We start from the raw sequence: 144,179 nt of genomic DNA on the forward strand, positions 1-144,179 counted from the left end.
TCAGTAACGCAAACAGTCTGCTGTTCCCCATTAGAATCTGAATGAACAAAATGAAGTAGAAAGGTCTATGGTGGTGGGGTAGGTGGGATGGAGCCAGGCTTCCCATTTTTGGGGATTGGAAAAGCCTCTCTTTCTTCAGAAAGCCCCTTTACAAGTTTCTTATAAAACTGCTGTGCAGATTGAGGGTCGGGGCTGTGGGGGGTTGAAAACACTCACATTCTGACCTGTGTCAGGGTTAATGCACATCCTGATATACTGTAGATGGCACTCTGAAATGAGTCTGGCAAGGTTGACGCTGGTGCCTGAGAGGCCTTGTGTGGTGGACTTTCTGTGCTCACGGTTGAAGTGCTTTTCAGTGACTGACAATAGGTGATATGTTTGTAATGGGATTAGGTTTCCCTGGGGCTATTCGAGATTTTTCATCTCTGGACTGATCAGGAGATAAAGAAATTGAAGTTAGGTCCTCACAGGCTACTGCTATACTGGAAGATCCTCCCAGATATTCATCACAGTTTAAGTCCTTGACATCCTCAACCCCTGCCATGGAATATGATTAGGTAGAGCAGCAAAACAGTCAAGAGTGTGACTAGTTCTAGTAGAGAGCAGATAATGCACATTCACTGCGCTCACCTAGCCTCCAGCTCATTCCCAAGCAGGCAGTCACTTCCCTTCCACAACAATTATTCATGTGATGTACTACTCATGCCTGAGATGGCCAGACTGCCGCAAGCGATAGCCAACACAAGCATCCAGTTTCTGCTCTGCCCTGTTGCAAAAGTCTAAGGTGTGAGGGAGCCTGCCTTGCATAATGATTCTAGCCTGGTTGTACATGCCCAGAGCACAAACTGAACCTCACCTCTGCACTATCTCCGCAGCAAGCACCTGCAAATTTCTGACAGGTCAGCACACATGTTTTTGCTGACAGGAGAAGGCAACTTTGAAAGAATGATGGCACGCTATCCAGCAGTGAAGTTTGAACTGAAGGATCCAGCAGGGATGGTTTATATCTCTACTGGGCACCAGGAGATTTGGCAGACATCACCAGGATACCCTGGTCTGTGGATGCACTCTTTTCACCAGCTGCACCACAGACCCTTACTCAAAGTCAGGTATGCTCCCCATGTCCTAAAGACACTATGTTACGATTAAGGTATTGTCACAAATATTGCTACAGTTCATTCAAGAGTTTATCTTGAAAGGTACAGTAATACCATGTCTTAGAGTGACCTAGTGAATTACAAAAGAACTTCTTCAACACCTTCTCACTTGGTTCACGATTACTTACAATACATTTTTCTCCTTCTGCTGGCTGTTTCTGACCCCGACTCCAAAGCTCACACTCTTTCTGTGCTCTTTCAGAATTACCTGGTTTAACAAAGGAGTCTGTAATTTGAAAACATTTTCAACAAGCATTTGAAATGTTAAAGGTCTCGCATTTCTGAGAATTTGAAACTGTCTTTTACCCATGTGTTTTTGTTTGGAGTGGAGTGGATGTATGTGGTGTTGAGTGGAATCATGTAAGTTGGATTGGAATTGTTAGCTGTGGAATTGTGTGTGGTGGTATCGTGGTGATATCTTGTGGTGACATGATGTTTCATGGGGCGCAGTGGAAATATGTGGATAGTAATTATGTGATATTGAGTGTATTGGAGGTATATGTAGAGGGATTGTGTGTGATAGAGTGTAATTATGTGGAATGGTATTTTGTGTTGTGGCATGGTATTTAGCGGCATTTAATTATGTGGTGTTTAATTTTGTGTCATTTGTTGTGTCCCACTGGATTTCAAACATGCCGCTTAGACAATCTGGACAAATGGTACCACAATTGCAATAATCCACTATGCCACTATACCATGATGCTTGCAGTGTTGGGCTGATCGGATCATTGAACAAAATAAGATGGGGCCAGAAATAGTGGAGCTAAAGTGCATAATTTCACCTATTTTAATGAGCTTGTATGTGAGAGGACGTGACCATTGAGAGAGAGAGAAAAAGAGAGGGAGAGAGAGAGAGAGAGAGAGAGAGATTCTGCCCACTTCAGTAAACAAACGCCAAGAAGCTGCGTGCCACCTGCTAAATATGTAATACCCATGACTGAAAAAAAAAACATATACTCCTAATTTACAGCAGCTAAATAAAAGTGCAGCAGGGAGAAAGAAGAGACAATTCAATCTTGTAATAAATAGTACGGTGCTTGTTGTGGCAGCACGTCTGGAAACTACATGGATGGAGGAGGATTATGTTGTTTTTACCGTGTAGGAATGCAAGGTGGACATGTTTTGGTTAAATATTTGCACACGCACCTTAACCTTGCTAAGGTATGTTGGGCCACGTGACGTAGTGGCTGGGGGCAAGCGCACACTTTTTCAGTGAGTGACTGCAAGAAGAGAGCAAGTGCATTACAAAAATGTATCCCTGGAAGGTAATGGGTGCACTGGAATGTACGCAAACTTGAATGCCATGTCTGCGATAACTAGAGTGCTGACCAGCAACGAGCAGTGTGAAGCACGGCGCATGACGTAAAGTGATCACACAACAGTGTACATTCTACCAGCATCAGAAAAAAAAGAGTCCCCCAAAGAACAGATAAAAAACCAGAGTGTAATGAGACAGTTCTTAGTCCCTGCTGCGTGGGAGAAATAGAAGAAAAAAATAGGGACAAAGCTGCAGAACTGACCACTATTAAACACAGATTTTTAACCCTTTTACCGCAGCGGAAATTCCAACGCCGTGCAGCACCTTTGATCAGTGGGCAGGGTCGCGTCGGCCAACGGACGCGCACAGCACTACGGAGGTAGTGCGCGCAACGGCCGTTGGCCGACAGAAGCACGTAACGTGTTAAAGGACACTGACATAGCCAAATAAAAAGCAAAGGCAAGTAATGGGGGTGTTAGGTTTGAAAATCCCATCCCTGCAACTCACTCATTTCATGCTATATTAGATTAGCAGTGTGTGGCTAAATGTACCCTATTTGTATTCACGTCGTGTAACCCACTGAGTTATCCCTGTGAAGTGCAAAGCTTCAGTTAGCGAGTGTGACTCCATTTTATATTTCGTAATCCCTATTAGACTGGTTAGGCCATGCCCAAACTAGGCCTGATTATTCAGTATTGTTTGCCTCAGCAGAGCACTGTACTTCGTTATTAATTTCTCTTCTGCTTCTTGACTCACTAATAAATAGGCCATTCTGCCCTCGCAGATGCTGAGACCCTGCACTGGAGCCTTGAATCGTAGCTAACATGTACCCATCTGGCAGGTGGCATGTTCAGCCCAGGCCGGCACTTTTCCATTGTGGCTGTGGTTGAAGGCTTGTCGGGAGGAATGATTACTCACTGTAGACTGTTGCGGGGTCAGTCCCTCGGCAGACATTTTAGGGTGGTCAGATTGGACTCCTCTGTAGAGTATTGCTAATAATAAATGTATGTTTGTATTCTCTGCTGTCTGGCCAACTCTTCATTCTTGGGAAGGCATAGCAGGTGGTTGTAAGTAACCCGGGTGGCCCTTTAGGGCCCCTTCCTTCAGTTGGCGTCCAAACAGGGACCCAGCAAGGTGATCCAACTCACCCGTAATTGGGTTGTAGGGTCGGGGGGTGCATTTGGTCGGTCGGGTGGATCGGGGTACCCCACATGATCGAGCTTGGTTCTCGCAGCTGCCCCGCCCGGTTGATTGGGCATCTCCTCATCCTTGGAGTTGACCGTTTGGTCCGAAGAGTCAGCAGTGGAGAATAACCTGACTCGACCAGTGTGCAACAGGTGAGTGATTTGATTCTTGGAAAATTTGCGCCATTCTTGAACGGCACAAGCCTACGGGCTGGTTCTTGGTATGGTCTTTGGGCTGTCTTTGTTTGAACTTGGTGGATCTGTTGGTTCAGTTTTTGACTGCTACTCCCCCTTTCACCCCTACAACCCTGTCTCCCTGCATGATGGTACCTGTCTCTGCATCTGGTCTTTCCCCTGTGAGTGTGATACCCCAAACACTGTCGAATGTCAAAAGCCTGCGCGTGGGATACATGAAGAGAATTGGGCAGCAGCGTGAGATCGCATGGAGAAAGTGTTAGTGCCTTCTGCTGTGGGTGATGAGGAAAAGCAAATGGTGGGGAATCAAGCAGCTCAGTGGGCTCCAAACCCGATCTATAGTGTGGAGGATGTGTGGAGTGTGATGAAAGACGATGAGCCATTCATACAGCAGCAAGCTCTTAAGCATATGTCAGCCACGCTAATAGGACTGTGGGAACAGTGCTTTCAGGGTGTTGTGCCGCAAATCATCTATGACATACGGGATAGGGTATATGCTACAAGTATGGCCCCCAATGAGGTTTTTAGTAATGTAACGATGTTAGTGGGTTACCGAGGCAGATTGCTCCAGAATGTTCAGACGATAGGGACACAGCATCCCATGAGGGAGGTTAATCCCATTTAGCACCCTGAAATACCAGAACTGCCGACTCCACAGACACTGTGATTAGACCACGAGTCGACGCTCGGTTTCAGGAACAGTGGATCTATACTCCTTTACGGTCGATTCACCATTTTTACTAACGTCAAATTGTGGGGAGAATTTGTTGGGGTTGGATTTATTAAAAAGATTGCAAGCAACAATTTTTTGTTCTCCAGATGGTGTATACATGTCTATTGGACTGCAAGTGGCCTGCGCCAAGCAATGCCTTGCAAAGGATGCCCCCCCTCCCCACCGAGTTTAAGGATGTGCCACATACTCTGTGGGCTACAGGAGACACAGATGTGGGCTTACTCCAGATCCCACCAGTCTCTATATAGATGAAGGACAATGCTGTGTTGCTACAAATTCCCCAGTACAAGATATCCCAGGCAGGAGAAAAGGCCCTATTACAAATAATACAGGATTTGATTAAGTCTGGTGTGGTTGAGGAGACAGTGGTGAATGTGTCTAACAGCCCTATCCTTCCTATTCATAAAAAGGCACCCTTGGATTCTTCTGATGCCCACCCTGATGTTTACCACTTTGCTATTGACCTTAGAGCGGTGAACAAAATAGTGGTTCCCCAATACCCTGTGGTTCCAGATATTACCACAATTTTGACAATGATTCCCTCGTCAGCAACATTCTTTTCCGAGATCAATTTAAAGAATGCTTTCTTCAGCATCCTGATCCATACAGATAGAAGACATCTGTTTGGATTCTCAATACCCGACAGAAGCTTTAGATTCTGCTGTGCTCCACAAGGCTATGCAGAAATTCCTAGTATCTATAGTCAAACTTTTAAAGCTCAATTGGACTCTCTGACACTTACCCCTAGTAATGTGCTGTTGCAGTACATTGACAACCTCCTTGTGGCTTCGGACACTGAAGATGGTTGTAATGAGGCCACAGTTAAATTATTGTTAAATTTGGCACACCATGGACACAAGGTATCACTTTACAAATGTCAATATTGTCGACAGGAGGTCACCCACTTAGGTCACCTACTGTTGAAGGAGGGTCGCAGACTAACAGCTGAAAGCATAGCTGCTATTACTAATATGCCTGTTCCTAAAACCTAACTACTCCTTGCTAACAAAACCTCTTCTTCACCTGACCATCAAGGATGTGCATGAACCCTTGCCTTGGACACCTGCATGCCAGCAAGCTTTTGAGCAATTAAAGGTTGCGCTTTGCTCCGCTCCTGTGCTTGGTAATCCTGATTACCAGAAGCCTGTTGTGCTCTATGTACAAGAGGCAGATGCTTGCGCGCTTTCTGTCCTAACACAGGGTTTTGGTGGTAAGCAGAGACCCTTCGTTTATTTCTCTGCTATGCTTGATAACGTCGCCAGAGCTCTCCCAAGCTGCCTCAGAGCTGCCGCCGCCACGGCAGTTTCTATCAGACAATCGGCAGGGCTCGTCCTTGATACTGATCTCACAGTAATGGTACCCCATGCTGGGACATGCTTTTGAACAAGACAAAGACGCAGCACCTTACCAGTGCGCGTCTCACTGCATATGAGCTAACATTGTTTGCCCTGCACATTACCATCAAACGATGTGCCACTCTGAACCCAGCCATGTTAATACCCCTCCCTTCGGAAGAAAAGGACAATGATGTCCATGATTGATTATTTCGGACTGAGGAAGAACAAAAGGATGGGTAGACCTGTCTGATGTTCCCTTATCTGATGCCCAAGGGGAACTATATGTCGATGGCACTTGTTTCAAGTTACCAGATGGCACCATCACTTCAGCTTATTCAAGAACCACGTTACACACTGTAGTTGAGACATCCTGTATCCCATACCAATTGGCCTAAGCTGCAGAGCTGGTTGCCCTCCATAGGGCTTGTGAGTTGAGTGAGGGACTGACTGTCAATGTCTACACCGACAGCCAAGTACGCCTTTGGGGTGGCCCATAACTTTGGGCGCCTCGGGCGGAGGTAGGGTTTTTGGCCTCACATGGGCTGAGAATACAGCATGACCCATTGATACTTAGACTGCTATCTGCATTGACACTTCCTGATAAGTTGGCGATAATAAAATGCAGCGCTCACAAAGCCATCACTGACCATGCTGGGAGGGGAAATGTGTTTTCAGGCCAAACAGCTAAGGAAAGAGATTCGATCAAAGATGAAAAAGATGTTTGTGGCAGGTCCCTCTAAATGGGTTCCACACAATGGGATGTTTGAGGACACATTGGAGAATGTCAGATAAATACAGAGGGAGGCGACTGTAGATAAACTGGCAATATGGGAAGAGAGGACAGGGTGTCTGGACGAGGATGGGTGTTGGACTGACTTGTCAGGGAAACAGAGATGGTTGCTCCCAAATGCATATGTGCTCCCTGTTGTGACTATGTCCCATGGTCCCACACATATTAGTACCAAAGGAATCTGTAAGTTGTTGGACCCTGTATGGCAGAACGATAATATCTCTAAGGTAGCCACACACCTAGTGAAACACTGCATTGTTTGTGTTTGAAGCATAATCCTGGAAAGGCAATCCTACACCTGCAGGTAATTTTGCACCACCTACCTTTCCTTTCGAGGTTCTCCAGATTGATTTAATCGAAACGGAACGGGTGAACAACTAGAAGTATATACTGGTAGTGATTTGTGCATTCAGTAAATGGATTGAGGCTTACCCCACTAGGAGAATACGGCCATGGCGATGGTGAAGGCACTCTTAAAAGAGTCCTTCCCGCGCTTCAGGTTGCAATGTGTGATTTGGAGTGACAATGGAAGTCACTTCAATTCAAAGGTCATTGAATTGATTTACAAGGGCTTGCATGTTAAGCAGAAGTTTCATGCAGCGAACCACCCCCTGTCAGCAGGTCTGGTTGAGAAGTACAATGGTACTCTCAAACTGAAACTAGCAAAGATCCAAGAAAGCACAGGATTGCGATGGCCAGATGCGTTACCTTTGGCTTTATAATATACCAGGGCAACAGCGCATTCTAGAACAGGGTTGTCCTCGTACGAAGTGGTCTTTGGACGCCCCGCTAATGTCTGGGGCGTTCCAACACCCATGCACTTTTCTGAGATAGAGTACCCCTTGCTTGTATATTATCTGTATGAATTGTCTAAAGATCTTCATTCTCTTCACCAACAGATTCATGCCACGCTGCAACCAGTACTAGAGGGGCCCGGGCATCAGACACAGCCTGGAGACATTGTGCTTGTCAAGAACTTTCAGCGGAAAAACTGCTTGGAGCCGAGGTGGAAAGGGCCCCTCGTCCTTCTCGCCACCCGCACAGCCGTGAAGCTTGAAGGCAGAAAGTCCCTGGTTCATGATCTCATGTCAAACGGATACCTCTACCGCTTCGGTATGACCGTTAGGTCCTCGAAGGCATCGCTGACCAGGAAGGGGAGAGAGTGCCCCGCTTCGTTCCTTTCTCTGACGCCCGATTGAGGTGGGCGCAGACAGTCGAGGAATGCAACGCGGCCCTCCTTGAGGCGGTCCCCCCAGAGATAAGGGCCACCCTGGATGCTCCCACTTCTGGTGCACAGGCACCTGAGTCTCAATGCCCTGCTGGGCCTGAATTTCTTCCCCTTTTTGTTGATGAAGACGTGCCTGGGGTCGTCAGGTACAACTTGCGGGGGCCACTTCCTTCAGGGGAGAATTAGAACTCCACGAAGCATCTAGAACAGGTCGCTAAGTAAAAGCGCAAGCACTGTCTAGGCTCAACCTAAAAATGAGTTTTGGGTGTGCTGTCGCATAGGGGGCACAGGGATATTTGAGATGTCATCAGTGATATCATCAATGATGTAATTTAGGATATCATGAGTGATGTAATATGAGTAGTCATAAGCATTCTGTGGCAAGGGCATAACTTGTAGTTAGCTCAGTAAATTATAACTAGTGATTTTTTTTTGTTGTTGTTTTTTTAACAAGAACTTTTTTTGACAATATTCTGGCCAGTGATGTTTTTTCAATAATATTGTTTTAGTCTTCATACTAAATATATAAACTCAATATTTTTGTACAATATTACAGTACATATGTCTCCAATATTATGTCACATTATGCCCAAAGATATCTTTTCTTTGTCTCATGATATTTTTGAGTTGACAGTATTTTGACAAAATATTTCTGTGTCACACTATTATTTCTGTGCTGTTTTAGCCGAATACAATCCTGGGATCTCAAATGGGTTTCTATTTAGGCAATGTGTGTAATTTCCTTCACAGAGGTGTTGAGCATCTCCTGAAGTCAATCTCTTTGTTAAGTCCAGGATAGGTGGTGGTTTACAAACCTGTAACATCTGCAACAGCACACAACGACCTGCCCTACCTTCCCTTAACATCACCTTGTACATGTTTTCAAAAACCTAATGTCAGCTGGATTTTTGGTGTGATAGGTTTATTTATTGAGCACAGTTTACCTATTTAGCTCCACAAAAAGTAACCAAAAAGTAACCAAAAAGCACTCTGCGTTGGTGTTAAAGGGGAGGGAAGGAGGAGAGTTCCATGCAATAGATACATTTCACATTGTGAAATCGAGAAACCAGAGTTCAATCCCAGCTTCTTTACTTGACCACATTGTGTGATCCTAGTCATTTACTGTACTTCCTGTGTTGTGTACTCGTTTATGAACTAATTTTAGTATGTTGGCAAATACTTCTGTATATGCTTAATCCATCTTTATGAAAGAACAGTTCTCCAGTCCCCACAGAGTAGCTGATGCTGCTACAGATTATTAGAGCGTTTGTGTTGATTAAGAGAGTAGAGTTTTTGATACTTTCCATTTGAGGTTTTCCCCTTGCAAAGCCTGCTAGTCTACACAGCACAGGCTTTGCAAATAAAACAATTCGTTGCTACGAAGGCTCCGCGTTGGTTATAAATTAAATGATGGATTAAAGTATGTATGAAAAATAATATTTTACAAGGTATTTAATGTGAATCAAATTGTGCAGGTGTAAATGGTGTAAAGTGCAATGGTTTTTTATGAACACAAGACAATAAAATCGTATATTTTAATTATTTTATTTCGTATACATGACTTTATTCATCCTCTCTTTTACGGGGTGAAAACCTTCAAAAGGCATAGCTTCTACATTGAATAATACAGTCATAGGAAAAGGAGACAATGTACCAGATCAAGGACTTCCTAAAACAAATCACCAATTCTTGATGGTAAAGAACAACAGTTTGGAATAACAATTGTACAGCTTTTGATAACATTTCAACACAAATTAATGTTTGCAAAAAATAAAGCAAATATCCTTGAGGTTTTATCATATATATTTTATACCGTGCGCCAATTGATAATATCTGATACTAAATGAAGCATTATCCGTTCAAGCTATGAAGCAGAGCAAACCATGAGTGAGGCACTTTCAGCTATAATACCCCAAGAAGACATTGTTATAAACTAAGAATGTTAACTCTCTGGTTGCGGTGGTGAAGACATAGGATGCAAGGAACCACAATCCTTTGGTACCAGGAACAGAGGATGGGCTTCATTTAAGACTGGATTCACTATTTTGTGGGGGGATCTGGAAATAAACAAGAACACAGTGAGTGAGGCACAAACCATTATGTGTGCACTTACAACACATACTGAGAATGCCAATGTAAAACTCAGAAGCTTTATATAGGTTAGTATCTACAGAATAATTTTGGCAGGCTTCTTGAAAAGAGGGCACAATTATTATATAATGAGATACTTTTGGAAATAGCATTCCATCATTGGGTATTTGTGTAGCTTTACTTAGTTTATCATAAACCATTAAAAATGTTAGCATAAGAAAAATAAAATAACAATATATATTAAGGCCCTGTTTTAGAGATTGGTGGACAGGTACGCCACCATAAACGTTAAGAATATCCCATCCGCCTCATTACAACTGCCATTAAGGCTTCCAATTTTTATTGTTTTTTAATTTAATGCAGACAGACGCGTGTGTTTTCTATCTCTATTTCCTTTAAAGTAGAAAAATACAGAAAATTAGAATTCTCTTGAGTGACCCTCCATGCTGTCATTCATGAACTTCAGACCAATAGCTATACAGATTCACATAATTTTCTAAAATCATTGGCTAGCTCTACTTAGGGTTTGTGGTATTATGATCATACTTTCATGTATGCATTTTGTTTAATTATATTAGGCAGTATAATGTGCAAAAACCTGGCAGGCATCAAAGTGTGAGTGCACATTTAATTAATAGATGTTGTAATATATGATTTATGACTTCATTTGTTCACAAAACACAAAATAAATATGGATAAAGGGCAATAAGATGGCTAAAAAACAAATGGATAAATACATATGGAAAGGCCTAACAAATAAACACCATATAAGGTGTAATCTTAGATATGAAACACTGGTACTAAGGAGGACAGGATATTTGTCACGTTCGTGCCGTAGTGACATATGCGCCAACCTCTAAATCAGGCAATATGCATTTTCCTAAATATTTTGGAGGAGGTAAGAGGAAACCTTGTCAGCAAAGCCAGCACTCGTACTGATCAGGTTCCAACAAACAAAAGAAGGTTTGTCGGTTCTGATGTGAACTACCACTCCAAAGGATGATGAGAAAAACCTTTTAGTTTCCTTAGATAACCCTCCCCCACCAGGGTTGCCCCTTGGTGGCATGCTTCATCATCGGGTTCTTCCTGTTCCGCTGTGGAACGGGGCATGCTGCGACTAATGAGGTGCTCAGGAGCACTGAATAGTACATGATGATGATAGAAGTAAATAGCAGTGGAAGGGGTCTTGTTTAGAAATTTAAAAATACTAGCCTAGTGGGTTGGTGAATCCTTTATTATACCTATATGGTATGATAAAACAAGCATTGACATAGCCAATAGGTCTCGCTTTTGGGACCTTACAAGTATTTAGTTATGCAGCACAATATCCTTGGTGCAATAACATCAACTGTTTCATGGCTAAAAACGTATAAGGTCCCAAAGGCGAGACCTATTGGCTATGCCAATGCTTGTTTCCTTTAGGGCAGGCAAAAGGAACCAGAGCAGAAATAGGTAGCCCTGACATAACCAACAGTAGCGTTTATACCTCAGATGATTTCATCACAAGTTTATAGGTAAATAAAAAACAGGAAGGCACGGTCCGGGTATTACACAATACAGGCGGCGGGAGGTGAGGCAGCAAACGACGCTGGACGTTTGAGGGGAGCAGTGAAGGATGCGGAAGGGGGGCTAGCAACAAGTCAGGATCCTGGGACCCGGAAAGAGGCAGCAAGAACACTGAACAATAGACTCACTGCCTGGGTGAAACGTACTCCTACTAATTCCCCCAGAAATACAAAAAGTGATACAGAGAACTGTGGGTGAGGCACACAAAGGTAAATAACGCAGTAGAATTTATAAATGAAAGGGCCAAATGACATTTGAAAATCAAAGGGGCTACCAATACACAAATGGCATTGCCTCCCATTGCCTTGAACAGAGCTCTGGGTTCACTGCAAGCTCAAATAGTTAATACAGGGGGTTCTGATGGACCAGGAAGCTCCTCTCCCTACATAATGTGCCGCTAAGTTCCACCGAAATTCTGCTTCGTAAGTCAAGGTGATATTTAAAAGTAGAGGTTAGTAACTGGGGAAGGGGCAGAGAATAGAAATTCCCCAGGCATCACCCAAGAATGCAACTCGTAAATTCCCCGCTCTAAATGTGTATCCTCATTCTTAAGTCTCTCTCTCTGCCCAAGGAACAGGTTCAGGGCCGGCTTTAGGGCAGAGCGGTTGGTGCGGCCGCACTAGGCGCTGACCTGTGAAGGGGGCACCGACCTCAGGGGGATGCTGTGTTTAACAATAGCTTATGATTGGAGAGATGAGGGGGACTTATGCCTCGTGGTATTGAAATAAACAGAGGAGGCGGTCATGAGATGCGGGGAGCGCCAAAAATGATTGTCGCACTGGGCGCTACCAGCGCTAAAGCCGGCCCTGAACAGGTTGAAACTAAAGTAAAAAGCAGACGAAATAACACAGCTTTTTGATTACATATACTTTATGCCGTATTTCAACGTACATGTTCACAATCCCCATAATTATACGTCAATGAAAGCTTATGTTTGCATTACTGAGTAACATCACAATTTGGACTAAAACTCAAATTAAAAGTGATATATAGTGACAAGTGCGCAGTACATACAGGGCAGTTGTAATTACTTAAATAGTCACAATTATATGCCCTATTGAGCACCTTTTAGTATCCACTGAAAAGGTTTATAAAAAAAGTTTGAAAAACTTCATTATAGAAACAAGGTCATATTCCATCTTATGTGTACAGATAAACACCATCATCCAATTAAAAGATAACTGCACAATGATTAAGCAACCATGGGATATGTTAACTGCTGCGCGTTTTCAGTTCTAATATGATAATGCACTACGAGCAGGGCAACAAGTAAAACAAATATTTTAGCGGGGCAGTAGCACAAACATATGTATGTACACACGTGCCTATAACTTTAGCCATATGGAAATGAAGCATAGCAACCCGTATACAGAGACATGGGGAGAGGATGTGGTCCGTCGGCTAGACTGCCGACTTTGGTGCTGGAAACCAGGGTTCGAGCCTCAGGGTCCTGTCCACATCCTGTGATTCTGGGCAAATCACTTAGGGGCATATTTACAAGGAGGCGATAATAAATTATCGCAGTTTTCGGCCGAAAAGCGGCGATAATTTTATCGCCTAATTAGCAAGGTCACGCTAATGCGTGAAACCTTGCTTTAGCGTGGGGATTCCTAACGCCCAGCTTTGCATCCCTAATAAATGAATAATGAAGCATAGTGGCAGGAAAAGTAGCGATAACCCCTGTTATCGCTACTTTCCTTTACGCCTGCTTCGGACTGACTTAGCCATGATATCCTATGGAAGGTGGATATCATGGCTAAGTTTGTGAGTACCTATCAACAAGCTAACGTGAGATTATCGCTCGGTTTCCAGCGATAAACTCACGTTTGCCAGTTAGCGTTAGGATTTTTATCGCTTTTGAGATAAGTGTTGCTAATAGCACGCTATCTCAGCGATAAAAATCCACGCTAGCCGGCGATAATTATCCTAGCGCTAAGTGCGCGGTTGATGTTGATATGCCCCTTAATCTCCCCGTGCCTGAATATGTAATGTAAATACGGTGCTCATGTACAGCGCTCCAATACCTTCGGGTCGAGTTCGCACTATATAAAAGATGCAAAAAAAACAAAAACACATTGAAGGACTGCAATATGGTGCTACCAAGTAAGAAGAATGAGTGCTTCTGGTGTATAGCGTTAATCTTGTGTACTACAGGTGGAGCGAAATTATTTACGAACGTTTTACACCTACATCTTACCTCTTATCTGGTGGAGGTTCTTAAAATTCCAGTTGCTTGTCTGCCTTGTTTTCTACTCGTTTACTACTACAACAAGCATTGGCCGTGTGGCAGTAAAAGTAACACCGCGCGGCCGTGAAAGCGAAAGTGATCGCGATCGTGATCACTGTGAAAGCGAAAGTGATCGTGATGACGCGCTAAAGCACCTGAGGGATGTGCGCGCAGCAGCGCACGTGCTGGTGGTGCTTGTGCGCGTGACAGCAAGCTGGTGGCCGCTTTGGTAGCACTCCGAAAAGCCGCTGCACTTGGTCTAAATGTTTAGAGCCAATTCCCATGGCTTTTTATCAGGATCAAGGAATTAGCTCCCTGATTGCACCTGTTAGTTAGTGCCCATATATAATTCCAGCACACACACTGCATGATAAATAGTAAATATGGATTGATCACATCTGTTTTTGTTGCTTAATACCTACTTGGTATTACTGCTTAATGCACATAAGTGGCTAAAGGTTTGCCTCATGGCTCCTCTGGTGGTAAGGTACGCTTGTAGCCACACTAACACCAAAGCAGCACCTTGAGATATGACCTAGGCAAACCCCCCTCGGCCCTGGAGGTGCTGAGGGAGATAATTCCTTGGTCTCACTTGTTTGCCATTTTCCTTGAATCCTTTTAGGAGCTGGCTTCTTCGTGTAATTCTTCTCTGATAAATATGAGACTAAACTCTGAGAAATCTGAAGTTCCACTCTTAAATACATTTTGTTGTAAACACATATTGAACAACTCAGGATTTTCTTGGAGTCCTACTAAAATAACATATTTAGGGTTGTGGTTTATGCATTTGTATTAAAGATATGATTACAATCAATTCCCTGCATCATTTAACGAATTAAGATAATTTAGGCCTTCATCTAGAACACCTTTTGAGAAATCGCAAACAGCCATTTGTGACCACAAAAAAGCAGTTTGAAATGTACGAGAGCTACATTCCGATTTAGAAACTTGTTACCGAATCGCAATCTTGGTTTGAGATTAGGCATTTAATAGGGACGTGTTTAGGACATCCCTTCCAAATACCAAATCACAGTGTTATGTATGAATGTTTTAGTGACTGAATTACTGTCGCAAAACATACATTTTCTACCCACTACTGAAAGGTAGTGGTAACCATTTGCGAAGGAGAAGGGTGCCCACGGAACCCCATCCCCTTTGAGAATGATAAACAAAATATTTTTTTAGGAAGAGACAGTGGGCCCACACACCACTTCTTACTCTTGAAGAAATGAAACATAAGTGTTTTGTTTTTTTGTTTTTCAAACACATTCAGTTTTTTTTTTTTTGAGTAATGCGGGATGCATTGAAGAAAATATTACCTTACTCAAAAGCAGTCACAGACATGGGGGCCTGCCGATGGTTATTGATTCCTAATGGGTAACCAACTACAACCTACCTTATTAACATTCATGAGGTAGGTTGATTTGCGACCCACTAGGGATCGCTAATTTGGTAAGAATCACAATTTTGAAATAGCAATTCCTCATTTTTTTACATCTGGCCCTTAATTTCTAGTTGGAACCCTCTTTTGGTGGGGTTGTCTGAATTCAATAAAAATTATGTTGGTTTAATTATCCTATACATTTTTGCCATGATACCCCTAAACTTTCCAGCTTCTTTCATTAAGAAATATAAGTCTCTGCTTGTACATTCCTCATAGAATAATAAACAAAATCACTGTTTCAGTTTCCAGAGCAGCAATGTCTAAATGCGATGGAGGGGTTAATTTTCCTGACTTTAAATTACAACATCAAGCTTTTATTTACAAGAAAATCATCTTCTTGTCACCTAGAATCTGTCAACTTTCTTCTCCTATTATAGATGGACTTGGGAAAAGCCTTCCTGTCTCTATTCTCTTTTAATTAGTTTTACAATTTACAAGAAACCATCTATTTTTTCATTACCTATATTTACCTTTATTCCTAGTTAGCATGGACCCCCCATGCTTTTAGCCACAAAAAATAGTCAACCTGCTTTTCTTAACTCACCTATATGGTATAAAAAGCTCATTAAAATCAAGCAAACATCTATATACTGGCCTACTTGTAGACTCAAAGGTCAGACTACTGAAATAAAACTGAGAGATACCATACCCTAGCCACCATCAAACATCTTAAACTTATTTAAGGTACTTCCAAAAAACCATATACTCTAAACTTATTTCAAGCTAAATTCCAGTTTAAAAAATACTCTTCTGAAAATGCCTCTTCATTTTTTCTTAAAACCAGGGTAGACATTGTTAGAAATGGGAGTCTCTAGTTGGCCATGGCTGGCGCCAATGTCCAAATAGGGACCCTTCTTCCTAAGTCACGGGAAAGTTGGCTACCCCATTAGATAACCCCTGCTCAACCCTGTGGTAACGTAGCACGAGCAGGTAGGCCTATCTCAGAGACTGTGTGTGAAGCGTTTATGGCCACGTACAATAAGGCAGTAATGACACCACAAAAGGACACAACTCAGGTAGAAATAGAAAAATAATATCTTTATCCAACAGTTTAACTCAAAGACTCTCAAAGCGTTTCAACAACTACAATTCACATCAACTCGTAGGGACTAAAAGAGACAACAACGTATTCACCCAAAGCGATAAACGGACTGAGTTCAGGGCCGGGGCCTACGTGACCCGTTGTGCACCAGGTACTTGTCGTTGGAAGGGACTACAGCCCGCAGCTTCTGGAAGAAGCGGAGACAGTGACAAGCAGACTCCCAGCGACCACAGGTCTTGGAGGCTGAGGTCTGCAGCGTGCACTCACAGTGGTCCAGGCACTCAGGGGCAGGCGGGTGCTCAGTGGCAGCAGCGCGCGGCTGTGGTGGCCCAGGCTGGTGGTGGCGATGATGTCGTGCAGCTCCGTGGTGGGCTCACAGCGGCAGCAGCTCTCTCTTAGCTGCGGCGGCCCACAGAAAAAATCCCAAGGATGCAAAGTCGTCAATGGTGCAGGCGCTCAGCAGCCACAGATCTCTTTTAGCTGCGGCGGCCCACAGAACAAATCCCAAGGATGCAAAGTTGTCAATGGGGCAGGCGCTCAGCGGCCACAGCTCTCTCTTAGCTGTGGCGGCCCGCGGGGCAAATTACAAGGATGAAAAGTAGCACAAGGGGTGGGCACTCAGCAGCTACAGCTCCCTCCTGGCTGCAGTGGCCCATGGCCAAATCACGATGGTGCACAGTAGCAAAGGGTGCGGGCACTCAGCGGCAGCAGCTCTCGCTTGGCTGCGGCCGCCCGCGGGACAAATCACGATGGTACACAGCAGCAAAGGTGCGGGCACTCAGCGGCAGCAGCTCTCTCTTGGCTGCGGCGGCCCATGGGACAATTTAGGGTCTCGACCAGGCGGGCACCACGGTGGACACTCGACGGCCACAGAGCTCTCTTGACTGCAGCGGTCCACGCTGATTCAGCGGAAGGTCCGAAGGTGCTGAGTCCGGCAGGCTCTCAGCTGCGGCGGCTCTCTCTTAGCTGCAGCGGCCCACACAGGTTTAGCAAGAAGGTTCAAAGGCTCAGAGACAGGCAGGCACTCAGAAGCAGCAGCTCTCCATTAGCTGCAGCGGCCCGCAGAGGTTCAGTGAAAGTTTAGAAAGTCTCAATTCCGATTCAGGCAGACTCTCAGCGGTGGCAGCTCTCTCTTAGCTGTAGCGGCCCGCACAGGTTTAGCAAAAGTTCAGAAGCGCCCAGTCCGTGGTCCTCACAGTAGAACTAGAGGCTCCGGATTATTCGACGGAGGCCTCACCTGCAAGCAGAACTCCTCGCACAGGAATTCCGACGGTGGACAGGGTGAAGTCTAATGTTCCTGAGACTTCTGCAGGAGGCGCTCTTGATTTAGGCCCTCGGGTAGTTTCTTCGGCAAGTTTGATGAAAGTTGCAAAGTCCTTTCCTCTGTTTACTCGGACAGAGTTTCATCTTGACATCCAGAAAGAACACACCTGGCTAAAGTTCCAGCGCAGCATTTTATACCTAAAAAAAGTCTTTGTTCTCTAAGGTCACTGACTCCGGTCAGAACCAGTTTGGTGGGGTCAGAGAGCACTTGGTTTACGAGGCGACATCCTGCCCTTTCAGAATGAGGGAGTCTGCTATCAGACACCCATTGGGAGGTGGAGCCATCATTCACCTTGCCAGGCACGGCCCTGCTCGGATCAAAGAGTCACCCCTCCCCATGCTCTAAATACCGATCTCTCTCTCCAGCCAGGTCTGACCCAGCTGGCCCTGCTGCTCCAAAACCAGACAGCCAATACACATACACGCAACAGCCTACAGTAAAGCTTAGACAAGAAACTACCACGTTTTCAGGAAAGATATTTCAACACATGCAATATATAAACGGTCCTTACTAAAAGGTGCCCCTCAATGTCCTGAGTATATACATATCAAACTTGGGGGTCCTGTCAGGTTCCTAGGGCCTGATAGGATGATAGAAAGCAATCTTTAACCAGTCCTTCCTGGCCTATGAGAATGGATCGTTTCGCAGTAGCGACAGTGAAATAGAAGGTAACTCACTATTGAAACAGGCTACACCGATCTAGGTATTGTAGTTATCCTTATTCATACAGTCATTTGTATACAGGGAGTATTTGCGCTGTGGCACTGAGTAGCAGTGGCACAGCGCCCAGAACATTTAAATCCAGCCAATATAAAAGATAGCGAGAATAGAGAGGAAGGGAGACCCACGCCAATGATGCCAGGTCTAACAGAAATTATAGGGGATAAAACAAGACATGAAAACTACTAGCTTATTATATAAAAATTAAGAAAGATTGTACAGAAAATAAAAGCATCCATACCGGCAATGATAACTTCATTGTAATGATATAGAAATATCCCAACCATTTGGAAATTATTATAAACTCTTTACACTTCAGAAAATCTCCTCTCCTGCAGATCAATGAAATTTCGAATAATTTCAATTCCCTCAATAACAAATTTAACACTGATTTTCATTTCAATCCATGGAAAAAAATATTTTCTTAGATGAGATTGCCAGAACCATTTGTTTAATTTAAAAGTGTAAAGCTCCTGGACCAAATGGTTTTAGAAATGAATTTTGTACATTTTTTCAACTTTTATTAGCTAACCCTTTTTTTTATCTCTGTTCTTATTTCTCAAACTATAACATGTCCCGAGGTACTTTTGAAAATTCCCTCATTTATTTACTCTCTAAAGATGATTGTGATCCCAATTCTTCAAACATTATCGACCCATATCCATAGTTACCACAGATTATAGAATATTTGCCAAAATTATTGCCCTCCATCTGGAATTTCTTTTAGCAAAACAAATTATTCATGAACAGACTATACAAAGAATTCCTTTGAAGTGCATCATCTCATTTGGTCTGTTAAGCTGTCATGTTTCCACTTGACGCCATATTCTGTATGGAGCAATGGGTCAGCCTACTTCAAGGTATGCTTCTGGAGGTTTGCATAAAGAGTGCTGAGATATTTCTATATGGCAAAGCATTAGAGGTAGGTTGCTTTTGGCTGAGGCTTGTTGTATGAGGAGAGACTCTTTGTTGCTGCCCAAAACAATGTAGTCACTTCTTCCAGAGGAAGGGTGTTTGGGACTAGTTCAGGGATGGCGCTTCTGCACAGGTTATTATGTCTCTGTCTAATGGTGAATCCCCCATTTATCCTTAGAATAGAAGGCTGTTACTTGACCCGTGCTTTTAGTTACGATTACATACCTGGTCCTAAGAAGACATTCATCTCTTCTGACTGAGTTTTATGGCTTTGTGCTAGCCTGGATTGGGGCTGTCACTTTTCTGCTGGGCAGTGTGTCTATGATTGGTGTGTCCTGTGAACAGCTGTATATTTTAGAGACAGGATCATTTTTGCAGCAGAGTGGAAGGGTGCCACATGACTTATGTGAAGACGTGTATAGGAAATTACACTCTTTAAAAAACTGGATTGTTGTGTACGATGTGAGTCCAAATAGTAAGTCCACAAGTTTCGTTTTACTGAGAACCAAGTACTGAATCCATTGTAGGGCTTGATTCTCTCCAAGTTATAAAGAAGAGAAATCCAAGGCATACTCAGAGAAGTGGTGTGGTCGGGTAACCCTGATAAATCATTGTCCGGTTAGAGTATTTTTTAAATTTAGAAAATCAAGAAGCACTGTTAATACACACACTGTTAAGGACTACTCATTAAATTACAAAGAAGTGCAATTGAATAGATTGAAATACCTTTAATGACACTCTCATGATACATTACAACCCTAGCAAGCACTAAACTCTATAATCACAATCCCCCTACCTATATTTGACACAATATCATAATATAAGTGGGTCAGTATCAATAAAGCAGGCCCATTGGCACTGCCATGGGTTCAGTATCATCAGGACAGGCTTATTAGTTTTGACACAGTGTCACCACACTAGTAAAAGCGAAAAACATTTTATGACTGCTATCATAAGGGACAGTACCAACATTCAGTACTTTCCATGGTAAACATAAAACTTTGCATATCAATCATCAATATTGTCAACACAGCATCATGCAAAAAATGTGTAATTGGGTCTTTCATTTTTTTAATTGCAGCTGCAGTTTCAGGGCAACACAATAGAGTTCTCCACACCCCAGAGCCCAAAAGCAATAGCCCAAATTACAGGAGAGCTTTCAATAGCATCTACGCCTCTGAGAGGGGTGTGTATATATATGATTCTGTAGAAGAGTTATGTTGACCTTTGTAATGGCCACTTCTGGGAGGCTATTGCACTCTATGCAGCCCCTACAACACATTTCCAAAAGATTGGTGGAGCACCACAAGGAAACAAGATTTTCATGCAAAGTGTCCTCGCCAAGACTTATATGGCACTGCTGGCCCTGTGTGTGGGGGGAGGTGCTTAGTGAGCTGCTTCCACGCCACTTGTCTTTTAAGTTTGTGGCACCAGCACTTTACTTTTCAGGGGTTTTGTTTTGAGTGACTCAGTACAGTCTGCAAAAGAGGCCTCGCTGATTGTCTCAAATGCATTTTACTCCTTGATGCCAGCACATCACTGATCTCATTTTAGCATTTTAAGAGTAACCCTCTCTGGAAGTATTTGGCAAGTATTCCAGGAAGTAATTGGCCAATTGCATGTTTCTCAGTGGTATCAATGTCACCACTGGTGCTGACACAGAGGAAACTGAAATAGTGCTACAGACAATTCTAGCACCTCAGACCTTGTTTTTTAAACAGCCACACAAATGCCGAGGCACAAAAAGAAGTCCAAAATAGTGCAACTGGCTTTAGCCACTCAAGTATCAAACAAGAAGTCCATACAACGGTCTTGAATTTCTTTGTATATCCTTTATTCCATATCAAGCACGATTTCTATATAATCCGAAACAGGCAGCCAACACGTGTTTTGTCCGAAAGGACTTTCTCAAGGCTAAACTAAATAGTAGATCATTATGTACTTTAGAGTTCTTAGTTGCACGTAGTCCCGATGTTATCATCGGGACCACGCGCAATGATTAATATCCGGACCACACACAACAAGACTGTTAACTGCTGCAGGTTTATCAAGACCTTTGATTGTGTACGGAAGTGTAGTGAGAGAGGATACTTTGGTGGTACACGTTTTAACATGGACTAAGAACTCTAAAGTACATAATGATCATCAGTGCCCCCTAAGTCTGGCTGCCGGCAGCTCTCGGCTGTCCTGGTGGGCTTCTAAAGGTTAGTCCAGCCTGTTCCTCTTACTAGGCAAAACTAAAAGAAGGCCAATAGAATAGGAATTGGAATAGCATCCATCACAAGAAAGGTGCAGGAGAGTGCATTTGTGGGCACACCTACAGGTCAGCGCTGGTGTGGACTGCTGCACCACCCCTGGCCCATAGCAAACTACGGTAGTCCTAACTCCAGATCTTGACAGCAGTATTTTCTGCACCAGCTCTAGACTGATGCCATTTACAGCATTCCCATCCCTTCACTGCCACTAGCGTCTCACCTTCTGACTCCATATTTCAATTTTCTCTGCATTAGTGTCTGTTAGAAATGGGGGTCTCTAGTTGGCAAGGGCTTGCACCTTTGTCCAAATAGGGACCCTTCTTCTTAGTCAGGATAAGGAAGTTACACTCCTAAAATAACCCCTGCTCACCCCCTTGGTAGCTTGGCACGAGCAATCAGGCTTATCTTAGAAGCAGCGTGTAAAGCATTTGCACATAACTAACAGTAATACAGTGTCAGCACTACAAAAGGATACCACACCAGTTTAGTAAAATATCCAATGTTTTTATATACTTAAGACAAGAACAAAATGATAAAAATCCACAATACTGTACTTAAATATCTTCAGTTATCAAAGTATCCTTGAAAAACGGTTTCTTGATGTCGATAGTTCTGTCCCGGGCTTTCACAGCATTGTGAACAAACAAATCCAAACAGTTCTGGCTGACCGCGGCATCACAGGTCAGCTACGGTGTTGGGAAGACCCGCAAACAGTACCTTTCAGAAATGCAGGTTGTCAATGACCTCTCGTTGTCACACGCGTTGCAGGTCGATCTCCTCTCTGATGGAGTCAGGAGCGCTGGCGTCGGCAGGCATCGGGTGCTGCGGTGCAAAGTGAAGCGGTGCAGCATGCAGTGCCTTCAGGTCGTGGTGCGAGCAGCGGCTCAGTGGCGCGTCAGATGGCATCGTCGGTGAGATCAGGGTCGCAGTGTGAGATGAAGGTGGTGCTGGCAGGTCATGGTGCAGCAGTGGTGTCGTCGTTGCTGAAGCGCTGTCGTCGGCTGACAAACTGGAGTCGATGGCACCGGCGTCAATAGGCCAAGGCTGCGGTGCAGGATGAAGGCGGTGCATCGTGTAACTTTATGAACGGTGCCCTTGAACCACGGTGCAAGCAGTGGCGTCGAGTCCGGTGTGGAGTGATGTCGTCGGGGATACCAAGGCTTCATCGTGAAGCGAGGCAGTGCGGAGTGCGGTGCCCACAGGTCGCGGTGCAAGTGGCGGCTCGGTGGCGGCATTAGCAGGTGTTGTTAGTGAGACCAGGGTCGCGTTGCGGCGGTGCCCTCTGCGGTGCCTTCAGGACACGGAGTCGGTAGCGATGTCGTAGATGGCGTTGGGCTTGAAGTCTTTGCTGTTCCTGTTGAAGCCCTTGGAGAAACTCACAAAAGTAGATTGCAGAAAGTTCAGTCCTTACACTGCCCAAGACAGAAGCAGCTACTGCAGGCCAACACAGCAAAGCATACAGCAAAGTTGTAGTTCCTCCTCACAGCTTCTCCAGCTCTTCTTCTTGGCAGTCTTCTTGATCCCAAAAGAGTTCTAAAGTCTTGAGGTCTGAGCCCCAATATTTATACCAGCAAATCCTTTGTCCTCTAAAGACAGAGGGGCCTGTGCCTAGTTAAAACCAGTTTTGGGTGCAATCTGACAGTGTGCACCTTCTTCCTTTGTCAGTGTGGGCCAGGGTCCTCAGAAGCACCACAGGCGGTGGAGCCAGCATTGTGGAAGGCAGGCACAGCCCTATTCAGACCCAGGTGCTACTCCTCCCACCCATCTATGTGCAGAAAGGTCTATTCAGCCCTGTGCTGACTCACCCTATCGCCTGGATTCTCCCTTAACCCCTGTCTCTCACAAACCAGACAGACAATACTCAAGCTCGCAGAGGCAGGCTGGATGGTTAGGTCAGAAAATACCTACTTTCTAAAAGTCGTATTTTCAAACACAGAATGTTAAAACCAACTTCACTAAAAGGTGTATTTTATCATTGTGAGGTCAGGCATACTAAACTCAAATTTCTACCGTGTTCCCATGGTCAGTTAGGATTACAGGATGTAATAATCAAACTGACCACTCTGGCCTATGGGGAACAGGTAGCTTTGCAATAGTGAAAAATTAAGTAGGCTGTAATTCACTATCACGACATGCCACACACACACCAGGGCATGTCCTAACTTTCACATACAATGCACCCTGCCCATGGGGGTACCCTGGGCCTACCTTAGGGGAGACACATGTAGAAAAGGGAAAGTTTAGGGACTTAGCAAGTATGAACATTTGCCAAGTCGACATTGCAGCCCCAGGCTGCGTACAGTCTCTGCAATGGCACGCCAGAGTTACACTTTACGGGCTGCTTGCATGGGTGGCTCAATCCAGTGCTGCAGCCCACCAACAGCATTTGATTTTTTGGCCCTGCAACTCGCAGTGCACTTTACTAGGGACTGACACATAAATCAAAAAGGCCAATCATGGAAACACCAATCCATAACACATTTTATAACAGGAGCACTTGCACTTTACCACTGCACAGCAGTGAGGAAAGGGCGCAGAATCATTACACCAGCAAAAACAGAGTCAAAACAGGGAGGTCAGAAAGCAAAAACTCAGTGGAAACATGCCAAAAGATGCCAAGTCTAACAGTGTCCCACCTGATGACACTGTACTGCAGCATTTCTTGCACTGGCACTAGTACTTGCTGATGCCATATTGCAGCTTTTTCCTGCACTAATTTCTCACCTTCTGAAGCCACACTGCAGCATTCCCTGTCTACCATTGCACCTGCTGACATCATACTGCAGCATTCTTGCACAAGTATCCCACCTGCTGATGCCGTACGGCAACATTCCTTGCACTAGCATTGCACCTGCTGACACCATTCTGCAGCATCCCCTCACCAGTGTTGCGCATGCTGACAGCATTCTGCAGCATCCCCTCACCAGTGTTGGCATGCTGACAGCATACTGCAGCATCCCCTAACCAGTGTTGCGCATGCTGACAGCATACTGCAGCATCCCCTCATCAGTGTTGCGCATGCTGACAACATACTGCAGCTTTCCCTGCACCTGATGATACCATATTACAGCGTTTCCTGCAGTAGACTCGCACCTGCTGTCACCATACTGCAGGATTCGCTGCACTATTGTCTGTGACCAACAGCCCAGAGTCCATCGCATCCAGATTTAATAATTGAATGCTCCGAATCATTGTTTAAAGCTGAACTGAGGTTCTCTTATTTGACAGTAAAACACTTCATTCTGGTCTCCAAGCTGCTGGCCCAGGGCCTGGGTACTCTCCCTTGTCTGGTTAAGAAAGTGAAGACCCTAGGAGTACAGCTTGACAGCAAGCTGCCGTTCAAACTAAGGTCACATCAATGTTATCACCTCCTCCTCTGTACTCCTGCTGAAATCAGAGGAAAGTCCTTCCCTTTATTCCTTAAGAGCTACAAAAAAGTGGTCTTAATGTCCAATACCTTGAAAATTAGATTATTGGAATGCTCTCTTCACAAACAGACAAAAAAACGTTCTTAGTAAACTCCAAACTGTACATACAGCCCCGAATATAAATCTGTCTCTCGGGCTCTAATTTGCCACCACAAGATCCCCATGAAAACAACGTATACATTTTAAGGTTCTGTGCATTATTTCTAAAGCATTACACAATACAGGACCAGAAGTTCTCCAATCGGTCGCAGATTTCATTTGAATTTTTCCCAAATTAAAAAACGCCCAGCTGGGGTGTCGGGAGGTTTGTGACCTTTACCTTCATGCTGTGGAACTCCCTGCCTCTTGAAAGTAAAAAGAAATCCAATCTTTTGGCCTTCAGAAAAGCCTTAGAAAAGTGGATTTTTAACAGTAGCTACCGTATCAGGCACTCACCGAATGGGCTGATTCTTCCTTTCCTGAGAGTAGTGCCTAGACACCTTTGGGTAATAGAGCACTTTATACATTTTCATTTCCCAAGTTTCTCACCTACTGATGTCATACCACAGCATTCCTTGCACTAGCACACCTCCTGCTGACACCATATTTCAGGATTCCCTGTACTAATTTCTAATTTGCTCATGCAATACAGCAGTATTCCCTGACAAGCGTTGCACCTACTGACACCACACTGCAGCACTTCCTGCACTTGCGGTGAACCTGCTGACACCATAATGCAGTATTCCCTGTGCTAGAATCTCACCTGCTAATGCCATACTGCAGTATTTCCTGCATTAGTGTTGCACCTGCTATCATACTACAGCATTCCTTACACTAGTGTCTTACCTGATGATGCCACACTGTAGCATTCCCTACACTAGCATGGTACCTGCTGACTCCATACTGCAGCATTCCCTGCACCAGCGTTTCACCTGCTGACATCATACTGCAGCATTCTGTTCAATAGCATTGCTGACATCATATAGCATCATTTCCTGCACCAGAACCTCACCTGATGATGCATACTGCCTCATTCCCTGCACCAGCAACACACCTGCTGACATCATACTGCAGCATTCCTTGCTCTAGGGTCTCACCTGCTGACTTCAAACTTCAGCAGTTCCTGCACTCGCTTCACTCCTGCTTACATCATACTACAGTAGTCCCAGCACTAGTGCCTCACCGGCTGACATCATACTACAGTAGTCCCTGCACTAGCATTGCAGCTGCTGACATGATACTACTGCAAAAACAACAGTTGATGGACAGAATGCAGAACAATGTCATACATTCACCCCAGTACAGAGTTCTGGGCCTAAATCCATCGTTTTTTTGCTCACCATGCCGTTCCAGTTTGAACCCAGCCATATGCAAATCAGTCTTGACCCTGTGCCTCATGGGAACAGTCCAGCCCGAACTGCCAAGCCAGGTCCTCCCTGGACTGGAAACAAGCATCCTAGGACCGGTTTTGGGGTTTCACCCCTCTTCAGCCAGGATAGCTTGATTCCAGTGGCATGGAGAGCACGGTACCCACGTCTGGGCATACCCTTCCCACTCGGGGTGACGAATGCAAAAACAACAGTTGATGGACAGGATGCAGAAACAATGTCATACATTAACCCCAGTACAGAGATCTGGGCCTAAATCCATTGTTTTTTTGCTCACCATGCCGTTCCAGTTTGAACCCAGCCATATGCAAATCAGTCTTGACCCTGTGCCTCATGGGAACAGTCCAGCCCGAACTGCCAAGCCAGGTCCTCCCTGGACTGGAAACAAGCATCCTAGGATCGGTTTCGGGGTTTCACCCCTCTTCAGCCAGGATAGCTTGATTCCAGTGACATGTAGAGCACGGGGCCCACGTCTGGGCATACCCTTCTCACTCGGAGAGACAAATGCAAAAACAACAGTTGATGGACAGAATGCAGAACAATGTCATACATTCACCGCAGTACAGAGTTCTGGGCCTAAATCCATCTTTTTTTTACTCACCATACAGTACAAGTTTGAACCCAGCCATATGCAAATCAGTCTTGACCCTGTGCCTCATGGGAACAGTCCAGCCCGAACTGCCAAGCCAGGTCCTCCCTGGACTGGAAACAAGCATCCTAGGACCGGTTTCGGGGTTTCACCCCTCTTCAGCCAAGACAGCTTGATTCCAGTGGCGTGGAGAGCACGGTACCCACGTCTGGGCATACCCTTCCCACTCGGGGTGACAAATGCAAAAACAACAGTTGATGGACAGGATGCAGAACAATGTCATACATTAACCCCAGTACAGAGATCTGGGCCTAAATACATCGTTTTTTTGCTCACCATGCCGTTTCAGTTTGAACCCAGCCATATGCAAATCAGTCTTGACCCTGTGCCTCATGGGAACAGTCCAGCCCGAACTGCCAAGCCAGGTCCTCCCTGGACTGGAAACAAGCATCCTAGGACCGGTTTCAGGGTTTCACCCCTCTTCAGCCAAGATAGCTTGATTCCAGTGGCGTGGAGAGCACGGTACCCACATCTGGGCATACCCTTCCCACTCGGGGTGACGAATGCAAAAACAACAGTTGATGGATAGGATGCAGAACAATGTCATACATTAACCCCAGTACAGAGATCTGGGCCTAAATCCATAGTTTTTTTGCTCACCATGCCGTTCCAGTTTGAACCCAGCCATATGCAAATCAGTCTTGACCCTGTGCCTCATGGGAACAGTCCAGCCCGAACTGCCAAGCCAGGTCCTCCCTGGACTGGAAACAAGCATCCTAGGATCGGTTTCGGGGTTTCACCCCTCTTCAGCCAGGATAGCTTGATTCCAGTGACATGTAGAGCACGGGGCCCACGTCTGGGCATACCCTTCTCACTCGGAGTGACAAATGCAAAAACAACAGTTGATGGACAGAATGCAGAACAATGTCATACATTCACCCCAGTACAGAGATCTGGCCATGTCTGAACTGGGGTGGCGTGGTGAGCAAAGTAACGATGGATTAAACCCAGATCTGTGACTGGGGGTGAATGTTTTGCCAGTGTGCAACATTCAGTCCATCATCTTGTGTGTTTTGAGCTTCACCCTATGTGGGAAGGGTATGCCCAGACGTGGGTCCCGTGCTCACTACGCCACTGGAGTCAAGCTATCCTGGCTGAAGAGGGGTGAAACCCCGAAACCGGTCCTAGGATGCTTAACCCCTTCGCTGCGAGACCTTTTCCCCCTCCTGTGTCACGCCCTTTTTTGGCTATTTGGGGTAGTGCGCGCTGAGGCCCCTGTAACTTTTTGACCACATAAGGTATCCACGCCAAATTTCCGTCCTTTTCTTCCAACATCATGGGGATTCTGACGGTACTCAGGGTTTGTGGATTCCCCTGGAGGGGTCACAGATATGAGCCAAAATACAGCAAAATTTAGTTTTTTGGGGGGAAAATGGGAAAAACGGCCTGCAAATGAAAGTATCTGGGTTTTTCCCTGCAAATGTTATCAAAAAAGGGTTTGTGGGGCTGAAATCACCATTTTCCCAGATTTTAGGGGATACCAGACTTTTGTCAGAAACCCAACATTTTTTACACAGTTTTGGCATTTTTCTGGGACATAGTCTATTTTTGCTATTTTTTGTGCTTTCAACCTCCTTCCAGTTAATGGTAGAAATGGGTACAAAAGCAATAATGGATCCTGGAAAGCTATACATTTTAGAGAAGTAGATAAAATTCCGAATTCAGCAAGGGGTCATTTGTGTAGTTCCATCAAGGCTTCTTTATAGAAACTAACAGTTAAATATAGGATAAATTGAAAATTTGTTGAAAAAAGTGAGTTTTGTGTCAACGTTTTCACCTGTAACTTCTTCTAATTTGGACAGCTCTTTGAAAGCAATATACCGTTACATTCGCTGGACATTACTGGTTGTGGGGATATATAGGACTTGTAGGTTCACCAAGAACCCAACGAACCCAGAGCCAAAAACTGACCAGCAACTTGCAATGGTTTTTTATTATGTACCGGGTATATAGTAATTATTCTGTAAAAATGTGTACATGGAAAAATCGGTATGAAAGACACCTATGTATTTCTGAAATGGGAACAAAATATAGAGTTTAGAAACAGTAGATATTTGCACATTTCCGAAATTGGGATACTCATACTAGCATGAGAATTATCAGTCATTTTTTAGAATGACTTCTTTTTTACACAATGTCTTTCATTTGGAAGGCAGAAATGCATCGAAAGTCAATAGGTAATAACAGTTCCGTTACAAATCTGAATTACCCTAAGTCTCCCGATAAAAATGGTACCTCACTTGTAGGGGTAGGCATAGTGCCCACGACAGGAAATGGCTCAAACCCAACGTGAACACACCACATTTTCACAATGCAAAATTACCCTTTTTAAGCAAAGGGCCTAGCTGTAGTTTTTTAACCCTAGCTCTGCCGGCACCTAGGGAAACCTAGCAAACCTATACATTTTTGAAAACTAGACACCCAGGGGAATCCAGGATGGGGTGTCTTGACTGCCTCCCACCAGGTTCTGTTACCCAGAATCCCTTGCAAACCTAAAAAATTTCCAAAAAAAAACACCTTTTCCCCACATTTCTCTGGTGGAAAGTTCTGGAATCTGCGTGGATCCACAAATTTCCACCCAACCCGCGTTCCCAAAAGTCTTCCAAGAAAAATGGTACCTCACTTGTGTGGGTCAGCCTAGTGCCCGCAACAGGAAACGGCACAAAACGTAACGTGGACACACCTCAATTTCACAGCGAAAAATGACCCTTTTTTGGCAAAGTGCCTAGCTGTAGTTTTTGAACCATAGCTCTGCCGTCACCTAGGGAAACCTAGCAAACCTATACATTTTTGAAAACTAGACACCCAGGGGAATCCAGGATGGGGTGTCTTGACTGCCTCCCACCAGGTTCTGTTACCCAGAATCCCTTGTAAACCTAAAAAATTGCCAAAAAAAACACATTTTCTCCACATTTCTCTGGTGGAAAGTTCTGGAATCTGCGTGGATCCACAAATTTCCACCCACCCCACGTTCCCCAAAGTCTTCCGAGAAAAATGGTACCTCACTTGTGTGGGTCGGCCTAGTGCCCTCGACAGGAAACGGCGCAAAACGCAACGTGGACACACCTCAATTTCGCTGTGAAAAATGACCCTTTTTTGGCAAGAGCCTAGCTGTAGTTTTTGAACCATAGCTCTTCCGGCACCTAGGGAAACCTAGCAAACCTATACATTTTTGAAAACTAGACACCCTGGGGAATCCAGGATGGGGTGACTTGACTGCCTCCCACCAGGTTCTGTTACCCAGAATCCCTTGTAAACCTAAATAATTGCCAAAAAAAACAAATTTTCTCCACATTTCTCTGGTGGAAAGTTCTGGAATCTGCGTGGATCCACAAATTTCCACTCACCCCGCGTTCCCCAAAGTCTTCCGAGAAAAATGGTACCTCACTTGTGTGGGTCGGCCTAGTGCCAGCGACAGGAAACGGCACAAAACGCAACATGGACACACCTCAATTTTGCTGTCAAAAATGACCCTTTTTTGGCAAAGTGCCTAGCTGTAGTTTTTGAACCATAGCTCTGCCGGCATCTAGGGAAACCTAGCAAACCTATACATTTTTGAAAACTAGACACCCAGGGGAATCCAGGATGGGGTGACTTGACTGCCTCCCACCAGGTTCTGCTACACAGAATCCCTTGCAAACCTAAAGATTTCCAAAAAAAACACATTTTCCCCACATTTCTGTGGTGGAAAGTTCTGGAATCTGCGTGGATCCACAAATTTCCACCCACCCCGTGTTCCCCAAAGTCTTACGATAAAAATGGTACCTCACTTGTGTGGGTCGGCCTAGTGCCCGCGACAGGAAACGGCACAAAACGCATCGTGGACACACCTCAATTTCGCAGTGAATAATGAACCTTTTTTGGCAAAGTGCCTAGCTGTAGTTTTTGAACCCTAGCTCTGCCGGCACCTAGGGAAACCTACCAAACCCACACATTTCTGAAAACTAGACACCCGGGGGATTCCAGGGAGGTATGGCTTGCGTGGATCCCCCAACGTTTCCTTACCCAGAATGCCCTGCAAACCTCAAATTTAGCTGAAAAAATCACATTTTTCACACATTTTTATGTGGGAAAGTTGTGGCATCACCGGGCTTGCAAACCTCAAATTTAGCTGAAAAAATCACATTTTTCACACATTTTTGTGTGGGAAAGTTGTGGCATCACCGGGCTGACACAAATTTCCTAGCACCCAGCGTTCCCCCAGGTCTCCCGATAAACACGGTGCCTCAGTCGTGTGGGAGGCCCAAGTACCCGCGACAGGCAAGGGTCCAAAACGTAGTGCGCCTCAACAGGCAAGAGTCCTAAACGTAGTGCGCCTCACTACGTTTTGGGCCCTTGCCCGTGGCGGGTCCTTAGGCCTCCCACACGAGTGAGGCACCGTTTTTATCAGGAGACCCGGGGGAACGCTGGGTGGTAGGAAATTTGTGTCAGCACTGTGATGCCACAACTTTCCCACACAAAAATGTGTGAAAAAGGTGAATTTTTCAGCTAAATTTGAGGTTTGCAGGGCATTCTGGGTAAGGAAACGTTGGGGGATCCACGCAAGCCATACCTCCTTGGAATCCCCCGGGTGTCTAGTTTTCAGAAATGTGTGGGTTTGGTAGGTTCCCCTAGGTGGCCGCCGAGCACCGGGCCAAAAACCCAGGTGAGCAACATAAAGATGGATTAAACCCAGATCTGTGACTGGGGGTGAATGTTTTGCCAATGTACAACATTCTGTCCATCATCTTGTGTGTTTTGACATGATACTACAGCATTCACTGCACAAGCATCACACCTGCTGACATCATACTACAAAAAGAAGAATTGATGGACAGAATGCAGAACAATGTCATACATTCACCCCAGTACAGAGATCTGGGCCTAAATCCATCACTTTTTTTGCTCACCATGCCATTTCAGTTTGGACCTAGCCATATGCAAATCAGTCTTCAACATGTGCCCAATGGGAACAGTCCAGCCTGAACTGCCAGGCCAGGGCCACCCTGGACTGGAAACAAGCATCCTAGGAACGGTTTCGGGACCTCATCAGCCAGGATAGCTTGACTCCAGTGGCATGGAGAGCACAGGACCCGCATCTGGGCATACCTGTCCCACTCGGGGTGACAAATGCAAAAAGAACAATTGATGGAGAGAATGCAGAACAATCTCAGTCAAGCAAGCAGACTCCATCGCTCTATCCTCCTGTGAATATCTCTGTATCAATATCTCTGATGATAAGCGCCTCTCCAGCAAGCTTCACTTCTTCTACCACCCGAGGGATAATCTGACTTTCATCGACGAGTTAATGGAAGTCATTTCATCCATCGTCAACTCACAAGTACCACACATTTTCCTGGGTGACTTTAATCTCCACTGGAACAATGCAAATGATCATGGTGTAAGATTTCTTAAAGCGTTTCTGGCAGACCAGGAGTTATCCCAATTCTGTTACATTCCAACTCACAACCAGGGAGAAACACTGGACCTCATCATAGCAAATACAAGCATCATCTCATTAGAATCCATCACTCCTTGCTACTGGACGGACCATCACAGCATCTTCTTCTCCATCAATATCGAGGTAATTCCAAAAAGGAGTCAACCATCAAAAACAAAACAATGGAAAAGAAACTTACAGAATATCAACCCCATCACCCTGGTAAACCGATGCAACTCCGCCTTGACCCCCACAACTGACATGGAGGATGTCCATGATCTCATAGCCTTTTACAATTCCACGATGTTTGAAATCTTGGACTCTATAGCACCCCTCCAAGAAAAAAATGTTTCCTCCAAAATTTCCAAACCTTTGTTCAATGACTCCCTGAACTCAGAGCTACGCAAACTAAGAGGTGCTGAACAATTATGGAAATTAGCACCAACCAACGCTCATGTACATCACCTTAGAACGTTAATGAACTCACACAACAGGAAGATTCTAAAGGCCAAGGCAGACTTTTTCAGAGCCCAGCTGAACCAAGCAATCAACTGTCCCCAAAAACTTTTTGAAATCGTCAAGCAACAAGCTTGCAACACGCTAACTCAACAGATCTAAACGACCTGGCTACACCTTCCTGCGATGAGCTTGCCAACTTTTTCTGTGAAAAGACAAAGGCCATCGAGCTCAAAATCCAATCTAAGAAGGCCCTCCCACAACCTGTGGCCCAGGATGCTAACGGTTACTCACAACTCAAGGTCCTTTTCAGTTCTCCTAGAGAAGTCACAAAAAACAATGCATTCTGGAACATCTTCGCGCCAAACTCTGAACAAAAAATCTCTATCATCCTTCTAGCAATCAATCCCTTCAATCACTTCTCTGACCCCCTTCTTCCTGCCCTATTCAAAATGATAAAAACATCCATCCTTCCATTATGGGCAAAAATTGTAAACCCCTCCCTGAGACAAGGCTCTATACCAGACTGTCTTAAAATAGGGCAGGTTACACCTATACTAAAGAAATCCGACACCATCCCATCAGATCTCAACAATTACCGCCCCATATCCAACATCCCCACTTTGGAGAAACTGCTGGAGAAATGTGTACAAATACAATTATGCAATTATATTGAGAATTACAACCTCCTAGACAATCCCCAATCTGGTTTCCGTCAAGGTCACAGGACAGAATCTAGACTCACACACATGTTGGATGACATACTAAAAATGCTTGACCGCAACAAATCATGCCTAATGATACTTCTTGTTCTATCCTCCACCTTCGACACTGTTAAACATGACAACCTACTGTCCCTATTAGAAGGAAGGATGGGCCTCTTGGGTACAGTGTTACAATAGTTCTCCTCCTTCCTTAATAACAGAACACAAAGAATCAAGATGAAGAATTCACTCTCTCAGCCCTCCATGGTCAACATAGGCATTCCCCAGGGCTCAGCCCTATCACCTATTCTTTTCAACCCACTAATGGAACCCCTGGTGAATGCATTGAAATCAGGGAATATCCTATATCACTTGTATGCGGACAACACCCAACTGTATTTGAAAATCTCCACTCCAGAAGACTTCATTTTCCTCAACGCTATTCTACAGAACACGCAAAGTTGGCTCACTAACAACCACTTCATGCTTAATACAAAAAAACTGAATTAATTCTCATTTCCCCACCCAATCACACACCAAAGATAGAGCAATGGTTGAAACACCTAACCTCCATTCACTGTGTTCCCGACATCATTGACTCTGCAAAATCCCTGGGAGTCACCATAAACAAACACCTGAATATGCAGTTGCACATCACTAATGTCACCAAGGGAACCAATCACCCGATGAGTGTACTAAAGAAACCTAAACCCTTCCTCCCTCAGACCAACCTAAAAATGGCAGTGCAAGCCTTAGTGCTACCAAGATTAGACTATGGAAGCACCACTCTTTGCGGTCTCCCCAAATACAAGTTGGTTCCGCTGAGAGCTTCACATAATGCTGCGGCAAGATTGGTATCAGGATCTAAATGATATAGCCACATTTCTCCGACCTTGAAAGCGCTGAACTGGCTGCCCTATGAGGCAAGAATACAACTAAAGGTTGCCTGCCCGACCCATAAAGCACTACATGACAACACTCCCAGTTACCTAGCTCTAAAGCTAGAAAGATCTGGAGGATGCAGACAACTACGAAGCGCGCGTTCATTACTTCTGAAACCATAATCCTTTCATAAAAAGAGAACTGGTTGCAGAGCTTTTTCAGGGATCGCTTCAAAGATTTGGAACTCCTTATCTCCAGTGGTACGAGGAATCTCTTCCTTTGCCGTCTTCAAAAAAGAGGTAAAAATACTAATAATGAACAAATTCACGTCCTAAGACTTGGTTCTATGCTGACATCGAGTCACCGATACGATCCTCATATCACTGGCTACCTCTTGTGGATGGAAAGAGAACGTTATATGTTTGTTTATTTCCACAATACCGACCTAAGGCTCAATAACTGTGTATAATGTAATGTTCTGTTTCCCTCTGGGGTCATCATGTGATGTCCACTGATCACCTATGTTATCTTATACTATTTACCTGTTTTATAAGTAATGACGAATATCAAATGCGTGTATACTACCTCATTTCTTATGTCTTTATAACTATATACTGTTAAGTGCTCTGATACCCTCGTGGGTCACATTCGCGCTATATAAAACCTTATAAATAAATGTCATACATTCACCCCAGAACAGAGATCTGGGCCTAAATCCATCATTGTCCTGGGCTCACTGTGCCACTAGAATCCGAAACCAGTCCTAGGATGCTTGTTTCCGGTCCAGGGATGACCTGGCTTGGCAGTTCGGGCACGACTGTTCCCATGAGGCACAGGGTGAAGACTGATTTACATATGGCCAGGTCTAAACTGGGGTGGCATGGTGACCAAAGAATAATGGATTTAACCCAGATCTCTTGACTGGGGGTGAATGTTTTGATTTGTTCTGCAATCTGTCCATCAATTGTGTGTCATTTTCTTTTCTTGCCCTAAGTGTGCCAGGTATGCCCAGACTTGGGTCCTGGGCTCACTGTGCCACTGGAATCAAGCTATCCTGGCTGATGAGGGGTCAAGACTGATTTGCATATGGCCAGGTCTAAACTGGGATGGCATGGTGAGCAAAAGAATAATGTATTTAAACCAGATCTCTTGACTGGGGTGAATGTTTTGATTTGTTCTACATTCCGTCTATCAATTGTGTGTCTTTTGACATCATACTACAGCAGTCCCTGCACTAGCATTGCAGCTGCTGACATGATACTACAGCATTCTCTGCACAAGCGGCAAATCTGCTTACGTCATACTACAGCAGTCCCTGCACTTGCTTCACACCTGCTTACATCATTCTACAGCAGTCCCTGCACAAATGTCTCACCTGCCACCAAACACACGCTGCCACTGGATCTGGTTACACCAGATTTCTGTTTTCTCTGCCCAAAATGGCACCAAACATGGCATTTGGAGATGCACATTACAATAAACAGGAAGACTATTGGTGAGAGGATTAGTGCGCAACACGTGATCCATACACCTTTTGCATTATACGCAATGTGCTGCTGCCACATACCAGTCCTGGAGAGATTATAGCATACACCATAGACTCGCTAGTGAACTGACACTCCAGCAGCATCCATTTTGCAACTGTGTATGAAATGTCTTGTGGTGAGGATAGATTCAATAGCCCTTTGCAACCTCTGTAAGCACATGCTCCTCTTATCCATTCCACCTCCATAGTGCTCTAACTCATTCTTACCGCTTCCCTGGACAGGAGGTAGCAGGAGGCCTCAGGGATGGACTGCAGCAGTAGAGTTGGGCACCAAGGAGGACAGTGTGTGACCTATGCTGAGAGGATCATCATGATGGAGGAGATATGTGGCTGAATGTAATGTGCTACCCTCCAGGGATATCAAGAGTCCTTGCCGAAGAGCAGACATTGCAGCCGGGTGAGAGCCAGAGATGACCTGTGAGGGGGAGACTGTGCTAGGCCACTGAGCTCCTACCTTTTCCTATCGTGGGGCAGTCCAATGCCCTTCTTCAGCAGGGTTGAGCATCTGTTCCTCCAGGTGGCACTGGCTGCAGTGGGTGATTGTGCAGAATATGGACTGAAGCGGACGCTTTACTTCCCTTTCCAGAAACCAGAGATGGTGTGGTGGGTGTCAAAGGTGAGGAAGCAGTAGGTCCCTGGCATTCAGGACTGTAATGCAAGTTGTACCCTCTGGAGCAAGCATCATTGTCCCATGCTGTGAGAATGGTTAAAGAGCAGGGAATGGCCTGGACACAGCTCTGATGTGTCAGGTCCATTTTGCTGCATAAATCCACCAGGTGCTACATTTCCTCAGTTTACAATCAGTGAGCACATAGATCAGCAAAATGGCTGTGAGTGTTAGGCCACCATATCTTGGGGGCACTCGGGATGGGCTTCCTGGAAGCACACCCTCCTTCTCTTGTGCGGCAGTCACAGGTGGGTCTTCAGGTCCTCATAACCACTGTGTGAAGCGTCAAGAACAAGGACTCTGCGTAGTTGGGGGAATTGAACTGAAGACAGGTGCATCCAACTCCCTTTTATTAGCAGGGTCAGCTGACTGATAGACTTTACAGCCCTTATGATTTCTAGGGACCAGTGTCAGTCATCTCGTTAGAGGCCATCTTGAGGTACATGTCTCATCTGGTGATAAGTGCTCTTCCCACCTCTGAGGTCCCCGGCATCTCAGGGCCATTGCGGAAGCACAATTCTGTCCCAAATGATTTCCTCCTTTCAAGCAAGGTACGGTCTGATGCGTACCCTGGAGCAGAATAAGCGGATGAGTGCTTGGCCACCAGGGGCTCGGCTCAGGCAAATCTCCATTGGACACCATGAATTGAATCGATGATGACCTATCATCTTACTCACAAGTCTGAGTCAGTCCAAAGGGAGGTCAAAGATTTCACTTGTCATGGGAAGTGAGCCCCACTCAGGTTTGTTTAAGGCACATTTCTATAAAGAGGAAGAACAATACATAGTTAATGCCCTTCTAAAATCCACAGAGTGTACTTCTTCAAGGAAACAAGACAATGAAGAATGCATCCCTCAATGATGGAGACAACAAAGGACCAAAGATACTCCTCTGTGGTGTTTCTGCCTGCTGAATTCGCAGGTGCCCGCTGTCTGCTTGGAGCAGAATGTTTGTCTGAAATTCTTTCCGGGTGCCACTGGCTTGATGCCTGGTTGATGTGCAGAGCAAAAGTCATATTAAATGGATGTTTACTTTCCTGAATTTTTGTTCAGCTTTCGAGCTTGGATACAGCAGAGAGTGTGGCTAACATCATTCCCTTTATTTAGCTAAGGGGTGGGTCATCTGATAATTGACTTGGAAGAAATATACTTTGGGAGGAGAGCTTAGTGTTAGGCAGGGTCTCACTACTGCCTTAAATAAGGAATAGGATGAGTAATGGGGATGAGGGGGTAATGTGCTAAAATGTCCATACAAGTGTATGTTGTTTTTGTATGCTAGCATATTAAAATCTGACTGTTATATCTTGCCTTTGTACTAATGTTACTCCTGTGTAACCTAGCACCTAGCTGCGTGGAATGCTGGTGTGATGGAGATGCATGGAATGCCTGCGTGCCTGTTTGGAAGTGTGGTGACAGTTGAAGACGGGCTGAGCACTCATGGTGCGGCTGCTGTACAAGGATACCAACTTGCTTTACATGAATACCAAACTGTAACCTTATACCTAATAAATAAACTACAAATATACTCCTCGGCTACATCTGGTACATCACAACACAGACCTATTGGTTTTCATAATGCTTCATGTTAACATTATTGACCTAATGGAATGTGCTATATGGCCACCCCACAAGAGGGCGAAATGAACCAGAATCCTTCCCAGGGCATTGCACAACTTTCCTTGTTGAGACATGATGGACATCAGTTGGCATGGAGGTGAATGAGGAGGATCAGAGGTTGTGCCCCATGGAAAGCCAGTGGATGGTGGGGATTATGGCCAAGTTTTACTCTCTACCTCACTCACCCCATTCTCTTGCTTCTGGAGTCACCAGCTCAGACAGTTAAGGCTTTAACTGACACGCTTTATCAACAGCTCTGTATAGGAATCTGAAAATGACCTAGGCACCTCCAAAAGTACAACATCCTACTAGGTCCTGCCCTGACTTTGTCTAGCTGAAGCCCCTTCCATATTCCTTCCCTGACTCCAAACACTCTCCCAACCTCATATCACTAACCCCCTTATCCACACCCACTAATAGCCATACCATTCCACCTGAAGCACTTGACAGCAAATGTAAAATGAGGAAAGTGTCAAAAAGCTGGAGAAGGGACAGCTAAGAGCTCACCAAGTAACAGAAGCATAAAAAGACAGCTTTGAACAAAAGCAGACCGGCACATGAGGCTAGAGTCACTCCTCTCCATTTCTTCTACTCACTCTACGTCTAACTCTGATATCACCCAAGGCCCACCCTGATGCACCATATTCTGATCCCACCCAGGAGTCACCATAACCTATCACACTCAGGTCTCACTCTGATGCCTCCAAAGGCTCACCAATGTTTTACTCTGATTCCACCCAAGGCCCACCATCATCACACTCTGATTCCACCCCAGGATCACCATCGTCTCACTCCAATTCCATGCAAGACCCACCATCATCACACTCTGTTTCCACCCAAAGCTCACCATTGTCTGACTTTGATTCCACCTATGTCTCTTCCATTCTACTCCAATCCCATTTTAGCCTCCCCCTGACTGATACCACTCCATCCTCACCTCATCCTACTGCAGAAGCCAAGTCAGCTGCCTATTCCACGGGTCTGGCTCCCCACCCCAGCTGCCTGTTTACACTACTCTTATAAAGCTATTTCTACACAAGTAAATGCACTAATGGATAAATGGTTGAATGTTGGAGACACACCTGTCAAGGCCTTCACACATTCTTTTTTACAGATTTTTGTCGGGCAGCACTTCTCATCTTTAGCACATATGGAGTCGCCTTCGCAGTTGCCCTTTTTCATACTTGGGATACACACAATATGACCAGAAAAAAAAATTTTGGGAGGACAGGAACCAGCATGATCTGAAAGAAAAGAAAAGAGGCAAAGACTAAAATCTAGATTTTTACAAACTTGGTATTCATCATAACAAAGCATTGCTCCCCTAAACAGCACACAAAGCACAGAAGCTTCTTTCTCTTGCTTCTTGTAGGTTGTTTTCTCTCTGTCTCTCTTCCCTCTACTCCTGCCTCATTATTGTTTGTCTCTACTCCATTTACCTATTGCCTCTTTGCCTCATTTCCTTCTGTATCTTCGGCTAGTGAACATCTTCTCTTTGCACGTCTTTTTCTGTCTGTCTTCCCACTGCGGCTCTTCTCGTTACTCTCTCTCCCTCTGACTTTTTTCTGATTGCCTCTTCCCCCACTCTTATATGCTTCTCCCCTATTTCTGTTTCCTACCTGCTTCTTTCCGGTTTCTCATGTGTTCACTGGAATGTATGACGTTACAATGCATACATTTACAACGCATGCCACTACAACAATTTTTTTTTAAAACTATATTTACAACGCATTCCATTACATTGCATTATACCTTTACAACGCACACCATTACAACGCATGCCATTACATTGCATTTAAGGTAAGTGTTGGATAGTGTAGGGATAAAAATTACTATTCTAACTCGAGGGGGTGCAACAGTAGGGTAAGTGTTGGATAGAGGAGGGGTACAATGCGTTGTAATGGTATGTATTGTAATGACATGCGATGTAATGCCTGCGCTGTAGTGACATGCGTTGTAGTGTCATGCGTTGTAGTGACATGCAATGTAATGACTGCGTTGTAGTGACATGCGTTGTAAAGGATGTTGCGATGTAATGACTGCGTTGTAAATGTAGTGAGATGTAATGACTGCGTTGTAAAGGGTTTTTTTTCCCGTTCACTGGCTTTCCTCTTTTCTTCTCATTGCTACTCTCTGATTTCCTTCTTCCTGCTTCCCTCTACTTCTCTTCCTTCAACCTCTCTCTTCTCTGTGGATCTTTCTGGTTTGTTTCCTTGGTCTCCTCTTCTCACTGCCAGTCTTCTTCTAATCATCATGCTTTTTGTTTTCTTCTCTTGCCTCCAATTCCTGTTATTGTTATCGCTTGCCCCTTCTTCTCCTTGACGTTTCTCTCGCTCCTTCTTTTCCAGCTTCCTTCTCCAGTCTTCATGTCTTTCTGCCCCTTCCCTACTCTGTCCTTGCCACACTGTAATTCCGGTCTCTCCTCTTTCATTGCATTGTGAGTCCATTTTAAGGGTGCATTATTAGCAAACCAAAATTATGAATATTTCTTATTGGGCCAAATAAATGGCAGAGAGAAGAATGTATAGACAACTTCTACACCTTGCTCAATCAACCAGCCCATACCTGCACGCTGTATGATGAGACCAAAGAAATACGAGAACAACAGATACCTGGTGCCTTCTGACCCCCACACCAGAGGACATCTACAGCAGCCAAGGCAATACAGGTAATACAAGCATTGCTGTCAGTGCCTGGACTGGATGGAATCAATAGAAGTGGCACAGTCAGTGCCTGTACTGGATGACCTCAATAGAAGTGGCGCTGTCAGTGCCTGGACTGCATGGCATCAATAGAAGTGGCACCGTCAGTGCCTGTACTGGATGGCCTCAATAGAAGTGGCGCTGTCAGTGCCTGGACTGCATGGCATCAATAGAAGTGGCACTGTCAGTGCCTGGACTTGATGGCATTGATAGAAGTGTCGCTGTCAGTGACTGGACTAGATGGCATTGATAGAAGTGTCGCTGTCAGTGCCTGGACTGGATGGCATGTAATAGAAGTGGCACTGTCAGTGCCTGGACTGGATGGTATGTAATAGAAGTGGCGCTGTCAGTGCCTGGACTGTATGGCATTAATAGTAGTGGTGCTCTGTCAGTGTCTGTACTGGATAGCATGTAATAGAAGTGCCTCTGTCAGTGCCTAGACTGGATGGAATTAATAGTAGTGGTGCTCTGTCCGTGCCTGTACTGGATGGCATGTAATAGAAGTGGTGCTGTCAGTGCCTGGACTGGATGGCCTCAATAGTCGTGGCGCTGTCAGTGCCTGGACTGGATGGCATGTAATAGAAGTGACGCTGTCAGTGCCTGGACTGGATGGCATGTAATAGAAGTGACGCTGTCAGTGCCTGGACTGGATGGTATATAATAGAAGTGACGCTGTCAGTGCCTGGACTGGATGGTATATAATAGAAGTGGTGTTGTCGGTGCCTGGACTGGATGGCATGTAATAAAAGTGGCGCTGTCAGTGCCTGGACTGGATGGCATGTAATAGAGGTAATGCTGTCAGTGCCTGGACTGGATGGCATAGACGGTGGCAAAAAGGCCACCATGCATGTATTCTATGGCGTAGAACTCTGCAGAACACAGCGTGGCACAGAACCCAAATGCGCCATCATTATTGGTGGATTGCCAACAGTGCCACTAATAGCCACTCGTGCATCCCCAAGGAGCAGGTTTCCTTTCGCCTTTTGCCAATTGTAAAAAGGCACAACCTCTGTATATTTGTCTATGACATGGGCACTCGTAAATAGTTTCACAGAGGTCACAAAGTATGATCTGTAGTGTTCCCGAGGACCGCAATGATGCCAGCGGTGGGAGAGTAGTGTCTTGCTGGGCTGTGGTGGTGGTGGTAAGGTGGGCCTTGGGAAAGCGAAGCAAGTACATGGTGTGGTCAGTCAGTCACGGTGTTATTTTGAAGGTTTCATTCCATATTACATTTTTAAGGTACCCCCGGTCTCTTGAAAAGCAATTGATTTGTAGTACTGTTGTTTAGTATCTGAATTGCTATCCCTTTACCACACATTGGGGTAAGCTTTCTCTACTTGCTATTACAATCTTGAGGGAGTAAGAAGTAAAAAAAAAGAAGTAATTTCATTACTGAATTGGAATGGCATAGAATTACACAATGTAAAACCAGATAACCTTTGATCAGTCCCAGCTTCCCACTTGACCAAAGTGTATGATCCTAGGCAATTGTTTTAGTTAACCCCTTCCATGCTTATGACGGAATGGTTCCGTAATGAGCACAAGTGCAAGTGTGCTCATTACGGAACTATTCGGTCATGAGCACACTTACAAAAAATTCCTGGGGTTTTTTTGCCTTAGGAGGTGCGGAAGACCTTCCCCAACCTCCCAAAGCATGGCTTTGGTTTTCCCTGTAATGAAGATTACGCGCAAGGCACGCTGTCATCATTACAACAAAAATGAAACTGAAACTTAGTTTTGGTTTCACAGTTTTGGTGCTTGTGGGGCTATCTCAGCCCCCGAGCACTGAAACACATGGGAGAGGCATTGTTAGAAAGGGTAGAATCTACCCCTTCCAATGGTACCCTTCCCTAGTAGATCCCTTCTTGGGGATCGCCCCAGGAGGACGAAGCCCTAGCAGGGATCCACCCACTTGCACCAGAGAGGGGGGAGCAGCCTCTTGGGCAAGGGCCTTTGCTCCCACCATAACTTTTTGCCACAGTCTTTCTGCGCTCCAGGGGGGAAGATGGGGGCATTAGCCCCCAATCTGCCCCCTTGGGGGACAGAAAGCACCCTAGACGCCAGGGATTCTTTTTTTCAATAGGCCAGGAGTGGGGGTTGCCCATAATGGGCATCCCAATGCCCCACCATACCCCCCAAAGAAGGCAAAATACTTTCTGCCCCCCAGGAGGCAGATAGGGGCTTTAAGCTCACTATGCACCAGGGATTTGTTTTCATTCGAAGAAGGGGTCGGGGCTGGCCAGAATGGGCATGCCAATGCCCCCATCCAAATTTAGCTGACCAAAATGACATTTTCCTCACTTTTTTGTGTGAGAAAGTTGTGGGATCACCGGGCAGACACAAATTTCCTACCACACAGCATTTCCCCAGGTCTCCTGATAAAAATGGGACCTCAGTTGTGTGGGTGGGCCAAGTGCCTGCGACTGGAAAAGGCCAAAATCAGAAGGATTGAAGGTATAGCACCGCAAACTCAAAGCACAATATATTTTCTTTTAAAATATGTTTTCCATGCTATTCTACATTGGACACCCTCACAAGTGAGGTATCATTTTTATCGCGGGTAATGCTGGGTGGTAGGACATTTTACCCAGCGCAGTGACCAGACAATAATGTAAGGAAAATGTGATTTTTGTTGTGCTATATTTGAGGTTTGCAGGGGATTGTAGGTAGGAAAACATTTGGGGATCCATGCAAGCCATACCTCCCTGAACTCCCCTGGGTGTCTAGTTTTCAGAAATGTCTGGGTTTAGGAGGTTTCCCATGATGGCCGCCGAGCGCGGGACCAAAATCGCACATGCCCCCTAGCAAAACCAGGAAGTTTTCGGATAGAAAGCTGGCATCTGCGTTTTTGGTCCCGGGGTCAGCAGCCATCTAGGGAAACCTACCAAACCCCCACATATTTCTGAAAGCTAAACACCCGGGGAGTCCAGCGTGGTATGGCTTGCTTGGATCCCTCAATGTTTTCCTACCCAGAATCCCCTGTAAATCTAAAATTTAGCTGGAAAAAAAAGCATTTTCCACATAATTTTGTGTGGGATCACCATGCTGGCACAAATGTCCTACCACACAGCATTCCCCTCAGTCTCCAGAGTAAAATGATACCTCACTTGTGTGGGTGGGATAAGGGTCTGTGACTGGGAAGAGCCAACAACATAGGGATTAAGGGTATAGTACAGCGAATTCTAGGTGCTATTTTAAAATAAATATATGTTTTTAGCCAATTCTGCATAGGACACCCACACAAGTGAGGTATCACATATTCCAGAACTTTCCATCACAGAAATGTGAGTAAAATGTTTGTTTGGCAAAGTTTGATGTTTGCAAGGGATTCTGGGGAACAGAACCTGGTGAGAGCTGGACAAGTCACCCCATCCTGGATTTCCTAGGGGTGTCTAGTTTAAATCTTTTTATAGGTTTGCTAGTTCTTCCTAGGTGCTGGCAGAGTTAGGGTTCAAAATCTACAGCTAGGCACTTTGCAGAATAAGGGTCAGTTTTCACTGTAAAAATGTGATATGTCCATGTTGTGTTTTGGGCTGTTTCCTGTCGCGGACACTAGGCCTACCACACACAAGTGAGGTACCATTTGTATCGGAAGACTTTGGGGAACACGGGGAGGGTGGAATATTGTGCATCCATGTAGATACCAGAACTTTCCATCACAGAAATGTGAGGAAAATGTTTTTTTTACAAAGTGCGGTTTGCAAGGGATTCTGGGTAACAGAATCTGGTGAGAGCCAGACAAGTCACCCATTACTGAATTCCCCTGGGTGTCTAGTTTTAAAAAATGTATAAGTTTGCTAGGTTTCCCTAGGTGCCGGGACAGTTATGGTTCAAAGTTTACAACTAGGCACTTTGTAAAAAAAGGGTCAGTTTTCACAGAAGGGTCCAGCGGATGTAACGGTATATTGTTTTAAAAAATCTTTCATACCTAGAAGAAGTTACAGGTGAAAATATTGGCACAAATGGCTGTTTTGTTTAACTCATTTAAAAATTAAAAAAAAATCTATTTTCAACTGTTAGTTTCTATAAGAAAACTTTGAAGGATCTACACAAATGACCCCTTGCTGAATCCAGAATTGTGTCTGCTTTCTAGAAATGTATAGCTTCCCAAGATACATTATTGCTTTCACTCCCATTTTTACCATTAACTGGAAGAAGGTTGAAAGCACAAAAAATAGCAAAAAAGGCTATGTCCCATTAAAATGCCAAAACTGTGTAAAATCAATTGGTTTTCTGACAAGTGTCTGTCAGTCCATGAAAGCTGGAAAGATGGTGATTTCAGCACCACAAACCATTTGTTGATACCATTTGCTTGGAAAAGAACACTCTTTCATCTGCAGCACTTTTTCCCCATTCTCCCCCCCAAAAAATGTAGCTGATTTTGGCTCATTTATGGGTCTCCTCCAGGGGAATCAACAAACCTTGGGTACCTTTAAAATTACCATGATGTTGCAAGAAAAGGATGCAAATTTAGTGTGGATACCATATGTGGTCAAAAGGTTACAGGGGCCTAAGCGTGAACTACCCCTAATAGCCAATAAAAGACTTAGCACAGGGGGAAAAGGCCTAGCAGTGATGGGGTTAACTTTGCCTCCCTTTTCTTCATTATCACATGTAAGAGCAACTTGAAATATATGTGTTTAGTATATGCACTGTACAAAAGGTTCTCTTGGGTTTGTTTCAATAAACTATAATTTTTTCTCATGAATAATAACAACCCAGGCAACTCAGAGGGGACCACCTGACATCTGATGTGCCTCTTAGCTTACGATTGGCATTGATGTCAAGGTGGAAGGAGGCATGAATTTTTCTACATTAATTTTTTGAAAACTTTCACTTTACTTCTCTTAGCACTAATATAATTTGATGTACTAAAGTGAAAGGCTTGTGCATGTCAAAGGAACACAAAATTGCGAGGTTTGAAGAGACGTATGAGACCATTTTGCATTCGCAAATGATGCGAATCACAAAATGCAAAATGGCCTTTCCATATGTATGAAAGGCTTTTGGATTCACAGGTAATCATAATGTTTTTGCGATTTCCTAAATTGAGAATGCAAATAGGCAGGGCTGCCACGTCTAATGAAGCTAGTCTACAGAATCCACCAGTCCTTCAAAAACTGATGAAAGAGTCTGACCCCATGTTCTTGGCTCTGAATGCCTGAAAGACAGATTTATTCTCCTTCACATCATCAGGACTATCCACCATATGGCGCTGCGTCACTGGCAAGCAACAGTTCACTTCACCCTAAAGTCGAAGGGGAACTTAGGGGAATTTTAACAGGAGGTTTGCATCATGTTTGCACCACGCAACATGGTACGTGTATGATGCAAAAATAAGTAAGATGTATGAAGCCACGCAAAGCCACTTTGTGTGACCCTGAATAGCTTCATAAATCTGGAGTAGAACAATTTATTGCAAATCTCTGCCCTTGGAAGGCATTCCATGGGCATTGCGTCGGTGTTTCCATGCACCTCCCATGGTTTTTGACACAGTTCCACATTTACCAGAACTGAATGTTCTGCAGCACACATAGAAAGAGGAATGTAACTACTGTTTTTGTACAGAAAGGTGCTCATTCCTGCACAAAAGCATCCTGCATACATCCACCATTGTGCAAGCGTGTCTGTGTTGGCACTAGGCTGCCAAATGGGCACAAGTGCATGGGAAAGGAGAGGAATGCACAGTTTACATCAAATATGGGACATTTCTGCCCTTTCCCTGTCACGTACTGCAGTGCAGCAAGGTGACTTGCTGCGCTGCACTGCATTACTTTCTCATAATTGAGTCTCTAAATTCTAGAAGATTCCAACATCATCACAAAAGTCAGGGGTTCCACTTCCTAAGTGTTTACCCATTCTGGTGCCCTATAAAACAAAAGAACCAAAGTTTACATATGCGCCAACTGTGACTATTCCAAGGGAGCGAAGGTTGATGACCTGTTAGTAGGGATGAACGGTGTAAGTTGATGATGCATGGTCAACCTGAAATCTGTATAGCATCAGCTTTTTCTTCTTCACAAGTCTTGTTTCATTGCAACCTTTTCTGCCCACGTCAGGCTGCAGCGCTAGAAGAGGCTGAACTATGGAATTTCTAGAGCTGCCGAAGTGTTTCAGTATTAGTTATGAGGTGCCCGTTTAGGTATACAGGACATGATCAATGTTGTAATGATGTCCTTGTACGTGTCAAAACGATTGCTGAACACAACAGTAGACTTACGCCTTTTTTTACAGGGATTTACTGGGCAATACAGAAAGTCTTTTGGTTATTCTTCACTACGCCAAAGTAAAAGGGCAGGAATGCACCATATTTATGCACTACAGTGCATTCCTGTCCTTTAGGCCTGGGCTATCTCAGGTTCAGCTGCCTAGAGCCAACGCAGGCACCATTGCTCTAGGGTGTAAGGGTGCCTGTGTTGTCGACAGGATCCCCTACCTGCAAAGAAACACCCCTAAGAAGTTTTTACCTCTTTCTTTGTGTGCTGTAGAATGCAGCACACATTACAAGAGGAAGTAACGAGAGAAAATAAATACATTTCTCCTTGTTAACCTCACCTCTGGAGGAGTAAGGATTGGCACTCCCCCTGGTTTACATGACCTTGTAAATCTGGGGCAGCATCACAATCCATGGGTTTTGAGTGAAAAAATCCACTGCAACACCCATAGAACACCTCCCAACGCAGAGTAAGGCAAAGCAGCGAATTGAACTGCCTTGCCTTGCTCCATACCTTTGAGGCTATTCTAATATTCTCATAGGCATGATTTTGTAATCTGCACTGCCGGAGCGTCACAAAAAGTGACGGTCCAGCAGTGCAGGGGGCTCGAAATTAAGCCCCTGACTGCCAATCTACAATGGATGAAAGATTTTAGGCTGCCACAGAACAGAAACAAAATGTGAATTCCTGAATAATAGCATCCATTTCGTTCTGGTAGCACTTCTTCTTGGATGGTGTAGCCCCAGACCCTGGCACACTGGCTGACATGAAGTGTGCCTCCCTCACCAACAAAAGTGCCAGATGTCCGAAGCTCCCTGGGTTATGTAGATTTGTCGATCCATCAAGAACCTCATTGACATCTGATAACATCCATTGCTGCTTGGGAGGTGACTGAGGAACATCAGCAAGGCGTCTAACCCTGTAGACTACCTATAGTCTACAGGAAAAGACCCAATCAGCGAGGAGATGGAAGAGTACATCGCAAACCTCAAACCAATGGAGGAGATGTGGAGCCAAGGATGCGGATAAGTGACGAGCCCTGGCAAAACTTACAACAAACTATTGTGTTTCCTCCCTGTGCCAGCTTTAAAGACGTAAAAGGTCTCCTAGCAGAAGGATCCCACCCAGAATGTTGAGAAACCAGAACAAGTATTGGCAAAGCCAAAAGGTTTTGCCTGTGTGGAATCTATTGTCTTTGTCAATGTGTTTTGTGCATGTTAGAGATGACTATAGTATCACTCCACAGTCTACTGCTCCTCTCTCTAATACTAATCACTCTACTACAAATCTCTCCAGTCTACTACTCTTCTCTCTACTACCCCTCACTCTACCAGGCATCAGTCTATCACTCCACAGTCTACTACTCCTCTCTCTAATACAAATCACTCTACGAGTCATCAATCCATAGTCTACTGCTCCTCTCTCTACCACACCTCATTCTACCAGTCATGACTCTACAATTCCACAGTCTACTGCTCCTCTCTCTAATACAAATCACTCTTCCAGTCATCACTCTATCACTCCACAGTCTACTGCTTCTCCTTCTACTACCCCTCATTCTACCAGTCATCACTCTATCACTCCAAAATCTACTGTTCTTCTGTCTACTACTACTCACTCTACCAGTCATCACTCCACAGTCTACTGCTCCTCTCTCTAATACAAATCACTCTACCAGTAATCAATCCATAGTCTACTGCTCCTCTCTCTACCACGCCTCATTCTACCAGTCATTACTCTACAATTCCACAGTCTACTGCTCCTCTCTCTAATACAAATCACTCTTCCAGTCATCACTCTATCACTACATAGTCTACTGCTTCTCCCTCTACTACCCCTCATTCTACCAGTCATCACTCTATCACTCCAAAGTCTACTGTTCTTCTGTCTACTACTACTCACTCTACCAGTCATCACTCTATCATTGCACAGTTGACTGCTCCTCTCTCTACTGCTCCTCACTCTACAGTCATCACTTTATCACTCCACAGTCTACTGCTCCTCTTTCCCTTACCCCTCACTCTACCAGTCATTGTTCTATCACTTCACAGTCTACTGCTACTCTCTCTACTACTCCTCGCTCTACCAGTCATCACTTCACAGTCTACTGCTACTCTCTCTACTACTACTCGCTCTACCAGTCATCACTCCACAGTCTACTGCTCCTCTCTCTGCTACTGCTCACTCAACCAGTCGTCACTCTATGACTCCACAGTCTACTTCTCCTCTCTAAACTACGCCTCACTCTACAAGTCGTCACTCTATAACTCCACAGTGTACTTCACCTCTCTCTAGTACTACTCTCTCTACCAGTCATCACTCTATCACTCCACAGTCTTCGGCTCCTCTCTCTACTATCTCTCGTTCTAGCAGTCATTACGCTATTATTGCACAGTTGACTCTAGTACTCCTCACTCTACAGTCATCATTCCTCTTTCTACCAGTCATCACTCTATCACTCCACAGTCTACTGCTCCTCAGTGTACTACCACTCATTCTACCATTGATCACTCTATTACTCCACAGTCTACTGCTCCCCTTGATATTACTCCTCACTCTACCAGTCATCACTCCACAGTCTACTGCTCCTCTCTCTACTACTGCTCACTCTGCCAGTCATCTGTCTATGACGCCACATGCTACTGCTCCCCTAAATACTACTCATCAGTCTACCAGTCATCACTCTATCACTCCAAAGTCTACTGTTCTTCTCTGTACTACTCCTCCCTCTACCAGTTGTCACTCTATCAATGCACAGTCTACTTCTCCTCTCTCCATTACCCCTCACTCTACCAGTCATTGTTCTATCACTCCACAGTCTACTGGTCCTCTCTCTACTGCTCCTCACTCTATCAGTCATCACTCCACAGTCTACTGCTCCTCTCTCTACTTCCCCTCACTCTACCAGTCATCACTCTATCACTCCACAGGCTACTGCTCTTCTCTCTACTCCTCCTCACTCTACCAGTCATCACTCCACAGTCTACTGCTCCTCTCTCTACTTACCCTCACTCTACCAGTCATCACTCTATCACTCCACAGGCTACTGTTCCTCTCTCTACTCCTCCTCACTCTACCAGTCATCACTCCACAGTCTACTGCTCCTCTCTCTACTAAAGCTCACTCTACCAGTCATCTGTCTATCACTCCACATGCTACTGCTCATCTCTCTACTACCGCTCACTCTACCAGTTATCACTCTATTGCTCCACAGTCTACTGCTCCCCTCCATACTACTTCTCACTTTACCAGTCGTCATTTTATGACTCCACAGTTTACTTCACCACTCTCTACTACTCCTCTCTCTACCAATCATCACTCTATCACTCCACAGTCTACGGCTCCTCTCTCTACTACCCCTCATTCTACCAGTCATTACTATATCATTGCACAGTTGACGGCTCCTCTCTCTACTGCTCCTCACTCTAAAGTCATTATTCCTCACTCTACCAGTCATCCCTATATCACTCCACAGTCTACTGCTCCTCTTTCCACTACTGCTCACTCTACCAGTCATCTGTCTATCACTCCACATGCTACTGCTCCATTCTCTACTACCCCTCACTCTACCATTCATCACTCTATTACTCCACAGTCTACTGCTCCCCCTCTACTACTCCTCTCTCTACCAGCCATCACTGTCAAGTACCTCAAGCTGAACTTCGGTTTCCACAGGAGCAGATGCTGGTTCTCCACTCCCCTACTCCGCTGCCGCGAACTCAAGGCTCACGAACAGCGAGGAGGGGGAAAGGGGAATTGGACAGACAAGAGAGACTGCACTGTGTCTTCTTTCTTGACTGGACACGAACCTCCGTCTTCTAGATTCCTGTAACGAGAGTTAATAAACAACAGCTCCTCAAACTCTCCCCCTAAGAATTCCAAATGTAATTATTCCACACAATACCTGTCCTGACACAGTGGGTAGCTACTCTCTATACTCATTCGGCTGGGTATCTCGTTGGGAATGAGGGGGCTGTACTGATGACATGCAGCGAACCCTGTAAAGAAAACTCACATGTAAAACCCTATATCTTCCTAAGCCCCCTGCTCCCTGACTCTCTCCCACTAACTTTACCTGTCTCCCAACCAGTGGTATTCTATATGGTAAAGATGAGCTGGAATTTGAGGTTGAGTAAGGTTAGCTCATCTTCTTGTTGAACTCTGCACAATGAAGAGATGCTAGTAGGTGAATGCTCTAAATTAAATATATATATATATATATTCACTATTGCTTTGTTAAGTTCAAGCTGCGGAAGTTTTTCTTGGTCTCACAACTACTCATCCTTCTGTCTCTTAATACAGTCTCTTTTCTTTTCTTTACTGTCCACTGGAACTCAAAATTGATTCTGACTGGCGAATCTTTTCTGAAGAATTACTGTTGCTGAAAATACGTGAATCATAAGCGGACACTTAATTGCTTACTGACCCACTGAGTCTCTAGTCTCTGAAATGAAGCTCACTGGAAGGTTGACGCTCCAAGAATGTGAGAGAAAAAAGGCGCACTTACTTCTCGAAATGCCCTGCTCTCGCGCCTAGCCTCTCACCCTCCTTACTCATGAAGAACTTGTCCTCCGTCGTGAACGAGATGACCTCTTCTCTGCAGATTCTCCTCACAAACTCCTTCGAAGATACTGCGGAATTTTCTCGAAATAGTGTCCCACTGAGGGACTGAGTGAAAGTTCTCTAAATTGGCAACTAATGAATATTAGAAGGTCTAAACTCTGACTGGAATTAACTGAGAGAGGACGGAGCTCGAGAGAACTCCGCCACTCCACAAATTTTGACAGTTGAAGTGCGCCGCGTATTGGAAGCGCGCGCACAACTTCAAAATTGAAACACTGCACTGCAGCGGAGAAACAGTGGGAGGGAAGAATCGGACCGACCAGCGGCCATCTTGGAAGGAAGGGGTAGAAATGTGACTACACTACAAATGACCGTAGGAAGGCGGAGAGCGATCTCACAGAAACGCATCTACGCCTTCCTCGGACCAGCCTAGTCTGACCATGAGATTGTTGCCTCAACTGGGGAAAACTTGACCTTTCAGCTCCAATCCTGACAGTACCTCCCACCAAAACCCCTCTCCTCTCCTCCTTGGGTTTAGTGGGATGGGTGCGATGAAACTCCCTGAGCAAACGTGGAGCATGGATGTTGGAAGATGGCTCCCAGGATCTCTCTTCAGGACCATAACCCTTCCAATCGACTAAGTAGAAAATCTTCCCTCTTTGTAGCCTAGAATCTAGAATTCTCTTCACCTCAAATTCTTCACTTCCCTGCACCAAAACTGAAGAAGGGGACCTCTTGACTCTAAAACCCTCAGGACACCGCTGGAGCAAGGAAACATGGAAAACTGGATGAATCTTTAACCTTGGGGGAAGATGAACCTTAACACTGACAGGATTCACCATCCGGTCTACTCGAAAAGGACCCACAAATCTAGGCTGAAACTTCCGGTTCCCCTTCAGACGTAAGTTTCGGGTGGAAACCCAGACCAGATCTCCCTTCTCATAGACTGGATTTGGGCGCCTCTTCTTGTCTGCCTGCTTCTTATAGGAAATCTTAGCCTTAGACAAATTTCTGGAAGCTAACTGGTAAGCCAAATGTAATTCCTGCACTACTGTCTCCACTGCTGGAACATTGCTGATTTCTTTATCTACCAGTGTGTTAGGATGCCTTCCTGAATTCAAATAAAATGGGGAGTAACCAGTAGATGCATGAACGGCATTATTGTAAGCAAACTCGGCTGTCCATATTAGGTCAGGCCACTCTCCTTCCTGATCCAACAAGTACATGCGCAAGTATTGCTCCAATTCTTGATTTACTCTTTCCGTCTGTCCATCCGTCTCTGGATGGAAACTGGTGGATAGACGAGAGTCAACACCCAACCTCCTTAAAAAAGATCTCCAAAAACGAGAGACAAACTGAGGACCCCTATCGGAAATGACTATCTTTGGAATCCCATGTGCCCTTACTATGTGTTGTGTGAACAGTTTGGACAACTGAGTTGCGTTGGGAAGAGCCTTCAAAGGGACAAAATGACTCATTTTAGAAAAATGGTCCACCACCACCCAAATGACTGAGAGGCCTCCACTAGACGGAAGATCCACAATGAAATCCATGGAAATGGTATGCCAAGGATATGGGGCGGGAGGCAATGGCTGTAAAAAACCTTGGGGAGCCCTTCTGGGAGTCTTTCCCTTGATACACAACTCACAAGTGGCTACATACTGCCGCACCTGAGCTTCCATTGCCGGCCACCAAAACTCTCTTCGGATCAACTCCAATGTTTTCTTCACCCCTTTATGTCCAGCTAGAGGCTCATCATGGAAGTGTTCGATGATCTGCCTTCGCAATTCCACTCTTGATACAAACAACTTGTCTTGAAAATAGGGCCTTCCTTCTTTCACTTGGAATTCTTTTCCCCTGGCTGTCCAAATCCTCACTTCTTCTGGAGACTGTGTGTCTTGTAGTTTCTTTTCTATGTCTGTGTAAGTGAGAGTTCCGATTATTCGATCTACAGGAATTATAACTCCCTCTTCTCCAGTCTTCCCCTCTTCGTTCACATTCAGACGAGATAAGGCGTCCGCCTTTCCATTAGCTGATCCAGGCTTATAAGTGAGAACAAAATCATAATCGGCAAAAAATAGTGACCATCTCAATTGACGGGGGGTGAGGGTGCGGGCTGATTTTAAAAACTGAAGATTTCGATGGTCCGTGAAGACGGTCACCACGTGCCGGGCACCCAATAAATAATGACGCCACTCCAAGAATGCATCCTTGACTGCCAACAGTTCTTTATCCGCGATGGGATAATTTATCTCTGCCGCTGTTAACTTCCTGGAACGAAAGGCTACAGGATGTAATTGGCCTGTCTGCTTATGGCGCTGCGACAAAATTCCTCCAATGGCCAAATTGGAGGCATCTGCTTCCACAAAGAACGGTTCTTCAGGATCTGGATGAAGCAACACCGGAGATGATACAAAAATGCTCTTGAGTTCATTAAAGGCTGCTTCTGTTTCCGCATTCCACTCGAACTTCGCCTTTTTCTTGAGCAACTTCGTGAGGGGACAAACTCTCTCCGAAAAGTTAATTATAAAACGCCTGTAAAAATTGGCGAAGCCGAGGAAACTCTGTACCTCCTTCACTGTACTCGGGGAGGGCCACTCCTTGATGGCCCTAACCTTTGATTCATCCATGGAAACACCATTGGGTGACAGGACAAATCCCAAAAATTCCACTTGTATGGAGTGAAACACACACTTCTCCAGTTTGACAAAAAGTTGGTTCTCAAGCAGCTTCTTCAGAATGGACCTGACATGCTGAATATGTTCTTCTAAACTGGCAGAAAAAATGAGGATGTCGTCAATGTAAACCACTGCACATCGATCCAAAAATTCTCGCAACACATCATTTACGAAGTGCTGAAAAGCGGCTGGAGCGTTGCATAAGCCAAAGGGCATAACTTGGTATTCGAACAAACCAAAACGAGTGCGAAAGGCCGTCTTCCACTCCTCTCCTTCAGCCATGCGGACCAGATGATAGGCGCCTCTCAGATCCAATTTAGTATACACCTTCGCTCCCTTTACCTGATCTAAGAGCTCAGAAATCAAGGGTAATGGATAACGATTTTTCTTGGTCACCAAATTGAGGGCGCGATAGTCGATGCAAGTTCTCAGCTGGCCATCCTTCTTCGGAATGAAGAAAAGTGGAGACGAAACTGGAGACTGTGAGGGGCGAATGAAGCCATTAGCCAGATAATTATTCAAATATTCTTTTAAATGGACATTTTCCGCTTCGGTTAATGCGTAAATTCGGCTACAGGGCAGAGAGGCTCCCGGCTCCAACTCAATGCGACAGTCGTATTCACGATGGGGAGGCAAACGATCCGCTTCTCTTTCATCAAAAACTGGAGCAAGATCTTCATATTCTTGTGGAATTTCTTGAGTATCTAAAGCACAAATGGTCTTCGGAATGCTAGCTAAGATTTGGGACTGTGAAGCTTGTGAAGCTATAGATGGTTCTGGATGGGATTGGAAACAATGTTGCAAGCAAAAATGTGAATTCATGCGAATGGATCGCTGAGCCCAGTCAATTTGAGGGTTATGCTCAGTAAGCCAGGGCAGGCCCAAAATAAATTGAAACTGCGGAGCATCGATTAAGTTGAATTGTAAAGAGCTCACGTGTTGGCCGGGTCCATACAACAAAATCTCCTCAGAATCGTAGACTATAGGCCCGGAGGACAAACTTGTTCCATCTACAGCACGTACAGGCTCCGGCCGTTCCTTCCTCAAGAAGGCGATTCCAAGAGCTCTCGCAAATCCAATGTCACAAAAATTTCCGGTGGCCCCTGAATCGATCATGACCGACATTCCTTCCTTGATCTGTCCTCCAAACTTAATCCGAACTGACAAAATTAAATGTGGGGCCGAAGATTGCAAAGTATTGGCCGCTAATTTCGCCTCTGGAGTTGACTGTTCTTTAGCTTCCACCAGGGCAACCCCTTCTACTGGTGGAGCCGATCTTTTACCCAAGAATTGTTCTTTGGCCTCTTTGGACATTCCTTCACAAAATGGCCAGAGTTCCCACAATACATACACAGCTTTCCCAAACGTCTCTTCTCTCTTTCTTCTTTAGACAATGGACCTCGAACGGAACCAATCTGCATTGGTTCCTCTTCTGACGACGATTCTTTCTGCTTAGATCCTTCTGTTTTCATTCTGTCAAAACGAGGAGGGATATACCTGGTTTCTTTCCGCCTCTCATTCCTCCTTTCATTTTGACGCTGATCAATCTGAAGAACTAAGTCAATTAATTCTGAAACCTCCGTGGGACGTTTTGGAATCTGCGATAGACCATCTTTAATCTCATCCTTGAGACCACGATAAAAAATTGCTGCACGTTTCGCCTCAGGCCAGTTGGTTTCTACAATTAATTTATTAAATTGCGCCAAATAAGCAACTAATTCTCGATTTCCTTGCTTCAGATCTAACAACTCATTATCAGTGGATTGCGAGATGGACCGTCTGTCAAAAATTCGTAGAAATTCTTTCTTGAAGCCTTCAAATTCATATAAAATGGGATCGTTGTTGTTCACCAACGGCATAGACCAGGCGGCGGCATCTCCACTCAGGTACGACAGCATGAACGCCACCTTAGACTGATCTTCTTTGAAAATAATAGGCCGACAGAGATAGTGTAGGGAACATTGAGTAAGAAAAATTTGGGCCTTGTTCGGATCCCCACTATATCTTTCAGGAGCAGCCAATGGAATAGTTGGCGAGATAGCGTGGATCACCTGAGTAGTGAGTTCGGCAGCAGAAGGGGCTGGGGCAAAAGAGGGAGGCTTATCTTCTTGGACGGCTGGACGGGTTCCCCCAGAAAACTCTCCAAACCTTTGGCGCAAATAACTTGCATCTAAAACTGACTTTCTAACCTCTTCTTTCAAGGACTTGTTCTCTTCCATAGTATCACTTAACTGCTTCTGGATACTATCTAATACTGTAGCTAGAGCCTTAACATCAATCCCCTCAGCCATCGTGCTCGGGTGGAATTCAGTTTTTTGGCACTTCAATCTGTCAAGTACCTCAAGCTGAACTTCGGTTTCCACAGGAGCAGATGCTGGTTCTCCACTCCCCTACTCCGCTGCCGCGAACTCAAGGCTCACGAACAGCGAGGAGGGGGAAAGGGGAATTGGACAGACAAGAGAGACTGCACTGTGTCTTCTTTCTTGACTGGACACGAACCTCCGTCTTCTAGATTCCTGTAACGAGAGTTAATAAACAACAGCTCCTCAAACTCTCCCCCTAAGAATTCCAAATGTAATTATTCCACACAATACCTGTCCTGACACAGTGGGTAGCTACTCTCTATACTCATTCGGCTGGGTATCTCGTTGGGAATGAGGGGGCTGTACTGATGACATGCAGCGAACCCTGTAAAGAAAACTCACATGTAAAACCCTATATCTTCCTAAGCCCCCTGCTCCCTGACTCTCTCCCACCAACTTTACCTGTCTCCCAACCAGTGGTATTCTATATGGTAAAGATGAGCTCGAATTTGAGGTTGAGTAAGGTTAGCTCATCTTCTTGTTGAACTCTGCACAATGAAGAGATGCTAGTAGGTGAATGCTCTAAATTAAATATATATATATATATATTCACTATTGCTTTGTTAAGTTCAAGCTGCGGAAGTTTTTCTTGGTCTCACAACTACTCATCCTTCTGTCTCTTAATACAGTCTCTTTTCTTTTCTTTACTGTCCACTGGAACTCAAAATTGATTCTGACTGGCGAATCTTTTCTGAAGAATTACTGTTGCTGAAAATACGTGAATCATAAGCGGACACTTAATTGCTTACTGACCCACTGAGTCTCTAGTCTCTGAAATGAAGCTCACTGGAAGGTTGACGCTCCAAGAATGTGAGAGAAAAAAGGCGCACTTACTTCTCGAAATGCCCTGCTCTCGCGCCTAGCCTCTCACCCTCCTTACTCATGAAGAACTTGTCCTCCGTCGTGAACGAGATGACCTCTTCTCTGCAGATTCTCCTCACAAACTCCTTCGAAGATACTGCGGAATTTTCTCGAAATAGTGTCCCACTGAGGGACTGAGTGAAAGTTCTCTAAATTGGCAACTAATGAATATTAGAAGGTCTAAACTCTGACTGGAATTAACTGAGAGAGGACGGAGCTCGAGAGAACTCCGCCACTCCACAAATTTTGACAGTTGAAGTGCGCCGCGTATTGGAAGCGCGCGCACAACTTCAAAATTGAAACACTGCACTGCAGCGGAGAAACAGTGGGAGGGAAGAATCGGACCGACCAGCGGCCATCTTGGAAGGAAGGGGTAGAAATGTGACTACACTACAAATGACCGTAGGAAGGCGGAGAGCGATCTCACAGAAACGCATCTACGCCTTCCTCGGACCAGCCTAGTCTGACCATGAGATTGTTGCCTCAACTGGGGAAAACTTGACCTTTCAGCTCCAATCCTGACAATCACTCTATCACTCCACAGTCTACTGCTCCTCTCTCTTCTACTGCTCAATCTACCAGTCACCAGTCTATCACTCCACATGCTACTGCTCCTCTCTTTACTACCGCTCACTCTAACATTCATCACTCTATTACTCCACAGTCTACTGCTCTCCTCTATACAACTCATCACTCTACCAGTCATCACTCTATTACTCCAAACTCTACTGTTCTTCTGTCTACTACTACTCACTCTACCAGTTGTCACTCTATCAATCCACAGTCTACTGCTCCTCGCTCTACTACTGATCACTCTACCAGTCATCACTCTACAGTCTACTGCTCTTCTCTCTACTTCCCCTCACTCTACCAGTCATCACTCTATCACTCCAAAGTCTACTGTTCTTCTGTCTACTACTACTCACTCTACCAGTCATCACACCACAGTCTACTGCTCCTCTCTCTAATACAAATCACTCTACCAGTAATCAATCCATAGTCTACTGCTCCTCTCTCTACCACACCTCATTCTACCAGTCATGACTCTACAATTCCACAGTCTACTGCTCCTCTCTCTAATACAAATCACTCTTCCAGTCATCACTCTATCACTCCAGAGTCTACTGCTTCTCTCTCTACTACCCCTCATTCTACCAGTCATCAGTCTATCACTCCACATTCTATTGCTCCTCTCTACTACCACCCCTGATTCTACCAATCATTACTCTATCATTGCACAGTTGACTGCTCCTCTGTCTACTGCTCCTCACTCTACAGTCATCACTCTGTCACTCCACAGTCTACTGCTCCTCTCTCCCTTACCCCTCACTCTACCAGTCATTGTTCTATCACTTCACAGTCTACTGCTACTCTCTCTACTACTCCTCGCTCTACCAGTCATCACTTCACAGTCTACTGCTACTCTCTCTACTACTCCTTGCTCTACCAGTCATCACTCCACAGTCTACTGCTCCTCTCTCTGCTACTGCTCACTCAACCAGTCGTCACTCTATGACTCCACAGTCTACTTCTCCTCTCTAAACTACGCCTCACTCTACAAGTCATCACTCTATAACTCCACAGTGTACTTCACCTCTTTCTAGTACTACTCTCTCTACCAGTCATCACTCTATCACTCCACAGTCTACTGCTCCTCTTTCTACTACTGCTCACTCTACCAGTCATCTGTCTATCACTCCACATGCTACTGCTCCATTCTCTACTACCCCTCACTCTACCATTCATCACTCTATTACTCCACAGTCTACTGCTCCCCTCTCTACTACTCCTCTCTCTACCAGCCATCACTATCACTCCACAGTCTACTGCTCCTCTCTCTTCTACTGCTCAATCTACCAGTCATCGGTCTATCACTCCACATGCTACTGCTCCTCTCTTTACTACCGCTCAGTCTAACATTCATCACTCTATTACTCCACTGTCTACTGCTCTCCTCTATACTACTCATCACTCTACCAGTCATCACTCTATCACTCCAAAGTCTACTGTTCTTCTGTCTACTACTACTCACTCTACCAGTTGTCACTCTATCAATCCACAGTCTACTGCTCCTCGCTATACTACTGCTCACTCTACCAGTCATCACTCTACAGTCTACCGCTCTTCTCTCTACTTCCCCTCACTCTACCAGTCATCACTCTATCACTCCACAGTCCACTGCTCCTCTCTCTACTACTCCTCATTCTACCAGGCATTATTCCACAGTCTACTGCTCCTCTCTCTTCTACTGCTCAATCTACCAGTCATCAGTCTATCACTCCACATGCTACTGCTCCTCTCTTTACTACCGCTCACTCTAACATTCATCACTCTATTACTCCACAGTCTACTGCTCTCCTCTATACTACTCATCACTCTACCAGTCATCACTCTATTACTCCAAACTCTACTGTTCTTCTGTCTACTACTACTCACTCTACCAGTTGTCACTCTATCAATCCACAGTCTACTGCTCCTCGCTCTACTACTGCTCACTCTACCAGTCATCACTCTACAGTCTACCGCTCTTCTCTCTACTTCCCCTCACTCTACCAGTCATCACTCTATCACTCCAAAGTCTACTGTTCTTCTGTCTACTACTACTCACTATACCAGTCATCACTCCACAGTCTACTGCTCCTCTCTCTAATACAAATCACTCTACCAGTAATCAATCCATAGTCTACTGCTCCTCTCTCTACCACACCTCATTCTACCAGTCATGACTCTACAATTCCACAGTCTACTGCTCCTCTCTCTAATACAAATCACTCTTCCAGTCATCACTCTATCACTCCAGAGTCTACTGCTTCTCTCTCTACTACCCCTCATTCTACCAGTCATCAGTCTATCACTCCACATTCTATTGCTCTTCTCTACTACCACCCCTGATTCTACCAATCATTACTCTATCATTGCACAGTTGACTGCTCCTCTGTCTACTGCTCCTCACTCTACAGTCATCACTCTGTCACTCCGCAGTCTACTGCTCCTCTCTCCCTTACCCCTCACTCTACCAGTCATTGTTCTATCACTTCACAGTCTACTGCTACTCTCTCTACTACTCCTCGCTCTACCAGTCATCACTTCACAGTCTACTGCTACTCTCTCTACTACTCCTTGCTCTACCAGTCATCACTCCACAGTCTACTGCTCCTCTCTCTGCTACTGCTCACTCAACCAGTCGTCACTCTATGACTCCACAGTCTACTTCTCCCCTCTAAACTACGCCTCACTCTACAAGTCATCACTCTATAACTCCACAGTGTACTTCACCTCTTTCTAGTACTACTCTCTCTACCAGTCATCACTCTATCACTCCACAGTCTAGTGCTCCTCTTTCTACTACTGCTCACTCTACCAGTCATCTGTCTATCACTCCACATGCTACTGCTCCATTCTCTACTACCCCTCACTCTACCATTCATCACTCTATTACTCCACAGTCTACTGCTCCCCTCTCTACTACTCCTCTCTCTACCAGCCATCACTATCACTCCACAGTCTACTGCTCCTCTCTCTTCTACTGCTCAATCTACCAGTCATCGGTCTATCACTCCACATGCTACTGCTCCTCTCTTTACTACCTCTCAGTCTAACATTCATCACTCTATTACTCCACTGTCTACTGCTCTCCTCTATACTACTCATCACTCTACCAGTCATCACTCTATCACTCCAAAGTCTACTGTTCTTCTGTCTACTACTACTCACTCTACCAGTTGTCACTCTATCAATCCACAGTCTACTGCTCCTCGCTATACTACTGCTCACTCTACCAGTCATCACTCCACAGTCTACCGCTCTTCTATCTACTTCCCCTCACTCTACCAGTCATCACTCTATCACTCCACAGTCCACTGCTCCTCTCTCTACTACTCCTCATTCTACCAGGCATTACTCCACAGTCTACTACTCCTCTCTCTTCTACTGCTCAATCTACCAGTCATCAGTCTATCACTCCACATGCTACTGCTCCTCTCTTTACTACCGCTCACTCTAACATTCATCACTCTATTACTCCACAGTCTGCTGCTCTCCTCTATACTACTCATCACTCTACCAGTCATCACTCTATCACTCCAAAGTCTACTGTTCTTCTGTCTACTACTACTCACTCTACCAGTCATCACTCCACAGTCTACTGCTCCTCTCTCTAATACAAATCACTCTACCAGTAATCAATCCATAGTCTACTGCTCCTCTCTCTACCACACCTCATTCTACCAGTCATGACTCTACAATTCCACAGTCTACTGCTCCTCTCTCTAATACAAATCACTCTTCCAGTCATCACTCTATCACTCCAGAGTCCACTGCTTCTCTCTCTACTACCCCTCATTCTACCAGTCATCAGTCTATCACTCCACATTCTATTGCTCCTCTCTACTGCCACCCCTGATTCTACCAATCATTACTCTATCATTGCACAGTTGACTGCTCCTCTCTCTACTGCTCCTCACTCTACAGTCATCACTCTGTCACTCCACAGTCTACTGCTCCTCTCTCCCTTACCCCTCACTCTACCAGTCATTGTTCTATCACTTCACAGTCTACTGCCACTCTCTCTACTACTCCTCGCTCTACCAGTCATCACTTCACAGTCTACTGCTACTCTCTCTACTACTCCTTGCTCTACCAGTCATCACTCCACAGTCTACTGCTCCTCGCTCTGCTACTGCTCACTCAACCAGTCGTCACTCTATGACTCCACAGTCTACTTCTCCTCTCTAAACTACGCCTCACTCTACAAGTCGTCACTCTATAACTCCACAGTGTACTTCACCTCTCTCTAGTACTACTCTCTCTACCAGTCATCACTCTATCACTCCACAGTCTTCGGCTCCTCTCTCTACTATCCCTCGTTTTAGAAGTCATTACGCTATTATTGCACAGTTGACTCTAGTACTCCTCACTCTTCAGTCATCATTCCTCTTTCTACCAGTCATCACTCTATTACTCCACAGTCTACTGCTCCTCAGTGTACTACCACTCATTCTACCATTGATCACTCTATTACTCCACAGTCTACTGCTCCCCTTGATATTACTCCTCACTCTACCAGTCATCACTCCACAGTCTACTGCTCCTCTCTCTACTACTGCTCACTCTGCCAGTCATCTGTCTATGACGGATCACTGACATATTATCGACTACAAAAATATAGACTTACAAAAATATCGATGCAAAAATATAGAATACCAAAATATCGAAGTCCTATCTCCAAACAGGAAATTACAAAAATATCGAATCCAAAATATCGTTGTAAATAATATAGTTAGTCAAAATATCGAATTTTTTAAATGTTTTAAAAGTAATGTTAAATTAATGAAATAATACATATAATTAACTGACACATACTTAAAAATACTTAAATAACAGTAAACTTAATGAATAATTAAAGTAAGTAAAAAAAAAATTTAATACATATATCTTAACGTAATATTAATTAAAAATATTCAATATTTTCTGTGTAGGATAGCGGGCGCGTAAAATTTACTATTACCACTCCAGTAAGTGCAATAGTAGGGAAAGCGTTGGATAGCGGGTGGGTAAAAATTACTATTCCCACTCCAGAGAGTGAAATAATAGGGAAAACATTGGATAGCGTAGGGGTAATAATTACTATTCCCACTCCAGAGAGTGCAACAGTAGGGAAAGCGTTGGATAGCGAGAGGGTAACATTTACTATTCCCACTCCAGTGAGTGCAACAGTAGGGAAAGCGTTGGATAGCGTAGGGGTAAAAATTACTATTCCCACTCCAGAGAGTGCAACAGTAGGGAAAGCGTTGGATAGCGGGAGGGTAAAAATTACTATTCCCACTCCAGAGAGTGCAACAGTAGGGAAAGCGTTGGATAGCGGGAGGGTAACATTTACTATTCCCACTCCAGTGAGTGCAACAGTAGGGAAAGCGTTGGATAGCATAGGGGTAAAAATTACTATTCCCACTCCAGAGAGTGCAACAGTAGGGAAAGCGTTGGATAGCGGGAGGGTAACATTTACTATTCCCACTCCAGTGAGTGCAACAGTAGGAAAAGTGTTGGATAGCGTAGGGGTAAAAATTACTATTCCCACTCCAGAGAGTGCAACAGTAGGGAAAGCGTTGGATAGCAGGAGTGTCAAATTTACTATTCCCACTCCAGTGACTGCAACAGTAGGGAAAGCGTTGGATAGCGGTAGGGTAAAAATTACTATTCCCACTCCAGAGAGTGCAACAGTAGGGAAAGCATTGGATAGCATAGGGGTAAAAATTACTATTCCCACTCCAGAGAGTGCAACAGTAGGGAAAGCGTTGGATAGGGGGAGGGTCAAATTTACTATTCCCACTCCAGTGACTGCAACAGTAGGGAAAGCGTTGGATAGCGGTAGGGTAAAAATTACTATTCCCACTCCAGAGAGTGCAACAGTAGGGAAAGCGTTGGATAGCGTAGGGGTAAAAATTACTATTCCCACTCCAGAGAGTGCAACAGTAGGGAAAGGGTTGGATAGCGGGAGGGTCAAATTTACTATTCCCACTCCAGTGAGTGCAACACTAGAGAAAGCGTTGGATAGCGGTAGGGTAAAAATTAATATTCACACTCCAGAGAGTGCAATAATAGGGAAAGTATTGGACAGCGTAGGGGTAAAAATTACTATTCCCACTCAAGTAAGTGCAATAGTAGAGAAAATATTAAATGTATTTTTTTTAAAATTAATTAATTATTAATACAAAAACAAGTATTACAATTAATTACCAATCACACAAGAATTGATTATTTATAAATACCAATACATTTTTGTTTAATTAATTAACTATTAATAATTAATTAACAAACAATTGTTTTTCAATAACAAACATTAATAAATGCAAATAATACCAATTAATAATTAATTTATAATATATTAATTAAGGATATACACAAATAATTTAAATAATTGTTTTTTTTCCAATTATATTACTTCCCACCATATTCCCCTATAAACACAATACCCGCTACAAATATTAATTGAATACAATTAACATAATTATCAATTAAACTATTAATACTAATTAATTACCAATTAATACTAATTATTTACCAATTAATAATTCAACAACCAATTAATTTGCAATACCAATTAATAATTAACTAATAACAATTAAATTACTTCCCACCCTATTCCCCTATAAACCCACAACCCGCTGCAGAAGTAAAACACAAAATTAAATTAAAGATATATTAATTAACAATATACACAAATAAATTAAATAATTATTTATTTACAATTATATTACTTGCCACCATATTCCCCTATAAACACACTGCCCGCTACAACTATTAAATGAATACAATTAACATAATTATCAATTAAACAATTAATACAAATTAATTACCAATTAATACTAATTATTTACCAATTAATAATTCATCAACAACCAATTAATTTTCAATACCAATTAATAATTAACTAATAACAATTAAATTACTTCCCACCCTATTCCCCTATAAACCCACAACCCGCTACAGAAGTAAAACGCAAAATTAAATAAAAAATAATTAATAATTCCTATAAATTATTATTTAATAATCTATAATTAAATTACTTCCCACCCTATTCCCCTATAAACCCACAACCCGCTACAGAAGTAAAACGCAAAATTAAATTAAAAATAATTAATAATTCCTATAAATTATTATTTAATGTACTATAATTAAATTACTTCCCACCCTACTCCCCTATAAACCCACAACCCGCTACGGAATTAAATTACAAAAAAATAAAAAACCATAAAATTCATTAATTTAAAAATATTCTAACATACATTCCAATATTAATACATACTTTTAACACATATACTAACACTTAAAACACTATAAAAAATTCGATATTTTTAACAACTATATTATGACTGTCGATATTACTTACTTCTATATTATTGCAATCGATATTTCTTACCTGTTTTTCGATATTCTTCACCACTATATTTTTGCAAGTCGATATTCTGTCCATTCGATATTAAAAACTCGATATTCTGGCTACTCGATATTTTTTTTTCGATATTATGTCTAGTTACCGTCTATGACGCCACATGCTACTGCTCCCCTAAATACTACTCATCAGTCTACCAGTCATCACTCTATCACTCCAAAGTCTACTGTTCTTCTCTCTACTACTCCTCCCTCTACCAGTTGTCACTCTATCAATGCACAGTCTACTTCTCCTCTCTCCATTACCCCTCACTCTACCAGTCATTGTTCTATCACTCCACAATCTACTGGTCCTCTCTCTACTACTCCTCACTCTATCAGTCATCACTCCACAGTCTACTGCTCCTCTCTCTACTAAAGCTCACTCTACCAGTCATCTGCCTATCACTCCACATGCTACTGCTCATCTCTCTACTACCGCTCACTCTACCAGTCATCACTCTATTGCTCCAAAGTCTACTGCTCCCCTCTATACTACTCCTCACTTTACCAGTCGTCATTCTATGACTCCACAGTTTACTTCACCACTCTCTACTACTCCTCTCTCTACCAGTCATCACTCTATCACTCCACAGTCTACGGCTCCTCTCTCTACTACCCCTCATTCTACCAGTCATTACTATATCATTGCACAGGTGACTGCTCCTCTCTCTACTGCTCCTCGCTCTAAAGTCATTATTTCTCACTCTACCAGTCATCCCTATATCACTCCACAGTCTACGGCTCCTCTCTCTACTACCCCTCATTCTACCAGTCATTACTATATCATTGCACAGGTGACTGCTCCTCTCTCTACTGCTCCTCGCTCTAAAGTCATTATTCCTCACTCTTCCAGTCATCCCTATATCACTCCACAGTCTACTGCTTCTCTTTCTACTACTGCTCAGTCTACCAGTCATCTGTCTATCACTCCACATGCTACTGCTCCATTCTCTACTACCCCTCACTCTACCATCCATCACTCTATTACTCCACAGTCTACTGCTCCCCTCTCTACTACTCCTCTCTCTACCAGCCATCACTATCACTCCACAGTCTACTGCTCCTCTCTCTTCTACTGCTCAATCTACCAGTCATCAGTCTATCACTCCACATGCTACTGCTCCTCTCTTTACTACAGCTCACTCTAACATTCATCACTCTATTACTCCACAGTCTACTGCTCTCCTCTATACTACTCATCACTCTACCAGTCATCACTCTATCACTCCAAAGTCTACTGTTCTTCTGTCTACTACTACTCACTCTACCAGTTGTCACTCTATCAATCCACAGTCTACTGCTCCTCGCTATACTACTGCTCACTCTAGCAGTCATCACTCTACAGTCTACCGCTCTTCTCTCTACTTCCCCTCACTCTACCAGTCATCACTCTATCACTCCACAGTCCACTGCTCGTCTCTCTACTACTCATCACTCTACCAGTCATCACTCCACAGTCTACTGCTCCTCTCTCTTCTACTGCTCAATCTACCAGTCATCAGTCTATCACTCCACATGCTACTGCTCCTCTCTTTACTACCGCTCACTCTAACATTCATCACTCTATTACTCCACAGTCTACTGCTCTCCTCTATACTACTCATCACTCTACCAGTCATCACTCTATCACTCCAAAGTCTACTGTTCTTCTGTCTACTACTACTCACTCTACCAGTTGTCACTCTATCAATCCACAGTCTACTGCTCCTCGCTTTACTACTGCTCACTCTACCAGTCGTCACAGTACAGTCTACCGCTCTTCTCTCTACTTCCCCTCACTCTACCAGTCATCACTCTATCACTCCACAGTCCACTACTCTTCTCTCTACTACTCCTCTCTCTACCAGTCATCACTCCACAGTCTACTGCTCCTCTCTCTAATACTGTTCACTCTACCAGTCATCTGTCTATCATTCCACATGCTACTGCTCCTCTCTCTACCCCTCACTCGACCAGTCATCACTCTAATACTCCACAGTCTACTGCTCCCCTCTATACTACTCATCACTCTACCAGTCATTACTCTATGAGTCCACAGTCTACTTCTCCTCTCTCCACCACTCATCACTCCACAGTCTACGGCTCCTATCTCTACTACCCCTAATTCTACCAGTCATTACTCTATCATTTCACAGTTGACTGCTCCTCTCTCTACTACTCCTCACTCTACAGTCTTCATTCCTTACTCTACCAGTCATCACTCTATCACTCCACATGCTACTGCACCTCTCACTACTACCGCTCACGCTAATATTCATCACTCTATTACTCCACAGTCTACTGCTCCCCTCTATACTACTCCTCTCTCTGCCAGCCATCACTCTATCACTCTACAGTCTATTTCTCCTCTCTCTACTACTCCTCTCTCCACCAGTCATCACTCTATCACTCCACAGTCTACGGTTCCTCTCTCTACTACCACTCGTTCTACCAGTCATTACTCTATCATTGCACAGTTGACTGCTCCTCACTCTACAGTCTTCATTCCTTACTCTACCAGTCATCACTCTATCACTCCACAGTCTACTGCTCCTCTTTCTACTACTGCTCACTCTACCTGTCATCAGTCTATCACTCCACATGCTACTGCTCCTCTCTCTACTACCGCTCATTCTAACATTCATCACTCTATTACTCCACAGTCTACTGCTCCCCTCTATACTACTCCTCACTCTACCAGTCATTAAACTATGACTCCACAGTCTGCTTCTCCTCTCTCTACTACTCCTCTCTCTACCAGTCATCACTCTATCACTCCACAGTATACTGTTCCTCTCTCTACTACTCCTCACTCTAACAGTCATCACTCCAGTCTAATGCTCTTCTCTCTACTACCCCTCACTCTACCAGGAATCACTCTATCATTCCACAGTCTACTGCTCCTGTTCCTACCACTCCTCACGCTACCATTCATCACTCTATCACTAAACAGTCTACTGCTCCTCTCTCTACTACTTCTCACTCTACCAGTCATCAATGTACCACTCCACAGACTACTGCTCTCCTGTCTACTACTCTCCACTCTACAAGGCTTCACTCTGTTGTCCTTCAGTGTATCACTATTCTCTACCATTCTTCTTTCTACTTTGCTTCTCTCTATCACTCTTCCTTCTATCAGTCCTCAATCTAATTCTCCACTTTGTGCCTCACCTCTATACCACTATTAGCTCTGCTGCTCTTCACTCTGCCCTATTCTTTTTATTTCTCTTCTTGCTACTGCTCCTTATTCTACTGTCCTTCCCTCTACTGCTTTTTCCTCTACTATACCCTACCACTCCTTTTTCTAATGCTCCTCAACCCCTACTCTTCACTAAACCATTCATGACCCCACCACTCGTCTTTACTGCTCCTCACTCTCCAATATTTTCGCTACAGCTCTTGTCACCACCAATACTTCCTTTGCCATATTCCACAAGGTCAATCTTCTCTCTGCTGTTCCACAATCTACCATACCTCACTTCATGCTCTTCAATCTACCGCTATTCCCTCTTCTTGTCTTTCCTCTACCACTCTTTCTTCTATTCCTCACTCTCATTTTCTTTTCTTAACTGGTTCTCTCTTTATCATGCTTGATTCTACTGCTCTTCTCTATACCACTCCTCATTCTACTGCTCATCACTATACTACTCCTGACTCTACTGCTCTTTTTTAGAGCACTCCTGATGCAACTGCTCTTCTCAATGCCACTCCTGACATAACAGCTCTTCTCTTTACCACTCCTCATTCTAATGCTCTTCTCTATACCACTCCTGACTCTACTGCTCTTCTCAATACCACACCTGACTCTACTGCTCTTCTCAATACCCCTCCTGACATAACTGCTCTTCTCTTTATCACTCCTGACTCTACAGCTCTTCTCTTTACCACTCCTCATTCTACTGCTCTTCTCTATACCACTCCTGACTCTACTGCTCTTCTCAATACCACACCTGACTCTACTGCTCTTCTCAATACCCCTCCTGACATAACTGCTCTTCTCTTTATCACTCCTGACTCTACTGCTTTTCTCTTTACCACTCCTGACTCTACTGCTCTTCTCTATACCACTCCCCATTCTACTGCTCTTTTCTATACTATTCCTGACTCTACTCTGTACCACTCCTGGCTCTACTGCTCTTTTTTATAGCACTCGTGACTCTACTGCTCTTCTCTTTACCACTCCTGATTCTAAGTCTATTCTCTATACCACTAATAACTACTGCTCTTCTCTATACCACTCCTGACTCTACTCTGTACCATTCCTGACTTTACTGCTCATCTCTATTCCACTCCTCACTCTAATGCTCTTCTCTATCCCACTGCTAACTCTATGTCTCTTCTCTATCCCACTCCTAACTCTACTGCTCTTCTCTGTTCCACTCTTCTCTATGCTTCTCTTCTATATCCCACTCCTAACTCTACTGCTCTTTTCCCTACTGTTCGAGACTCTGCCGCGCTTCACTCAACAGCTCTTCAGTCCACCCCAACATTCCTAGCAATCTTCTGTATTGCACTTCACTTTGCCGCTCTTCTCTCTACGTCCCTCCTTATTGTATCATCCCACTCTCCTTTATCACCCTCCTCCTTCTTCCCCTCTACTATTGATATGTGGAAAAGAATCAAAAGAGATTAATACTTGACTCCTGACCAGAAAAAGTAGAGACCCTAAGGATACTCTACTTATCAGAGCATTTACACATTTTATCCTAGACTGGTCACAGCACTTCTGATTCTTCAGCACACATTGACACTGGTATGTTGGAGGAGGCAATGGGGCCAGGCAATCGAGCAATATGTTGGGGCAAGTCCCTGGTTCTCTGGCAATAAAACAAATCATGAGGATTGTTAACATTCTGAAATAGAGGCAGAGCTCTCTGACATTAACAGCAACACTACTAAGAAACTCTCAGAAATACTCATTTGGAAAAAGGGGAATAATATGCCATTAAGCTGATTCAAACGGATTACACAGCAGTGCAGTTTTATGACTACCAGCACTTCTCCAGAAAGAGACACAAACAACTTCGATCCCTCAGGTGAGGTTTTCATCCAGACACTGAAAGGCCTGAACATCTGGTGCCTGTGCACTCACCTGCAGGAGAGTCCTCTCCCTCCACCGAAGGCATCATGCAGAGACCAAGGAGGGCGGCCAGGAGCAAGATGGCGGCTGCAACCTTCATCATGGTGTGGACAGTGATATCTAAGCCCCTGCTGCTCCTGTGAGTGGGATTTATAGGATAGCACAGGAGGAGGAGGGAGGGAGGGATGATGCTGGCAAAGACAGACTGGACACCAGCCAAGGATGGTTTAAAACCATCTCTGTCGCAAGCTGCAGCATAAGAGACACGCCCAGGAAAACCGGTTTTCTTCACTGTTTTCTCATTTCGTTAACGACAGAACCGAGGTTTGAGAACAGTGACTAACTTTAGAAATGCCTGAAGGGATGTGCACGTGACATAAATGTTGGTGATTACATAAACAACATTTAAGGCCATGGGTGAATCTAATCTTATTGAAAATAAGGACTATGTGCAGTTGCTGAAAGGAGTCCTCCATAAAGCCCATTTCTCCTGTGCAGTAGAACATCTTGAGGGAGTCAGGACTGCAGAAATGATGATCAGGGCAGCAGAGGGTTACTGCCCCAGGACCTCTGGCCACACAGCATGGAGCTGTCCCTTGTGGCCCCGGCACTGCTTTTGGGACCCCTGTCAGAATGGGTCAAGAGGAGAAGGTAAACTGTATCTTGAAGAGCCCTTTTTACTTTCTACAACTTCCACTGGAACCAGGACTGGCTACTGTTTAGAAATTGATAAAATCAGCATGGCCAAATTATTGTTGCCACATTTCATTATTGTAATCATATGAACAGTGATCAGCTTGAACAAAACCTTCACCCTCGCGCTCTGCACAAGTGAAGGTGCATTACAAATGAACATAAATCAAAATGAATCAACAGTTAGGAACAGTTTCTCCAATAGGGAGGTCCAGTGGGGCACATTCACAAAAAAAGCAGTAAAACTGCATTAAGATTTTTAAATCTACACAAGAGTGTAGTTTGACTACTTTTTGAAGTAAACAAATTCCCTTTCCAAACTGCATGCAAAGTTGCATCTCAGACATTTAAATATAGAGTAATTGGGAAGTCACGTGATTTCCAAGTCTGGAATCCATTTCACGGTACCCCGTTATCGACAGCAGAGAGCGCCACAGTGGGAATGGATTCCCCCAAGCAAATGTAGATTTTTTTGTTTCTTTTTGTCTGCCATGAAATTATTTGACCCTTTGTACAAATCCTTTCGACTACTCTCCTGGTGGTAACCAATTCCTGTTCCTACCCTGGGAAGGGATTTATGCTACTGCTTGGCCGAGGTGAAAATACAACTCTTTCTAGGCTGGAAAGTGAAATTCTAGCAGTTTCTGAATGTTCACAAACCTTTCATTTTGTGGGAGTTCACAAACTTCCAAGACAATCCAAGCTTCCCATATACACCTATATACTTACTGCTTGAGTGGGATTTATGAATGGGGAGAACTCCACACTCGTGCTTAGATCTCAGTCTCTGGAGAAGGATTTTGACCTGCCTTTGTTAATTCCTGATAGTCATAGGTGAGGTAAATTTGTCCAGCGGGAGACCATACAGGGGATGGGGCCAAACTGGTTCCCATGAGAGTCCCATAGGACCACAGCAAACGCCCCAAAAATTGTTTATCTTTGTCCTCCTGTGGGAACCCCCTACAAGGGCTAGGGGGTCAGGGTATGCCTACCAGGGTCTTTACTTTGTTTGTTTTTCAGGACTCAGGATCCCGAGTTCCAGAGTCCTAGAACGGCAACATTTGTCTTTGTGTTGTGTTTTGCAAATGACATTGTGCAGTGCTTTGGGTATCCCACAGGATCAACCAATCAGATTGTGCATATTTTTGTTTTCTCCCAAGACTCCTGCTGGTAGTTCCACAGGGTCATGCAGCAACAGATAACTATACATTTTAAACCTCCAATAACCTAACACTGGTGAACAGCATGTTTATCCTATTTATAGTGTTTTTTTAAAATTTTTCCAGATGTATCAAGAGGGGCAATTAAAAGTAGAGCAGTGTTTATTTTCTAAAATCTTTGGTGTGAATTTCGGTATATCCTTAAAAAATCTATTGGAATGACAATCATTCAATTAATTTATTATCATCAGCAAATTGCTTTACAACAAAAAATATACCAATTCAGATGAAATGACTGATATATAGTCTAATATATACCACATAAGTAACAACACATCATCATAAAATTTCAATATATAAATTAAAAGCATATCATAAACATGCACACACGACTAACCAGGGACTCTCATTCTTAACAGTTGCATACAATACCCAATGCCTATAGAATAAAAAAAACTTCTCTGGGGGTTAAGGCAATATGTTTAACATTTAGGGCCCAATTCTGATGCTGTTTGGAAAGGTTCCTGACCGAATGGGTTTGGGAATGGTTTGCAACCGACTCGGATCGGGATAGTCCAACCGACCAAGTACGATGCATCCGGATGCTTCCAAATACAATTCGGTCGGACTCCCATTTACTTCAATAGGAGCCTATGTTCCGACTGAATGCTTAGGCTCCCATTGAAGAAAGGGGTGGCTTGGGAAAATTGGGCACCCTGTGGTGGGCACCTCTGGTGCCTGCCACACATTGCATGGCTGGTAAGGGGGGGCCTATGGGTACACCCACGGGCCCGATTGAGAAGGCTCCGGGTACAGGGGGCCTGCTACGGGCCCCAAAAGACTAATTCCGACTGCTGATGGCACGATTTGGAAAGGCTGTCCAAATCCAGCATCATACTCGGTCGGAAATGTGGCCCGTAAAGACATACAATTTAGCTTTCTACGGCTCTGTCGTTCCAAATGCCATCGTGTTCGGATTGGGATATTTCTAATGCCTAACTCGCATCCTACTCGGTCGGTTGGAAACCTTTCAGAGTCATTCGGAAAGACACCTTCCCGATTTGATTTGGACGGAGCAAAATGCCTTTTGAAGGCCTTCCTAACTGCCTCAGAATCAGGCCCATAGAAGGACACATTCAAAACATAAACATCTCAGTGCGCTATAAGTAATAGTACATAAATCACAAGGTTCTTGCAGACAAAACCCTGCTCTTAAAACACTATTGTAATGCTTTTTATTGCTAAGATCAATGTATAGTGAAATCATAATATCACACCTCTGAGAACACCAGGCGTCAGACTGGATCCGGAAGATTTTTCGTCAGCAATACCCCTTGCGCGTCGCTAGGCGTCGTCTGCGGCTCCGCGTCCGTCGTCGGCGTCGTGCGCCGGGATGACATCGTCGGAGTACTTAGACGCCGCCCTCGCGCGCTGACGTCAGTTCTTGTACATAGCCTTCCGCGCCAGGAACGCAGAGCCATGCAAAGACCGACACTGGTGCCAAAAATAAAATCTAGGGGCCTGAAAGGACAACCTTAACCCTAGATGTCAGTTCGCAGAACGGGGAGGATGGGAGGGTCGGTGAGGAATCTAACTAACTAATGTTTCTTACAGATACATCGTTACCGAAGGTTAGTAACTTGTTCATCTGAAAGAAACACGTTAGTTAGATTCCTCACCTTAGAATAGATACCCAAGCAATACCATCCCCGGTGGTGGGTCTGCGAACCAAGATCACACCAGAAAGTCCTGGAGGACAGAACGGCCAAAGAAGCCATCCCTCCGGACTTGGCTGTCAAGGCAATAATGCCTGGCAAACGTGTGTAGAGAAGCCCACGTCGCCGCCTGACAGATGTCCTGCAAAGGGACTCCCCGTCCCAAGGCAGTAGTAGCCGCCGTGGCCCGAGTAGAATGGGCGCGCAGCCCAACAGGAGGGTCCTTTTTAGCCAAGGAATAGCAGATTTTTATACACAAAACGACCCACCGAGAGATGGTTCGTTTGTGCACAGCTTTCCCCTTCTTAGCGCCCACGTACCCAACAAAAAGCTGGTCGTCCACCCGGAACTGTTTTGTGCGGTCCAGATAAAAGGAGAGCGCACGTTTTGGGTCCAGACGGTGGAGCCTCTCTTCCTCTTTGGAAGGATGCGGAGGCGGAAAGAAGGTGGGCAAGGTGACAGACTGCCCAAGGTGAAAAGGAGTCACCACTTTAGGAAGAAAGGAGGGACGAGGCCGAAGGACAACCTTGTCCGGATGAACAGATAGGAAAGGAGGCTTTGAAGATAAAGCCTGGAGCTCACTCACCCGTCTAGCCGAGGTGATGGCTACCAGAAAAGCAGTCTTTAGAGTTAGAAGACGAAGAGGGCAATTGTGAAGAGGCTCGAAGGGAGCGCACATCAGGAAGGTCAATACCAGATTCAAGTCCCACTGAGGCATTACAAAAGGGACAGGAGGGAACGTGTGTGTAATGCCTTTGAGAAAGCGTGTAACCACAGGGGACTTGAAAAGAGAAGGCTGATCAGGAAGCCGCAAGAAGGCGGAGATGGCAGCAAGATAACCTTTCAGGGTGCCCAGGGCAGAGCCCTGCCGGGCCAGAGAAAGAAGGAAGAGGAGAACCTCAGAAAGAGGGGCGGAAAGGGGATCCACAGCCTTTGCTGTGCACCATGCCACAAATTTGTTCCACCTGCAGGCGTATACCGACTTTGTGGAGGGACGCCTGGCTGCCAGAATGATATCACAGACTTCAGGAGGCAAGTCAAATGGCATCAACTGCCGCCGCTCAATCTCCACGCATGGAGGTGGAGGCTGGACAGGTTCGGGTGGAGGACCGTCCCCTGCTGCTGCGACAGAAGATCCTCCCGAAGGGGCAGACGTATCGGGGGATCGGTCAACAGACTGAGTAGCTCGGGATACCAGTATCTTCGTGCCCAATCCGGAGCCACCAAGATGACTTGGGCCCGGTCGCGCCTGATCTTCTTCAGCACTCTGGGCAGAAGTGGTATAGGCGGAAAGGCGTACAATAGACCGCAACTCCACTCGTGACGAAAAGCGTCGCCGAGCGAGTGCCGCCTTGGAAATTCCAACGCGCAGAACTGCTGACATTGCGCGTTCTCTTCGGTGGCGAATAGATCTAACCAAGGCTCTCCCCACTGCTGAAAGAGGCCTTGCACCACTTCGGAGTTCAGACGCCATTCGTGATCCATCATGCACCGGCGGCTGAGTTCGTCTGCTCTGGCGTTCAGAGAGCCCGCCAGATGTTGAACCACCAGGGTGACGCCCTGGTGTTCCAGCCATGTCCAGAGGCGCAGAGCCTCCTGACAAAGGGTCCACGACCCCACCCCGCCCTGTTTGTTGCAGTACCACATGGCGGTGGTGTTGTCCGTGAACACCTGCACGACACTTCCCCTGACAGAGGGAAGGAAGGCTTTCAGTGCAAGCCGGATCGCTCTCAACTCCAACAGGTTGATGTGGAGACGAGACTCCGCCGGAGACCAGAGGCCTCTGATCTCCGCCTCTCCCATATGGCCACCCCAACCCAGGAGGGACGCATCCGTCACTACGACATGCTCCGGTTGGGGAAGGGAGAGGCTCTTGCCCTTGACCCACTCGCGGTCCGTGAGCCACCACTGCAACTGCTGTGCAGTGCCCTCCGAGATCAAGACATGGTCGGACAGGTTGCCGTGATGCTGGGCCCACTGAAACTTCAGGTCCCACTGCAGAGCCCGCATGCGCCGCCTGGCGTGATGCACTAGTAGGATGCAGGAGGCCATCAGCCCGAGAAGCCGCAACACTAGCCTGACCGAAACCCGGGATAGAGGCCGAAAGATGGGAATCAGGGCCTGTATATCCCGGACCCGCTGTTCCGGTGGATGGACCCGGAACTGCGCCGAATCGAGAACCGCTCCGATGAAGAGGAGCTTCTGAGAGGGACTCAAGTGTGACTTCGGCACGTTGATGGAAAACCCCAGCAAATGCAGGAGATCCGCCGTAGTCTGGAGGTGGGAGACGACTGCCTGGGGCGAGCCCGCCTTCAACAACCAGTCGTCGAGATAGGGGAAGACTGGGACCCCTGATCTGCGCAGATGAGCTGCGACCACCGCCATCACTTTCGTGAACACCCGAGGGGCACTGGTGAGGCCGAAGGGGAGCACGGTAAACTGAAAGTGCTCTTGGCCCACCGTGAACCGCAGGTAACGCCGGTGGGCCGGCAGGACGGGGATATGGAAATATGCGTCCTGCAAGTCCAACGCTACCATCCAGTCTCCAGGGTCTAGGGCAGCTAAAACCTGAGCCAACGTTAGCATCTTGAACCTTTCCTTTCGGAGGAAGGCATTGACGTTCCGGAGGTCCAAGATAGGGCGCAGGCCCCCCTTGCCCTTCTTGGGAACCAGAAAGTAGTGGGAATAACAACCACGACCTACTTCTGGACTCGGAACGCGCTCGACGGCCCCCTTGGCCAGGAGAGCCGAAACTTCCTCGCGGAGAAGATCCAAATGATCCCCCGAGATACGGTGGTGCTGTGGTGGCATGGCTGGAGGGGTCGTCTCGAAGGGGAGGGAGTAGCCCCTTCGGACGATTTGCAGCACCCACCTGTCCGATGTTATGGACCGCCAGTGGAGCAGGTGATGGCGAACTCTGCCGCCCACTGGCGTGGTATGGGCCTGAAAGCTCGGACTAGGAAGGCTTTGAGGCGGATGCTGCCGGGGTGGATGTGGGCTGACCACGTCGGCCTCCATTTCCGCCACGGCGGAAGCCACGTCCGCGACCGCGCGCAGGTTGGTTCTGCGGCTGGTGGCTCTGCGGACGTGAGGAGGCGCCCCTTCCTTGGCCACGAAAGGGGCGAAAAGCGGAGGTGTGCGCCCGCGGAGCCGAGAGGCCCAAGGACTTGGCCGTAGCCCGGGAGTCCTTAAAGCGGTTCAGCGCACTGTCCGCCTTCTCACCAAACAGGCGAGTGCCATCAAAGGGCATGTCCATGAGGGTGTTCTGGACATCCCCGGAAAAGGACGTGGACCGCATCCAGGCGTGGCGGCGGAGCGCCACCGTGGTGGAAATCGCCCGACCTAGCGAGTCCGTGGTGTCAAGCCCACATCTTATGGCGTGCCGTGCTGCATCCCTCCCATCGGCCAGAGCCTGGGAAAGACGCGTCCGGACCTCCTCCGGACACAGGGGCAGCACGTCCTCCACCGTATCCCACAGAGAATGGGAATAACGGTCCAAGAGACAGGCGGTATTTAAAGACCGCAGGCCCAAACTAAGGGACGAGAACAGTTTCTTGCCAAACTGCTCGAGTCTCTTGGAATCCTGGTCCGGCGGAGCGGTCGGGAAGGAGGATTGGGAAGTAGAGGCCTGGATAACCAGACTCTCGGGGGTGGGGTGTTGGGACAGGAAGCTGGGGTCGCCCGGAGCAGGGCGGTGGCGCCTGGCAACGTTCCTATCCACAGGAGGAACTGTGGAGGGCTTGGACCAGGTGCCCTGCAGAACGTCAGTGAGGGCCTCGTTAAACGGCAGCAGAGGCTCAGTGGAGCTTGCTGAGGTTTGAAGCACCTCAGTGAGGATGTTGGTCCTCACAGCCACGGCAGGCAACTCGAGCCCAAGGGCCTCAGCCGCCTTGCGCAGCACCACAGAAAATGCTGCACCCTCCTCCGAAGCCACGGTCGGAGGAGAAGTGAATCCAGCGTCTGGTGAGGTGTCCAGCCCGCTGGCCTCCCCCAGTTCATCTGCCCAGTCCTGAGAAAGCTGTGACTGAACAGCCAGAGGGTCCTCGAACCCCTCCCAGTCGCCCCCTTCTTCCGATTCCTGATAAACAGGAGGAATGATCGGAACCGGACTGTAGAGATGGTAGGTCTCTAGCGGCGTCGGATGCGGCGTCGGCGGACGCCGTGCCGGCGTCGGGTCCGGATGAGGGCTAAACTGGGGCGTCGGCGTCACAGGCGTCGGCGTCGGCGGCGCCGGTGACGGCGTCGGTGGTTCAGGCGTCGGCGCCGGTGGAGGAGTGACAAGGTCAACCGGCGTCGACTGGGGCCCAGGCATGGGCCCCGCGGGGACCTGCGGCGTCGAGACCGGAGTCGTCGACGGCGCCGGGGCCGGAGCCGCCGGCACGCGAGGTCGCCCAGTCGAGCCCGCGGGGCCCGAAGGCGCGCCAGCGGGCGTCGACGGCGGGGCCAGGCTCCTCATGGCCGAGAGGAAGGCACTGATCTCCGCCGGCGCCGCGTCAGCCCCAGGGACCGGAAGGTATGGGGGCGGACGCGGCACCTGCGGCTCCGCCGGAGCCGCGGGGGTGGAACCACTTGGACCCTCGGCCGAGTCGCGCGACCGGCGAGGGGAGTCCGAAGAGCGATGTCGCCTCTTGGACTTCTTTGAGTGTTTGGACTTACCCGACGACTTGGAGCCCGACGATCGATGGTGGCGTCGGCTAGGGCTCCGCGAGCGATCCTTGGACCTCCTCCTGGACCGGAATCGCGCACGACGCGGAGCCGAGTGGCGAAGCTCGAGAAGCTTGCGGGACCGCTCCCGCCTAGCCTTCGAAGTCAGGGCCTGACAGTCGTTGCACGACTCCGCGTCGTGGTCGAGGCCTAAGCAATAGAGGCACCGGCGGTGGTGATCGGTCACCGACATCAGTCGATGACAGTCTTCACAAGCCTTGAACCCAGGCATCCTACCGGCACCAGATGTCGACAGACAGGGATCAAAAATGATCAAAAAGATTTAGTCAAAAAAGACTAAAAGGGGTAGCTCTCCCGGATCTGCGCTTACTGGTGAGGAATCTAACTAACTAATGTTTCTTACAGATACATCGTTACCGAAGGTTAGTAACTTGTTCATCTGAAAGAAACACGTTAGTTAGATTCCTCACCTTAGAATATCCCTAACACATATAAAATCATGGTATACTAGGTTCAGTCAGGCAAATTAACGTTTTATAAAATACATATTTGATCATTTATAATACCACCCGGTTCCTGATTTTCGGCCCTGCTGACAAAAAGGGGACATTGTAGTAATAATCAATTGATCACCTGCCCTTAAACAGAGTGAAAAAGGCTTGGCTCTGGTTCGAGCACCATTTAGCTTCAATAGAGGAAGTAGCCTGCAATTACAGGCCTAAGTAAGCTTAGGTAAAATAGCATAAAGTGCACAACAGTATCTGCTCCAGCAGCCGAACAATCTCAATGATCGTTCTACTTTGGAAGCTTGCCACACCGGACTACATTCTAAAGGGCGAGATTTAATTCTCGGCAGAGAGAGAACTCTGTGGCAGTGGCGATAGAGTTCACTCCCCGCTGATACTATGGTCTGCCTGCCCAATTTAAATGCAGGTAGACCGTAGCTTGACAACAGCAGAGGCTACTCCTTATGTGCTACTCCCACACTTCTGCTAAGCCCTGCCCCCTTGCCCCGCCCACTCCCAGGAACTATGTAATGGCGGCCAACGCATGGACCAGCCATCAAACAGGTGCCCAGGTCCTGACTTACCTGGACCAGTCCACCCACTAGCCAAGACCGTTGCTCACCCGGACCCTGTGCCTTGAGGAACCCGTCTCATCCTCCATGCTCCTACTGCTCTCCTCTTACTCTCTCTTGTGTCTCTCTCTCTCTTTCTTTTTCACCCTTTGTGCCTCTTTTGATCCCCTTGACTCTAGTGTCTCTCATTCACCCATGGGCCTCTATTTGCTTGCTTTTGCCCTTTTTGGGACTCCATTGGTCACCCATTCACCTTTGTGTGCATCTCTTGATCCCTCTTCTTTTCCCCTTCCTTTCCATTCTTTTGCTTTGTGTGCTGTGCTTCCCTTCCCATCTCCCATGCTCTCTCCCGCCTCTTCACTGCTCCTTACTGGCTTCTCCTATGTTTTTTCTGCTCCTATCCTGTTCTCCCAAACTCACACTAAGCTCCTCCTGCCTCCTAGAACCTACTTAATAGGAACCGCAGCACAGATGCGTAGCAGACTTCCGCAGGAGGCAAACTGCTGCCAAAGACGCATCAAATGCAAGCCTGTCTGCACCCATCCATGCCTGGACCCTGCAGAGCACCAGGAACCCAGGCTCCCCAGAGGTACTCTACTGCACTCCAGCATTCACTCAACCCCTAATGCTCATCCCCCACTGTTGCAGTGCCGCACCACGCACCATACAAGGAGCCTTTTTATGCAATACTTGCCACTTCACATACAACACCAGACCAACAACACAAGCACCACCTACAATCACTCTGTCCGCCCACAGCATGCCGACCCCACAACCAGCAAACCAGTCCCCCAAAATCACTCTCATGCATGCTGCTCAATGCTTGCTCATTCTGCAAAATCACCATAAATATCTGGGACCTGGTTAGCAATGACATCTTTGACTTCCTATTCATTACAGAAACCTGGCTGACCCTCTCATCTGTACCGGACATCACCATGGTAATCCCAGCAGGATACAAGATCGCAAGATGGTACCCACAACATAAACCAGGGGAAAGGGTCACAATCATCTTCAAGGAATTTCTCATCTGTATCACAACCATTAAAAACAAGTTCCCCTCCATGGAGCACCTTCAGTTCAAGCTCCAAACAACATCAAATATCACCCTGAACTTAACGCTCACCTACCGCCCACCCAGACTGAGCACAAATTCATCCAAGACATCACTGACTTCGTCACCACCCTCGTCTTGGACTCCAAAGCCTACATCCTCCTAGGAAACCTCAACTTCTACCTGGAAAACCAGACCGACACCAGCACTCCTTGGGAGCCTCAGCCTCCTCAGACTCACCCAGTACATCACCGAATCCACCTACACCACAGGACCCAACATCCACCCCGTCTTCGCTATCTTCAACAGAGTCACGTTCACCTCTACTGCACCCCTCATTTGGCCGTTCACTCCATCGTCCACTTCCAGGCAACCACCCCATCGCAAGACACCTGCCAACACCAACCAGATGAGACACAGCTGGAGCAGTAGCACAGAAGCAGACTGGCCCAATGCTCTATGCAAGACAGACTAATCCTCACCAGAAACATAAACGCCAACATAGAGCAACTCAACAATTGATTATCTGACTGTGCAGCACTCTAGCACTCCTCAAACACAGCCAACACAAAAGAGCCAGAAAGTAGGCCAGATACAAGCTGAGCAGCAAAACGACAATGCACACAATTAGAGAGGAAATAGAGAACCAGCCAAAAAGAGACTGGCAAGGCCACTTTCAGGGTATCCTAAAGTGGATACCACCACAAGATCAGGAAAAACAGAAAGAAGGCTGTTAGAAATTGGGGTCTCTAGTTGGCAAGTTGTTATCCTGTCCAAGTAGGGATCCTTCTTCCTGGTCAGGATAAGGGGGATACACTTCTAAAGTAACCCCAACTCAACCCCTTGTTAGCTTGACACGAGCAGTCAGGATTATCTCATAGGCAGTGTGTAAAGCATTTGCACATAACCAGTAGTAATACAGTGAAAACAATACAAAAGGACATAACACTAGCTTTAGATAAATATGCAATATTTTATCTGTGCACAGCAGGACCAAAAACAATAAAAATCATCATACAGTTCTTAGAGATATCAATTAGCAAAAATAGACTTAAAAACAGTTCCTTGAAGTCAATAGCTCCATTCAGGGCTAATGCAGCATTGTGAACAACAAATCCAAACAGTTCTGGCTGACTGTGCAAACCAGCAAACCAGTACCTTTAGAAATAGAGGGCGTCAAGGACCTTGCGGTCAGCTCCGAAGAGCCAGCTTTGGCACGCGTTGGGTCCGGAGGTCTTCGCAGGAGTCGTCAGGCCCTTGAGGTCACACGTGTTGCAGATCAAACCGTTAAAGTCATGAGTGCTGGTGTTGGCGGGCATCAGGGCTGCAGTGCAAAGTGCAGCGGTGCGGCGTGCAGTGCTCTCAGGTCGCGGTGCAATCAGCGGCTTGGTGACGGCATCCAGTGGCGTGGATGAGACCAGGGCTGCGGTGCAAAGTATGGCGAACATCATTGCGGTGCTAGCAGGACACGGTGCAAGCAGCAGCATAGTTGCTGAAGCACTGTCATCGGCTAACAAACTGGAGTCAATGGTGTCAGTAGGGCCATGGCTGCATTGTGGGATGGGGCGGTGGGTCGTGTAACTTACAAGTGGTGCCAGCAGCTGCTTTGATATTAGTGTGGAGTGTCATCGTTGGGTATACCAGGGCAGCAGTGTGAAGTACAGCGGTGCATAGTCCACAGATCAAGGTGCAAGCAGTGGTTCAGTTGCGTCGTCGGGTGTCGTCGTCGGTGAGAACAGGGTTGCAGTGCGAAGTACGGCGGTGCCTTCAGGACACTGAGCCAGCAATGACGTCATTGACAGCGTTGGGTTACTTTTTCTTCTGTTGCAGCACAAAACACACAGATCCCAGTGATGGAAGCAGTTGAACTTCACATGTTTGCTGTTCCTGATACTTCTTGAACAGGGGGAAAGTTCTACCTCAAGCGCTTGGAGAAACACAAACAAAGAAGTTGCAGAAAGTGTAATCCAGTCCTTTCTCTGCCCAAGACAGAAGCAGCCACTGCAGGCCAACACAGCAAAGCACCCAGCAAAGTGGTAGTTCTTCCTCACTGCATCTCCAGCTCTTCTTCTTGGCAGATTCCTTGATCCAAAAAAGTTCTAAAGTCCTGGGGTCAGGACCCCAACATTTATATCACATTTTCTCTGTGTTCTCTTTGTGCAAAGATCTCCCAGCCCAGTCCAAACCAGTTTGGCCCTCTCTAGCCCAACTTCACTACAGGAGGTGAAGACAGCATTTTGCAGAGGAGATTCAGGTATTCAGGATAGTGAAAACTCCTCCAACCACTCTATATGCATATCTGGCCTATTCAGCCCAACTATGAGTCACCCAGGAATGGCAGGACACACCTCAACCTCCCTTGTGGCTGTCTAAAGGCAATGCACATCCCGAGACCCTGTCACTCCAAAACCAGACAGTCCATACATAAACCAGCAGAGGCACACAGAATGGTTAAACAAGAAAAGGCCTACTTTCAAAAAATTGCATTTTCAAACACAGAATTAAAAAAACGTCTCCCTAAAAAGATGTGTTTTTAAAGTCTGAGTTCATAGAGCCTAAACTCCATGTCTCTATATTATCCCAATGGAGAGTTATGCTTGTAAAATATTACTCCTATGTTAAGCCTATGGGACAGACAACCTTTCACTAATGCCCATGTGGGTAGCTTGGGCCTACCTTAGGGTTGGCTTATCGGTATGAGAAAGGAAGGTTAGGGCCCAGCAAGTGGGTGTACTTGATAGTTCGACATGGCAGTAAAAACGGTGCACAGACACTGCAGCGGCAGGTCTCGGAACCCTTTGAAAGGCTACTTGTGTGGGTGACACATTCAGTGCTGCAGGCCCACTATCAGCATTTATTTACAGGCCCTGGGAACACATGTGCATATTACTAGGGCTTAGTAGTTAATCAAATAGGCCAATCATCGAAACACCAATCTATACACACAATATACATGGAGAACATATGCTCTTTAGCACTGAATATCAGTGTTATAGTGTCCAGAATCCTAAAACCAGCAAAAACAAGGTCAAAGACAGGAGGCCAAAAAGCAAAATGTCTGGGGTGAGTCCGCTGAAAAAGCCAAGTTTAACAAAGGCCTGCTAAGCTATCTTCAGGAGTTATAAATATGTATTGCTTGATAATATGGGGCCAGCACCACCTCCTAACAAGATCAATTGAAGCCAGACTAACTTGAGTAGGATCGTTCCAGTAGCACTCTTCCTGCAAAGACGTTAGAAGATTTTTAACTATATTCAACCAATTTCTGCATATATAGGCATTTCTTCAATTGATTTTAAAAGTATAGCGGTGCAATGATTCTTTTGAAAATGTATCCAATATGCTAAAGGTTTCAGTGCGGCCCGATCTGAAATGCACGATTCAAGATTCAAGGGCACCATTGGGAGTCAGCGGACTTAATAACAGCAGGGACCTGAGAAAAATATTAAATTGTGCTTGGAGCTTTATAAAATTACCGCAGCCCCATGATTCTGTCCTGTACAAAGCGGCACCCACTGCTTTTTGTTGATAAATTTGCAAGTTTATACTTAAGGACTAACTGCCCACTTTTTGTTTGAGGATGAGTATAGCCCAGTAGTAGCTTTGTCTATATGGGCTTTCCATCTTCAAAGTGTACACCTAAGTAATCATATTAGAAGACACATTCTAGGAGAACACCATAGACCATGAGCCTCCTTCTAATGAATGGGGTAGGTTTAACAAGCATGACCTTGGGTTTCATAGTATCTGAGATTAGATCCTTCTAATTGCAGTAGCCTATAAAAGCCTTGAATAATCTTTGAGATGCATTTTCAATTGTTGTTAACACTGCATTGTCTTCAAAAAGGAGATTGGGGACCTTGCTCCCTGAAATAATAGATGCATCCTGCCTGGCTTTTAACAGATGCTACACCACATTGTTTGGAAATAGACTAAAAAGGGATGGGGCCAACACGCAACCTTGCGTAACAGCCTTGTCAATTAGGAAGGAGTCACTGCACTTGTCAGGGGGCCCATATCGAATCCTGGCTGAGTTTTTGGTGTGTGATAGCATTTAAAAGAGGGCTGAGGACACCCATATTATATAGTGATGACCACTATCTCTTCCAATTAAAGAGGATGAAGGCCGAATTTAAGTCTATATAGATCAGATATAGGGGACTTTTCTTAACAGTGTACTTAAAGATGATCATATATAAAGAAAGTTCTTGGTTATCTGTTCCTATCTGGACCTGAAGGCAGCAACACCTCCTTCCGAATCTTCCAATTTATCCTTCAAGCTATGTAGACTGTTAAGTAGTACCTTTTTTTTTTGTCCTCATTCAAGAAAGAAAGTGAGTGGTCTTAAAGCGGTACCAGGGTACCCTCCTGGACCCAGTATGGGGACACACGCAACCCTGTAGATCTCTTTCCACCTCAAGGGTTCCTATAGTTGCCAACCACATGACGCTTGGGAATTAACAAGGATAGTATTGAGCCCATGGTTTCTGCATAAACCATCTTCCCAAAAACTCACTAGTTTCATAATCATTGGACTTTTGTTTATACTAGAAAGTTGCAAGACCCAAGTTGTTAACCAACTCTTGCCATAACCCTCAAAATCTCATTCTTTTCTTTCACTTGCATCCCCTGTCCAAGTTATGGACTCTTTTAACAGAAGTGACCCAATCTAAAAACTTTGGCGGAATGGGGGAAACCCAGTTTAGACAAATTTCCGTTCTTGACAGAATAATTAGAACAAACAGAAGTGAAGCTTGAACATTTGACAGTTTGTTATTCATAGTGTCTTTAGGCGAAATTCCAAAAATAATTAAAACCAGGCTTACCTTCATTTCTTGGCCAATTACATCGGAGATAGTCTTACCCACTTGCTTCCAGAAGCCCTGCATCTGAGGACACTGCATGAACATGTGCACATCATCCGCACACCCCAGGGAGACTTCTCTCCACCTCCCAGCTTGGAAATCCTCTTCGGGGTCGAATAAGCTTTATTGAGTGGGAACAGATGATTTCTCCTCAATGGTGCACCCTTGACAACACTCCATAAAGTGCACAAATATACTTGCCAATAGGATGTGATGTCGCTGGCAGGCAGTTCTCTTCTCCAGGGCTCCTCCATAGGCAATGGAGGTGGATCTCCTTTAATCAAAAGCCAGTACCATTTAGACAATTCTTTGCTTTGGTGGAGAGGAACCAAAAAACTTATCCTCCAGCTCATCATTTATAAGTCCATCTCTGCCCTGGTTTCCAGCCCAATGAGACAGTTGATAAAATGTGTATCTGGATAGCCTTTGTTTTGTTTGTGAGTTAAACTCACCCCATGGCAGTAGTTTACTATCTCGCAGTAATTGGCCCCATTTCTGAAAGCCATTTTCCCATAGAGGGGCTGATAAGCTGTTGTTCAGGCCGTCTGGGGTACCTGGAGAGTTCCATATAGGAGCGCTTGAGCAATAGTATGGAATTCTAAAAAGCTTCCTCATCTGGAACCATAGTTCACAGGCCGATCGTAACACCTTCAGTTTGACTTTTTTTTAATACTTGGGATGTCTGAATTTAAAGAGAAACCCATCTCCCCCTGAGGGACACTGTTTGACATGGCTAAGAGATAAGGCGGAAAGCAGGAAGAGTCAAGTAGAAGAGATCTTGATTCTTAAAATGGAAAGCCCAGCTGTAAAAACAGAGGTCAGAGCTAGCTATTCCCCCGGCTGCTTTCTCACATCTTAATGTATTCCATGCAATCCTGATCCCTTTGTCAGCCCAAAGAACACTATTTATGTCCGACTGTAATTTTTTTAAGGAGACCGAGCTAAATAGTAAAGGGATTGTATCAAAGATAAATGTAATTTTGGGCAGTACAGAGATTTTAACAAGATTGGATCGACCAAGAATTTACAATGGAAGGTTACTCCAGGATCTCAATAAAGATCTGACCTCTTTCCTTTTAACCTCCAAATTGACCTTGGCCAATTTGTCAATGTCCTGAGTAATTTGAATGCCTAAGTATCTTATTTGATGTTGAACTAAAGGCGAGCTGGATTGCAAATTCCACAACATGATTTCAGTTTTTTGTGTGTTAATTAAATAACCAGATATCTTCCCAAAATCTATCAAAAGTTGCTCCAACTTTGGCAAAATCGCTGGTGATTCTTTTGCAAAAATCATTAGATCATCAGCATAAAAGGCCAGCTTTTTACCCATCCCCTATATTCAAATGGAGCAAAGAGCTCACTGGTCCTGATGTTATGTGCCAGTGGTTCTATGTAGAGATCTCGCTCTAAACTAACTAAGTTGGTTACATTTCCGTTGACTATTATCCTTGCTGTAGGTTTTTTATAGCTGTTCCTAATAATCTTTGAGAAATGTTCTCCTGAACCAAACGCTTGGACTATGTGGTGTAAGCAAGACCAGCTCACCCGGTCAAATGCTTTAGCCGCGTCAAATGCAAAAATTGTGAGCGGCAGATTGTTAGCTGAGGCGATATCGATTGCTCCTATCAGCTCATGAGTTAAATGATGAAGTTGGCGTCCTCTAATAAACCCCTTTTGATCAGGATGAACTAAGTGCCCCATCATGTTATTCAGTCTCCCTACTAAGATGTGTGAAAAGATTTTATAATCACAATTCAGCAGGGAGGTAGGTCTATTGGACTCACAATTTTTTTAATCTTTATTGGGCTTCGAAATCAAAGAAACCGCTGTCTCATTCCAGGAGCTGGGGATTGGAGAATTGTTAGAGAAAATGCTATCAAATAATTTCTCCATAACTGGGGCAAGAGTCTCATTAAGAGCAATGTAGAACTCGTTGGGGATGGCATCTAAACTTGCGGTACTTCCTCTTTTTAGAGTTTTTTATCATAGTTTTTATCTCAAGTAGTGTAAGCTTCCTATTTAACTGTTGGGTCTGGTCTCCAGATAGAAGCTGTAAGGACACTTTATCCCGATAATTTTTTATTTGGGAGTCTGGGACCTCTAGGTCTTATGTGTACAGTTCTTGGAAGAATAATTCAAACGCTTTTTCCATATTGGTCCTATCTTAGATTATCTCCCCTGCTTCTGCATTACATATCTCTTTAATTAGGTTTCTGGTTTGATTGACTCAAGATTTCCAGGCCAGGAGTTTCCCACACCCTTCTCCATATTCATAATTAGCGAGTTTACTAACTTCCCATCTTCTTCTAGTAATACTGTTGAGATAGTCTGACATATCTTGCCGCTTAGCTAGTACCTCAGAACTTTCCTCCCTCAGTTCTACATTATTTTGATTGGCTACTTGATTAAGCGAGGCTCTAAGAATTTTGGCTTCCAATAACCTAAATCTTTCTTTAATTTCCTTGTTAATTTTAGCTGAGATGCTAATGATTCTACCTCTGATAAATGCGTTATAGGCATCACATATTAACTCCATTGGAGCTGAAAGATCGTTCACTGTTCAACTACTGAAATGTCTTTAAGAAGAGCTTTATCTAATATCCATCTTTTTGTTTCCGATTGACTAGAACATTTTAAGTCTATCTGGACCGCTGAGTGTCAAGGTTCAAAGAGTATTTTTTCAGGAATCTTGCACAGGAACAGAGACGCTGATTCCCAACTCCCCTTCAAGGATATTTCTGTGGTCCAGGTAAATATCTAGACCCCAAATCTACCCCCAAGGGGGAAAGGGGTGTGGATAAAATAATAAACTAGGAAGAGACTGGTCCTGAAACGTGCCTTCTCTCCTTCGTCCAATCTGCAGACTGTGTATTATCTGAGAGAATCTAAACATCAAGCATAAAAGTTATTATTCACTTCTAGTTTTACACTATTCCAATATTCTATTTAGCTCCTATATTCTTTTACCTACCCTAAGTTCCAAGTACTGTGCCTCTCCTCTATATTTATTCCTTGTTACTTTCTCTCTTTTTTCTAACTTGATGCACCCGGAGAATCCACCTATCAAACAAGATATCACTTAGTCTACTTGTCTTCCTGGTTAACCTTTAGTATTCTTTTATTTTTGATAAGCCCCTTCTTTACTTACTTTGTGTGGTGCTTCTAATCTCTGAAATAACTCTTCTCAATACTTGTATTTATTTTCCTAACTATGTTGAAGTCTATGTCTTCTCTTTTAAACTGCTCTGTATTTTATATGTAACCCTTCTTTTCCTTCCTTGCAGGATATAGTTGTGTTATTTTATTTCTGGTAAGTATCTGTCTAAATCTCTAACTATATACAATTGCTTTCAATTTAGTTTTGACATTTATTCATTATTTCTATAGTTTTGTCACTTAGCTTGTGTCTTCTTTCTTCCTTCAGGTTCTCTCTGCGTTAGATTTATACCGGCAAGTTGCTTTCGCCAGTTGACGTGGATTACTGAGGAAGAGGTGCCACCAACTGCCACGTCTGAGAACTTCTCCTCACGAAATCACCAGGTACGATGCTAAATTATTTTCTCTGATCCTGTCTACTCCCGACGGAGGTAGCGAACGATTTCTGGACGAAAACCCGACGAGGTAATTGCTCTAAACTATAATTCTGTGGAGCCTTAGTCTGAAGCTGCGTACTTCATATATACTTCAGTGAAGTGCGCGTATGTTCCAGCGTGCGCGCTTCAACCAGCCTCTGAACACCTGTGGAGAAATAAACTAGACCGCCGCGGTGATTAGAAAGCGGCGGCCATCTTTAGGTTTCATTTTCGATTCAGCTTTGTCCAACCATTGGTTCTTGTCCGTATTCTTCCTCTAGGCCCATGACTTCCACCGAGCACTGTGCCTATTATTGTCAAGGCACCCTTTGGAGGTCTGACACTGAGTGATCTGATAAGTGTTCTGGGATGCACTAACATTATTTCTTAGTCTAGAATCTATCAAAAAGTAATCGATTCTAGAATGATGACTGTGTTTTTTTTATGAAAGGTAAAATTCTGAGGGCCAGTTACGGTCCCATTTTTTACTCTCCTAATATCTACAAGATTCAGGTAATCCATAAGGACTTTAATCAGGGAACCCATTTTCGTAGGTACAATCCTTCCCCCCATGGACCTATCAAGAGAGGGGTTCAGTAGAATATTAAAATCACCACCCATAATGATCGGAAATGTAATTTTAAGTAAGTGATTATATATAGTTCTGAATGTTGACTCATCGTCTGTGTTTGGGCCGTAGTATCCCACCAGAACCACCCACTCATTTCGTATTTTAATGTCCGTCATAATCCAGCACCCCTTATTGTCTATCTTGGAGGAACCCAAGATTGCTTTGGCAGGTTTTTTAACAATAATGGCCACACCTTCAGTACAATAGGGTTGCGTGGTATGAAGCGAACAGTCAATCCATCTTTGCTTAGGGACAGCCGCCTCCCATTCCTTAATTGTGAGGTGAGTTTCTTGTAGAATAATAATATCAAAATCAGCTTGACTTCAGTATTGAATCCTCCTTCGTCTACTCACTACCTTGAGGCCAATAATATTCCATGTACAAATTCTGGTTGGAGTAACTTCAGTCATTTAAACCAGACCAAAGCACCTTATCTCTAGTCCAGGAGAGCGCACCCTGATTACAAGCTAATCCTTTCTGGTTAACAACTTCCTCAACAAAAATGTATATATGAGGACTTTTTCTTTTTTTCTCAATATTTTGCTTCCCATCCAGTGAAAAACCAGCATTACTTTCTTCTTGTGTGTCCCTACCCCGCCACCCCCAGGAACCCTCCTAAACCACATAGGGTGTGATGTAAAGTAACCCCTGTGAGCTCACTACCCACTCACCCGGCAAACCGATGCTTATAACAAACTTTCATGCAAGATTATCCCTGAGCTTTAATAAAGGTCCCAAAAACCTTGAGGTCTCTAAAATTAGACATTTTGTTTTTCCACATCACCTGAAGTAGGGCAGGAAACCTCAACTGTAACTGCTAATCTGCGGGAACTGGTAGATACTGGTAGGAAAGAGCGGTTGTGAGTTTTTGACTCAACCGGGGGTTTTTCCAGTAAAAAACTCTCAGTCATTTTATTAAATCCAAACTCTGCCTTATCCTTGTTAGCGTAACCACTAGTGAATGTCTTTTTGTATGTACTAATCCTACCTGACGTTCCACGCAGCGAGATCCTTGCAGCCACGCGCCAGTCGATACGGATCCCGAACGCTGCCTTAAAAAGCTGCCCTTCACCATAACAACTCGCGGAGCACCCGCTCAGCCGAGCCAAATCCAGTCCAGCGTTCAGGGCCTGCCCACAAGCCGACCAGCCCAGCAACTGCGAGCCGCTCAAACACCGCCCCCTTCAACAGATCACCACCGAGGAACGCCTGAAGCAGCGAGAAACGCGGCCAGGAACAAGCCGCCAGACGGAAGCGGGGGGAAACAAGTCACCAAAGTCACCAAAACAGGCACGAAAGGAAAAACCAGGCAGCCCTTAACGAACCGCCGCCTTTTGTAAGTAACATAACATGCCAAATATTCCGCTAAGCCCAGGAATGTTTTCCAGCGGTGCCGGGAGGTGGAAAGGAGCTCCTGGCGCAGACTAACCCACCGCCACTCAGCTCATCTTGTCTCTTGTTATGTAGTACCTTACCCAAAATCTTCCGTACACCATCCGTTAAAGAAACCAGGCTGCAGTATGAGGGTTTGTTCCAGTATCTTTCTTATGTACTGGTACCAAGATCACTGATCAGCATGAAATCAGAATCCTGCCATTTTTCACGCTGGCATTAAAAATCTTATGAGCCGATTGTGATGTCGATCGGAAAGCCTCCGACTGCTAGTCGGAAGCTTTCTGACAGCAGTCTGAGGCTCTGTGACCTAACCGGTCAGTTTGCGGTCCAACCACCGAATTACGATGGTGGTGTACGGAGCATATACCGGGCTATCATTCCGATGCTGTTCTGACTGGCTCTCGGAGTCTTCCAGCCACTCGAACCTGCACCGTAGTCTCCTACGGATGGCGTTTCTGCCGTCAGAATTATGATATCTGTTTCTGACAGCCTTTCTGTGGCGGCCTTTCTGTGACAGGAAGGTTGTCGGAAAGTGACTTTGGGGGCCCCTAGCAGGGCCTCCTTGCCTCCGCACCTATGGTTGGTGGCCGAGGGGCTACCTAGGGTCCCCCCTTGGGAATTTCTGCACTGGGTGTCAGGCACCAAAGGGTGCCTGCCACAGGGTGCAAGTTTTACACACACACCCATTTCTTTATGGGAGCCTTTTTTATGGCTGGTTTATGGCTGTAGCACAAGCTCGCATAGAGAAATGAGAGTAAACAACAGAACAGTGTTAGGTCGCATCTTAATCAAGCCGTCAGAGCCGCCAAAAGAAGGGCGGTCCTGAGACTGCGTCGGTGTTGGTCGGAGGCAACTCCGACCACCATTGTAATCGGCCCATTAGTGTGCATACGTTATGTTATGTTAAACGCTTTTATAAAGCGCACAGCTGCCCCAACAAAGGGGCGTCCCGGCGCTAACCACAAGAATCCAGAGGAGGGAAGAGGAGATCAAGCCACAGGGAAGAGGGCAGTCTTGATAGCTTTGCGGAATGAGGTCAAGCAGTCCATACGGTACGAGGCTTTAGGGTCCTCGTTGTAAAAGTCAAGATGTATTAAATCGTGGCTCGAGATTTGGTTTTTTTCATACTGAGGACAGCTCTTTCTATTCATGAATGTGGGATAGATAATACCTCTTTTTTTACCAACACCACCCACATATTAAGTTTTAGCGGGCAAAGGGATGGAGGTTAGGGGTAATATAATTTTTGTTTTGTTAATTACTTTGGTGTTGTTTTATGGATCTGTATAAAATATGTATTGAATTTAGCAAGTTATACCTAGTGCAGGCAGTTCTGGTTATGCACAGATCCAATGGTAGGATGCTTAAAGGGGAAGCCAAAGGTTTTTTGATTTGCTAATAACTTTGGTGCCACTTGATGAATTTTCACAAAATTTGGGGGAAATGTACAATTTCTCGATTACTCTTGGTATTCATTCGGAAACATATGCAGGTCTATTATGATCAAGGGGGCATATCTACATGGGGGTGTCAAAAAAGGGTTCATATTTTAATAATTTGGCACCAACGTTCTGTAGGTAAATTTTTTGCGCACAGACAAAGGGTGGGGTCAAAGATAATTGGGGAGTAATATACATTTCTTTCAACAACTCATTTGGCACAGGTTGATTAATCAGCATGACATTTGGCAGAAAATTACCAAATTAAGCCAAGTGCAAAAAAAACAACTTTCATACGGATCAGACAAATGAAAACAAAGGCCTTTTATACATGGAGTGTGAGGCATAGGATATGGCAGAAGACCAGATTCTGCTGCCAATTGCACTGGCACATGGCCAAAAAACTGTGTACATGGGTTTGCCTAAAGGTGATGAGGTAGGGCCTGCATCCAACCCCTTCTGGGAATTGCTGGAGGAATGGAACACGGCTGGTGAATGCAGGACAGAAAAAACACAAATTCACTGAACACAATGAAAATATAGATGAAAATCAGCTATGCCTCTGTAAATACAAAATGTAAAAATCCCTTTGTCAATTATGGTATACAAAACACACAACACACATAAAACACCCGCCCCCCGCCACGCTCAGTATACCACTGTGCTGTTGACATATGAGAAAACGAAACAATCAACAAGCAAACGATGACAGGCAGTGTCAGTTATGCTGGTGTTTGTAGATATTTTCTGAACAGACCAGGTGAGGTCATAGGATTCAGGCACTGTGAGTTTATGTGCTGGGCTCCTACATCAAGGAGAGATTTTGCTCTGCAGGATTTTAAGATAAATTTGCCTTCAACAGTTAGGATTATATTGTTTAATTGTAGCATATGGGTTTGAGTGTAACACAGTAAGAACAGTGACTGAAGATATTTTGGACTAGTTCCTCCTCCAAACTTTGCAGAGACGTTTGCAACTGGAACCAAATACAGGACTTTGAGGGCAGGGTGGTCTGGGAGAATTTCTTATGGTTGAAACAGAGTTTAAGTGCTTCCTTTTGTAGTCTCTGGAATTTCAATATCTTTATCTACGCTCAAGTATGGAATTCATGGCAGAAATCCATTCTTGTAAGCATCAGAGCTCTGGTAGCATCAATGCAATGGGGCAACTGAAGGAGCAGGAGGATCCTTCTCAGCAGCATGATATGACAATTCATATTTATGCTTATGAAATAAAGCCAACAGAACTCTGAAGTACACAAGAGGAGCACAACCCTCAACTTTCACAACACCCATGCAAAGCATAACTCCCACACCATGTGCAATACTTAGGGCCTCACCCTTGATGAATCACATGCAATTACAAATATTGTAAATCATCTTACAGAAATACACTATAATTGTTAGGTAACCAGGTGAGCAATCGGGCGCTCTACTGTAAATCTAGGTCACAGCAACAAACTGATAATAACTTTATAATGGTGCTCAAGGGGGAAGAAGAGTTGGTTACCTGTCAACCCTACCTGAACCCGCAAAAGCAGATAACAATTTCAAAATTCACCCTCCCTGAGCACACTAAGTACAAAATGATGTATTCAAATGTCCATCAATTTATTCATTTTCTTCAGATCCAGTTTCTTTCAATCGGTACAGCAATCCTGTTCGTACATCCAAAATAGTCAGTATAATAAGTCCATCCAATTAAATCATATCTTTGGCAGGCAATACGTGTTTCTTCATGCTATATCAAGCATAATTGACTTCTTCAGGGCTGCAAACCCAAATAAAACAATTTTTAAATCATGTGTACATATCATACATATCCATAGAACATTTAGTAATACCTATTCATTCTAAAAATTAATCATGTGTATGTATTCAAAGGTTTAGACACCACTCTGTGATAGAAAGTATAAGATCCTTAGATCAGAAATCAAAGCACCGAACGTGTTAACACACTTGTATTGAAACAAAATAGGACAGCCCAAGAGCAAAAGCGATGTTAATTTGTATTTACCAAATTAAAAATAATAATTAGTTAGTCATTGTGTTATAAATATAAACAAACAATCACCTGAAATGTAGTTGCCTAGTTAACGACCAGTACCTCAATCTGTATTGTTAAAACATCGAACACCCATAGAGTGAAAATACAGCATCAAATTCAACCCTCCTGTAAAATATAAGTATTAATAAGAAACAACTATACCCCATCTCTAATTGTCATAAACTTTACAGCAAATAAACCAGTTCAAATTTATTATGAAGGTTTCAAATTCCTATAGAAAAGCACCAGACATAATCATATATAATAAAGAACTAAATTATGTATATCGAGAGTCACGTAACTGGTTCAAAATCACAGAACGAGTATTGTGTACATCATTAAATACCAAAGTATAAAGTTCATTACCCTTAAATCATTTCAATGAAACTCCCCAAAGTAAACAATGAAGTCGTCAAAGAACGCGTCCAAGTATTGGATAGTTTCAGTTTCTATAAATAACAAAGCACAAAACCAATATGATATAAAACTAAGACATATGTTATGAACAAACAAAGTAACACGTATAAATTATTGTTAGCACAAACTGAAGAGCTAATAACTCCTGCTATACTACCGCTCAGACTATCATAAAGATTTCTCACCCCGTATTCGTCCAAATTCAAATCCACAAAAGCTTATTCCAGCACATTATTTCCAGGGTTGAGAATCTGAAACGGAGACCATAATCAAAAAACTAGGCTCCACTCCTTGTAAAGAAGACGATTTCATCATATTAATAGTAGCAACCTGCAAGTAACCCTCACCGACTCACCAAATATAATATTCCATGTCCAATCCAAAATGGGAAAGCCAGCGTTCTTCTCGGGCGCCATTTTGTCCACGTAATATATAGAGAATAACTACAAGCGCCATCTTGGAGTGTACAATAAATCCATAGTAACTATCATTACTATCAAAGTTGCGTAGTAAAATAAAATTAAATTTAGATCATTTGTATAACGTTAATAGATAATAAGGTTAATATCAATAATAGCTTCCACATCATCTCATTAAGTATGCCTGAGTGTTGTATCACGTTAGATGCGCCTATTGTTACACAGTGAGTAAACTACAGCGCCATCTTGGAGTATATAGTTATGCGTGCATCCCTCATTGCTAATAATAAAAATAAGTATATTCTAACAAAAAAAACAATCAACTGTAACCATACTTATCTGTATCCTATTATCGATTCAAAAGAAATATCCGAATTGACTCTAGTTTTATCAATTAACGTATATAAGAAAAGTCCAATATTTCGCCATCAAAATAGAAATGATTCATAGCACTTCTAATATATGTCTTAATGTTAATATTTAACAACATTATATTATTGTTTCAATAGAGATATCCTCGCATTTGATATGTCTACGGTAATATTAAGTAATACAACTCTCGTGCCATCTTGAAATGTACATATGATGCGTATATCCATCTTCATTAATAAATTAACGTAGTTCTACAAAAATCAAATTAATCATAACTCCGCTATGTATATCCAATTGTTAAATTACAATTTGTCAATATTGACACAAGCATTACCCTATTGAGAATACTACCTCAAATCCAATGCTTCTCAGAGATGCACTAATTATAAAGTATATATACCCAACATCAAAACTTCAGTCATCCTAACATTATTATTATTCATATACATAGAATAAAAGGCTTCCTTCATATCTAAGTTCTTACTGTTATTATAATAAATTCCTCACTGAGATCCCCAGTTCCGATTAATTACCTAATGTCTCAAATCAACCAAAAAGTATGAAAAATTGCACGCTTATATCCACTTGTCCCTAGAACGATGAAACCTCCACCATTATAAAGTACGAAAAGGAAAAATTAAGAAGAGTAAATTAATGTCTGATTAATGAGTTATTCAAAGGAAGAGAGAAAGAGTTGAAAGGAAGTAACTCCTAATATCCTTATTGAATTGTGTTAACCTAATTACTATTTCTTTATCCCAAGGGTCTAGAGAATAAAATAAATTATCATCATCATAAATAAAGAGTTAAATATCATCTTTGTTGATGTTACCCTAATTTAAATCATAATTGAAATACATGTGTACAAGTCAAAAATTATTGTCTCCACTGACAGTAAATAATTTGCCAGTCGCATATAACATTAGTAAATAAAAATACCACTTATAGGGAACAGACAGTACACATAAAAAGAGTTTTTTTGTATTAGTCATGATATCAAAGAACTTCCAGTAAAGTTCTTGCAAAAGGTCATTGCCCCAAAAAGTATTGAAATTCGTTATCTATATTCAACCCCATTTCTACCATTTCCAAATCACTTCTGTGCGTCTAAGTGATAACTGTTTGTTACCACCTCTCTCAGCCTGTTGAATATGATCTATGGCATGGAAGCTAACAGTATGTTTATCCTTATTATCAAAATTTTGTACTGCAAGAGCTGCAATAGGATAACGTGTATCTCCATTTTTCCAGGCTCTAAAATGTTCAGTCATCCTATTGCGTAGTCTTCTAATTGTGCTTCCCACATAGATCATATTACAGGAACACACGATCACATATATGACATAATTAGTATCACAATTGATAAACATATTAATTTTGTGTGTTCCCGTGTCATTGTAATTAAAAGATGTTACCTTATTCTTAGCCCACCTGCAAGAACTAAATTTACAACATTTATAGAATCCTTTTAAATATTTCCCAAGCCAGTTCACATTGTCTCGCTTTCTCGGATAACTAGGGCTAACAATATTTGCTAACATTAACCCTTTCCTAAAAGTCAAACTAGGTTTATCATTCAGAAACGGCGAAATATCCTTATCCATTTTAAGCAGATGCCAATATTTATTAAGTATAGAGTACAGTTTGTAACTCTCACTATTAAAATTAGTAATTAGTCTAACCTTATCTATACCTTCCCTTTTTTATCTTTATTCTTGTTCACAAGAGTACATTCTCTAGTCAATTTTTGTGCCCTTAATCTAGCATCATTGATCGCTCAATGTTTGTATCCTCTAGCAGTAAATCTATGTGTCATATCCTCCAAATTTTTATCAAAGTCCATCTGGACTGAGCAATTCCTCCTTGCCCTCAACATCTCGCCATACGGTATGGCATTAATTTGGCTCCTAGGATGAAAACTATCCGCATGTAATAATGCGCTGCAACTAGTCTCTTTGCGGTACATTTTACTGCACAATTTGCCCTCATCTACAAAAAACTCCACATCTAAAAAGATAATACGATTCCTGTCATATTGTGTAGTAAAACTAAGATTTAGTTCATTGTCATTCAAGAAACCGAAAAAGTCATCTAATTCACTACTAGTTCCTGTCCAAATCAGAAAATAGTCATCAATAAACCGTCCCCAATAATAGATTTTATCAATCCACTTACTGCCCCTTGGGCCCCAGATCCACTCCGCCTCAAACCAACCCATGAAAAGGTTGGCAAAGGACGGAGCGATTCTGGAACCCATCGCAGCACCGAGTCGTTGCCTATACCATTTATTATCAAATAGGAAAACATTGTTCTGAAGTACAATCTCAGTCATTTCCAATAATATCCTCGTATGATCATAGTATTCGGCTTGTCATTTATTAAGAAAGGCCTCTATTGCCTGCAATCCTAAATGGTGGTGAATATTAGTATACAATGATACTACATCTAATGTTGCCATAATCATTCCACTATCCCAGGAGATGTCGCTCATAATATTTAAAACATGCTTTGTATCTTGGATATAAGAAGGTAGATTGTAAACAAACGGTCTCAAAAATGTATCTATAAACTGAAATTATTTCCGTTGGTCATCCTATACCCAAAATAATAGGTCTACCCGGTGGCTTCTCCCGATTCTTATGAATTTTGGGTAAACAGTACATGCACGGTGATCTAGGACAGTCAACTAATAGGTAGTTATATTCATCATAGTTTATTAAAGCTTGATCATACCACCCCTTTAATTTCTTATTGATCATGTTTTTCAATTCCTCTAGGGGATTAGCTGTTAAACATTCATAATATTTATCATTATTGAACTGTGTAAGAATTTCATCATTATAATCTTTAGTATTCATGACAACGATGTTCCCACCTTTGTCTGCCATATGTATAGTTAATTCCTGATTATTTATTAATTTCTTTAATGCCAATTTCTCTTCCCAAGTCAAATTATCAGATCTAATACCCATGTTCTTATTCCTACTCTTATCAATAACTTGATCTATGTCATAATTAACAGCTTTGTAAAAGGCATCTATAGTATTACCTGCTGTTAATTGGGGCGACCACTCAGATTTGGTTTTAAGTCCACTGCTAGTACTTAAGTTGCGACTAACCTCCAAGTCTTCCAATAATTTTGATACAGTTACTGGATCTTCCTCGCTCCCAGTTAATGACAACAATAATCTGGTATCATAAACATCTTGTATTGACAAGCCACTAGCATCAGATCTAGTATAATCATACTTTAACTTCACAGGGTTATTTGCAAAAAACTTCTTTAATTTTAACAGCCTAACAAATTTATACAAATCTATCTTGGTCATGTACCAATCTGCATTTATTTTGGACAAAATCCCAATCCTTTCATAAGTAAAGAAATCATATTCTTGGACAACTCAAATGAGGACAATTTGATAATTTCAATTTCATTGTTAGACACTAACTGTTCAGTATTTAATTTTTCAATGAACGTGTTCTCATTCCCATTCTTGTTTTTTGCTCTTCCTTTCCCTCTTGACCCTCTCCTTGTCTTAGTAAACCAGTTTCTCGATTTCTGATTCCTGTCTCTCGATTGCCAATTCTCATACGGCGAACCTCCTGTAAAAAAACTATTTTCTGTGTTTATATTTGTCTGTATGTCTCCTGTCTCCTCATTTTCTTTGCTAGAGACATTACTAGATGAGGTGTTAATGTCACTCGTAGATGGAGTGTCGGCTTTCCTACTGGTACCCAGATCTTTGCTCATTAAATGGTCAAAACGTTTAGCAAATTGAACTTAGTAGTCAAGCCAATGGTAAAACTCTGCAGAGTGGCTTACTACTACCATTATGATAATGAAATTCACGTTACACTGGGAACTCATACATGTAATATTTACAGTATACTTAACCGGTACCCATGCAGTCTAGTATTGTTGCTGAGCGAATCTGGTGATATCATTAGCCATGGGGCTTAAGGCTGAGAGCTTTATTAGGTGTGCAGACAAAATATGGAAGAAAAAATGTTGTGTGGTCAAAAGATTGTGTCAAGAATATTAAGGTAAAAAATATTGTGAAGGTAAATTTCTATAGGTAAGCAACGTTTGACTATATGTAACTCCACTTATAAGCACCTTGACAATATATATATATATATATATATATATATATATATATATATATATATATATATATATATATATATATATATATATATATATATATATATATATATATATATATATATTATCTACTGGCGGTCGCCAGTAGATAGTTATAGTTCGGACCGAGTTCCCATAGGAAATCTGAAAATTCTATTTTGAATAACTTTGGCGCCGGTTGACTTATCTTCGTGAAACTTTCAAAACTAGTGGGGCGCTCCGCTCAGCTCCTACCCTGAAAGTCTCGGGGTGATTCGTCAAGCGGGGGCTGAGAAAAAAGGGGGGTCCCAAAACGCGTTTTCCCCATGCATTTTCCCATAGGACCTTTAGTCGAAGGTACAGCCCGAACGGCTGAACAGAATTACTTGAAATTTGGCAAAGAGGTAGTCCTCAGGTCAGACATGTGCCTTTTGCATATATGGTGTCAATCTGTTCAGTAGTTCCTGAGAAAGCCCACCAAATGTCCGCGAGTGTAATTCTGATTGGTGGTTAGATGTCAGTCAACATTCCAATCGATCGAAATCAGGAAGTGTCGGACGCCATTTTGTGTGTGACAGTGAAAAAGAAAGGTGGAGAACGTGAAAAGGGGGTAGGGTAGATAGTTCCTGACCCCCTAGCCTTTGTCAGGGGGTCCCTGAAGGACCCCGAAGGGTGCAAAAAACATTTTTTTTTTTTTCAAAAAATCGCAGGGTGCGCACACCCTCAGCCGCCATTTTGAGTTTTAGAGGCAGAAGAGAGCTAAAAACACAAGTGGAGAACGTGAAAAGGGGGCAGGGTAGAGAGTCCCTGACCCCCTAGACCTTCTCAGGGGGACCATTAAAGACCCCTAAAGTCCCAAAAAAAAAGAAAAATGTATAAATACTGCGTGGAGCGCGCACGGTGCGAGCACGGCGCGCGCACGGTGGCAAAAAATTCATTAAAAAAATTGAATTAAAAATCAAGTTTAAGTGTTTAGATGTTGGTTGGCTCTAAAAAGAGCTTTTTTGTACCTACAAGTAAGTACCGATGCAGAGTCTAAAGTTCAAGAGAAAGACTCTGTTCCCTTCATCTGTGAAATGTACACCGTCTCCTCTATAAATGCCTTGCATGTTGTAACGCAAGTTAACGCAAGTTGTTGTGGTATATAGAACCCATACCATAGTCTCTGAGGAAAGCAGAAACAGAGTTATTGACGTGCTTTTTTGCTTTCTCAATCTGTGGACAATATCGGTTGGACCAGTTCCACTTTTGCCTTTGGCATATATTAGAATATACAAAGGTAGTTTGTGGAAAAAGTGAAATCAATTGCACAAAGGTGTCCTTAACAAGCATTTCCAGACCTACCCCAGTTAAAGTGCCTAGGTCATTTCCACCACAGTGCACAATTATAAGGTCAGGCTGTGGGAGATGTAGAAAGGATTTCACCAAAAGCATTAATTGGTGCCACTTTAACCCTCTCTGACCAATCCATTTAATGTCTACATTTGGCAAAGCAAGGTCTTTCACAATACCTCTTTTTTCCGCATACTTTTCACTCCAGTAGACATAGCTATAACCTACAATCCACACTGTGAACATCTTTCAAGGAGATCTGGATGCACTCAGAAGGTGTCTTTCAGTAGAATGGCAATATGAAAAGAAAGATAGTTGTAAAATGGAGGCTTACATACTTTTTTAAAAATAAAAAGCACTCATTGGCTGTTTCAGACCATTCAACACTAAAAACTAGGCTGTATGTTTAAATTTTTAAAAGCATGTGTTGTATTGGTTCAGAAAAATGTGTTCCCACAGAAGATTACTTTGGATATGCTGTCAGGTTTGAAAAGTCAAGTACTCTTGCTCTTTGGATTAGAAACATTGTGTGCTGAACTTCTGACCTCTCTGCTCACACCAGTGTTCCATGATCTGTTGCTATGGTAGCAGGCAGAAGTCATGTTGGGGGTAGGAATCATTTGGAAAGGGTTGAAATTTGCAACCAATAGAAATGTGTGTTTCCATTTAAAAAAAAATTGGGAAGCAATGTGATTTGAAGTTAACATGTATATGTGTGAAAAAAGAGTGGGACATTTTGCCATTTAGTGGTTCTGGTGAGAGGAGTACAGCTCAGAGAGTCTGGCTCTGATAATCTGCTGTGTGAGTGGCACATTTATTTCTCAACTAACTACTTTTAAAGGTGAGTTATGAATTTGAGAGGGGATGTATGTGGTGTATTTTGATATAAATAATAGAAATTTGTTTCTTCTTTTAAAGTTGTGTTTTACATTTTATGTTTTGGAAGATATTTAACTGCCTTGAACTTGTAAGATATTATGGAGTATGTCTTCACCATAAGTTAAGGTGTACTGGTATCACCCAGGAATACTGTTTTGTGCCTAGAATCACATCATGAGTCTGTGTGCACACATTAATTGTTGTCAGCGATTTAATTCGTGTTGCTCTTGTTCTGTAAGACTTGCACTCGTAGGAAAGGGGCAGCTTGTTTTCTTTAACTGTGATGGTTAGCATGCAGCACACATCACCATCTCACAGATGAGAGGCAAATGCTAACACATTTGAAAACAACAGAGTAGATTTTCCTTGCAGTTCTGTCATGAGTGAGGTAGTTTCTACATGTTCATAAGCCAAATTAACCCTTACCACATGTGCTCTTTCATACATCTCTGCAGTCTTCATGCAGTTGTACAAGCGTCCATGCAGATTTCTCTTGCACCTGACAATACACAGTCTCCAGAAACACACTTTTAGCACACAGGCAGTTGTTCACCTGCAGTCCCATGCTAAGTATTCAGCACTGTGTGGTATTTCAGATAGCAGTCTGTAACGCTAACACATTCAATGTCACCAAGGCACATTTCCTTTGCTCTAGTCTAATCACTCACCCAGGTTCCACATGCTCATGGTCTCAAGTAGCTGTTAGGACATGTGCTCTTTTCTGCCTCTCTAAACTATAAGGAAAATGTGTCAGGCTGTTACAGTAATTATCACTTGTTCTACCACAGTAGTAAATGTGCTTTGAAATTGCCAATCAAATATTGTTTTCTGCCTAGAATCACACCATGAGTCTGTGTGCACACCGGAATTGTTGTCAGAGATTTAATTTGTGTTGCTCTTGTTCTGTAAGACTTGCACTCGTAGGAAAGGGGCAGCTTGTTTTCTTGAACTGTGATGGTTAGCATGCAGCACACATCACCATCTCACAGATGAGAGGCAAATGCTAACACATTTGAAAACAACAGGGTAGATTTTCCTTGCAGTACTGTAATGAGTGAGGTAGTTCCTACATGTTCATAAGCCAAATTAACCCTTACCACATGTGCTCTTTCATACATCTCTGCAGTCTTCATGCAGTTGTGCAAGCGTCCATGCAGATCTCTCTTGCACCTGACAATACACAGTCTCCAGAAACACACTCTTAGCACACAGGCAGCTGCTTCTCCTGCATTCCCATGCTTACTATTCAGCACTGTGTGGTATTTCAGATAGCAGTGTGTAACGCTAACACATTCAACATCACCAAGGCTCATTTCCTTTGCTCTAGTCTAATCACTCACCCAGGTTCCACATGCTCATGGTCTCAATAGCTGTTAGGACATGTGCTCTTTTTTGCCTCTCTAAACTATAAGGAAAATGTGTCAGGCTGTCACAGTAATTATCACTTGCTCTCCATTTGTCTGTCTTACCCTTAATTTCCTTAACATCTCTGTTTCTACCACTCCTCCTCTCTCCATCACTCATTTTCCATCTATGTTAATTTTTTAACCTTCTCCGTCATTCTCCTTCCCTCACCTTCCCTAACTATCACTATCCTTTACTCATAGTCACTCCTATTCACTTACTTCACATCCTCCTGTCTGTATCTCACACCCCTTCACCTTTTCGCATTCTTTCCTTCACTCTCCCTCACTCTCCTTTGCTCATTGAAATCCTGACTCCCTTTCTCTCACTCCAGTTTCCTAAATCCCTCCATCCCCTCACTCCCCATCTTTCACTTTCCCTTACCCCCTTTTCTAATCCTCATACCCCTTATCTCACCATCACTCCACTTCTCTTACTTTCAATCCCTTTACCCTGCTGTACTTCATCCGCTTCATCTGTTACTCCATTTTCCTATCTCCGTCCCTTACTCCCCTTTTCTAACTCCCCCTCCATCACTCTCCATTACTCACTGCCATTCCCTTACTCATTCACTCTTCTTACCTGTATCCTCTACCCTTAGTCCTTTTGTTGCAGTCAGTCTTTCACTTCCCTTTCATGACTGATCATACTTTCCTTTTCTCACTCATTCTGTTTGTCCTTTCCTCCTCTTCACTCAGTCATTTCAATCATTTCAATCATTCATGTATACACTACACATTCATTCAATAAAATTACAACACAGTATATTAGGAATATAGCTCTTCTTGGAGAAGTGAAGTGAGTTCTGAAAAGAACTGGGTTTTTTGTCTTTTTCGTTTTGTATTTTTTTTTAGTTTTTTAAAAATGTTGTCTTTTTTTTATTTTTTTAGAGCACCAAAAAAAACTGGTAATGAAAAACTGTTCAACAGGAACAAAAATAATAAATGAAAAAAATTATGGGCTGGAGCATATGTGCTGCTGTATTTTGTTTTCGATCAAGTTAATACTGCTCTCACCGTAGCAAAGAACAGCATTGCACACATTACAATGTATGTGCACCTTCTGGAAAAGTGGGCGGATGTCCAGGGTCCTGGTACACGGAGAATCTGCGGCCACAGATGATGTGCTCGGCTGAGCAGGTGGAGGGTTGTCTCTTAGGGCTCTAGTTGTCTCTCTAGCATAAGGTATATGATGCACTGTCTTGAAGTGTCTCAACATTGAATAAATACTAAACGAGTATTTCTTGCTGGGATCTCCTCTGGATAAGACACTTCCACAAATAGTGCATGTCACCTTCGGTGCATTGACCTTCTGTTGGCCCTCTGGAAAGGTGAAGAATTTCCAGATAAAAGAGTCTTTTTGTTTGGTCTTTCTTGGTGGTACCACAAAGGTCTCCTCCTCACTCCCTGAAGTAGACTGCTGTTCTGCCATTTTCAAGTAAAATTCTACTAGAATAGCTGTTCAGCTCCTTGTCCCAGAAAATAAGAAGAAATAGTGAGGGGAGTGGGTGTGGTGTTTGAAGATTCTGGAACAGAAACTACTATGATCCAATGAAAAGTGTTGTTTCGTAATCACATGACTTGCCGCACGCATCAGAAATGAATTACTTTTAACCCGATTTCTAAAACATGAAAAGGAGGCAGGGAAGACACTCCCTGACCCCCTAGATCTTCTCAGGGGGTCCCTAAAGGACCTCGTAAATAAAAAAAAAACATTTTGTTTAATAAAAAAATTGCCGGTGCTCGCACGGTGCGCGCACACATCAGAAATGAATTACTTTTAACCCGATTTCTAAAACATGAAAAGGAGGCAGGGAAGACACTCCCTGACCCCCATTAGACCTTCTCAGGAGGTCCCTAAAGGACCTTGTAAATAAAAAAAAAACATTCATGTCATGAGTGATGTAATATGTGACGTCATCAGCAGTGGATTGCAGTCGCGCGACTTATAGTTAGCTGAACTAACTATAACTCACTAATTTCAATGGTTTTGTACGAGTGAAATGTCCAGCTAACTATAACATGTGTGAAACCTATGGTTTTTTCAGTGAATTTGCAAGGTTTTTTAAATGCTAATTCCTAACTATAACGTGTGTGAAACCTATGGTTTTTTCAGTGAATATATATATATATAGATATATTCACTGAAAAAACCATAGGTTTTAGGGAAAGTTGTACTTAGTTGGACATTTCACTCAAACGAAACCCGTGAAATTCCCCCGTTATAGTTAGTTCAGCTAACTATAACTCACGCCCCCGCAATGCACTGTTGATGACGTCACATATTATATCACTCATGACAGGGTCAGTGACATCACTGATGACATCACTGATGACATCTCAAATGACATCACTGATGACATCACTGATGACATCATCCAGTGACTGTGTGTTTCTGTAAAGTTTAAATATTTAATATATATAGGTAACGGCATATTGAAGAATGAGTGGGTATATAAGTGTCTAAATGGATGTTTTACTAGGTGCGTGACTGACTCTATAAGTGAGTGGTTAAACATATGTTACTGAATGCATGGTTTAGTGACTAAACTGTGTGAATCTCTGTATCTGTAAAGGTTTTTTTAAATGCTAATTTCTAACTATAATCTGCCTGACTAACCAGTCCTAGAGCCAGTGCTATGCAAAAAGACCCTTAGAATACAGTTAAAACACCTACATACACTAGGGAACCCTATGCGTTGGAGGACCCCTGTGATTATCATTGCCTCCTCTGTAAGACCCTAGTACATAATAGGGCAGGGGGATTAAAACTACCTCTTAAAACGCGCCACAGGGCGCGTTTGCACACTGGTGAAGGGAGGGGGGCTGAGCTGATGTGTGCAAACAAGCCCTGTGGCTGTTTTAATTTGGTGGATAAAGTCCCCTTGAATCCTGAGTGTCCCTTGGGTCCAACTAGCCAACCAGGTACCTCCAGTAAGCGCCGTTGCAGAGAGGTGTAAAAAGGAGCACGTCCTGGACCACCTCTCTGCAACGCAGCGCAGTGGGGCTTACTGGAAGCACCTGGTGGGCTAGTTGGCCCCCAGGGGCCCTCAGGATTGACGGGGATGTATTTCCCCAACTTAAAACGTCCCACAGGGCGTGTTTGCACATATGTCAACTCAGGCCCTGCCCCCTCCCTTCACCACTGTGCAAACGTGCCCCGTGGCACATTTTAAGTTGGGGGATAAACTCCCCTTGAATCCTGAGGGTCCCTGGGGTGCAACTAGCCCACCATGTACCTCCATTAAGCGCCACAGAGCTGCGTTGCAGAGAGATGTAAAAAGGGGCGTGGCCTCAGAACACCTCTCTTCAACGCAGCTCCCTGGCGCATACTAGAGGTTCCTGGTGGGCTAGTTGGCCCCCAGGCACCCCCAGTATTCAAGGGGAATGAGTTCCCCATCTGCAAACGCACCAGGGGGCGCGTTTGAAAAAAATGCAGGGAGGGGGCGGGGCCTCAGGCGTGATGTCGGTCTTTTTTAATTTTTTCTTTTTTAATAAGGGGGCTGTGTGGCCCCCCTTCTTTTCCTAACATGTTGGCCCTAGGGACCCCATGCCCAGTTTTTTTTTTTTTACATAAATTTGGAAGGGGGCCACGTGGCCCTCCTCCCGAGGCCATAATTGGACCAGGGACCCCATCCTCCGGGGCTTGGCCATTTTCTTTTTTGTTGATTAACTTTTACGAGGGGGGCTGTGTAGGGGACCCCAAACCCCGGAGCCGGCATTTCCTTTTTTTTCTTAAGAATTGGGGAGGGGGCCGCGTGGCCCCCCTCCCGGTCCCCATCCCCCGGGAGTGGCCCTCTCCATTGGGGACCGTGTGGGGGTCCCCAATCCCCTCAAGATCCCACTGGCTCCCCGCGTCCTGCGGGGGCCGGCATTGCTTTTCCACATGGAGAGCTGCTAAAATGCAGCTCCCTGTGTGGAAAAGCAATCTGCTTTGGTATTTGGAAGAGAGAGCAGGTTTCATGCTCTCTCTTCCAAATACCAAAGCAGAGTTTGCTATGGCAGGGCGGGAGCCGCGAGGCATCCGCCCTGCCAGAGCACACTGCAGTGTCCCGGGGGTGGGCACCCTGGGACACTGCAGGAGTCAGACCTGTGGGGGTGGCGGTCCCCAGGGCCATCAAGGGCTCCAGGAGTGGGGCCACGCGGCCCCCCTCCCAACATTACGAAAGCCCCAGGGAGGTGTTGGTCCCCTGGGCGTGTGGAGGGGGCTTGAGCACCCCACACAGGTTATTTTTTTTTAGCAAAAAACACAAGCCCCAGGGGGTGGTGGTCCCCGGGGCTGCGGGGGGGCCGTGAGCCCCGCAAATATTTTCTTATAGCCCTGGGGGATGACGGTCCCTGGGGCTTGGGGGGTCCTTTGTGCCCCCCACCCATGTAGTTTGCAAGCCCCAGGGGTGGAGGTCCCTGGGGCTGGGGGGGCTCATTTTTTAAAAGCCCGAGGGGGTGGTGGTCCCTGGGGCTGGGACCCCCCATTACAAATAAAATATTGCCCCCGGGACTTGGCCCTCCCGGGGGGTTAATAGTAACGAATTGCAGGAGCCCGCACTTCATTTTTTTTTCCAGGGCCGGATCCGTGGATCCGTTGCGCATTTTGCAGATTTTTTAAAAACAATAAACACATATTTTGGCCCTGGGGGTCCTTATGGGACCCCCTAAGCAGGCCTAGGAGGTCAGGGTGTTTCTACCCTGCCCCCTTTTCTAGTTTTGTGCATTTCTTTTGCTGATTACTTGTGCCTCAGTTCTACCGAGGCACAAGATGGCTGCCAACACTTCCTGCTTTGGAGTGTTGACAGCCAATTAGCATTCAGCTCGTGATCGGGAGGGTGTGCGGATCCTGCGCTACCATAGATATCAAAACGTTTTTAATTTTAATTTTCTCAGCAACTACTGAACAGATTTACACCATTTGACAAAAAGGGATCTTTCTAAACCAAAGGCTACCTTTTTGCCAAATTTGGTGTAATTCCGTTCAGCAGTTCGGGCTGTAGCCGTGTCTAACGTTTCCTATGGGAAATTGCATGGGGAAAACACGTTTTGGGACCCCCCTTTATTCTCGGCCCCCGCTTGCCAAATCACCCCTAAACTTTCAAGATAGGAGCAGACCGGAGCGCCCCACGAGTTTTGAAAATTTCACGAAGATTCGTCAACCGTCGCCAAAGTTATTGGGAATAGAATGTTGCAAATTTCTTATGGAAAATAGGTCCTAACGATAACTAACTACTGGCGACTGCCAGTAGGTAATATATATATATATCTTCAAGGTACATATATATGGAGTTAAGAATAGTAAATCTATACTTACCTATTTGCACTTACGTCTAAATATTTTTGCCCTCGATATTTTTGACACGATCATCTATCCATACAATATTTGTGTTTTGTGATATTATGTTAGTGATCGGTTGATTTTTGTCACCAGTACCCTGAGATGGAAATATAGGACCATATTGCACGTTTCCCTTTAGATAATGTTTTTATAGTACATGTTTAGTTTGGAGTTTAGTTTCTTCAAATTTCAGCTAACAATAGTCAATGGTTGCAAATAGAATATTTAGGTTTACCATTCATAAATGTTGATTAAACAATTGTGAGGGCCAGAAGATTTATGGTATTCTATGGTGGCAGCGTTTCCCCCAAAATTATGGATTTATTGTATTTATCTTATAATTATCTACATAATTGGCAAAAAAAAAAAAAAATCTTGCTAAAATGTAGAAAAATAATGCTGCCAGAAAATGTGCCTCACAATTTGCATTTTTTTGCTGCATAATTTGGAAAACATTGCAGCACAATTTGCTCCTCCCTGATACATAATCTTAGTACCCTAGATGATTATAAATCCGTGTAGAGTGGTTTAAGTGACTACCCTCATGAAAATAAAATCTGTATTTCACTGGGAAATGCAAAATATTTCACCGTTCACTGTGAAACGTGGGTTTTTTATACCACTGCAGTTTGTGCAATTAAAGCACCAAAACATCTAATAATGCATTTTTATTCCCATGAAAACAATTGCTCAGTGATACAGAAAAATGGCTAAATGGAATTTTACCAAACCTGGCACAAACTTAGATCTTTACTCAGATTTTTGATTTTGTGTGCTGCAAATCGGTTCAGGAGTTTTTGAGAATTAAGCATTTGAGGAGAGTCTTGGGCTGGGCATGAAGGGGTTAACCCTCATTAAATGGTAAAGGTATATTGAAGTTTCGGATCTGCAGATCCCCGGCAAATCAAAAATTTAACAAATGCCCATATCCTTTTGGCTGAGGAAGTGTTTTATCCCGTTGGCTATTTGAGATCCGCAGATTCAAAGTTGGATCCACAGATCAGAAAATGTCCTGAAAAAAATACAAAAGGGCACATAATAGAGCAGGTTGAGGCCCCTTAAGCCCATTTGGGAAGGTCCTGAAAGTCTTCAGCTGTGTTGAAAAGTAAATAAAAAACTAAAATCTTTTTGCAGTGGGATGTATGGATTCCACATTTAGATTAGCAGCTCCTAGAAAGACATTTCACTGTGATTTTGAGGATCCTGTATTGAATTTACAGATCAAATAAAAATAGAAGAGTCTAGTTATAGAACAGACACTGTGGCCAACTGGCACTGTGCAGCAGGCTGTTGGTACACCACCTAGAATCACTGCTGCTGGGTGCAAGCTTCCCAGACTCAAGGGACCGGGCTGTGAAGGAACCGATGGCACCTGCACCAGGATACTCCACAGATGGGTGCACGCTTCCAGGAATTAAGGGACCCAGTTTCAGGAGTGTTGCTGGTGCCCACCCCTGGACTCTGCCACTGGGCGCAATCTTCCCGGGCTCAAGGCACCCAGCTGCAGAGGGGTATCAGAACTCCAAAACTCCAATGCCAGGAGAAAGTTTCCTGGCGGAAAGAGCCCCACTGTGGGGGAGCAGGTGGCACTATCCATGGAGTCTTTGCTGCTGAGATTCAAGGACCCTGACTACAGAGGGACTCAGCACTACTACCTGGAAACTCCGCCACCAGATGCAAGCTTCTCAGACTCAAGAGACCCTATAGTCTGGAGCAAGTTTCACAGACACAAAGGGCCCAGCTGAATTGGGGATGGTGGAGACAGCCCTCAAAATGTCTATTAATAGCTACAAGCTTCCCAGTCCCAAGGGGTCTGACTTAGGCCTGGGAGAAATTTCAATTAGACCATAACTGATGTCATTTTGTTAATTTCAATTAACCATCGAGATTATGCCACTATCCAACATCATGTAACAAGACTTCCATTAGAGGGGAAATCCTTTAAAAAAATATATTTTCATTATAATTCTTTCTACAAGAGGAGCATGATTAGATACATCATATATTAGTTAAGGACTCAGTTGCAGAATCAAACAGAAAAGAAATCATTTTGCAATAAATTGCCACAAAGCATACAATTAATCAGACATGATTATATTAAAAACTCATATAAAGAATACATGTGAATATGGTGACTAATGAGAGAAACAGGATTCATCAAAAATCATTTCAGGGCAAATATAAAATACATTCCAAAGAATAATTCTTCTATTATACACCTATCCGATTAAACATCCTTCTGACCAACCCTGCAGGGGGGCCCAAATCTACTTCTCCTTTTTTATTAGAGGAGAAATCCTAATGCGAGAAGCAAAGACTCAACATGATCAGCATAAATGGCATCAGCATTTTCCAAATGCTGTCAGTCAACATGCATTTCAGGTTTATTTTTTTACAGAGCGGCTCATTTGGGTAATTTTCTGAGTGTGAAGTGGCAATTCCAAACCTAAAGTGCAGGTATTTTGATGAAGAAACAAGCAGACCATTCGGGTCACTTGTTAGTGCAAAATCCTTTATTTAACAGGAGAAAAGTTTAATAGAGACTGATGAGGCTTCTGCACATACAGTAGCAACTTACCCTTCCTGTCCTGAAGACTCCTCTCTCTTCTTTGTTCAGGACTTGGTCATTTAGTATTTCAATTTTGGATGAAAAATTAGTTTCATTTTTGTTTGCAATGTGTGTTACATCCACACTCTTGGAATCTTTAATTTTTGGAAAAATCAAGTAAGTTTGATGCACTGTCACTATGTTGCTGTTGGGTAGTGTTCTGTCCAACAAAGGAATTAAAGTTTACTTTGCTCTCACCATCTCCGACTTGGGTGTCTTCTCTCTTTTCTGCACACCACTTCGTGAACATTCTTGGGACACCTTTTTTCCCTATTGGGTACACTAAACTTTGGTCCTCTCGTAGTCTTTTGTACTTATGTCTATAGTTATTTATTTGACATTGTGGTGTATACTTTACAGCCTTGAAGAAGTTGTGATAACTGCAGCAGCATTACTGAACACCATTGGTGGCCACTTCTAAACCAACAGCTTCACTTCCTACGTCTGCAATTAGTTGGTTTCATGTGGGGGAACTTAAATCATGTGCACAGGTGCAGGAAACGCAGGAACAGAACGTGGCAGCACCAGTGATAATTAAGAAGATGACCCAAGACTATCAGAAAGACCCAACAGATTTATACCTTGATCAAGGCCTATTGATCTTTTGGGATGGGAAGAAGGAACAGTAACCAGCACTCAGCAGCCTGGCAATAAAGTATTATCATGTTTGGTAGCTTGTGTGTCTTCGGAGCATGTGTTCAGTACAGCAGTGGCAGTTGTTATCACGGTCAGGATGACCCATCTCCCTCCTCGAAATGTGAAGAGACTGACCATGATTAAAATAAATGGACATTTTATCCCCAGAACGTATCAGACTTTCCTGAATAAATATATACCACAAATAACACAAAAACAGACATGATTGCTTTAACCCTTTCGATGCGCATGACGGAGCGATTCCGTCATGCACATCGGTCACGCTGTGCGGATGACGGAACCGCTCCGTCACAGCCCCGCCCGCGCAACGAACCTTCAGCACGGCGCGGTAATCCGCGCCACGCTGAAGGGGTTAAAGAAAGGAAGATAAATACAAATATATGGTGTGCAGTATTACCACTTACATTGGCTATTGTACATAAACTTAAATGAACCAGTGTGCATGGCAATTAATCGGGGAGGACACAGCAATTCTTTGTCAAGGCTGACTGTGCAGTGATAGGTGAAAAAGACTAATTTGCCATCAGTTCAACAGGAGAATGTGAAAAGAGTAATGTTATCATAGTCTGCAGTGGCAGCCTCCATTTCATAAAAAGAACAAGAAGCTCCCTTCCATCTAAAATCTTTATTTCATTCTCATGCTGGCCTTCCGGAGAATTTTCAAAAGACTACACAGCATGAGAAGGTGATGCAATGCTGGTCACTTGCAATGATGAATACCAAATGATGATGATTCATGCGATCGCTGGGAATGGCTTTACAGGTAAACTAAACTTAATATGTAATGTTTCGATGATCATTCAGGATAAATGCTTGCCTTCCATGTGTTACTGGTACTGGTATGCTACTTGATTATGATTTTATATCACAAGTCAATCAAGCCTAGGTTCCTCTGAGATGACTCAGTGTACCTAGGCTATTGCTAATTTTCTTTTAATGTTCTTGTTCAACAATTTGATCTCTTTTTGGATATAATGATAGTATCATCTTCAACAGCCAGACAAAGGCCCAATGCCTATCTACTGTTTTAGGAATTAAGAAGGTTCGAAGTGGCCCACCCCTGTTGTCTGGAGAAAGGTTAATTGATTGGAAAAATGCAGTTGCGAATTCTAATTAAGCTTTTGTGGTCTGGATATGTTACATAATGGGCATAGCTAAATGTTGATATTGTTGGGGTGATCAGACGGGTTCATGAAGCTAGCTGTCTGTGATTGGTACAAGATGCAGCTAGTTGTCTGGTTGGCTGGGTTTGGTTTGAGATTCTCTCTAAGTTAATGGCACACCACTGAACCAGCCTATGCACCACCTTCTGACTCTTAATGCCCCATGCTTACCTTGGTTCTTCAATATTATAATTTTCTTTTTGCATTCCACAGGCCTTCTCTTCTTTTATTATATCTATTTCTTGATCTTTGCTGGTTATTCCTTTTTGGCATTTTTTAAAGATAGAGAATGATAGGCAAACTTGGGAGTCTGGGGACTAAAGAATTTAAATTTGTTATTTAAAGTGTCATTATCTTTCCATGATAGGTGTGATGTGCTCATAGACTTAGTGAGTGTTGCGTTTGTCTATATCTCACATTTCCCTAATTCTCCAATCTACCTGTTCATGAAATTCCCAACCCCCTTCCCCAATCTGTTGTGCTAATAATTTCCACCATTGACAGATCTTACATTAGGCGGGGTGGCTGTGGTTAGAACTACACCAACAAAATTGCAAATTGCAAATAAGCCTATGCCCCCCCTCCTACACAGGCAAGAAAGGGACATCATAGTACAGAGAATAAATTATGTTAATGGTTAGCCAAGGCTAGGTAGTGTGCACTTTTTTCCAGAGTCTATGCCCCATGGATTCTACTAAAGGAACCTTCACCTGGGTCTTGAAATTTGCGGGAATTATGTTTAGTTTAGTAATTTAGTTTCTGTCTTGGATTTTAAACCAGGTTTTCTTTTATTCTTGTTGCTTGTGAATGAAAACCAATGGAAGATTCTAAGCCATCATTCAGAATAAGAAGAATCTTATTTTTCCTCTGAAATTTTCCCCGATAGCAGTGGGCAACCACCAACATTAAGGTCCTTTGGAAAAACTGCTATAGGGTCATTGGAGAAGGGAGCTGACACCACTTTTCTATCCAAGTAAAAAGAAAAAGAACTTCTTAGGACAAAAATGAATTGTTATTGTTTTAGCTCCGTGTTAGCAGACACCATTAGTGATCTATGTAGTTACAGAGGGTAGGGCAAAGGCAGTAAGTAGGCATGTATTATTGGTAGGAGGGTGGACGCTGTTCAACCTGATAAAGCCATTAAGGTGGCAAATGTTTTGGGATTTTGATGGTCAGTTATCCAACACTGACTGCAGGGGCATGGACTAGTAGAGTTAAGGTAAGGCAACCTACTTATCCTGGCAAAGTATTGAGCTAGGTAGAGAGAGACTTGAGAGAAGAACATGGTCATGAACCCAGTTCAACAATTCTTTTGTGATTGGCCTAGTGAGGGGCTCAGCCTTGGTCATTACTATATTGGTTAAGCTACTTGTTAAATCAACAAGAATTCTAGAAACAGTAATGCCTAGTAGTAAATTAATCATATTCATGAAAAAATACGTCTATTTATTTGCCTGAGGACTGGGAGGACCCTGCTTATTGTCATGAATTGCACTTTCTGGGATTTGACTAACTGTTGGATCTTTTATACAGCGCCCCTTTGCCCTCCACAGCTCCATCTAGCATTTGGGTAACAGTACTTTGTTGGACCACTGCCTTGTGCCTCACTCGCTGGACACTTTGCCTTACGGATTTGACCCCCCTGTGGTGGAGTATCTGGCTGAGCCAGGCAGCTGGCCATGTGGAGTTCTCTCAATGGGACCGCATCGGCATTACTTATCTGGGCGATGTTCAGAAGGGCAGGCTTTTAATGCCCTTTCAAGAACTGGAAGTCCAATACAAATTACCTGATGTACAATTCTTTCACTACCTACAATTTTGGCATGCCCTTCTCACTCATATCTCTGTAGACACGGACAATCTTGAATATAGCCCGCTCAAGGCAAAGCTTTTGAAGGGTTGCCTGGCGAAAGGGGCGATCTCTACGACTTTCCAGTTCCTGCTTATCAATGCCACGGACTCACTTCTGCAACTCCATTGTAAATGGGAGGGCTGGGTGGAAGAGTTGGACGAAGAGGACTGGAGAGACCCTACCTGGCTTCGGGAAAGCTGGCTACATCTTCCCTGTTGCGAACGATTCAGTTTAACTATCTGCACGCCACATACCTATCACCACAATGACTACAGGCAATGAAAAAGACACACAATAGATGGATGGAATGCAGAACAAATCAAAACATTCACCCCCAGTCAAAAATTCTGGGTTAAATCCATCATTCTTTTGCTCACCATGCCACCCCAGTTTAGACCTAGCCATATGGAAATCAGTCTTGACCCTGTGCCTCAGGGAACAGTCTAGCCCATACTGCCAAGCCAGGTCCTCCCTGGATCGGAAACAAGCATCCTAGGACCGGTTTTAGGGTTTCAACCCTTATCAGCCAGGATAGCTTGATTCCAGTGGCACAGTGAGCCCAGGACCGATGTCTGGGCATACCCAGCGCACTCAGGCAAAAGACACACAATTGATGGACATAATGCAGATCTAATCAAATCATTCACACCCAGTCAAGAGATCTGGGTTAAATCCATCATTCTTTTGCTCACCATGCCACCCCAGTTCAGACCTGGTATCCCTCAAGAAGGCACCTGGCAGGCAACACTCCAAGAAAGCCAGCTGGTTTATCTCTGCCCTCCACAAGTCTAAGCACATGTATAGATGATTTGAGCAGAGATGCAGGAACAACAAAACCCCAGAAACCTACGCAACCTTCAAAGATGCCATCACCACCACCATGTTCTCCTCAAAACCACAAAGAAAATAGCCCTCCAAGACAGAATCAATGCCAACTCACACAACAGCAAATAACTCTTCACCATTGTCAAGGAGTTCACCAGGCCCAACAGTGAGACCACAGACATCCCACCTTCCTAAGACCTCTCAAAAAAACTCAGCACCTTCTTCAATCACAAAATCAGGGACATCTATGACAGCTTTGATACCCAAGAGCCTTCTACCATGCCCAACACCAGGGCACCTGACCACGCCACACCTCAACAGAGCCTACTCAACTGGGTTTCACTCACCACAGATGACACACTCAAAACCATGAAGAGCATTCACTCTGGAGCCCCCTCTGACCCATGCCTGCACCACATCTTCCACGGAGCGGCCACCTCCATCGCCCCGAGCTTTGCCACATCATCAACTGCTCCATCGAGCCCACCACCTTCGTCAATTACTGGACACACATGGAGATCAACTCCCTGCTGAAGTAGCTATCCGCCGACCTGACAAAAATCCTCCCCAAACAATGTGGTCAAAAGGCTTGCAACCAGGGATACTGCAATACAAATGGAAGCTAAAGTAATCAAATATGAAAGGCCTGCTTGAGTCACTGATCCTAAGATTAATACTCACACTCAACACACAGTAGAAAGAAAAAAGTCAGTCCTAGCATTCATTAAAAGATCAATGGTTACAACCTCAGTGTGGGTCAATCAATCAATCAATCAATCAGGGGTTGGTAAAGCGCGCTACTCACCTGTGAGGGTCTCAAGGCGCTGGGGGAGGGAAAGGTAGGGCTGCTCCGGTCACTCGAAAAGCCAGGTCTTGAGAGCCTCTGAAGGTGTGCAAGGTTGGCGAGCCTCTTATTTCTACTGGGAGAGTGTTCCAAGCTGTGGCTGCGGTGTACGAGAAAGCTCTCCCTCCAGCTCTGCTCCGGTGGATGTGTGGGACCTCTGCTAGCGCAAGGTCGGCTGGATGGAGGTTCTGCTTGGGTGCATGGAAGCTCATTCGGTTGTTGAGGTATTTTAGTCTGATGTTGTTGAGGGATTTGTAGGCGTGCATGAGTAGTTTGTATGTGACCCTCTTCTTGACGGGGAGCCAGTGGAGTTCTTGCAGGTGTGGAGCCATGTGTTCATGGCGCGGTGTCCCAAGGATGAGTCTTGGGTGGTTTGGAGTTTGCGTAGTAGGGATTTGTTGATTCCTGTGTAGAGGGCGTTGCCGTAGTCAAGCCTGCTGGTGATGAGTACATGGGTGACGGTCTTTCAGCAGTCTGATGGGATCCACTTGAAGGTCTTACGTAGGATCTGGAGGCAGTTGAAACTGGTGAAGAAGATAGCGTTGATCTGGCGGTTCATGGAGAGGGAGGAGTCGAGGATTATACCGAGGTTTCAAGCATGGTCCGTCGGGGTGGGTGGGGGTCCCAGGGTGGGAGGCCACCAGGAGTCGCTCCAGGCGGAGGGGCGGGGTCTGAAGATGAGAACCTCTGTCTTTTCGGAGTTGAGTATGAGGCAGCCATCCTTCATCCAGGTGGCCACGTTTTTCATTCCTTCCTGGAAGCTGAGTCTAGTGTCTTCTGGGTTGCTGATGAGGGAGAGGATCAGTGTAGGACACGATGCTGAGCCCGTGCTGCCTGACGATTGGGGCGATCGGGGCCATGTAGATGTTGAAGAGAGTCGGGCTCAGAGAAGACCCTTGGGGAACTCCGCAGATGATGTCGGTGGGTTTGGAGAGGAAGGGGGTAGCCTGACCCTCTGTGTTCTATCGGAGAGGAAGGATCGGATCCAGTTGAGTGCGTCTCCCTAAATTCCCACGTTGTGGAGCCTGGTGGTTAGTGTGCGGTGTGAGATGGTGTCGAAAGCTGCGGAGAGGTCCAGGAGGATGAGGGCTGCGGTGTGGCCCTGGTCGAGCAACATATGGATGTCATTGGTGGTGGCGATCAGGGCTGTCTCGATGCTGTGGTTGCTGCAGAAACCGGTACGGGAGGGGTCAAGGATGTAGTTATCTTCGATAAAGGTTGTCAGCTGTGCAATCACAAGCCTTTCTGTGACTTTGGCAGCGAAGGGGAGGAGGGAGATGGATCGGTAGTTCTTGAGGTCGGTCGGGTCAGCCGATGGTTTTTTGAGGAGGGGCTTCACTCCCACGCGTTTCCAGTCCATGGGACAGGAGCCGGAGGCCAGGGAGGAGTTGATGGTGCGGGCTAGCTCGGGGGCGATGGCTGTGGAGGCTCTGTGGAAGATGTGCGGGGGCAGGGGTCCATGGGGGCTCCTGAGTGAGTTTTCTTCATGGTGGTGGCAATAAGTTCGATGGATGTGGGGTTCCAGGTGGTGATGGTTGGTTTGGAGGTGGTAATGGTCGTAGGGGTGAAGGCATTCGTTGGCTCATTGAAGTTGTTGTAAAGGCTCATGATCCTCTGGTGGAAGAAGGCGCTAAGCTTGTTGCAGAGATCTTGGGATGGTGTGATGTCAGAGGCTTCGCATGAGGGTTTGGTGAAATGCTTGATGACATTGAAGAGTTCCCTTGTGTTGGCTAAGTTGGTGTTGATTATTTCCCTGATGAAGGTTCTTTTGGTGTCCCTTATCAGCTGGTGGTAGTTCTTCATGGTGATCTTGTGGTCGGTGTGGGCTTCAGTGGTCTTCTGGTTCCTCCACGTTTTCTCGAGGTGCCTGCAGGCGCATCTGGCCTCTAGGAGTTCGGTGGTGAACCAGGCAGCCTTAGGAGGGCATTTGGTGGTTGTCTGCCAGAGAGGTGCCAGTTTATCGGCACAGCTGGTGATCCACCGGTGGAGTTCCTTGGCGGCAGTGGTGGCTGAGGGGGGGTCGTGGAGGAGGGTGGTGTTAAGAATGTCTTCGGTGATCTTACTCCAGTTCCGTCGAGGCGGGCACGGGGCTTGTTTGGGTGCGGTCCTGGAAGTGAAAGTGAAATAGACGCAGTGGTGGTCTGTCCAGGGGTGCCGGGTGGTGTGGGTGAACCGGATGTTCGACCCTTCTGCGAAGATGGGGTCCAGAGTGTGTCATGCAATGTGGGTGGGAGTGTTTACCAGTTGATTGAGTCCCAGGTTGGCGAGATTCTCAAGTAGCGCGTTGGAATCGGGGTCCTGGCGGTTCTCGAGGTGGATATTTAGCTCTCCTAGCAGAATGTAGTCTGTGGAGGTGATGGCGTGGGATGCGGCGAGTTCTGTGATGGTGGTAGTGGGTTGGGCGCGAGGTCCTGGTGGTCTGTAGATGAGGGTGCCCCGTAGTGTTGTCCTGGGGTTGGTGTGGATATGGAAGTGGAGGTGTTCTATGCTGGGAAGAGCGCTGCTTGGGCTGGAGGTGGAGAGTTGGAGGAAGGTTTTGTGAGCGATGGCAAGGCCCCCCCCCGGGCGATTAGGGCGGTCAATTCTCTTGAGCTTGTAGCCGTCTGGTATAGCCATGGCGATGTCTGGTCCGGAGCTTGTGTTAGTCCAGGTCTCCGTGAAGAAGGTGACGTCAGGAGCGAGAGTGTCGAGTAAGTCCCATATCTCTATGGCGTGCCGGTGAAGGGATCGTAGATTGAGAAGGATGCAGTTAATGGTGTTGGCGGGCTTGGCGGCAGGCGGTACTTTGCTGGCTACTGGCGTGGCATCCATGGAGAAGGTGCTTTGGCAGTGAGCGCAAGAGAAGGCTCCTTGAGTGTTGACGGGCGAGGCTCGTGCGCAGTTCTCGAGGTGATTGGATTTGAGTGCAAGGAGTCTGGCGAGGGTGTAGTGGTGGAGGCTTGGAGAACCAGGGTCCCTGGTGCTGGGCGCGGTCCAGGTGCAGACGTGCGCAGACGGGCTTGCCTTTGGTGCGCCTTAGGCACGCCACCGGCGCTTAATGAATGGGACAGCGCGAGGCTCAAACTCTGCTGCTGGGGCTGCTGATGCGGTGATCGGCTAGCGGAGCTGCCGGGGAGCGTGCTGCCTAGACCGAGGTCAGGTCAACACACACGCTCCCCCGCAGCGGTCGCCGTAATGCAGGGGAGCGGCCGGGATCGAGGAGGAGGCAGGAGGCAGTCAGATAGGGGGCGGGGCTAGGAGGAGGGCACGGAGCTTATGTGGCGGGAGGCGCGAGGTGCCGTATTAGGCATGGAGCAGAACCTATGGAGCAAGATAACACAAGAAAACAAAAATGTCACACACAAGCGCTTGTCAAAGTGTGAGGGACAATATGATATAAGGGAATTCAGTGGATGAATTGAGTATTGTTCATCACCAACACAGTTGACCCCCTTTTCGAGGGCTTTTCAATAGCCAGTACATTGGACACGTGGCCCAGTACTGTGCTTCCCTGTGCAGAATGGTTTTCTTCCACAATGGCACAGAAGAGTCAAGGACATGAACTAGCACTAGGAAGTCAAAAGAAACAACCTAGTTATGTAGTAGTCCCAAACACATGAATGCTTACTAAGTCTCTTATATTGTATATACAGACCAGAGGGGCAGTAAAATGCAATGTATTTTGTCCACTTGCCCCTAAACCGGGTGACTTACATCTGATTGCTTTTTGAGTGCAGCAATAGCTGAATGCAAGTTAAGGTTTATGTAAGGGAACTCAGGTTCATAGTCAAGAGTCTGTAACACAAATTGCCAGGCGTGTCATGGTAGTTTTCAGGGCTTGATACTGCAGCCACACAGCCCAGAATACAGCTGTGCAGCTTGCAGCCCAGATAAGAAATGCGAGAGTGCTTGGCAAGTGTGGTGTCACTTCTCTAATACTATGATTTGAACCCTTTTAGCAAATGTGAATGAAGCTGTCAGATTCTGCTTGGCATGTCTGTTTGTTGTTTTATAATCCTTACATAAGTCCAGCTACATGCGAACATTTTCTCACTTCTGCTAAAGATTATACAAACCAAAGAATATAAAGTTATTTTGACATGTCCGCCATCTATTTACTTACTTTTATATTATTGTGTGATCTCCTCAGATGTGTCTATAAATCTGACCTTTTGCCCTGAATTTTTGTCCTAAATTTTGACTCTTTCTGACTGTCCAGAATTCACTTCCATGCTAGGTTGTCACCCTACCTACTTAGGATTCAAACATTTAAGGTGAGGCTGATGAACTTTGACTACCGTCTGGCAAAAAAGACCTGAGGAATATAATGTTTCTCACTTCGTATGCATATTTAATTTATAAATCTTATTTAACCAAAAATTATACTGTGATTTTTCTTTTCACAGTGCCCAAACTTGCAACACTTGTATACAATGGAGAGAGTGCTTTTACCCCTTTTTTCAGTGGAGAAACAGTTTAGTGTTAGGTATGTTCTGTGTGCAATGCATTGAATCAAGGACAGAGAGAGTGAAATAGAGAGAGGTAGGTACCCTTGTTTTTGCATGGTCTTCCATTTGAGTTTTGCATCATGAGATTATGTTTTTTAGCTTTGAAAATATGTTCAGCTTGGAAAAGAATCAATACTAAAGCAAGCCAGCACTGTGTTTGCTCTCTTTGTTTTGGGGCTCACAGTGTAGAGTGCCCAAAGAATGGCACTTAATTTTCCATGTCCCTTACGCAAGCCTATATTTATTTAACATATTACATTTCTTTAGCGGTACAATCGAGCACACAGTCCTGGCTGGTACCCAGAGCAGTGTCCTTGACTGCACCGCAGTATTTGTGCAATATTTAAAATAAACACAGAATTGGACAAGAGACGATCAATATTAAAGGCCATACTTTGAGAGCTCTACACTTGGATTTTCTGCATAGAGTTCACTAAATGCCCAAAGTCATATGAGCATGTCATCCACCTGAATGCTGACACCAACATATATACTAAAGGGCAGAATGTTTTAATTTCTAAAAGAAATCCCCTTGGGCACCATGAGGCCTTTTGTTTACAGCAACAAACATTGGAATTTTGGAGCTCCGAGCTTCTACCAGCCATTAGAAGCCCAGAGCACTCTATTGTTTTCAATGGATCTCTCAACATTCCAATGTTCTAATATGGCTGTGTCTCTCTTGGATGCTGTCTGAATTGTTGGACTTGATTTTGCTGGGATATTATTGGACACTGAATGATAATCCCTTTGTTAGGGTTCAATTGAGATTTATGTGTGTATTCATCTCGAATTTTGGTGCCTATTGGCCTTCTTTGCATCTAATACATACTCGTTCTGTGAGCCCAGTAGCTTGGGTATGCCCTGCGAGCACAAAGTCTCTTTCAATAAACACTCAGGCCCAGCTTTATCAAGGCACAAACTGTATTATCGAGTGTATATATTCCTGTGTGCTGGAAAGAAGTCCTAAAGTGATACAAAGTAGTGTTTTGCACTACGTAACACTACTTTGCCTCAAGGGGGGGTCCTATAGGGAGTCAGAGCCCCGCATATGCAAGCACCCTTAGTTCTCTACAAGAACCTAATCTACTAACAGTGGTTGACAGGCCTTGGCACCCAAAAAAATGTACCTCCTTAATAACATTTGAAAAAGTTTTCTTTTCACAAAACCTTTAAAACTCAAATAAGGCAAGTGTAAAACTATGTCTACGCATAGAATGTTCCCTTTTAGAACAAAACCTATGGCAGGCATCACACACTCTGCTCTAAGACTGTGGCGATGGTGCAAGGCAGCCTACAGTTAGCCAGAGCTGGAAGAAATCAAATGTTCTAAAAATTCAAAGGAGCTTGTTGCAAACACACAATTCTTCTTGTTAGCCACTATGCCTGCCTCTTGTAATCTTGTCAGAAGAACATTGAGAATCTTAGCATGTTCCGTTTTGGTTTTCCCTGAAACTAGGATGTTATCTTGATAAACCAAGGGGACTGATATGCCTTCCTGAATTCTTTCTATTATGTGTTGGAAAATCCAGGCAGCTGGAACTAACCTAAAAGGCATCCTTTTGAATTGAAATGCGCCACAACGGAAACGAAAGTAGTAAGATGTCTAGAATTAGGATCCAACTTCACTTGGTGAAATGCCAAGGCCAAATCTATTTTTAAGAATAGCTTAGCTCCAAAATATGTAATAACAATTCCATCAGTCCTTGGTATTGGATGGGAATCTAGCCATATTTCTTTGTTGAGGCTATGTAAATCAATGCACACCCTCAGAGCTCCATTTTTCTTCCTAGCCAAAACCAAATGAAATAACCATAATGATGGTTCAATGGGTTCCATAACCGCTGCCTCAAACATTCATTTCTACTTATCTGCCAAATTCTCTGCTGATTGTTGCATTTTGCGATTTGTTCTTGACTGGTGTAGTATTTTCCTTAAACTTGATGTTGTGTCTGAAACCTTTGATATGACCCAGTTTATCAGAGAACACATTTTTGTAAACTTGACCCAGACATTTGCTTCCCCCTCACCCACATTGACACAGGATTTTTATCAGGTGGCTCCAATTGTTTATTAATCCATTTTTCTTCCAACAGTTTCTCATTGATCATTTTCATTCTTGCACCAGAATCAATAAATACATTCAAATGATTACCATCTACATAAAACATAGTGTATGGATCAATTACATTTTCAGACTCATCCTTGACCACTAAAACTAAGGGCCTTGTTACTACTTTAGTGGGAGGACTGCCAGGTTGCAGTGGCAGTGGTCGGGAGAATGCCCCAAGCCAGCAGCATCCCAACTGTCACATTGCAATCTTACAGCAGGGCTGGTAGTATTGCAGTGGCATGCTTCGGCTCATAGAGAGAGCTTGAAGTGAATGCCACCAAACTGCAGTTCAGTGCCTCTTGCACCTTGGGCACACTGTTGCCATGCACCATGTCACGCTTGGTACACAGCTCATGCACGACAGTGCAAACATAGGGGGGGCACAACATGTTCCCCCAGCCATAGTCCCCATGGGTTAAAATGCCCTGGGGCCCTGTTTGTAGCTCCTTACCTGTTTTCTGCCAACCTTTTCATGGCAGTGTCCCCGCCATGGGATGCTCAGTGGAAAGAAGGCAGTTCATAATTGCAACAGCGGTGCTGATGCCGGAACTGCCTCGCTTTCCCCACTGCCGTCGTCGCGGGACCTGAGATCAAGGCAGCGGTCTTGTAGTGGTCTGACACTATTCTCACCTCCTACATCATAATCTGGCAGTTGTATCGCCAGATATGAGGTCGTTCGGACCACTAAATTGTGACGGCCATCCCAGGACTGCCAAATTCATAATGCGACCCTATTTCTTTCATAGCATTTATTGTACTTTCATTCACTTCATTTTCCTTCTCTTTCTGGTTCACACTATTATTTATTATTTGGACTGACAGACTTTAGCAAAGTATCCTTGTTTCCCACAACTGTGACATGTTGTATTTTTTTGCTGACAAGGACATCCATTCGGGAAATGTGAGGAGAAACCAAAACAAAAAAAAATATGTTTTTATTGAAGAAAATAACCTTTTCTTTCATTCTAAGTGAATTAGGATTTTTGTTGTTTTAAACTCTGCTCTTTAGCTGCTCCCATGGCCAGTTTCCCATTTGAAGTACTCAATAAAAATCCCAAGGGCCCGCAATATATATTTCAAATAATAGTCAGCCGGCAACAGAGAAGGTTCAGAAGCTTTATTGGCCAAAGCAAAACTCTATATAGAGGAGCCTCATCGATCCTCACCCATCAGGTGCGCCGAGGAAGACTGCTGGCTCCTTGACAAAACCACACTTATATACATAACAGATTCAGCATACAAAGCCATACAAGTGGAAAAATACCAGTTAGTCCATGGGCTCCTGGATGAGCTCATACAGTGTTCAGTTTCAGGCTCACACAAAGGGTTGCTATCTATACAGAGGAGGTCGGCAGGGTGACTCCCTTTTCGTCCCAGGGCCTGAAGGAATTTGCTTGATTCTCCCTACAGCAGATGTGACCTTGGGCCTCGGCCGTAAATACCACTAACCTGTCTCTGGGCTGGTACGAACTAAATCATGAAGATGGTAGGCAAAGGAAAGCACGTGATCTGACACGTGGTCTATCACAAACCAAGATGGCTACAGCATGGTTTTCGGCCCTTTTTGTCGTGCAGTAAGAAACGAAAGGAAATGCTTCTTCTAGAACATATCAATAGGTGTTTATGTGATCAGAATACCGTCATAGATACATTGTGCTAACTTTACATGGTGCGAATAAATAGAACCAATGATTTTTATCCTTCAGATCGGCCCTTTTAGCATAATGTAGCTAACGTACCAACTTAATCTTCAAAGATGCCTTCATCTATCTGCATCATGTCGTATATCTCCTTCTGTACTAACTGAGTGCCTATCTTAGCTGGGCGTGGTTTAGATTCAGGAAGGGTAAGAAGGAGTCGATTAGTGCAATAAGAACAGCAAGCAGGTCCACATTGTATGCAGACACAACAGGTGAAAAGGAAACCTGCTATTCCCAAAAGGATCATGAGTAAGTTCCATCCCCAAGTGGCAAAGAGGCCCCAGAACCAGCTAGAAAGAGACCAGGTACCGGTATCTGTATGAATTTCAGATGCTAAACGGTGCAGTTTTTGGATGGCTAAATGCACAGAGGGGGCGGAGTCAGGTATATACACACAGCAAGAACTGCCAATCACTCTGCATGCTCCTCCACGATCAGCTAAGATAACGTCTAAAACCATACGATTTTGAAGCGTTACAAGCCTGGTCGCCTGAAGCTCAACAGTTATGTTAGTTAGTATTCTGGCAGTGATATTCACTACTCCCTCTACCATTCTAGATAACCTTCTGATTTCTTTACTGGTCAAAATGGGTCCCCATATGGGCAGGACTCCTTTCATTATGTCCACAAAGTGTTGTGCAGGAGCATCGGTCTGATCAGTGGCATCCCCCGTAGTAGCTCGTTTTCCTAAACTCCGCCGGTTCAGTGAATGGGTCTTATGATAGTCAGAAGGGGCTATATACACTGGTGGGTATAGGAAAGACAAATAACATCTACCTGACCATCCTCTGGGGAGCCATGTGTATGCATTTTCCCCACATACAAAATACACATTCGGAGGAGTAAGTATTGGTGGGCTGCTGAATGTTCATAATCTGTACGTATAATTGCATTTACTAAATCCAACTGCTAAGTGACCAGTGCCATGTACACAAAAGGAAGATGACGCATTCAATACCGGGACCGGAATAACCATATCATCTGATACATTTCGTTCCTCAAAATATTTGAAATACTCAGTGAAATTGAAAGACATAAAATCCAATACTTCATCCCTTAACCAAGTGTCATTTGCATATTCAGTATACTCATTCATGCAAGCAGTTGGGTCTAGTGTACCATCTGTACCATCTTCATTCGGAGAGAATCCCTGATGTACTTCTATATATGCTAGAATCATTTCGTAGTCTTTTTCAGAAAATCGGTGTTCATCAACAGTATAGTGCGTATATATCATCGACAGCAATTTAAACCATGCTTCACAACTGCCTAGATATGACAAGGGCATCGAAATAAAAAGGTCATGTTTGTGCATAACCGAGGGGAGGAGGCCACAGACCCAGCACTCTGTAGCATTAGTCGAACTATGGGTCTGGTGCAGCATTTCGATAAAAGCATTCCTTACATATGTCTGACGATGTCTTTCCTGATGCGGGGCGAAAGTATGGAAATGATGCTCTTCAGGGACAGGAGTAGAGGGTACCAGGGTGTGCACAGGGTGACGACATTCTAAATAAATGAATACACCTAAACATGTTACTAGTGATATAGTTATTATAGCTATGAATACTATCTTAATACGCATACTCCAAGTAGAAAACATAGGCATATATGGGTGCAGAGGACGTGGGGCTATAGGTCGCTCCTCTTCGGGAACAAAGCGAGCAAAGGGATTCTTTCTTGCTAAAAGTCCAAATATAATCTAATGGGAATGAGCCTATTTGCAGTCCAACCTGCCAGAGGGTACTTCTTTCCTGTGTCCGTTCAGAGCCTCACAGGCAGACTCCTATTGTTCATAAAACAAAATACCAAAACAGAGAAATTGCGAAAAACTTCTCGCGTTGGGCTGCACTTGACGCAGCTCTTACTGAAAAGGCTCCACCTGGGCCCCACTAATCAATCAATGTCTCTATTTTCTTTCTGAACAGAGCTTTACTGAAAGTTCCGAGCTCTCAACTGGTTCAGTCCAGTGTTCTTTTGATTATACCAGGATTTACTCAAGTCTCTCTTCTCTTTCTCTAGACTGAACCTGGTATCTTTGCTCTTTGTTGGGCCGCAGGTTATAGCGAACATGACCAGGTGTTCGGGGATCAGGGAAAAGAATAGACACAGTAGGATCAAATGAAGTACTGGAAGTGTGATCTTTCGGATCGGATGCAGCATTACCGGGAGCAGAGCTGATAGTTGGGCCAGCCGCTGGAGGCGTTTTTGAACTCACAGTGCCTCCCTCTCACCCGTTCACTACTTCTCGGGCTTCAGAGAGAGATGAATCTTCAATGAGCTGCTCACCGTCATGCACCACCCCTTCACTCTGATCCTGCAGGTCACCCGGCAATGGGAGAGGAACTCTTTTTAAATGTGACACGTGAATCCAGTGCGGCTTCCCTTCAACCTTAACAGCCGTTCTTGTGGAAAGGAGTATCTGATGGGGTTTGGTCCATCGTGGATCCAAACTCGATTTTCGCTAGTAGTTCCGGATCAAAACCCACTGTCCAGGTTCAAGACGATGTCCAGGACCCTCCGGCAGGGGCTGCAATACCGATGATATCTGTTGATGAATGGAACGAAGATCTTTAGTTAATGCATAAAGATAATCTGTCAACATTGGGTACTCGATGTCCCTAAAGGATTTCGGTCTCGGTACACCCCAGATATTAGCGGGCCTACCAAATAACACCTCGTATGGTGATATCCCAGAGCGAGAGTGAGGAGTGGTTCTTACAGACAACAAGGCTAAGGGTAAGAGGTCAGGCCATTTCCAACCCTGTGGTGTCTTGCAGCTTAGCCAATTTCAACTTTAAAATCCCATTATACTTTTCTACCAACCCCGCTGATTGGGGGTGGCGGGCAGCGTGGAATTTTTGCCTAATGGATAAACCACTACAAATGTGCTCGATAAGGTTGGCATTAAAATGTTTTCCATTGTCACTCCAAATTACGCGTGGCAAACCATACCGAGGGAAAAACTCCTTTACTAAAGCCCTGGCTGTGGCTAGAGCGGTATTCTCCTTGGTGGGGTATGCTTCCACCCATTTACTGAATGCGCAAACCACTACTAGAACATACTTGAGATTATTTATCCGCTCTAATTGAATAAAGTCCATTTGTAACACCTCAAAGGGTAAGGTGGGGGGCGCAAAATTCCCTTTCAGTACAGGGACACTACCTCCTGGATTATGCTGTAAACAGATCATACAGTTCTGAACCAAATGTGGTGCAGTCTTATTAATATTGGTGTTATACCACACGGAATCTAATACTGCACAAATACCTTTAACACCTATATGCGCAGGGCCGTGTGCCATGGATACTATCACATTCACAAATGCATTTGGCAGTAACCACCTGCATTTGACTGACAGGTCGATCCAACATCCATTTTCATCTAGTTTCCCTATCTGCTCTTGCCAATGCACCAGTTCTTCAGGGGTCGCTTCTTGTTGTATTTCTCTAACACTATCCATAGTGCTATTGAATATTTCTGTCTCTACCATTCCTCTCGATGAACTGGCTACAAACATAGAGATGGTGTTTGACTGGGCAGTTTCTATCAGCAAATGAATTTCCTTTGCCTACAGCATCGATTACAGCTTTATGGGTGCTACATTTAACAACAGCAATTTCCTTTGGTAAAGTCAGGGCAGTCAACAGTCTCAAGACCAACGGGCCGTTCCTTATCTTCTGGCCATGCGAAGTAAGGAAACCCCTTTCTGCCCATAACCTTCCAAAGTTATGCGCTACACCGAAAGCGTATTGGCTATCGGTGTAGACATTCACTCTCAACCCTTCACTTAACTCACAAGCTCGAAGCAAGGCTACTAATTCGGCAGCCTGGGCAGATTGATAAGACACTTTAGCCGTTTCAACTACAGTTTGGAGAGTGGTAATCGCATAGGCAGAAGTGGTAATGCCATTCGGTAACTTAAAACATGAGCCATCGACATATAACTCCCCTTGTGGGTCAGATAAGGGAGTGTCTGTCAGGTCTATCCGTCCCTTCGTTTCTTCCTCAGTCCGAAATATACAGTCATGTATGTCCTGATCTTGCTCTTCCGAAGGGAGGGGTAGTAACGTGGCAGGATTCAGAGTGGCACATCTTTTGATAGTGATGTGGGGTGCGAACAGGGTCAATTCATACCCTGCAAGACGCGCACTAGTTAAGTGCTGCGTCTTGGTCCTGTTTAAAAATACATCCACAGCGTGAGGCACCATCACCGTACGGTCAGTATTCAGGACGAGCCCTTCTGATTGTCGAATTGCCACCGCAACAGCTGCCGTGGCCCTTAGACAACTGGGAAGTGCTCTGGCGACATTATCCAATACCGCCGAAAAATATGCACAAGGTTTTTGCTTACCACCAAAACCCTGTGTTAACACAGAAAGCGAGCAACCGTCCACCTCATGCACGTAGAGTGTAAAAGGCTTCCGGTAGTCAGGAGTGCCATGCACAGGAGCGGAACAAAGAGCAGACTTCAGAGAGACAAAAGCATACTGACATTCAACAGTCCAAGGTAAAGGTTCATGCACATCTTTAGTTGTCAAGTATAGTAGGGGTTTAGTCAGAAGGGAAAAGTTAGGAATCCACTGGCGACAGTAAGAGGTTATGCCAAGGAAAGCGCGGACATCACATTGCGTGCAAGGAACAGACATGTTAGATATAGCTGTTATACGATCAGGAGTTAGACGCCTACCCTCCTTCGACAGGAGATGACCTAAATAAGTCACCTCCGGTCGACAATATTGAAATTTAGACAAGGATACCTTATTACCATGGTTTTCCAAATGCTGCAACAATTGAACGGTAGCGTCCCGGCAACCCTGTTCGGTATCCGATGCCACCAATAGATCATCCACATATTGTAACAGTACGTTACCATCAGGCAAAATTAGAGTATCCAATAAGGCTTTGAGTGCTTGACTATAAATTCTAGGGCTTTCTGTATAGCCCTGGGGAGCGCGACAAAACCTGAAGCTGCGACCAGCTAATGAGAATCCGAAAAGATATCGGCTATCAGGATGTATGGGGAGGCTGAAGAAAGCATTTTTCAGATCAATCACAGAGAAATATCGAGCTGTAGGAAGAATCATAGTTAATATGGTGGTTATATCAGGCACCACGGGATACTGAGGTACCACGATCTTGTTTATTTCTCGCAAATCAATCATTTTGCTTCAAGGTAATTGAAATTGGGGGTATCCTCAACAAACCCACATCAGTGTCTCCGGTAGCCCAAAGGGTTTTTGGAATCTTTGCGAATTCAGGGGGCAAGGTGTCCGTCTTAGAGAAGTACTGCACCGAAGGTGCTTGGACAGTCAAATAGACACCGTCTGGGGAACAATATATACGAGCATATAACCTTTTCAATAAGTCTATGCCTAATAAATTCTCCCCACATTGCGATGTTAGAAGGAATGGTGAATCAATAGAAATAGGGCCCAGAGCGAAAGAAAGAGGTCGGGAAATGGGGCTCACCACCGGAGTTCCAGAGAAACCTACGGACACATTATCCTGGCCAGACAGAGCAGCCCCAGGGACAAGGGCATGTGAAACAGAACTGTTCATAGCTCCTGTGTCAACTAGAAACTTACCCGATGCGCCCATTAAATGTGCATTAACATAAGGTCCGTTCTGATCTATAGGAATTGACACACGTCCCCCACTCTGCCTTTGGCTGTCCTATGCATGAGGATAGCCTGCCAATGCATCACTGCCACATTCTTCATTGAAGTACTGCTTTCCCTGACCATGATCAAAATAGTTCTGACTATTCCCACCTTGTCCAGACTCCTCCTGTCGTGTATGTCCACCTCGAATACCACCACCGCGTCCTCTCCCTTGGCCTCATGTATTGTTGTTTTGCGCATATAACAACGGACACTGGGAACGCCAATGCCCTTCCTGTTTACAAAATGCGCATTGGTTTATTCCTAAATCAGTACGTCCTCCACCCGGTACTTGGCCTGCCCCTCGTGGAGCAGAGGTCGGCCCTCCCTGACCCCTTCCACGGCCTCTCTCAACCTGCTGTAACAGGACCCGTGTTTTAAAATCCTTTGCTTTCTTTTCCGTCTTATCCTTACTTTCATTCTCTCGGTGCTCATAATATTGAGCCATGCTTAATATATTCGAGGGAGTAGACGTCGTCCAAGTACTTTCTGCGGCCTGGAGTCGGGCCGAGATTTCGGGCAGTAAATTAGTTACAAACCAATTGACAAACAAGCGTATACCACCCTCCTTGGATAAGTCCTGGCCACTGAAGTCAATAAAAACACCTTCAAATCTAGTGAAAAAATCCGACACACTCTCATCTTTCTTCTGTCGGCATGCTGTCAATTTATCCCAATCCACTTTCCTAGGCGGGATTAGCGAATGCATGTATGTAATTATTTTGTCAGGTAGCGGTAATATTTCAGCCCTGGGCTTATCTCCGGGTTTTCGATCCTTATCCCAATCTTTCAATTGATCCCATTGTTAAATGGTAGCGGCAGTTTCAGTCGATAACCTTTCAAGTATTTGCCCGGCGGTAATCGCCTCTCATACCACTCGATAATTTACCAATAAAAGAGGCAGGCGCCGGAGGCTGGAAGGCAGGAAACAAAGTTTTATTCCGTCGGAGCAGAACACATCAGATCAGACAGCAAGGTATCGTCACGAGGTGCTCTAACTGCATCTCTGAGACCTGGTCTCTTATACACTGGTTTATTGCTTTATTACACATAGTACATTCTTGAGATTCCCTTGATGTACGGGGGGAATATCCCCTGAAGCCCCGGTTCAGATCCGATCCCACACATAGATACAGTAGAAGTTCCCACCCCACCCACAGTAGGAGATGGCTATTGCGCAGCAGGGTATTCCGCCAATTCCTGGGGGGTGTGTGACCGGTCGGGTCTCAGGGAGTAGGGGCTTTGATCTACTGTAATCCCGTTGATGTGGGGTGTTTCCCTTACAGTAGGGGCAATAAACTGCATCCGCAGGGCTAGGTGATGGCCTGGGACCAGTTCAGACAATGGGGTGCAGAGGAAGGGGGTTATCAAAGGAGAGGCATGACCATGTATGGGTTGTCGGTCGGAAGTGGTTCCGTAGCAGGGTCGCGCAGAAAGAGAGGGTTTATGGCCTGTATGAGAGAGCGGGGGTGGCCAGCACGCGGGGGATGCTCGCAGCGCCAAGGGGACCGCGCTGGCGATTGACAATGAGTGGGGAGAGAGTGGGGTGCCTAAAATGGCGGCCGTGCATTCGCTGTGCGTGGCGCTGAGGAGAGGCAAGATGGCGCAGATAATGTTCAGTTTGCAAGCTAAATTTCCACAGTCCTCCCTTTTAACATATCTCGCCAGCTTGTCCGGCCAATATTCACCTTTGTTAGCCTTTCAGTTACAGTATCGTCAATGTTCGTTATACATTTAAAGATACAGAGTCTTTAGGGTAGTCAGGAGTAATCTGACACATTTGTACATTGTCTCATACAGTTTGATAAAGTAGGCGAGGAGGAAGTACATTCAAAGTTGCAGTATAGTCGTGTACATGGCTGGTGTTGTATGAATGTTACTATACAAAGTTACATTTTCTTAACTTCTCAGTGTACAGTCGGAAGTGATTGATGCAACATCATGAAAACTTGATAAGAAGATAGTTAATATAATAAGGTGGTTGGGAGAGGATTTTCAACTTTGACATGGGTTCTTCTTTCCAGTGTCCTTGTTTTATAAAGAGCTATCACTGGTAAGCTCTCATTGTTGTTCTTCTTTCGTTGGCACTGTTGAGCACCGGCGGTGGAGCTAAGGTCCAGCTCAAATCCGATTTCTCACGTGGCAGGGTGTGACCACTCACTGTTCTTTGATCACAGTCCTGTTCCTTAACATAGTTCACCACAGGTACTTTGAGACAGGGTGCCGGCCTTTTGTTCTTCGGTAGTAGGTCAAAGTCATAGTCCGAATGAAAGAGGAAGAGAGAATGGGGTGGCGTGGGATCGGATCAAAAATGCGGACCAAGGAGAGCAGAATCTTTCAGCACTGGGCCCATCAATCGGGCCCGACGGGTTGAGACTTCAGGCACGCTGGTCAGTGAGCAGGGGCCTCGATGTAGCCCTTCGCGCTTATCGTTCTGATAATGGTGTCTCGTCTCACACCCTTTTTGCTTCGTCGCTTCCCCCTTGGTCGATGTCATAGATGCTTTATGATCCGCAGCCAGACTGTGCGTCACGTCCGACCCCCCTCTTCCGATGGCTGCAGGTTATCTTTGAATGGGTTATAAGAAACGAAAGTCTTAGAGATTTTGGCAGGGAAGACATTTACATACTTCATTCTCTCTCCCAACCACTGAGTAGTTGCGGAAATGCTCTTATCTGTTACTATATGATTGGTGTCTATTAACTCTGATGTTAATGTGCGTGTTACTAATCTATTAATTACTGCTGTGGTGCAGGGTTCTGTGGGTGTCCCTGTCCATCGTCTGGCCTTCTAGGTGTCAGTTTCTGCGCCCTATAATACAAGGTTTGGTAATACCCGTAAGTGCGAGGTGCTACGGTCATGCGTTCACGAGTATCCTTTTCATACAGTAGGTGACCCTTTATCAGTTTTAAACAGGGCCATCAGCTGTTTCGTTCGGAATACTCTGAGACGGCTAGTATAGGGCTGGAGTTATCTTTGGGAGAACAGGGTGCTTTAGACATTCTATTTCGGGCTAATTGGTCAGGGGTAATTCTGGGCGGTGGAGATGGTGTCCTTTAAGAACAAAAACCACTGACATATAGTCCCCGTGTTGAGGGTCAGATTGGGAGACATCAGTCGTCTTACCTGTCCTTTCCTTCTCAGCCGAGTAGGCTTAACGTTCGCAAAAAGGAGAGGTAGTAACGTGGTAAAGTATGGTCGTTTTTGTTTCTGTCAATTTGTTCGAACACTACCGTGTTCAGGCCAATTATACACTTACCAAAGAGGTGTATGTCGTTAATTTATTCAAGAAGAAAGAGGGCAAGAAAGAGCCTTTTGCGAGGGAGGGGGAGAGAGAGTGAGAGAGAGAGAGAGAGAGAGAGAGAAAGATGGGTAAGATAATAGGCCACTTGGTGCACACACAACATGGAGTAGCATGGGTCTGTTCCATGTAAGAAAACACAAGCGGGGAAAAGACATAAATTCGGTGATCACGTACACACAAATGCCGGATAGGGTGTGACAGTACATGCATCAAGACGGAGACTCAGGGCTGCGTTGAGCACGGGGACCTCTCCTTTCCTGTCCTCTATTCCTATGCATGCTGTGTACCTTTAGTATTTTGTAGTTTATCTTATGGGTTGTCTGACCCTTTATTCTCCTCCCTTTGATCGGTGGACGAGCACTTCAATCATACAATGACGCTCTCTTCTAGTGACCCAAACATGAAATGCATACACATTCTGTTAGACCTGGCACCTTGGCGTGAGTTTCCCTTCCACTTTTTGATGGTGTGCCTCGATTGTTTTGCTGGTGTTGTCCGCTCAGGGCACTGCGCCACGGCTAATCCGTGCCGCAGTGCAAGTGCTCCCTAGGTAAAGTGTACCTGTAATTGGTGTCCATGATTGGTTTATTGGCTTCACTGTCAGTCCCCAGTAAAGTGCACCAGGGGTGCCAGGGCTTGTGAATGCCAATGCTGCTGGTGGGCTTGCAGCGCTGGTTGCGCCACCCACGGAAGCGGCCTTGTAAAGTGTGTCTAGGGTCTGCCACCGCAGACCCTGTGCACGGTCCCGGACCGTAGCGCTGACTACGCAAGTGCCCCCACTTGCCAGTCCCTAAACCTTCCCTTACCTACATATTAGCCACCCCTCTGGTAGGCCCAAGGGCAGGGTGCATTGTAGGCATAAGGTAGGACATGCCCTGATGTGTGTGGCATGTCTTAGTAGTGAATTACAGCCCTTTCCGTTCTTCACTATTGAAGGCTACCTGCTCTCCATAGGCCAGAATGGGCTGCCGGGATCACGCCAACGCTGTGACCCCAGTGGACTCAGAGAGCATGGTAGAAGTGTCAAGTTTAGTATGCCTGAACTCAGGATGATAAAATACTTCTTGTAGTCAAGTTTATTTTAATATCCTGGGTTTGTAAATACTACTTTTAGAAAGTTAGTATTTACTGACCTGACCATCTCAGTCCGCCTCTGCTGTGTGTATGTGTTCTGCCTGGCAACAGTAAGGAGCAGGGTTGGGGAATCCCCAGAGACAGGTTGGCTGCCAGGTGGTGGGTAGAGAGGTGACACCTGGATGGGTGGGAGGAGTACACCTTGACTCGTGAATAGACCTGTGCTCTGCCACCACAAAGCCGGCGCCACCCCCTGTGGGGCGGCTGATGTCTCTGCCCTGCTGCTGAAAGGAAAGCGCAGAGTCACCATAACAAAGTGCTCCAGAACTGGACTGAGCCAGGCCTAGGCCCCCTGGCGCTAAAGAACAAAAGAATCATGGTATAAAAGTAGGAGCCTGGCTCCTAAGAAATCAGAATCCTGTTTACCACAAAGAACCTCTGCCCGACTAGAAGGAGAAGAAGACGCTGGAGGAGCTGGCCTGCTGCTTGCCTTGCTGAGAAAGGAGAGGAAGAAACTTATTGAAAAGACTTTGCTACTTTGTGCTTGAACATTCTCCAAGGGCTTGATCTGAGCTTGCCCCCTGAACTGAACCCCAGGAACAGTGGGTTCTCTGTGCTTCTTGCTCATCCTCCAATTCGAGCCGTGTGTGCATCCCGCTGGAAAAGAGACTGCGCCCCTCATCGCCCCTCCTAGGGCCGTGACACTCAGAAGCTTGCCTGCCTCAAACCCGTGAGAGCCCCGCTCCGTCCAGAGCCGCTCTCTGTCCCCGGGCCAGGCCGCCTGCATCCCTGTCACCGCCTGCTACTGGAGCGCGCTGACCGCGCTATCACCCCTCCTGCCGGAAGCCGTCCGACGACTGTGATCTACGCCGGGTCATCCAGCTGCACTGACTGTGCCCTGCGACCCCGCTTCGCTATCCCCGGACATCTCAGGCCGCGCCGCCCCCGCTGTGGAGACCCTCCTGCACCGCCGTGCTAAAGGGTCGCTGGCCGCGCCTGCCTACTCGCCCACACCTGCTGATTGAGGACCCAAGAACACTTCTCAAGCTGAGAGTCGCCCTGACCTGTGCCGACTCTCCACATCACGAAAGAAGTTCCAGTATCGGGCTCGGGGCCCGCAACGCCTTATTTCCCCGTTCGCAGGAGTCGATCTCTGTGAGTACTGGAACCACAAGTAACATTTGCAAGAGACTACAAAGGATCCATTTGAACCTACGAACAAAGAACATTTGCCTGCTTTACAACCTGGTGGCATAGCGAAAACGTTATTGGTCTTGTGATAAGTCTGCTGAAATATATATACCTATTTTTACATAAAGAATCGTATTTTTATATATATCCAAGACTGGTGTCCGTTTCTGGGAGGATTGATGTATTTACTGTGTGTAGGATGGTAAGTGCTTAACCACCAACGCCTGAGGAATCGCCTTGGCTGCTCACGCCACGCACCTAGAGGGTGAGCAAGGGTCATTCGCGAGGGGTTATCCTGCGCCCTGACGTGGAGGAGAGGGTTCCTGCTTGACACAAGGGCAACCTTGCGCCAACCAGAGATCCCCGACTCTAACATTGTTGGCAGCGGCTGGGATTTCGGATTTGCACTTGTAATTTGCATACAGTGAATTATTAATCACCAGATAGTGAGAGCAGACCAAATAACGCAGCCACAGGTTTTTATTTGTTGAACTTTGTTGAGACATCTGCCATTACTGCAACCATGCCTGGCTCACTCTCTGCTGGAAGAGCGCTCTCCGTGATTTCTGGAATAGATGAGGTGGATTGGGAGAGACTGGGAGGCTACACGATGGAGCAATTGAAAGGCTACAGTGTAAAATTCAGAGTCCCCCATGCTGGATTCAAGAGGAAGACCCAGTACACCAAGGCATTGAGAGCCTGGAAGGAGTCACGAGACCCACGGAATGCGGGGGACATCGTTCCACCCGACAACCTTGAGGAACCCAGCAGAGTCCGGTCGCCAGAGGAGCTGGCAGACAGGGCAGCCGACAGGGCGCATGCAATGGAGATGGCAAAGTTGGCCGGACAAATGGAAATGGAAAAGCAGAAGTTGGCCCTGGAGGCACAACAACGCCAAATGGATCATGATATAAGATTGAAGGAGTTGGAGCTGAAGGCGAAAAGTTTGGACACCGCTCCTTCTGGTGGCAGCGCTCCACCAGCGCAGGTAGAGTCCAAGGTGTACATCCCCAAAGATGTAGTAAAGGAGTATTTTAGAAAGGATGACATAGGGCAGTGGTTTAGAGCCTACGAGGTGGCCATGTCCTCACACCGGGTCCCTGAGAAAGACTGGGGAGCGGGGTTGTGGGGAAGGTTCCTTGCGGAAGGGCGGGACACACTGTTAGATTTGCCCTTAGAAGTCCAGACCTCATACCCCCATATGAAGGAAGCTTTAATGACCAGGTATGGGTTAACTCCTGAGCTATATAGACAGAGGTTCAGGGAGACCAAGAAGATCCCTGAGAGTACGTATGTGGAATATGTGACCTTTTTCTGCAGAGCGCTGGATGGTTGGGTGAAGGGTAGCAAAGTGAATGATTATCAAGGGCTGCTTGATTTAATTGCATGGGAGCACTTGTCCAGTCAATGTTTTCCTGAGCTACGCCAGCACCTGATAGATAGCAAGCTGTCCAACCCGAGGAAGCTTGCTGAGGAGGCGGACCGCTGGCTCAGCACCAGGGTCCACAAGGGTCAAGTGGGAGACTCCGCCAAGGGTGGGCAGGGTCCCCAGCAGAAGAGTGGGGGGGACAAGGGTAAACAGAAGGGGTTCCAAAAAGGCCCCCAAAGTAATTCCCAAGGGAACCAGCAGAAGGGTTCTCAGCCTCCCCCACCCCCGCAGCAGAACGGGGCCCCGACAGGTAGACCTGTTCCAAAGGGGCCCTTCAATTGTTATAGGTGTGGTGACCCGGGTCACATTGCCTCTGATCCTAAGTGTCGCCTGTTTGGTAAGACCGCACCCACTGGTGCTCCACCCCGGCAAGTAGCTAGTGTTAACTTTGGGGAGGAGGTAGCAGTCCAGGAGGGTGGGGGTCCCGGGCAGATGACCCTAGTCTCGCTAGGAGACAGTGAGATGGTCCCTGTAACCTACCTGCCCTCTAACACTAAGAAATATGGGCAGGTGGTGACCATCAATGGAAAGAAGGTTGAGGCTCTTAGAGATACAGGAGCCAGCGTGACCTCGGTGAGGCAACACCTGGTGTCTCAAGAGCAAATTGTACCCAATGCCTACTGTAGGGTTGTCAATGCTGACAACATAGAGAGTCGTTGTCCAATGGCTCAAGTTCCCTTTGAGTAGGGGGAGGTCTCTGGTACTCTACAAGTCGCTGTGAGAACTGACATGCCTGTAGACTGTCTGCTAGGGAACGACCTGGAGAGTTCCCCTTGGGAAAAGGTGGAGAAGACCACGCATCTGAGGATGGTGGGTCTACCCGACTGGGCGTGCGTGACCACCCGGTCCATGGCAGCCAGTAGGGGTGTTGAGAGGGTCCTGGAGCCTGAGGGAGAGGTCCAGGAACCGGCCTTAGGGAGAAGGCGCAGGAGGCACGGGAAACCGTCCCCCGAAGTTCCCACGGCCCAGGAGGAAGTAGACCCTGAGGGGGTTGCTCTGGAGCCTACCGGGGAACAGATTGCCGAACTGGGAGACTTGCCTGAGCTGACCCATTGGCAGCAAGAAGGAGGTCCCTCCAGGGAGGAATTCTGCAGGGAGCAGAAAGAATGCCCTTCTCTCGTGGGTATGCGGCAACAGGCTGCAGACCAGGCCAATGGTGTTCAGGCCAAAACACACTACGTGTACTGGGAGAGTGACCTCCTGTATTCCGAGCCTAAGGCTGCCGAACCTGGGTCAGCCCGTGTGCTGGTGGTACCCCAGAAGTTCAGAACCTTCCTACTGGGGCTGGCTCACGATGTGCCTTTAGCAGGACATTTGGGGATGGACAAGACCTATGACAGGCTTGTCACCCACTTTTACTGGCCCCAAATGCATAAGAATTCAGATTCCTACTGCAGAACCTGTCAGACTTGCCAGGCAAGTGGCAAGAGCGGAGGGAAGCACAAGGCTCCTCTGCAACCTTTCCCTGTGGTCGGTACGCCATTCCAACGAGTGGGTATTGATATTGTGGGGCCTCTGGACCCCAAGACAGCCCTGGGCAACAGGTTCATCCTGGTCTTGGTGGACCATGCCACCCGGTACCCTGAAGCCATCCCTCTGAGGACAGTGACGGCCCCCGTGGTGGGACGGGCACTGATGGGAATTTTCTCCCGAGTGGGATTCCCTCTAGAGGTGGTGAGCGACAGGGGGACCAATTTCATATCCACATATATGAAATCCCTGTGGAAGGAGTGTGGGGTAACTTACAAGTTCACCACTCCTTACCACCCCCAAGGAAATGGGTTGGTTGAGAGATTCAACCGAACCCTCAAAGGCATGATCATGGGCCTGGACGGTCCAATGAGGCGTAAGTGGGACGTCCTCTTGCCATGCCTGCTCTTCGCTTACCGAGAAGTGCCGCAGAAGTCTCTAGGGTTCAGCCCCTATGAGCTTCTGTATGGTCACCCGGTAAGAGGACCTCTGAGTTTGGTGAAGGAAGGCTGGGAGCAATCTCCCAGAAAACCTCCCCAGAATGTATATAGTTACATGCTGGCCTTCCGAAACCAGACTCGGCGTTTCAGGCAACTTGCTGAGGCAAATCTGGAAGCCAGCCAGGAGGAGATGAAGCGGTGGTACGACCGGAATGCCACTCTGGTAGAGCTTCAACCTGGACAAAAGGTGTGGGTCTTGGCCCCAGTGGAGCCTTGTGCACTTCAGGATAAGTGGACAGGTCCATTTGAGGTTGTGGAGCGCAAAAGTCCTATCACCTACTTGGTGGACATGCAGACTCCCAGGAACCCTTTGAGGGTCCTACATGTTAACCGCCTTAAGCCCCACTTAGAGAGGACCGAAGTGGGCATGCTGCTGGCCACTGATGATGGAATGGAAGAGGAGACCGAGCCTCTTCCTGACCTCTTAGTGGCCTCTGAGAAAGATGGGTCAGTGGATGGAGTTAACCTCTCACCCACCCTGATGCCCGAACAACAGGAAGATTGCCGCCACTTGCTGGGACAGTTTTCCGACCGATTCTCCCTGGTTCCTGGTGTCACAGATTGGTGCGTCCATGATGTGGACACAGGAGACAGCTTACCTGTGAAGCACAAGGCTTACAGGGTAACTGACAGGGTCAGAGCTTGCATTAAGGAGGAGGTCTCCAAAATGCTTGCGCTAGGGGTGGTTGAGTCCTCCAGCAGTCCTTGGTCCAGCCCCGTGGTCTTGGTCCCCAAAGCTGCTGCGCCGGGAGCCACACCTGAACTCCGGTTCTGTGTGGACTACAGAGGACTCAATTCAGTAACGAAGACTGACGCGCACCCCATCCCCAGAGCTGATGAGCTCATTGATCGGCTGGGGGCTGCCCGGTTCCTCAGCACGTTTGATTTAACGTCTGGGTACTGGCAGATCGCCTTGACCGATGGGGCCAAAGAGAGGTCCGCATTCTCTACACCAGATGGGCACTTCCAGTTCCGAGTCATGCCATTTGGGATGAAGAATGCCCCTGCCACCTTTCAGAGGTTGGTCAACCAGGTACTGGGTAGGCTGGATGCGTTCAGTGCCGCCTACCTGGATGACATCGCAGTGTTCAGTGCCACCTGGCCCGAACACCTGCGCCACCTTTGGGAAGTGTTGATGGCTCTGCGCCGAGCAGGCCTCACGATCAAGGCAAGCAAGTGCCAGATCGGGCAGGGTTCCGTGGTGTACTTGGGACACCAAGTGGGGAGTGGCAAGGTGGCACCCTTGCAACCCAAAATCGAGACCATCCTGGCTTGGGAACCCCCCAAGACGCAGACCGCAGTGAGGGCCTTCCTGGGGCTCACTGGGTACTACAGGAGGTTTGTCAAGGGCTATGGAACGATCGTTGCCCCCTTGACAGAGCTGACTTCTAAGAAGCAGCCCAGGAACGTGATTTGGACTGACACCTGTCAGAAAGCTTTCGACACCCTGAAGACTGCCATGTGCACTGCGCCCGTGCTCCTGGCCCCTGACTTCTCCAAGGAATTCCTAGTACAGACAGACGCTTCAGAGCATGGTGTAGGGGCTGTTCTCTCACAGATGACTGAGGAGGGCTGGGACCAACCCGTAGCCTTCATCAGTAGGAGGTTACTTCCACGGGAAAGTAGGTGGAGTGCAATTGAGCGAGAAGCATTTGCTGTGGTCTGGGCGCTGAAGAAGCTAAGACCCTACTTGTTTGGGTCTCACTTCCGGGTTCAGACGGACCACAGGCCCCTCAGATGGTTGATGCAAATGAGGGGTGAAAACCCGAAGCTGTTGAGGTGGTCCATCTCCCTACAGGGTATGGACTTTACGGTGGAACACCGTCCTGGTACAGATCACGCCAACGCTGACGGTCTGTCCAGGTATTTCCGCCTTAGTGACGAGGAACCCCTGGGCAAGGGTAGTTCTCCCCACATTTCAGCTGGAGGGGACACGTGTTAGACCTGGCACCTTGGCGTGAGTTTCCCTTCCACTTTTTGATGGTGTGCCTCGATTGTTTTGCTGGTGTTGTCCGCTCAGGGCACTGCGCCAAGCCTAATCCGTGCCGCAGTGCAAGTGCTCCCTAGGTAAAGTGTACCTGTAATTGGTGTCCATGATTGGTTTATTGGCTTCACTGTCAGTCCCCAGTAAAGTGCACCAGGGGTGCCAGGGCTTGTGAATGCCAATGCTGCTGGTGGGCTTGCAGCGCTGGTTGCGCCACCCACGGAAGCGGCCTTGTAAAGTGTGTCTAGGGTCTGCCACCGCAGACCCTGTGCGCGGTCCCGGACCGTAGCGCTGACTACGCAAGTGCCCCCACTTGCCAGTCCCTAAACCTTCCCTTACCTACATATTAGCCACCCCTCTGGTAGGCCCAAGGGCAGGGTGCATTGTAGGCATAAGGTAGGACATGCCCTGATGTGTGTGGCATGTCTTAGTAGTGAATTACAGCCCTTTCCGTTCTTCACTATTGAAGGCTACCTGCTCTCCATAGGCCAGAATGGGCTGCCGGGATCACGCCAACGCTGTGACCCCAGTGGACTCAGAGAGCATGGTAGAAGTGTCACGTTTAGTATGCCTGAACTCAGGATGATAAAATACTTCTTGTAGTCAAGTTTATTTTAATATCCTGGGTTTGTAAATACTACTTTTAGAAAGTTAGTATTTACTGACCTGACCATCTCAGTCCGCCTCTGCTGTGTGTATGTGTTCTGCCTGGCAACAGTAAGGAGCAGGGTTGGGGAATCCCCAGAGACAGGTTGGCTGCCAGGTGGTGGGTAGAGAGGTGACACCTGGATGGGTGGGAGGAGTACACCTTGACTCGTGAATAGACCTGTGCTCTGCCACCACAAAGCCGGCGCCACCCCCTGTGGGGCGGCTGATGTCTCTGCCCTGCTGCTGAAAGGAAAGCGCAGAGTCACCATAACAAAGTGCTCCAGAACTGGACTGAGCCAGGCCTAGGCCCCCTGGCGCTAAAGAACAAAAGAATCATGGTATAAAAGTAGGAGCCTGGCTCCTAAGAAATCAGAATCCTGTTTACCACAAAGAACCTCTGCCCGACTAGAAGGAGAAGAAGACGCTGGAGGAGCTGGCCTGCTGCTTGCCTTGCTGAGAAAGGAGAGGAAGAGACTTATTGAAAAGACTTTGCTACTTTGTGCTTGAACATTCTCCAAGGGCTTGATCTGAGCTTGCCCCCTGAACTGAACCCCAGGAACAGTGGGTTCTCTGTGCTTCTTGCTCATCCTCCAATTCGAGCCGTGTGTGCATCCCGCTGGAAAAGAGACTGTGCCCCTCATCGCCCCTCCTAGGGCCGTGACACTCAGAAGCTTGCCTGCCTCAAACCCGCGAGAGCCCCGCTCCGTCCAGAGCCGCTCTCTGTCCCCGGGCCAGGCCGCCTGCATCCCTGTCACCGCCTGCTACTGGAGCGCGCTGACCGCGCTATCACCCCTCCTGCCGGAAGCCGTCCGACGACTGTGATCTACGCCGGGTCATCCAGCTGCACTGACTGTGCCCTGCGACCCCGCTTCGCTATCCCCGGACATCTCAGGCCGCGCCGCCCCCGCTGTGGAGACCCTCCTGCACCGCCGTGCTAAAGGGTCGCTGGCCGCGCCTGCCTACTCGCCCACACCTGCTGATTGAGGACCCAAGAACACTTCTCAAGCTGAGAGTCGCCCTGACCTGTGCCGACTCTCCACATCACGAAAGAAGTTCCAGTATCGGGCTCGGGGCCCGCAACGCCTTATTTCCCCGTTCGCAGGAGTCGATCTCTGTGAGTACTGGAACCACAAGTAACATTTGCAAGAGACTACAAAGGATCCATTTGAACCTACGAACAAAGAACATTTGCCTGCTTTACAACCTGGTGGCATAGCGAAAACGTTATTGGTCTTGTGATAAGTCTGCTGAAATATATATACCTATTTTTACATAAAGAATCGTATTTTTATATATATCCAAGACTGGTGTCCGTTTCTGGGGGGATTGATGTATTTACTGTGTGTACGATGGTAAGTGCTTAACCACCAACGCCTGAGGAATCGCCTTGGCTGCTCACGCCACGCACCTAGAGGGTGAGCAAGGGTCATTCGCGAGGGGTTATCCTGCGCCCTGACGTGGAGGAGAGGGTTCCTGCTTGACACAAGGGCAACCTTGCGCCAACCAGAG

The 144,179-nt window shown here is 45.3% G+C and overlaps 1 protein-coding gene across 1 annotated transcript; it reads right to left on the minus strand.

The window, feature by feature from the left end:
- Positions 1-9,411: 9,411 nt before the first annotated feature.
- On the minus strand, positions 9,412-70,736 carry LOC146822217 (WAP, Kazal, immunoglobulin, Kunitz and NTR domain-containing protein-like). The gene is made up of 3 exons (XM_085613369.1): positions 70,586-70,736; positions 39,283-39,444; positions 9,412-9,939 (listed from the first exon to the last, which is right to left on the minus strand). The coding sequence occupies exons 1-3, from the start codon at positions 70,674-70,676 to the stop codon at positions 9,923-9,925; spliced, it is 270 nt and encodes an 89-aa protein (XP_085469495.1). The 5' UTR covers positions 70,677-70,736; the 3' UTR covers positions 9,412-9,922.
- Between the last annotated feature and the right edge of the window lie 73,443 nt (positions 70,737-144,179).

Source organism: Triturus cristatus, chromosome 6 (genome assembly GCF_964204655.1).
Source record: "Triturus cristatus chromosome 6, aTriCri1.1, whole genome shotgun sequence".
Lineage (NCBI taxonomy): Eukaryota > Metazoa > Chordata > Amphibia > Caudata > Salamandridae > Triturus > Triturus cristatus.

What these genes read in the sequence shown, in the direction of transcription:
- LOC146822217 (XM_085613369.1), bottom strand. Translation starts at nt 70,676, where the DNA reads ATGATGAAGGTTGCAGCCGCCATCTTGCTCCTGGCCGCCCTCCTTGGT. An exon ending in GGGAGAGGACTCTCCTGCAG is followed by an intron (nt 39,445 to 70,585) that starts GTGAGTGCACAG and finishes CTTTTCTTTCAG; the next exon opens with ATCATGCTGGTTCCTGTCCT.